Source organism: Zingiber officinale, chromosome 7A (assembly GCF_018446385.1).
Source record: "Zingiber officinale cultivar Zhangliang chromosome 7A, Zo_v1.1, whole genome shotgun sequence".
Lineage (NCBI taxonomy): Eukaryota > Viridiplantae > Streptophyta > Magnoliopsida > Zingiberales > Zingiberaceae > Zingiber > Zingiber officinale.
Genome location: NC_055998.1, coordinates 136,222,752 through 136,366,930, shown reverse-complemented (window position 1 = coordinate 136,366,930; position 144,179 = coordinate 136,222,752). Strand labels below are relative to the sequence as shown.

Here is a 144,179-nt window from a genome sequence, read left to right as displayed (position 1 = left end):
GGCTTACCCTGGTCCGATCATTGTTTTATTAGGTTGTCCCCCACAGTGTATCTAGTCAATGCAAATTAGTTGTCCCTTTGAATCTAGTTTTTGGGATCTCTAGTCAGTATAGGTTGAATGTCCTCTGTACTGATCGCTGATAATGGCATCAAACCCATTTTGCATGATGAGCTTGTAACTAACTATCGATTTAATCCTTTGGTTAGTGAAATCACTTGGTTATCCATTGACTTCATATAGTCAATAGTGATAACTCCCGTTAAAAGTAGTTGTCTAATGGTATTATGCCTATGATTTATATGTCTAGACTTACCATTATACAGATGGCTCTGTGCCTGACCAATTACTGATTGACTATCGTAATGTATATAAATTGTCGGCATAGGTTTCGGCCATCTTGGAATATCTTCTAAGAATTACCGTAGTCATTTAGCCTCTTCACCATATTTATCAAGAGCTACAAACTCATATTCCATCATGGATTTGGTTGTTACCATTTACTTAGAAGATTTCCATGAAATGGATGCACCTCCCAGAGTGCATACATATCCACTCATAGATTTAGAGTCTTTTATGTCAGATATCTAACTTGCATCGCTGTATCCTTCGATCACAACAGGATATCTCATATAGTGCACTCCATATTCACGAGTATACCTCAAGTACCTCAGTATTCTTATTATCCTTTTTCAGTGCTCAACACCGAGATTACTCGTGTATCTACTCACTTTACTTACTGCGTAGGTCAAGTCTGGTTGTGTACAACTCATCAGGTACATCAGACTTCCAATCACTCAAGAGTACTCTATCTGAGAGATACTTTTACCTTGATTTTTTGATAGATGTTGACTCGTATCTATTGGTATTCGTGTCAACGCAGTATCACCCTTGGTGAATTTCTCAAGAATTTTGTCCACATAATGAGACTGACTAAGAACAAGCCCTTCTGTCATTCTAAGAATTTTGATTCCTAGAATCATATCATCTAGGCTCATATATTTCATGTCAAATCTTGAGTTTAATATATCTTTAGTTAATTTGATTATCTTATCATTACTTCCAATGATAAATATGTCATCTACATATAGGCACAAGATGACATAGTCATTCTTTGTGGCTTTCATGTAGACACATGTATCACACTCATTGATCTTGAATCCATATTCCTTCATGCCATTATTAAATTTCTCATGTCACTGTTTTAATGCTTGTTTCAAGTCATATAATGACTTTACCAATCTACAAACCTTGTTTTCCTGTCCTGGCACAGAAAACCCTTCAGGTTGCTCCATGTAGATTTCCTTTTCTAAATCTTCATTTAGAAAAGATATTTTTACATCCATCTGATGTATTTCGTGATTCCATAGAGCGACTATAGCCAACAATACTCTAATGAAAGTTATTCTCAACACCGGAGAATACATATCAAAGTAATCAAGGTCTTCTCATTGTCGGTATTCTTTGATTAACAATCTAGCATTATACTTATCAATTATGTCATCTAACTTCATTTCTTCTTGAAGATCCACTTGCAACCTAGTAGTTTACTTCCCGGAGAAAGATCCACAAGTTCTCAAGTGTGATTTTGCAAGATAGATTCTATCTCAGATGTAATTGTCTCTCTTCAATGAGGTCCATCAAAAGAGCTTACTGCTTCAAAATAACTTCGGGGCTCACTTTCCAACATGAAAGTGATAAAATACGATCTGTAGGATTTTTCCACCCAAGCTATTTTGCTCTGTCTAAGCTCAACCTCGATTGGTTCATCATTATCTTCTTCGCCTTGTGTTTCATATGCCTGTTTTGAGGAGCTAGCATCCTCTCAGGTCTTATACAGAAACACATGCTTGAAAAATGAGGTATTTCTCGATTCTATTATCGAGTTCTTATGTATATCTAGTATTTGTGACTCATACACAAAAAATCGATATGCACTGCTCTTATATACATATCCAATAAATATGCAATCAACAGTCTTTGGTCCTATCTTAATCCTTTTCAGATTAGGCACCAACACTTTGGTAAGACACCCCCACATTCGTAAATATTTATAGGACGATTTTTTTCAATTTCATAACTCATAAGGGCTCTTATCTATTTTCTTCCGGGACACCTTATTTAAAAGATAATTAGCTATTAACACAACTTCCCCCATATGAACTCTGGCAGTCCAGAGCTCGATAGAAGAGCATTCATCATCTCCTTTAAAGTTTAATTCTTCCGCTTATTAACTCCATTTTGCTAAGGAGTATAAGGAGCTATTATTTTGTGTCTGATCCCATATTTAGCACACAACTCAATAAACGATGATACATATTCACCGTCTCGGTCACTTCGAACCACTTTAATCGTCTTATTAAGTTGGTTTTCAACCTCATTCTTATATAGAGTAAATTTCTCTATAGCTTCATCCTTACTTTTGAGAAGATACATATAATAATATTTTGTGTTATTATCTACAAAAGTGATGAAGCATTTATTCCCACCATGTGTTTGTGTACCTTTGAGGTCACACACATGCTTCTCTCAACGTATTAAAAGGATGATCTTGTCATTTATGCTTCAACAAATCTCACACTTATGTTTTGCGTCAAGGTGGAATGTAAGTATTCTTTGCATATTTATTAATCTATGCAACACATCCTAGTTAACATGTCCTAGTCTACCATGCAACAAACATGAAGACTCAAGCATATAAGTAGACGAGCTTTCATCTTTATTTATCTTAGGATTAATGGTCATTATATTGAGCTTGAACAGCTCATCAGATACATAGCCCCTTCCTACAAACATTCCATTCTTTGACAGTACAACTCTGTCTGACTCAAAAATAATACGAAAGTCATGCTTGTTTAAGAGTAATCTGAACACTAGATTCTTCCAAATCTCCGAAACATACAACACATTGTTCAAAGTAAGGTCCTTGCCCGAGATCATCTTCAGTACCACTTTTCCTTGGCCCATGATGTCCGAGGTTGTTGAGTTCCCCATGAACAGCTTGTCTCCATTGACTTCTTTAAAGTTGTGGAGCGACTCCTTATTGCAGCAGACATGTCTGGTGGCTTCAGTATCAATCCACCATTGCCGGGGTTTGAACCTGTTAGTCCCTTTCGAGGTTGGCAAGAGGGGAGGGGTGAATTACTCTAAAAAGATAAATCTAACCTTTCTCGGATTTTTAACTAAATAACAAACACTTGTAATAAGAAAAAACAGAGACTAATTAAAAGAAAGCATACATAAGGGATTTACTCGGTTTGCAATCTGAATATTGCTAATCCAAGATGAATACGGCGCACTATCTGACGATCTCCTTCGGGCGGAGTAGCCTCTTTACAGCATTGACAGCACAAACAGAAAAGTAAAGCACAGAGAAACTGATTACAAGTTATTGTTCGGAATGTGTTGAATAGCTTCTGGACCAAAGCTATATTTATAGCCTTGGTCAGGGCACCCCGAAGGGTTCTGGGCGCCCTGGGAGGGATAAATTTTATCTCCCAACGTTCAGATTGAGTCAAAATTCGATCCGGTCAAAAAGTCAGGTCCGGGCTTCTGGGCGCCCCGGGCTGTTCCGGGCGCCCGGACACCAAAAGTCAACTCCGATTGAATTTTTCCGTCCGGGACCTCCGCTCCAATTCAGCTCGCCTCGGTCTGGGTCTTCAACTCCGGATCCGTTCGTTTGGGTGATCTCGGCCATCCGAAAAAGGGCTCACCCGAACCCAAGTTCCGGCCTTCACCTCGAGCAGCTTCCTCCCCGGTTTCTCGTCCCTCGAACGTCGCATATGTTCTTCTCATCCACCAGTGTACTCTTCCGAGGCACCTCGTCCCTCGGACACACCGAGCCCGTCGGCTCTCTCCCCGTGTCGTCCTTCTCGCTAGCCGCATCTTCTGCTCGACTTCCTGTGCTCCTAAGCTCCTGCACACTTAGACACAAGGGTTAAACCAAACATGACCTAGTTTAACTTGTTTGATCACATCAAAATACCTTGGGGTGCCAACAGAACCAACTAGGTTTAGTTCAGAGACCACAGCACAAAGATCGTCCATTTCTAGTCCCTCTTTCAGGTTAGCCTCCTGCTTCTTCTTCAATTTTCTATATTCCAAAGATTTGTGACCGGCTAGACCACAGTTGAAGCATTTCCCAGAGAATTTCTTAATGCCTCCTCTGGATCCCATCTTGAAAGTTTTGGGGTTCTTTCACTTCGAGTTTTAACCATGCTCGACCATGTTGGCTTTCGCAGTAGCATGAGATAATAACTTTCTCTCTGAACTCTTGTTGTTTTCTTCGATGCGAAGTCTAACAATGAGTTCTTTCACATTCATCTCTTTTCACTTGTGCTTCGGGTAGTTATTGAAGTCCTTCCAGCCTGGAGGTAACTTCTCAATAATAGCAACCACCTGGAAGGTTTCACTCAAATCATCCCTTCTGAGTGGATCTCATGCAAGATCACCTGAAGCTCCTAGACTTGGTTGATCACCTTCTTGGAGTCAACCAACTTGTAGTCCAAGAATAAACCCATGATGAACTTCTTGGCCCCCGCACCCTCTGTCTTATACTTCTTGTTCAGGAACTCCCACAGCTCCTTAGCCATTTTCTTTATGCTATACATAGCGTATAGCGAGTCAGCAAGGCAGTTGAGGATGTAGTTTTGGTAAAGTAACTCAGAATGAGTCCATGCCTCCACTACACTGATAATCTACGCATCAGCATCCTCAACACGCTTGAAATGGTCCTCGATCAAGAATTGAGCCAGATTAAACATGGTCAAGTAAAAGAGCATCTTCTGCCACCTCTTGAAGTTCACTCTAATAAAATTCTCTGACCTTTCCCCATGGTTGATTGGCACAATTCTAATTGGGGCGAAGGGGCCTTAAGGTATTGAGTCTGTTGCACCTCGACACTTTGTCCTTTGGTCATCTCAACAGAACTGAATCTGTTTCAAGATTGTTGGACAATCTGTTGTCGGAGATATTAGGAAAATTATAAAATTAAAATTACACAAAATCAATTCTAACTTATCTGTTGTCATCTCAATAGAATTGAATCTGTTTCAAGATTGTTGGACAATCTGTTGTCGGAGATATTAGGAAAATTACAAAATTAAAATTACACAAAATCATTTCTAACTTATCTGTTGAGATGACCTGAGAGGATAATCTCAGGCTGCCAGCGGAGCTGGTTCTGCCAAGCTTCCAGTGGTCTGAGTTACAGAGTTGATACGATACATAGCAGAATCGGGAAGAAAATTTGCTGATTAAGATACTAAGGCCTGCGTTCAACGCAGTTTCCTTAAAATAGATTCATCTCACCTCCGACTGTGCTTCGAGGTTCTCTCAGGTCGTCTGTTTCCCAGGATACAATGGCAAAACCACGCACGCAACTAAGTACTGGTTGTTCGTGGTGAATTGAGAATGCACTCGAGTGCTATCACGAGTGGTTCAGCCGAATGGATGCATGGTTGAAAGAGTTTTTGTAGAAGAACACGGGTGGATAGATGTTCGCTTCCTGCTCTTCCTGTCACTTTCTCTTTCGCTTATCTTCCGCTCCTCTCTTTGCTCAAGATTTAGTCTCCTTATATAGGATCTCTCACTTTGACTGCAATGAATAACCAAATTATGGTCATTTAATATTGAGTTTAATGTCGTCATTAATGAGTTTAATGTTTTCATTAATGTTGAAGCATTACGGAATCATTGTTAATGGGTTTAATAACGCCATTAATGACGAGACATTATGAAGTCACCATTAATGAGTTTAATGTCATCATTAATGTCGAGACGTTACGGAATCACTATTAATTTCATATTAATGCTTCCGTTACACTCTTGAGCATGTAGCAAAAAAAGATTCAGATGGCAAAATGTTGATTCTTTCACTTGAGCAAATCTTGCCTCGACCAGTCCAGCATTCAATGTGCACAAGTTGTGCTCGCACACGAGTCAACCTTGGTTCAGTACAATCCGGACCCTGGATTTGCGCACACCCATGCGCACCCACGGGTGAAAGAGTCTCTCCCCATTCATATGTTTACAACATCAATACATATATTATAATTTAAACTAATAATAAAGCCAAGAGACTTCTAATATAGGACTAACAACCCATGCATAATAGAGTCTCTTCGTCTTCACCTCTTTATTCCATTCTCATTTCCAACAAGATTTAAACCATCATTACATGAAAACTCATCCTATCTTTAATTAAGGATCCTATCTCTAATTAAGGATGAAGTCAAGGGAGTGAATGAAATGTGAATGGATGGGAGGTAATGACAATCTTCCCTGGAACGTAAATACATAACTTCCTATACCTTGGCCATTATACTAATTATTAATAGTCATCCGTGATTTATCTTCTTTATATTAGCCCAAAGACGGATTAACAAAAATATTAAGGATGAGCAAATCATCTTTTATCATAGTAAATACACATCTTGCAGTGTCATGTGAAACAAAAATGATATATATATATATATATATATATATATATATATATATATATATATATATATATATATATAACACGAATGGATAAGATCATCATCCCATAGTTACATAGTATATATATATATATAATGAACGGATCAGAAGATCATCATCCCATAGTTACATATCCTATATAAAGTAAAAAAATTTATAAATATAATAAAATTAGAATTAGATATTTAACTATGAATACTTAATATTCTTCTGCTACACTATGAAAATGAAAAATTAAATGAGCAGTCTTGAATGGATAATCCATTTTGATTTTGCCGTGTTGTTGTTGTTGGCGGTGGTGACACTGGCAGACAGCTGTGCAAATGTTTGCATGTGCGGTTCAAAAAACATGTATTCAAATCTGGTTGAATTCAAGTGCATCCAACCATATTTTAATGGGGAAATATTGAAAATATATCTCCTTTTATTAAATCATTAAAAATATTTTTTTTTCTAAATTATTATTAAAATCACCTCACTTTTAGTGATAGCTCTCTTCTGGCCAATTCCAAAATAATGAGATCTGATCTGGTGGTAAGGCCGGAGGGCCCTCATAAGGGAAAGTTCAACGACATGTGGAGGTCAACAGTCAAAGGGGGATCAACCCCATGGGGTCGAAGAGCAGGCGGGGCATACCGATCACCAGGCAATGACCCTTACCCGAAGGAACAACCATCTGACCGGAAGCCCAGATTTCCAATGAAGGAAAGAAGATCATATGGCCGAGCGGATAGTCCGCTCGGTCGCGGTACAACGCAAGAATGAAGGCCGGGTTGTTTGCCTGCTCAGTCAGGGTCTCAGGCTATGAGAGCCGAGCGGACGGACGACCCTGAACCTTCCCGGACGGACGACTACCTACGCCAGACCAAAGGCGAATGTTTTGGCCGAGTTGCTTGATGGTCGATCCGGGAAGAGGAAGTCAAAGAGTATGGGACAGTGGGGACGTCATCTTGGTAACCCCTGTTGCTGACAATAGACATGTTCGAAGACCAAGCCATACTCAGTATTGTACGATAAAAGGTTCTGTTATCCCATCAAGGAGACGCTCAGACTGTAGCAGTATGGAGTCAGACATGCTCTTCTGCCAAGCCCATGCTGCGGTATGGAGTATGACACGTGTACACCTCGGTTTGTGTGCACCAAGCTCCCATAGCTCTATGTAAAGGCCATTAGACTTCATCGGAGGTATGAAATCTCTGATCCGGGAGCCACTTTCTTGTCTTTCGTCTGCCTAACTTGAGCGTCGGAGGGTCGTCGCCGGGAACCCCTTCCCGGCTCGACTTCTTTGCAAGTTCGCCGGAAGTCGGTACAAGTGGTCAGAGATCTACGTCAGTAGTCGGAGAGCGCCACGTACCCAGCGTCCGTTGATTCAGTGATTCGGACAGGATCAATTTGGCGCCGTCTGTGGGAACGCTCCTGTGTCCGAGCGGAAGCAATGGACGAAGTTGGACGACAGCACTCGGTGATGCTCTCCACAGAAGAGCTCGACGCTTTGATCGAGACAAGAGCCGCTAAGCTGGTAGAACAGAGACAAAAGTCGCATGCCGAGCGGATGGAACAGCAAGCAACATCAGCATCCGGAGGCCGAGCGGAGGCGCCTCAGGCCACGGTTCCATTCCATCGGGCCCTATTCCGCACGCCTCCAGAAGCCACAGCAGTTAATCGCGATAGAAGATCTTCATCAGACGAAGTGCCAATGCGGGACAATAGAAAAGGCAAGGCCCCCCGGACGGAAACCTCTCCCGAGCGGATCAACCGTCAGTTTTCGGAAGCCATCTTGAGGGACCCTCTGCCAAAGCACTATGTGCCCCCCGCGATCGGTGAATACAATGGAACCACCGACCTGGACGATCATTTGGGTAAGTTCGATAACACGACTACTCTTCATCAATACACAGATGGAGTGAAGTGTCGAGTTTTTCTGACCACCCTCTCGGGATCGGCTCAACGGTAGTTTCGGAGGTTGCCGGACGGATCCATCGCAAGTTTTAAAGACTTCCGCACGGCCTTCCTTCACCACTTCGCAAGTAGTTGGCGCTATCAGAAGACTAGTGTCAGTCTGTTTGCCATTAAACAAGAAGCCCGCGAATCGCTCCGAGCCTATATCCAGCGGTTCAACAGGGTGGTCATGGATATTCCTACGGCCACCTCGAAAACCATGATGAATGCCTTCACACAAGGTCTCATGGACGGGGACTTCTTCCGATCGCTCATTCGAAAGCCGCCCCGAGACTACAACCATATGCTGCACCGGGCCAACGAATACATCAACGTGGAGGAAGCCCAAGCGGCACGAAGAAAGGAAACTCCCACCGAGCGGGCTCCCCCTGCCGAGCGGAAGCCGCTCACTGCTCATCAGCCGCGCCGAGGACCGCCAGTTGAAGCAGCTCGCCCACCGCAACAGGCAAGATCTCACGCCATTCAAGAAGTATTTGCCGAGCGTCCTAGACCGAAAAAGAAGGTATGGACCCCAATGTTATGTTCATTCCACCGGACAGACACGCATAACATCAGAGATTGTCGGAGTCTTCCTCTAATCGCCCACCCCGTTCTCCGGAGTGGCGGCCGTCGATCGCCATCATCTGACAGGCGACAAGGACCTCGTGAAGCCGATCGGACGATACCCGACAGGCGGCAAAGACAGACTCCCGAGCGGCATCATACTCCGAGGCGTGAAGACAATCCCCGGATGTCTAGGGAGCGGCCTAGACCGTCCTCTCGGGAAGAAGAGAATAGAAACAACACTTCCCGAGGCGAAATCAACATTATAGCCGGTGGTCCGACCGGAGGGGATTCTAACCGAGCAAGGAAGGTTAGCGTCAGGCAGCTCCAGATCCATGCGATCGGCTGCAGCCAAGAAAGGGCGAGCGGACCCGAAATCAGTTTCGGACCCAGGGACTTGGAAGGGGTTGAAGTGCCCCACAATGACGCTCTTCTCATCAAAGCGGTAATAGCCAACTACACTATTCACCGCGTTTTCATTGACACAGGAAGCTCGGTCAATATCATATTCAAAAAGGCCTTCGACCAACTACAAATTGATCGGGCCGAGCTACTGCCCATGACGACCCCCCTCTACGGGTTTACGGGCAACGAAGTTCTGCCGGTCGGACAAATCCGACTGGCTATCTCGCTGGGAGAGGAGCCGCTCAGGAGGACGCGGACAGCAAACTTCGTGGTGGTCGACTCTTCCTCGTCATACAACGTCATTTTGGGACGACCAGCACTCAGCGAGTTCCGAGTGCCCGTCTCCACTTTCCACCAGAAAATCAAGTTCCCAGTGGAAGATAAAGTGGGAGAAGTACGAGGAGATCAACTGGCGGCCCGGCGATGCTACGTCGAGATGGTCCGTGCTGAAGCCAATGCCGCTCGGAAGACGCCACGGATCGAGGTGAACGCTATCACTGAAAAACCACCCTCTTTGATTTACGAAGAAAAAGAGGAAGTGCAGATTCACCCGACCCGATCGGATGCCACGACATTCATTGCGTCCGATCTGGAGGCAAGCCAGAAAGAGAAAGTGATCCAATGCCTCCAGCGAAACAGCGATGTCTTCGTTTGGTCGACGCACGAGCTGCCCGGAATTTTACCAAGTATAGCGCAACACGAGCTCCACGTCCGACCGGACGCTCAGCCGGTGAAGCAAAGAAAAAGGGACTTCACCGCCAAACAAAATACAATCATCAGAGCGGAGGTCGAGAAACTTCTGAAGGTCGGCCACATACGCGAAGTCCAGTTCCCGAGCTGGCTGGCGAACGTGGTACTAGTCTCCAAGCCGGGCAACAAATGGAGAGTGTGCATCGATTTCCGGGATCTTAACAAGGCGTGCCCAAAAGATTTTTATCCTCTGCCCCGGATCGATCAGCTGGTGAACTCCACAGCCGGTTGTGAGTTGATATGCATGCTCGACGCTCATCAGGGCTACCATCAAGTGCCGCTCGCGCGAGAAGATCAAGAAAAAGTCAACTTCGTTACGGCCGATGGCACCTACTGCTATAATGTGATGTCGTTCGGACTGAAGAACGCGGGAGCCACTTATCAGCGCTTGATGAACAAAGTGTTCAAGGAGCAGATCGGGCGAAATCTGGAAGTATATGTGGATGACATTCTTATCAAGTCCGTCCGAGCGGCCGATCTCTTTAAAGATATGGAGGAGACTTTCCGAACGCTGAGGAGGTATGGAGTTAAGCTAAACCCTCAGAAGTGCCTGTTCGGAGCAAAAGGCGGATTTTTCTTGGGATATATAGTAACCGATAGGGGCATCGAGGCAAATCCCAGCAAAGTGAAATCATTACAAGATATGTCGTCACCAAGAAATCTGAGGGAAGTGCAGCACTTGACCGGTCGGATAACTGCTCTGTCCAGATTCATCTCCAAAACCGCCGACCGGAGCCTACCTTTTTTCAAAATCTTGTGCAAAGCCACTAAATTTCACTGGGACGAAAAATGCGATCGAGCGTTCGAAGATTTGAAGACATACTTGAACTCTCTGCCTGTGCTAGCCAAGCCAGCTGTGGGTGAACCACTTTGTATCTATTTATCTTCAACTGAGCAAGCAGTCGGCTCGGCACTAGTGAGGGCGAGCGGAGAAGAACCTGTATATTTTCTAAGCCATATTTTAAAAAATGCTGAATCTCGCTACACCGGGCTCGAGAAGCTAGCTTTCGCCTTGGTCCTCGCCGCTCGGCGCCTCCGTCCCTATTTCTTGGCTCATACCATCATCGTCCGGATGAACAGCCCATTGGGAAAAGTGTTGTTGAACCCAGAAGCGTCTGGGCGGCTCATCAAATGGACAACGGAGTTGAGCGAATTTGACATTCAGTACCAACCCCGTTCGGCTATAAAAGCTCAATCCTTGGCAGATTTTATCACCGAAGTACAAAAGTCTGAGCCCGAAGCTATGTGGAAGATATTTGTGGACGGATCGTCCACTCGGCTCGGGAGCGGGATTGGAGTACTACTGCTCTCTCCCCAAGAAGAAAGGATGCACTTATCCGTCCGGCTGGATTATAGAGCTACAAATAATGAGGCAGAATATGAGGCCCTTATAGCCGGTTTACAGGCAGTCAGGCATGTGGGAGCCGGACGGGTGACGCTGCATTCAGATTCTCAGTTAGCCGCTCAGCAACTCTCTGGTACTTTTGAGATTAACAACGCTCGGCTCAAACTCTACGCTGAAGCCTTTGAAAAGCTCAAGGCCAATTTCAGAGAAGTCATTATTCAGAAGATACCCCGAGCGGAAAACCAAGCGGCCGACGAGTTAGCCAAACTCGCAAGTTCAATAACTTCGGTCGTCATCCAACAGCCAATTGAACAAGTATCTTTGGTGGCGCACGTCGACCGGATGGAGGGCCTCTCGTTTCCGAGCGATTGGCGAACACCCATCATGGAGTTTCTCCGCTCGGGTGCTACACCGTCTGATCAGGATGAAGCCCAATTACTGAGGAGGAGAGCCGGTCGATTCACACTCATTGGAGACCAACTATACAAGAAGGCTTTCTCCCGCCCACTGTTGAAATGCGTGAACTCAGAAGACGCGGCGTACATCCTCTAAGAAGTGCATTAAGGATCGTGCGGAGGACATCCGGGCGAACGATCACTGGCTAAAAAGATCCTGCTGGCCGGATACTTCTGGCCAACCCTACAAGCAGACGCCGCTCAGACCGTTGCGACATGCCTTTCTTGCCAAAAGTATCATAACTTCTCACACCGACCGGCGGAGGAAATGAAAGCAGCTACTGTGTCCTGTCCGTTCGACCAATGGGGAATGGATATTGTGGGTTCGTTTCCTATGGCGACCTGGCAGCGGAAATTTCTATTGGTGGCGGTCGATTATTTTTCCAAATGGGTGGAGGCGGAGCCGCTAGCCAAGATCACCGAGCAGATGGTCAAGAAGTTTATCTGGCAGCATATCATCTGCCGATTTGGCATCCCCCGTCGACTTGTTTCCGATAACGGGCGGCAGTTCGCGGGAAAGTTGCTCGAAGATTGGTGCAAAAGCTACGGCATCGAGCAACACTTCACGTCCGTGGCGTATCCCCAAAGCAATGGTCAAGCCGAAGTAGCCAACCGGGAAATTCTTCGCATTTTGCGTGCTCGGCTCGATCATTTGGGAGGAAGTTGTGTGGATGAAGTGTCGGGCGTCCTATGGGACATCCGAACAACCCCGAAGGAGGGCACGGGCGTGATGCCTTTCCATTTGGTGTATGGCGGCGAAGCGGTCATTCCTGTCGAAGTCGGCGTCGAGTCCGTCCGGATCCAGAATTATGATGATGATAACGTCGAGCGGAGGAACATGGAGCTGGATTTGGTCGACGAGGAGCGAGCCAAGGTGTCCGTCCGGCTGATGGCGTACCGGCAACGGAAGAAGCAAAACTACAACCGGCGCGTAATCCGCAGAGCATTCCAGGTTGGCGACCTTGTCTGGAAGAAAGTAAAGCCGGTCGGCGACGTCAGCAAGCTGGAAGCTCCTTGGGCGGGCCCCTTCAAAATCATCGAAAAGTTCCGCTCGGGTGCTTATTATTTGGAGGATGAAGACGGGCGGCGGCTGGACCGACCATGGAGCGCGAATCATTTCCAGCCTTATCGAGCTGGGTGAAAGGTGGACTGATGTAACTTATTTTGTATATATTTTGGTCGCCTATGTCCTTGTAATGCAGGAAGCAAAATGATAAAGATGGCAAATATCTTCGCCAAATATCTTCGCCGGACGGCGGTGTTAAAGTTAGCCATAAGATAGTCGAGCTCCGACGTTAAAAATCGAGAGACGAGCCGGCGTCTATAAACCCTCCGAGCGGAAGACCGTCGAGCTCCGACATTAAAAATCGATAGACGAGCCGGCGTCTATAAACCCTCCGAGCAGAAGACCGTCGAGCTCCGATGTTAAAAATTGAGAGACGAGCCGGCGTCTAGAAACCCTCCGAGCGGAAGACCGTCAAGCTCCGACGTTAAAAATCGAGAGACGAGCCGGCGTCTATAAACCCTACGAGCGGAAGACCGTCGAGCTCCGACGTTAAAAATCGAGAGACGAGCCGGCGTCTATAAACCCTCCGAGTGGAAGACCGCCGAGCTCCGACGTTAAAAATCGAGAGACGAGCCGGCGTCTATAAACCCTCCGAGTGGAAGACCGTCAAGCCCCGACGTTAAAATTGAGAGAAGAGCCGACGTCTATAAACCCTCAGAGCGGAAGACCGTCGAGCCCCGACGTTAAAAATCGAGAGACGAGCCGGCATCTATAAACCCTCCGAGCGGAAGAGCGTCGAGCTCCGACATTAAAAATCGAGAGACGAGCCGACGTCTATAAACCATCCGAGCCGAAGACCGTCGAGCTCCGACGTTAAAAATCGAGAGACGAGCCGGCGTCTATAAACCCTCCGAGCGGAAGACCGTCGAGCCCCGACGATAAAATTCGAGAGACGAGCCGGCTATAAACCTCCAAGCGGAAGACCGCCGAGCTCCGACGTTAAAAATCGGAGACGAGCCGGCGTTTATAAACCTCCGAGCGGAAGACCGCCGAGCTCCAACGTTAAAATCGAATGACGAGCCGTCTATAAACCCTCCGAATGGAAGACCGTCGAGCTCCAACGTTAAAATCGAGAGACGAGCGCCTATAAACACTGAAGGAAGCCGTCGAGCCACGACGTTAAAAATCGAGAGACGAGCCGGCGTCTATAAACCCTCCGAGCGGAAGATCGTCGAGCTCCGACGTTAAAAATCAAGAGACGAGCCGACGTCTATAAACCCTCCGAGCGGAAGACCGTAAAGCTCCGACGTTAAAAATCGAGAGATGAGCCGGCGTCTATAAACCCTTCGAGCAGAAGACCGTCGAGCTCTGACGTTAAAAATCGAAAGACGAGGCGGCGTCTATAAACCCTCCGAGCGGAAGAGCTCCGACGTTAAAAATCGAAGACAAGCCGGCGTCTATAAACCCTACGAGCGGAAGACCGTCGAGCTCCGACGTTAAAAATCGAGAGACGAGCCGGCGTATATGAACCCTCCGAGCGGAAGACCATCGAGCTCCGACATTAAAAATCGAGAGACGAGCCGACGTCTATAAACCCTCCGAGCGGAAGACCGTCGAGCTCCGACGTTAAAAATCGAGAGACGAGACGACATCTATAAACCCTCCGACCGGAAGACCGTCGAGCTCCGACATTAAAAATCGAGAGACGTGTCGGCGTCTATAAACCCTCCGAGCGCAAGACCGTCGAGTCCTGACGTTAAAAATCAAGAGATGAGCCGGCGTCTATAAACCCTCCGAGCGGAAGACCGTCGAGCTCCGACATTAAAAATCGAGAGACGAGCCGGCGTATATAAACCCTCCGAGTGGAAGACCGTCGAGCTCCGACGTTAAAAATCGAGACGCCGCCTATAAACCCTCCGAGCGAAAGACCGCCGAGCCCGACGTTAAAATCGAGAGACGAGCCGCGTCTTTAAACCCTCCGAAGCGGAAGACCGCCGAGCCCGACGTTAAAAATCGAGTGACGAGTCGGCATCTATAAACCCTCCGAGGAAGACCGCCGAGCTCCGACGTTAAAAATCGAGACGAGCCGGCGCCTATAAACCATCCGAGCGGAAGACCGCCGAGCTCCGACGTTAAAAATCTAGAGACGAAGGCATCTATAAACCCTACGAGCGAAGACCGCCGAGCTCCGACGTTAAAATCGAGAGACGAGTCGGCGTCTATAACCGAGCGGAAGACCGCCGAGCTCCGACGTTAAAAATCGAGACAAGCCGGCGTCTATAAACTCTCCGAGAGGAAGACCGCCGAGCCCCGACGTTAAAATCGAGACGGCGGCCATAAACCCTCCGAGCGGAAGACCATCGAGCCCCGACATTAAAAATCGAGAGCCGCCGCCTATAAACCCTCCGAGCGGAAGACCGCCGAGCTCCGACGTTAAAAATCGAGAGACGAGCTGGCGTCTATAAACACTCCGAAGAATACCACTCGAGCGACGTTAAAAATCGAGAGACGAGCCGACGCCTATAAACCCTCCGAAGCGGAAGATCGCCGAGATCCGACGTTAAAAATCGAGACGAGGCCTATAAACCCTCCGAGCGGAAGACCGCCGAGCCCGACGTTAAAAATCGAGACGAGCCGCCTATAAACCCTCCGAGTGGAAGACCGCCGAGCTCCGACGCTAAATATCGAGGATCCGACGCCTATAAACCCTCCGAGCGGAAGCTCGCCGAGCCCCGACGTTAAAAATCGAGAGACGAGCCGACGCCTATAAACCTCCGAGCGGAAGACAGTCGAGCTCCGACGTTAAAATCAAGAGACGAGCCGGCGTCTATAAACCCTCCGAGCGGAAGACCGTAGAAGCTCCGACGTTAAAAATCGAGATGAGCCGGCGTCTATAAACCCTCCGACGGAAGAACCGAGCCCGACGTTAAAAATCGAGAGACGAGCCAGCGTCTATAAACCTCCGAGCGGAAGAGCTCTAAAAATCGAGAGACGAGCTGCCTATAAACCCTCCGAGGAAGACCGCCGAGCCGGCGTTAAAATCGAGACGAGCGCCTATAAACCCTCCGAAGGAAGACCGCTCCGACGTTAAAATCGAGAGACGAGCCTCTATAAACCCTCCGAGCGAAGACCGCCGAGCTCGATATTAAAAATCAAGAGACGAGCCGGCGCTATAAACCCTCCGAGCGTAAGACCGCCGAGCCCCGACGTTAAAAATCGAGAGACGAGCCGGCGTTTATAAACCTCCTAGCGGAAGACCGCCGAGCTCGACGTTAAAATCGAGACGAGTCGTGCCTATAAATCCTCCGAAGGAAGACCGCCGAGCTCGACGTTAAAATCGAGAGACGAGCCGGCCTCTATAAACCCGAGCGGAAGACCGCCGAGCTCCGACGTTAAAATTGAGAGATAAGCCGGCGTATAAACCCTCCGAGCGGAAGACCGTGGAGCTCCGACGTTAAAAATCGAGAGACGGCGACTATAAACCCTCCGAGCGGAAGACCGCCGAGCTCGACGTTAAAAATCGAGAGACGAGGCCTATAAACCCTCCGAGCGGAAGACCGCCGAGCTCCAACGTTAAAAATCGAGAGATGGCCGGCGTCTCTCCGAGCGGAAGACCGCCGAGCTCCGACGCGTTAAAATGGAGAGACGAGCTGTCTATAAACCTCCGAAAGGTAAGACCGCCGATCCCGACGTTAAAAATCGAGACAAGTCAAGGCCTATAAACCCTCCGAGCGAAGACCGCCGAGCCCCGACATTAAAAATCGAGAGACGAGTGCGTCTATAAACCCTCCGAGGGAAGACCGCCGAGCTCCGACATTAAAAATCGAGACGAGCCGTCTATAAACCCTCCGAAGGAAGACCGCCGAGCTCGACGTTAAAATCGAGAGACGAGCCGGCGAAACCTTCGAGCGAAGACCGCCGAGCTCCGACGTTAAAAATCGAGAGACGAGCCGGCCTATAAACCCTCCGGTAAGACCGCCGTTCGACGTTAAAATCGATAGACGAGCTGCCTATAAACCCTCCGAAGGAAGTCCGCCGAGCCCCGACGTTAAAATCGAGAGACAAGCCGGCTATAACCTCCGAGCGGAAGACCGCCGAGCTCCGACGTTAAAATCGAGAGACGAGCCGCCTATAAACCCTCCGAGCGGAAGACCGCCGAGCTCCGACGTTAAAGACGAGCCGCCGCCTATAAACCCTCCGAGCGGAAGACCGCCGAGCCCGACGTTAAAAATCGAGACGAGCCAGATCTATAAACCCTCCGTGCGGAAGACCGCCGAGCTCCGACGTTAAAAATCGACGAGCCGGTGCCTATAAACCCTCCGAGCGGAAGACCGCCGAGCCCGACGTTAAAAATCGAGAGACGAAGCGGCGTCTATAAACGAGTCAAGACCGCCGAGCTCCGACGTTAAAAATAGAGAGATGAGCCGGCGTCTATAAACCCTCCGAGCGGAAGACCGTCGAGCCCCGACGTTAAAAATCGAGAGACGAGCCGGCGTCTATAAACCCTCCGAGCGGAATACCGTTGAGCTCCGACATTAATAATCGAGAGACAAGCCAGCGTCTATAAACCCTCCGAGTGGAAGGCCGTCGAGCTCCGACGTTAAAAATCGAGATACGAGCTGGCGTCTATAAACCCTCCGAGCGGAAGACCGTTGAGCTCCGACTTTAAAAATCGAGAGATGAGCCGGCGTCTATAAACCCTCCGAGCGGAGGATCGTCGAGCTCCAACGTTAAAAATCGAACTGAAGGCTATAAAGCCTCCGGACGGATAGCTTTTTGCGTGGTCCTACTCGGTTGTGAAGGCCGACCCATGATCGGGCCTGCCGTTAAGGCAAGAATAAAGACATCGTACGGCCGAGCGGCTCCTTTATAAAGTATACTTAGCGCGAGAAAATTTGGACCGAAACAAAAGTTAAGGATTGAATACTGGTCGAGCAAACAAATAACAAAAAAGAGTTCATTTACGCCGAACAGAGGACAGACAAAAGTAATAACAGTGTTCGCCCCGAACGACGGGCATATAAAAAACAGCAAAGAGATACTCCAAAGACTCCTCACTCATCAAAATTAAAAAGGGCGTCAGGGATAGAGCCCATCATGACAGCCAGATCTTCGGGGGGGACAGACAGCTCGGCTGGTAGGTGGCCCTTAGTCTTCAGAAAATCAACCGCCACCTTGATAGCCTCTTCGAAGGTAAGCGACAGCTTGTCGCTGAACTTTTCACCGAATTCGTCAGAGCGGACGAAGGCTTTTCGCACTTCAGCCGGCCGGCCAGGTTCCCCGTCTTGATATTCTTTGAGCGTGGCCTGGGAAGCGTCAAGGGCAGTTTGGAGATCTTTCAAATCCCCCTCAAATCTGGTTTGATCGGCCGAGCGGCTCTCCCATTCGGTGGTCAATAGGGCGTTCAAGTCTTTTACGCGCTGTTCCAGCCCCCGATTTTCCACCTTCATCGCGTCCATATCGTCGATAGCCTTGCGCTTCAGGGTGGTCACGAGCTTTATCTCCTTGTCACGTTGCTTGACCAAAGCCTCGAGTCGAGCCACTTCACTCGCCAAGTCAGAGGACTTATTCCGTTCGGCTTCCAAGAGCTTCTTGGCTTTCTCCAGAGCAACCGTGGATTGTCCTCTGCTTTCCCCCGAAGCTTTGAGCTTTTTCAGCTCGTCCTCCAGCTCGGCCAGGCGGTTGCTGATAACGATCTGCTCCACCCAGTTCTGCGAACGGATATGACCAAGTTAGAAGCTAAATCAAAGTAACCAACAAGGCAAAGGATATACCCCAGTCGCCTACTGCAAATTGCTGTCGCCTAGTTGACTGGGGGTCATAAGCGCAATACAGAGCCGAGCGTCCTCCCAGGCTTTGGCGAGGGGACCCGTGAGAGTGATCTGCTGTTTGGGAACCGTTGGCCGATCAGCAGCCAATAAGTATTCCTCCGAAGGAAGTCGCAGAACAGTTTTTATCAGCCGCGGGCCGCTCGGATCACCTTGGGGCGCGGCTGCTTTGCCAGACGACTCGCCGACTGGGGAGGGACGGTCGCCCAGTCGTCTTAGGCGATGCAGGCCCCGAGGGGGACAGGATGGCGGCACCTCGGAGGCGGCTAGGGGCGAGCCGATCGGCGTGGGGGTACTCTCTATGGAAACCGTCCCGGAGATCACTGGAGCATCATCACCCCTCTCGAGACGCTGCTCATCGGATGGGGTCGGCTGAGAGACTTGCTCTTGCCATCTGCGCTTCCGAGTTGCTAGAGGAGCTTCATCCGCCGAGCGACCCTCTACCCTGACTTGAGCAGAGGACGCTATGTCGCCCGCAGCCTCGTTGAGAGAGGCAGAAGCGACTAAGGCTTCAGGGACAATCTGAGTCCCCTCACCCCCTCCAGTGGCCGGGCCAGCTAAGACCAAGCCCCGTTCGGCAACCTCCTTATTCTTCGCCGCCTCAATCTCAGTAGCTCTCAACTTCAGTCGCTCGGTAGCCTTGGCGCGCCACATGACTTCGGCTGCAGAAGCAAAGAATAAATCAGTTAGAATAAAAGAAAGAGGACGATAAGAGTACTTACTCATGTTGCAAGGCAGGTCGGCTTGGATTGGGGACAAGCCGAATATATACAGTACTCCCGGAAGGAGCAACTTATTGATGTTGTAGCGTTGGCCGACCAGTCGGTCGGCTGCATGAAGATAGGCCGGATCGCTCTTAAACTTGCCAAGCTCCGGTTGTGCTGGCACCGCTGTCTGCCATTTGATACGGAAAGCCGGTGGCTCGGGAAAACGTAGGTAGAAAAAATGTTCCTTCCAGTGCTTGTTGGAGCTCGGCATATTATCGAAAAGAACAAAACCTATCCTAGATTGGAAAATAAAAGTGCCCCACTCGGATTGCTTAGGGTAGTAGAAGTAGTGGAAAACTTTGGGGTCTAATGGGATGCCATTCAGTTTAAAGAGAATTACCACTCCGCTCAGCAGCCTAATGGAGTTCGGAACTAGCTGGCCGAGCGGGATACGAAAATAGTTGCATACTTGTAGGATGAACCGGTGCGGAGGAAATCGCAGCCCGACCAAAAATTGGTCTCGGAAAAAGAGAACGGTGCCGGGCGGCGGGTCATGAGGTCGGTCAGTAGGGGTGGCTAATACTATGTGGTGGTCGACCGGAAGTTTATATGTCCGAGTGAGGCGCAGGGCGTCCTCCTCGTCAAACCGGCTCTCCATGGTCATGTACCAAAGACCAGGAGCGCCGGCGGTCGGCTGGGAAGTGCTGACCATGGTCGAAGGCAAGGAAGAAATGCGAGGCAAAAAGAAAGGGAAAGCAAGCAGGGAAGAAAGGTGGCAAAATGACAAGAACAGCTAACAGAAAACGTAAAGGAGTGAGGAAGGGAGGAAAAGAGAGGCTTACGAGCAAGAGAATGATCGAGAGGGGCTGCGAGGTCGCCGGAGAGCTGAGAAATGAAGTCGCCGGAGCAAAAAGAGCAGCAGGGCTTCGAAGCGATAGGGATCAGAAATGCGGCGGAGAGAAGGAATCGGGAGCTTTTAACGTTGGCCCCGAACAGCCTCAGCAGTCCGATTCAGGTCGCAAAGAACTAAGTTGTTGTCCAGCCGCTCATTTCAAACGGCGACGGCTGTCCCATCGGAGGTGAGGCCAGCACCGTACGCTAACGATAGCGGGAGCGCCACGTGTCAATAGGACACAGAGCGCATTTAATGAACGCCCATTATCGCGCGCAGCACGCGTGCTTGGCGTTAATAGAAAAGATCCGCCAGGAATTCCAAGGGGATATCGAAGGCGTCAGCATGACAGTGCCAAACGGGCATGAAGAAGAAGGTAAGCCGAGCGGATGAACCTTCCTGAGCCCAGCATAATGGCCGGTATTCAATCAGACCGGCAGTCCAGTCAGTCGGACTTTAACGCCTCCTTCGACTAGACTTGAGGGGGAGGCAAGTGATCCGGTGGTAAGGCTGGGGGGGCCTCATAAGGGAAAGTTCAACGACATGTGGAGGTCAACAGTCAAAGGGAGGTCAACCCCATGGGGTCGAAGAGCAGGCGGGACATGCCGATCACCAGGTAATGACTGTTACCCGAAGGAACAACCATCTGACCGGAAGCCCAGATTTCCAATGAAGGAAAGAATATCATATGGCCGAGCGGATAGTCCGCTCGGCCACGGTACAATGTAAGAATGAAGGCCAAGCCGTTTGCCTGCTCAGCCAGGGTCTCAGGCTATGAGAGCCGAGCGGACGGACGACCCTGAACCTTCCCGGACGGACGACTACCTACGCCAGACCAAAGACGAATGTTTTGGCCGAGCGGCTTGATGGTCGATCCGGGAAGAGAAAGTCAAAGAGTATGGGACAGTGGGGACGTCATCTTGGTAACCCCTGTTGCTGACAATAGGCATGTTCGAAGACCAGGTCATACTCAGTATTGTACGATAAAAGGTTCTGTTGTCCCATCAAGGAGACGCTCAGACTGTAGCAGTATGGAGTCAGACATGCTCTTTTGCCAAGTCCATGCTGCGGTATGGAGTATGACACGTGTACACCTCAGTTTGTGTGCACTAAGCTCCCATAGCTCTATATAAAGGCCATTAGACTTCATCGGAGGTATGAAATCTCTGATCCGGGAGTCACTTTCTTGTTTTTCGTCTGCCTGACTTGAGCGTCGGAGGGTCGTCGCCGGGAACCCCTTCCCGGCTCAACTTCTTTGCAGGTTCGTCGGAAGTCGGTACAAGTGGTCGGAGATCCACTACAAAAAAATGGAGGTTTCAGCATCGGTTTTTTAGAACCGGTCAAATAACCGCTCTTATGGCTTGAATCGGTTTTATAGAAACCGTTGCTATATATCTTGATTTGCAGCGGTTCACATAACCGACTCTAAATTATATAATTTGTAGCTGCCAAATGTGGTTGCTACATGATATCAACATTAGAAGAGGATTGCATAATGTCGAAAGCATGGATGGAATGCCACCGTGATAGTCTTGAGTACCGAGTGGGAGTACTACACTTTTTACGTTTCGCATTTGCTAATACAACTCTTGGAGGCACGCAACCATGTCCTTGTTACAAATGTATAAACTCATTGAATCATGATCGCGAAACAATACATGAACATCTTATTATAAATGGTATACTATGAGATTATCGTATTTGGGATTATCATGGAGAAAAACCACCTGTTACAGCATCTCACGAAAGCATGGACAGTGGGCTTCAGACTTCGTTGGAACATATTCCTATTATGACTAACCATATACCCATGGCACAAGAAACATTAGTTGAAGCATTTGGGATGCCTGAAGGTTTATTTACAAGTAATGAAAATTACTCTGGTGCATCGACAAGTCATATGCCAATGGAGTCAAATGTAGAAGATTTTTATCGATTAATAGATGAAGGGAAACAACCGCTATATGCCGGATGCTCTGAGTTTTCTAAATTGACATTTCTTGTTGAGTTATTTCAGTTAAAAGTGAGTGGGAAATGGAGTGATAAATCCTTCACAGCATTATTGGATTTTCTGCGACGAGTGCTACCACCTGAAGCACAAGTGCCTAATTCTTTTTATGAGGCAAAGAAAATGATTTCTAAATTAGGACTTCATTATGAAAAAATACATGCATGTCCAAATGATTGCATGATTTATTGGGGGAAAAATGAGAAGGAACAGACTTGCAAAGTGTGTAACATTTCAAGATGGAAAAACTTACAGAAACAACCCAAAAGGTCACGTACCGATGGAAAAAAGCATCTTTTAGTGAAAACTCCGGCCAAGGTGTTTTGGTATTTTCCATTAAAACCAAGATTGCAGCGACTATTCATGTCATCTAAGATGTCTGAAAGTATGCAATGGCATTTTAAGGGGCGAGTTGAGGATGGGAATCTAAGACATCCAGCTGATTCACCAGCATGGAAGGCATTTGATGAACGACATCATGAATTTGCATCTGATCCTAGAAATGTACGTTTGGGGCTCGCTACAGATGGGTTTAATCCATTTAGAAATCAAAGTACTTCGCATAGTACTTGGCCTATTGTTCTGATGCCGTACAATTTGTCGCCTTGGGAATCCATGAAATCTCATTCTATTATTCTATCCACCTTAATTCATGGTCCAAAAGCACCAGGAAATGACATTGATGTTTACTTGTCTCCCTTATTGACTGAATTGAAAGACTTGTGGGAAAATGGGATTGCAACTTATGATGCATGCAAGAAAGAAATGTTTCAAATGCGGGCAGCTTTACTCTGGACCATTAGTGACTTTCCTGGTTTAGGATGTTTGTCTGGATGGAACACATATGCCAAGAATGCATGCCCAACATGTGCTGATAAGACAGATGCATTATACTTAAAGCATGGCAAGAAATGGTCATATAGAGGGCATCGTCGGTTCTTACCCCCAGAAGCAGAAATTCTAACAATGGCAAGTTATGGCAAGCCAGAGCGACGTGAATTAGATTTGAAGCCATTGTCTGGAACTGAAGTTCTACAAATGACCCAAAACATAAATATGGTTTATGGTAAGAGTAATGCATCAAAACCATCTACACGAGTAAAAACAGGGTCGATCGAACAAATGTGGAGAAAAAAAAGCATATTTTTTAGTTTACAGTACTGGGAATTTAATATGATCAGACATAATCTGGATCCTATGCACATTGAGAAAAATGTTTGCGATAATATTCTTGGGACACTTTTGGATGATTCCAACAAGAGCAAAGATAATGCACGCACGTAGAGACTTGAAAATTTTAGGCATTATGAAGCAATTATGGCCACAGACTCAAGAAGATGGTATAGAATATTTGCCAGCCGCATGTTATTGTATGAACAAAGCTGAAAAAAAAGTATTTTGTTCAATCTTGAAAGATATTCGTGTCCCTGATGGTATGTCATCTGACATTTCAAAGTGTGTAGATGTTGGGCGTTGTAAGATCATGGGTCTAAAAAGTCATGATTGTCATGTCATAATGGAACAATTTCTTCCAATTGCTCTTCGTCGTGTGTTGTCTAGAAAGGTAATTGCACCACTTATTATTTTGTGTGAATATTTTAAGACAGTGTGTGCAAAGTCCTTACGAGAAGATGAATTACAAAGGGCCGAAGAAGGGGTTGTGTTGGCATTGTGTCAGCTGGAAAGAATTTTTCCACCATCTTTTTTTACAGTTATGGTGCACTTAGTGGTACATTTAGCATATGAGGCAAGAGTAGCCGGGCCTGTACACTATCGGTGGATGTATCCAATAGAAAGATATTTAGGGAAGCTTAAAAATTTTGTCAGAAATAAAGCTCGTCCAGAAGCTAACATTGCATAAGCATATTTAGCATATGAATGTGTTATATTTTGTTCTTGTTATTTGGAGGGTATGAACTCACTATGCAATCATGGAACACGACATAAAGAGGCCCCAAGTGTTGATTTTCCTTCATTGCCAATGTTTCCACATATGGGACGACCTACGAAAGGGCGCCAAGTAATTACATTGGACAATAAAGCTCTGAATCAAGCTCATAGATATATCCTTTTTAATTGTGCAGCACTACAACCATATCGTGAGTAAGTATTCTTTTTAGAATTTTAATTTTATTTTATTGTTTCTTGAACAATGAAATTTACTAATTATTAATGTTATCACTAAGCAGAGAACTAAAAACTGAATTGAAGAGAAGACTTCGGTATAGTCGTCGTCCAAATAATAATGAGTTGGATGATATGGTTAGAATGCAATTTGCAGAATGGTTTGCCAAACGGGTATGTTTCACATTGTAAATAATTATTAAATGGTATGATGATAGATGTGTAACGACCCAATTTTCCTTATTTCGAGTTCCAAATGTCCATAAAAATATTTGGAAATACTTTTAAAATATTCTAGAGATTTTTAGGAATTTTTAGAGTATTTTTATGTAATTTTTGGAGGTCGTTTAATAGGGTTACAAAAAGAAAGAAGTTTTGATAAAAAACGTTGAAGGTGAGATTCGAACCCACGACCTCGGGTCGGACTGACCCAAGCAAAACCAACCCAACCAGCTGAGCTACGCTCGTTTTGTTAATCGTATATGGAACGATATATATTTAAGTAATAGTTAGGAACAGTAAAATAATAGGAAATAAAATGGTTGTAGCTGGGATTCGATCCCTCAAGTTGGGCTTTAAGCAGAACGCAGCCCACCAACAGACCAACCGCGGGTTTGTTAATAAAACCCGAATCAAGTTGTATTTAAGCAATAGTTAGTTAACAGAATATTAAAGTTATAAGAAGAGAACTTAGGTTTTCCCTGTGACAAAATCTTCTCCTCTCCTCCTCTCGTGACGGCGTTTTTTTCCTCTCGGGCGAAAACAGAGACGAAGCTAGGGCTTCGTCTCCGGCGGCCGGCGAGCACCCTTCTCCGTGAGTTCTTCATACCTTTGTGATCCTCTCGTCGAGGAGAGCAAGAAGATACCAAGAGATCGTCGAGGAAGCATATATCCGAAGCCCTAGAAGCCTCCTTCTCCTTCGGTTGTAAGTCCAAGCAAATCCCGGTGAGTTGCTACTCACCTGCAGTAGGAGAGGTTTTCGGATTTTGATTGAGAGTTTTCTCTTGTCCGGTTTCTTTCAGATGTTTTGAGGTTTATGATCTTAATGGATTCGGTTTTAATCTCCTTGCTATACAAAGAGTGTAAACAGCCCTTGCATTTAGCACTGAAAGTTTTAGTTTCTGGCCACTTCAATGACCATGAACGGATTTCTGTTAAGTGGCAGTCTTAGTTCCTTTCTTACTGTATTGAGTATGAAAAGGGTTGTAATTTAGCAATTCAGTGTGGGATTCCCTGAGAGGTACGAGCATGGACAACTCTTTTGCATCAAGCATTAGTTAGTTTTATTGTTTACTTAATGAACAAGAATAGACAAGTAGTGGAATGGTTAGGTATTCTATTAAATCTTGTTTTAGGTTTACGAGTAGTTCAAGGATTATATTTTTCCTTCTTTGATTGTGGCAGCAGTAGAACCTTTTATTCCTGCCGTGAGCAGGATTAGTTTCTGATTCGATTTTTAGTTAGCAGTTCAGATTTGTATTCCTTTACTTTAAGTAGCATTCTGTTTTTTACAACATGTTTAGAAGCCCTAAAGTAGCATTCCTTGTCCTGTTTTTATAGCATGTTTAGAAGACCTAAAGTAGCATTCCTTGCTGTTTTTTTCAGTATGTTAGAAAGCTTAGAGTTTCATTCTTTTGCCCTGTTTTTACAGTGTGGTTAGAAGGCTTAAAGTTGCTTTCTTTTGTTTAGTTTATAGCATGATCAGTAAGCCCAAAGTTACTTGCTTTTACTCTATTTTTATAGCATGCAGATTTTTATAAGTAAAGTATGCAGATTTTTGATAGGCTTAATATGCAGAGTTTTGGTTAAGCTTTGCATGCAGATTTATGTTAAGCTTTGTATACAGATTTTCAATACGTAGGGTGTGTTCTAGTGCACACCAAGTGCTTGATAAAATGCTTAGCTCAGTATAATGCTACAGTAGGCATTTTAATAGCTCAGTAAATGCAGTAGAAGCATTTGAAGTAACTTATTTAGTCTTGCTTCAGCTTATATGGGACTACGGTCCAATGGGTGGGCTCCCACAGTCGCCTCTAGGTTCAGATAACCTAGTTCTAGATTCAGATAACCTAGTAAAAAGCAAGATAAGAAAATTAGCTATGAAATCAGTATTTTATTTTCAGCAATGGCACTGTACTGGAGTAGATATCCATTGGGTTGGGCTCCCACAGTCGTCCCTAGGTTTAGATAACCTAGTAAACCCTACTAGACTCGGAACTTGCAATCCCGAGTTTAGTTAGGGATGCGCGCACAGCAAGTACAATTGCCGGGCCCATCAGCAGCATGATTATTATTTTAATCTATTATGTAAATAGTTTTCAAAACTTCACAAATTAGTTATGTGAATACAAGTTAGACTCAGTTTAGCATTAATTAGTTTAGCTTAGGTATCAATTCAGTTTCTCGTTGATACACATGATAGTTTTATGATTAGCTTTACATGTTAGCTTTTTAGTTAGTTTCTTCGCTATTTATGAGCATGATTAGTTGTACATGTTTAGTATTTCAGTTAGTTTCTTCGCTATTTATGAGCATGATTATGATTAGTTGTACATGTTTAGTATTTCAGTTAGTTTCTTCGCTATTTATGAGCATGATTAGTTGTACATGTTTAGTATTTCAGTTAGTTCCTTTGCTATTTATGAGCATGATTAGCTATACATGTTTAGTATTTCAGTTAGCATGATATGATTTCTTTGCTATTCATGAGCATGAGTAGCTATACATGTTAGTTTTCCAGTTAGTTGATTTCTTGGCTATTTATGAGCATGAGTAGCTTTACATGTTAGCATTCAGTTTTAGCATGTTTTTATTTATATACATGCATATCGAGTTTTTGTGAGTAGGATAGCACTCACTAAGCTTTTAGCTTATAGATACTATTTTCCTCCTACTGCAGATAAAGGAAAAAGCTAAAGTATAAGGAAGAAGGCGACAAGGAGGTGCTGTGACGGTGTGTGATGTGTGGACTATGGAGAGATCCAGAATTAGCTGGTAAAATTGTCAAGAGTTTTCTTTTAGTTCTCTTTTAATGTTATATTGAAATTGAGTTTATTTCCGCATTTGTAGTTTGATACCTCCTATTGTTGGAGTGATATGGTTGTTTGCCATTGCTAGAGTAGTTTCATATTTTTATTGTGCTATTATACTGCGTGGTTGTGAAATTATATGTTCCAGCCGCCTGTGGCTGAGTATACATGTTATGTATCCCAGTTTGGGGTCACCGGTACAGGGAGACTCTGCCGAAATTTTTCGGTAGAGTTTCTATGTGATTTTTAATCATACCGGTTAAATAGAGTTAGTAGTCAAGTAGCGTCCACCTTTAGAGAATAGTAGTAGTGTAGAAAGGTGGGTCGTTACAAGATGTTAGATATGTTATCCTTTAAAATGTTTATATCTTAACCAAGTTGCAACTTTAATACATTACAGGTTGATCGAACAAATGATCGAATTGATGACCTAGATCTAAGGGTGCTTTCTTGCGGCCCAAATCCTGTAGCATTTAGTTACCATGGGTTCAATATAAATGGCTTTGCATTTCGTACAGTGGAATCTGAAAGCAATAAAAAAGTGCAAAATAGTGGTGTCATGGTGCAGTCAATACATGATAATGATGATCATGAATCAAATTATTATGGACGATTAATTGATGTTATCTCACTTGAATATGGAGGTCTTGGAAGAATTTTTCTTTTCCGCTGTGATTGGGTTAATATCACTACTGGAATGAAAGTTGATCCATTAGGGTTTACAATGGTGAACTTTTCATATTTGATACATACAGGAGAACGTGAAGAACATGAACCTTTTATTTTGGCTTCACAAGCTCAAATGGTTTATTATGTTCGTGATCCCAAAGAAGATGAGTGGTATTGTGTCATTCGTCACACACCAAGAGACACATACAACATGGGTGAAGAAGATGATATTGATACAATGCAGTTTACTCCTAACAACTTTTCTAATATGCAATCACTATTAGGTGATGTAAATGGAGTTGATGTTGATTTAATTAGAACTGATGTGAGGGGTTCGATAGTAGATGATATACCTAATGTGAACAATGAAAATGTTGATGAACATTTTGATTGACTTTTGATATTTACTCTAATTTTATTGTTGAATCTAGTTGATATTGTATTAGATATTTTTGTTTCATTAAAATATACTTGTCTAAAGTATTGCAATGTTTATTGCCGCTGCTGGTTATCAAACATGGAAAAAGTAATGTGGGCTTTGATGTTTTAGGATTTAAGATATCATTTCTGAAAATTTTTTATTCATATTATGTTGTTTCAAGTGTCTATTTGGGATGTAATCTAGTTAATATCAATCAATGCAAACTAAACACTATATTCTATTTCAATTTTTTTATTTTAAAATTGGGTGTAAGATACGTTTTTGGTACTATGTGAAGGAAGATGATAAATTTTCTTCTATTTTTTTGTGCATTATGTTATGGTGTAGGAATTTTTTTATGTTTTATTTTTTGGGCAATTTTATACACTTTGATTGTTTATGGTGTAGGAAATATGATTGTCATTTTTATTGTATGATAATGAAGTAAGAAATCACTGAAATATGTTTTTTGTTTAACTAATTTTTCTATATTTAAGACATAGCTAGAAATTTGTTGTATACATGACTTTTAATTGTTTACTGGTGAGTTACTCCTGCATTTCAAACTATACCTTATCAATCACCATTGAATGACATTGAGATATGGAATATTAATGTAAATTGATGATTTATCTATTGTTTAATGTTTGTATCTGCCAACATTGTTGTCTTAATTATACTTTTAATTGTCCTTTTACTTATTTATTGACTATTTTTATTGGCTTTTGTTCTATATCTATAACAATACCTTCATGTAATTTTTTAGCATTATTTTCAGGTTATTACTGGCAATGGTGAATAAAAGAAAGCAAAAGTTGATTCAAAATATCAGAGGACAAGAATTGAGAGACAATGATCTTCAAGATGAACATGAATCACATGATATAACATCAAATTCATAATTGGATACACAAAATGGTGCACTGGAACTAGATCAAAATGAGGAGTTTACTGAGGAGATGCTTACATCTCAAAGGCAACAAAATAGACGTGGGAGGACAGTGATGAGGGATGTGCATGCATTAGATCCTGATGATGTACTTGTAGTGCAATTTAATGAAAGAGGCCAGCCTTATGGGGATATACAACCAGTTCTTGCCAATTTTGTGGGTACGATCGCTAGAAATGGGAACTTGTTGCCCCTTAGTTTTCTTGATTGGAGAAAGATGCCCAAAAAACGCTTGAATGATGCATGGAGAAAAGTGACCGTAAGTTGTTAAGTGTTTAATTCCAAATTTGAATTTAATGCCTTCATATTATTTATTAATATTTATAGGCACGTTTTGATATTCCCGATCGCCATCGAGATGTTATTATGCAAATGATGGGGGCAGCATGGAGGCGATGGAGGACTGAAATCAAAGCTAAGTCTTATGATTCGAATATTCCATTGGATGAGCTTGTTTCCATTCGTCCAGTTCCTCAAAAGTTGACTCCTGAAGTTTGGGAAGCATTGTGCCATTATTGGAACACTAATGAGGTAGTAAATATATTGATTATTTTTTTTATATATGACTAGTGTCAAATTAAATGCAATTTTTTTTAGAAAATTTCAAAAATTAATCAAGAAAATGCGAAGAAAAAAAGAGGGAGTCATGCGCTGGGTCGTACAAATATTCCATCCTTGGAGCATAAATTTGTAAGTATCAAATTGTGTTTTGTTATTACAACTAAATTCACATAATCCATTTATTGTGTAGATCATGATAATCCTAAACTACTGAAGTTCTATGATTTTACTTAATATGTCATGATAGTGATCGATTATGATTGTTTTGCTACCTAATACTATAATTCCCTTTTTTGTGATTAGTTATTTATTTAATTGATAAAGAATATGATTTGATATATGTTTTGTGTTTTTCTGTACAATATTATTAATGTGATGTAATTAGTTAGAGTCGAAATTTATTTCAATTATAGAGATGTGAAGTGCCTTAAAGAAACATAAATAAAGTAATATTTCTTTGTGTGGTCTTTATGCATATTTAGTTAGAAGGTTTTCTCAATAAAATCCTTCCAATTCCTTTCATAATTCATCTCTTTGAATATTCATTCACTGATAAAAATCCATAATATTTGTTAATGTTACTTGACACTTGATCTAAAAATGATTTTTTCATAAGTAGTTTCAGGAAAAGGGGAGAAAATCTACTCGCATTGAGATAATAAAAATAAGTCGTTGAAGTAAAAAGAAAGGAGATGCTCCTGTTGATGATGAAGTGATCCGAGTTGAGGTAGTAATTTCTTTTAATTTTTCATGTTTATTTCTCAGTATTCTTCGCATTTCATCAAATATTTTTTTGATAGGCTTTACTAGATGAAGCTGTGCGGCGTCGACTTCAAGACAAGCCTGAGGGAACTCAACCTACAGAAGTGCATGAGGACGCATTTCGGTTATAATTTCTTAACATTTTTTTATTTATTTATGGTAGTTAAAGTTATTACAATTATACGATATTAAGTATTTTTTTTTTTGTGTAGTGATGTTTTTGGACCCGAACATTCTGGCCGAGTTCAATGTTTAGGTGCTGGTGCACTTCCTAGCCAAGTTTTCCCTGAGCTGTGTAAGCGCACAATCTATACACCAAGTTATCACTCTAATTCAAATATGACAGCTGAATTCAAGGAAATGCAAGAAAAAATAAAAGAAATGGAGGCACGGGAAGTACAGAGGCGAATAGAAACAGAGCAAATGATAAGGCAAATGCATGACCAACAACTTCAAAATTTTGCACATATTATGCAGAGTATGATATCCGGAGCTGTTGGGGGATCTTGTGGCCCAGAATTGTTACTGGCACAGGTAATAAAAATATTTAATATTTATTAGTAACAATTGAACAATTCAAAAATATATAAATACATGCATCATTTTAACTAATATCTTTTTTTTTTAATAGATGGCGGCTATAATGGCAGAGATTATGCAACGAAATATAGATGCTCCACCAAATGCAAAAGGAAATGATCCTACACCTCCACCACCAACAGATCCATCTAATAATTAGATAAATGTTTTAGAGAAAACTTTCTTTAAATTATGTTGCCACTTGTTAGTGCTATTGTGTTATGTTATTTTGGGGTTGCACATTTTTGTAAAAGAATTTTGTACTTGTTACTGATTGTAACGACCCACCTTCTGGGTACTGGCTGTAAGGCCGGTCGCTACAATTTATGCTAAACTATACTGTGCGGAAAGCTGGGCTAATTAAAATTTTACTCTACTAATGACGGATACAACTGATAAGAAAGGTCTAAAGACCTTCTTTGCTGGTATACATATACTAAGGAGGGGAAACTGAACATCCCAACTGAGCTACGGACTAGAAACTAAACTTCCCAACTACCTACAGACCTGCCGATCCACGCCGATCGGGCTGCTCGTTTCCCAAGCTCGACCCGGACTGAGTCAAGAGCTGGATCGGTCGGCGGACCGATCTACTGACCAAACACCGACCGATCAGTGCACTCTTGGATCGGTCGGTGGACCGATCCAGAGGATATAAGATCTTATCTCTGTCCGGACGGTGGCCGATCGATCTACACTACGATCGGCAGACCGATCGAGTTCGATTTCACGAACTCGATTTGACACTGGCGTACAAAATCTCACACAACAATTCTAAAATCAATGGAAATACATTCTAACAACTATTAACCAACATTCTAACATAATTACTAACAAACTAAACCTGGCATACTACATAGTGCATGGTTTACTATTTCATAACACTTAACAACCAAAACTGAATAATGAAACTAAAACGCAAAGTGCTAATACTGAAGTAAAACTGTTTAGATCCCAAAGATCTTTATTCCAACTCCTTCCCACACACATCTTGATAGCATTGCCCTCCAACCTCACCACTGATCCACTTTTCCCTTACCTTTATCTGCGATAAGAAAAGTAGTATCTATAAGCTAAAAGCTTAGTAAGAAACCATCTACCTACAAAACATGTAACGATGCAAATATGATTTTAAATCATGTTGTTTGAACATATCTGGATATATTGAATAAACTAAGCATGGCATGACATATAAACATACAATCATGGCATATCTAAAGTGAACATAAAATCATCATATTGTATCAGGGAAAAACTAAGCTGATACTAAGAACTGAACTACGCTAATATTGATCTCATGCTAGAACTGTATGAATTCACGAACTAATTTCGAAAGGTTGAAAACCATATACATATAGTAAGTGAAAATACTAAACATGTCGCTAGGGCCCGGCATCTCTAACTAGACCCGGGGTTGCAAGTCCCGAATTTAATAGAGCTACTAGGTTATCTAAACCTAGGGACCGACTATGGGAGCCCAGCCCAATGGATATCTAATCCAGTACAGTGCCAACTGAAAAGTAAAATACTGAGTATAGCTAAACTATTCTAAATTGCTGTTTCTAGGTTATCTGAACCTAGAGGCGACTGTGGGAGCCCACCCATTGGACCGTAGTCCCATATAAGCTAGAATAAACTGATTTACTAATTTAGATGCTTCTAATGCATTCAACTGTGCTAATAAAAATGCCTAAGTTGCATTCTTTTCTAATCTGGTTATTTAATCGAACACCTAGTGTGCTTTAACTCTCCTCTCTATTAGGAAGACTACCTTTAGGCACCTAACAGCATCTAAACCTCCAACTGAAAGAGAAAATATGTGTCCGGCCCATCTAAAGGTACTCACTAAATCCCTAAACCTGCGAGGAGGGTTAAATACACCCTATGTGTCGAAAACATACGCATATAACTAAACTAATGCACAGGAAATCACACGGTAGCTATTATACTGCAGGTGAGGGGTTTCTTACCTTGTGTGCTAGATTTCTTACAAATCTAATCGCTAGAAATTCCGATGGAGGTGCCCCTTTCGAGAAACTTCTCGCGTCTATACGTTCCTCTCGCGAAGGAGTGCGCCCTCGTGTCGAAATCGTCGCCGGAAAGTGCCCTTGGGGCCCTAGAGAAAGAACCCTAGGTCTTCCTTGGTGTGGCGCCGAAAGAAGGAGGAAGAAAAGGGAGAGGTGGCGTGAGAGGGTTTCGGTGGAGAAGGATGTGCCGAACCAAAATAAAATAAACCAAACCCTCTTTAAGTTTCCTATTTATATTAAGTGGGTATTTTGGCCCCACTCAAGTATAATTATATTTGGTTCTCCTTTCTCTCAGCACGGCCCTGCTGGGTTCACTGGTTACTAAGGCTAACTAAAGGTTTAGCGGACCCGAGAGGTCCCGAGTTCGATTCCCGTTGAAGCCTTTTTATTCTTCTAATTATTTTTGCTATTTCCGCTACTCGAAAAATTCCGGAAAAATATCTAAAAATTCCCGAAAAATCGTAGAATATTTATAATGCAAGTTTGAGAATTTTCGGGCGTTACAATCCCCCATACCTTATAAAAAGTTCATCCTCAAACTTAGAACAATTCTGGGTACTTCTGTCTCTTCCATCTCCCAAGTTGCCTCTTCTGGTGGTGTGACTATGCCAAATGACTTTGACTAATGGTACTTCCTTGTTCATGATTTCTTAAGCCTATTATCGAATAGTGACTATCATATTGAGGTCTTGGCGGATCTGTCTGGGGGCTCGATCACTGGTGGCATCAGGGTATGCTTCTTGACGTAGAGACATGAAATCGTTGTGGACGGTGACATTTCACGGGTAGCTCTAGCTCATATGCTACCTTGTCCACTCTTCTGGCGATAAGGTATGGTCCCATATCCGGGACTTAGCTTGCCCTTCTTCCCAAAACGATTACTCCTTCATGGGAGCTACTCGAGAACACCGAATCCCCAACTTAAAACTCTAAGGGTCTCTGGTGTATCGGTAGCTTTATGGTGGCTCAATTTCTATCCTCTGGCGGATCTGCAGTATAGGCTGTGGTATCTGCTACTAGATATGTCTCAAGCTCTAGTTCCTTCTGTTCACCACTCTCATACCAACAGATTGGAGATCTACCTCCGCCCATAGAGAACCTCGTAAGGTGCCATGCCGATAGTGACTGATAATTGTTGTTGTATGCAAATTCGCTAAGCTCAAATATTTGCACCAACTTCCTTGAAATCTAGGGCCTGCTCGGAGCATATCTTGAGCACCGTTTACTTGCTGTCGACCATCCGCTCACGGATGGAATCTTGTCTTGAACTTTAACCGTGATCTTGTTGTACACTCCCGGAAGTGTGATGTAAATCTGTCTCTCGAAATAATGGTACGTGGGACTCCATGAAGTCGGCGATCTCACGGAGATCTGGTGAGCTAGCTTCTCCATGGAGTAGGATATCTTGATAGCTAAAAAGTGGGCTGATTTAGTCAACATCGACTATTACCCGGATGGCGTCAAACCATTCGTGGTTCCGGGCGGTCCACTATGAAATCCATAGAGATATCCTCCACTTCCATTCGGAATCTGTATAGGCTGCAGAACTCCTCCTGAGGCCTTGACCCTCGGACAGGTGAGGCGGATGCTAACATATCTGGTGATGTCTCGCTTTCCCGGGCCACCAAAACGTTTCTTCAGCCTTGATACATTTTGGTGGAACTGGATGCATCGCATAGGGAGTCCTGTGAGCCTCATCTAAAATCATCTCCGTAGTTCCTCCCGATATGGAACACAGTGCATCACTAAAATACAACACCTCTATTGGACACTCAATTCTCTACTTTACGGTTACGCTAGCCCTTGCTTGATTTTCTGAATTTCAGGGTCTGCGCTGATTGAATATCACCAAGCAAGGTAGACTCTAAGGTCATAGTAGAGAGCCAACGATGAGTTCAAGACCGAAATCTACGATCTCCTTCTGTAGGGACGGTAGAGATAATAAGGTAGCACTGGACTTTCTGCTAAGTGCATCTGCTACCTTATTTGCTTTCCCTGGATGGTAGAGGATGTCTATATCGTAGTCTTTGACCAGCTCTAACCATCTGTGCTGTCGCATATCGATCCTTCGAGTGAAGAAGTACTTCAGACTCCGATGATCAGTATACACTCTGCTTGAGCTCCATATAAGTAATGTCTCCAATTTTGAGAGTGAACACTCTGCTGCGAGCTCAAGGTCATGAGTAGGGTAATTCTTCTCATAATCCTTGAGTTGTCTCGAGGCATAGGATCACCTTCTTGCATCAGAACTGCTTCTAATCCCATTTAGAGCATCACTATAGATGTCAAGGCTGGTGTTGTCTGGTAGAGCCAAAATGGGAACCTTGGTCAATCTCCTTTTCATTTCATTGGCATTCTCCTGATCCTCTGTCCTTGATACTTTTCTTTACGGTAAGAGCTCGGTGGGAGGCTATCTGGAGAAGTCCTCTACAAACTTTCTGAATATCCTGCTAATCCGAAAGCTCCCGATTTCTTTGGCGTTCTTAGGTCTCTTCCAGTTACTTCTATCTTGCTAGGATCTACCATAATACCATCCTTTGAGATGATGTGACCCGGGAAGGACACATGATCTAACCAAATTCACATTTCGTGAACTTAGCGTATAACCGGTTACTGAAGTGTCTGATACTAGTTTGGTGCTCAGATGTTCTTCTGAGTTCTCGAATAGATAAGAATGTCATCGATAAACACAATAACAAACTTATCTAAATACTCCTGAATACTCTGTTCATGTGATCCATGTATGGAGCATTGGTCACGCTGAAGGGCATGACTACGAACTCGTAGTGTCCGTATCGTTACGAATCTTGTCTTGGGTATATCCTTCTTTAACCTTCACATTGATAACTGATCGAGATCTATCTTGAGAACACTGCTTTGCTCCCTTGGTCGAACAGGTCATCGATTCTGGGAAGGGGATACCTGTTCTTGATCATGACTTGGTTCAGTGATATGTAGTCTATGCACAGTCGCATGCTTCCATCCTTCTTCTTCACGAACAATACAGGCGCTCCCCATGGTGAATGACTCGGGCGTATGAAACCCTTGTCAAGCAGCTCCTGTAGTTGCTCCTGAAGTTCCTTCAATTCCGCTGGAGCCATGCGATAAGGCGCTTTGGAGATAGGATTTGTACCGGGAATGAGCTCTATCTCAAAGTCGATCTCCCTGTCTGGTGCTAAGGCTGGTAACTCCTCAGGGAAGACTGCTGGGTAGTCACACACGACTCGAACCTCTGCTAGCTGTTGGTTCTTGTCCTGGCTGGCGTTGACTACGTGTGCTAGGAATCCTGTACATCCTGAATCCGTGCCTTCATAGCTGAGAGAAACTTCTTGGCCTTTCTCTTTGGTTCCCAGTATTCAAATTGCTTTGCCGCTTGGTTGGAAGATAACTTTACATTTACGGCACTCTATGGTAGCACCGTGTCGATCGGGAAGTCCATTCCAAAGATAACGTCATAGTCGGTCATTTCTAGCACTATCGGATCACAAAAGAGCTCTCTGCTTGCTATGATGACCATTGCTCTAAGCCGTGTGTGGATGCCATGATCTCTCGAAGGTAGTCTTGGTCAGCATCCGAGTACCTCGGGGTATTTCTAATTTTTGGTGAACATCCACGGCTATATATGAATGAGTTGCCCAGTATCAAATAGAATAGTAGCACTATATCTGTAAAATGTTAATCGACCTGTGACAACTGTCGAGGCATTAGCTACGTCCTCTCCGGTGAGTGAGTAGATCCTCGCGTTCGCCATGGCTGAGGGGGCTTCTAATTTGCCCTGGGTGATAAGTGGACCTTCTAGGCGGCTGCGTCGATATAATGGTGGGTGGCTGCATCTTGAATCTGTGTGGTAGGGAGGCCGGTCTTGTTCGGGCACTGCTTGGTCATGTGCCCTTCTTGTCCACATTCAAAGCATCCTCGTGTGCCCTTGCGACAAACCCCTGGGTGGAATTTTCCACAAGTAGCACACTTTGGATAACTGGGTCGCTTGCTAGATGGTCCTCCGTTTGGGTCACTCCCTGATTTGCGCTTGCTGTTGGAGTTCCCTTTCAAGTTAGAGTTGTGGCCTTGCTGTTTCTAAGTGTGAGAGTTTCCTTGGCCTTTGGACTCTGAGGAGACTTGCTTATGCTGCTTTATGCTGTTCTGGTAATGCTCTGTGGTCAAGGCACTGCTCACTAACTCCTCTGTGGTTTGTGGCCCACTATGCCACGTTCACTGCTATCTCTGGCCTCAGCATCTTGAGCATCAACCGGATTTGTTCCTTTTCTGTGCTGACTAGCTCTGGGCATAGACGAGCCAACCTGTTGAATTTCTTCACGGCTTCCTCAACTGATAGGTTGCCCTGACGAAACTCAGTGAACTCGTCGTAGTGGCAGTTTGTAACCCGTATGTGAAAGAACTTCTCGAAGAATTCTTTCGAAGTCGACCATGACATCCGGTTCCTTTGGGCGCTTCGTTCGATTCTTTCCCACCACATGCGTCGTCTCTGTCGAGTGAAGGAGGCACACTTCACCTTCTCGTGTTACGGCCAGTCCAGAAGCTCTCCAGTGTTTTGAACCAGCTTGTGCATCCCATGGTTCACTAGTGCATGAGAAGTTCTCTGGCTTGACTCGCTGCCACTGGATCGGATAGGCTTCCTTTCTTGACTCAGTTGCTGGGGCTGCTGGCTCTTGGTGCTGTAGGCTGAGCTGGTGGAACCTCTAAGACTACCGGAGTCGTCAAATTCGGTTCTGGGGTGACTGTGGGGGTACTCTGCTGATTAGCCTTTAAGGTGGCTATTTCCTGTTGCTATTCAGCTAGTTGCTGCTATAACTGAGCCACTAATGCTGTAAGATCTGGAGGAGGCACTGAACTACCTGCCTCATGCTAGGGCTCAGTAGCTGGTGTCCTTCTAGCTGGGCGTCCTCGTGCCATTTCTAAAGACATGGAGGACAGGACATGCATAACTAATACAATTATAATTGTATAACTATTGCTATCATGCTATATACTATCACATACTAACATGCATCAGATATCTATAAACATGAGATATAACAAGAAAGCAAGGAACATAAATAAAGTAGAGGTATTCTTACTTGGAAGCTGCAGGTTCAATGCTGATGTGTGTGTAGGCAGTATGGAACACTGCTCTGATACCACTCTGTAATGACCCACCTTCTGGGTACTGGCTGTAAGGCCGGTCCCTACAATTTATGCTAAACTATACTGTGCGGAAAGCTGGGCTAATTAAAATTTTACTCTACTAATGACGGATACAACTGATAAAAAAGGTCTAAAGACCTTCTTTGCAGGTATACATATACTAAGGAGGGGAAACTGAACATCCCAACTGAGCTAGGGACTAGAAACTAAACTTCCCAACTACCTACTGAGACTGATCGATCCACCCGATCGGATAGATTACGTTCCCCAGCGGATCGGTGGCGAGACCGATCCAGTGTGGGTGGATCGATCGGCGACCGATCAGTGTGGGCTGGATCGGTCGTCGATCGGTATGTCTGATCGGTCGGTGACCGATCCAGCACCAAACACGGAACTCGCTCTTGTATCGTCTTTGGATCGGTCGGTGACCGATCCGTGATACTGTAGCATACTATATCTGTCCGGATCGGTCGGTGGCCGATCCGGACAATCTACACTCGATCGGTCAGGCGATCGGAGTTGATTCACCACGAACTCGATTTGACACTTTGGCGTGCCAAAATCTCACACAACAATTCTAAAATCAATGGAAATACATTCTAACAACTATTAACCAACATTCTAACATAATTACTAACAAACTAAACCCGGCATACTACATAGTGCATGGTTTACTATTTCATAACACTTAACAACCAAAATTGAATAATGAAACTAAAAACGCAAAGTGCTAATACTGAAGTAAAACTGTTTAGATCCCAAAGATCTTTATTCCAACTCCTGCCCACACACATCTTGATAGCATTGCCCTCCAGCCTCCGCTACTGATCCACTTTTCCTTTACCTTTATCTGCAGTATAAGAAAAGTAGTATCTATAAGCTAAAAAGCTTAGTAAGAAACCATCTACCTCACAAAACATGCAACGATGCAAATATGATTTTAAATCATGCTGTTTAAAACATATGCTGGATATACTGAATAAACTAAGCATGGCATGGCATATAAGCATACAATCATGGCATATCTAAAGCTAAACATAAAGTCATCATGCATATTCACAAGGAAAAAGTAAGCTGATACTAAGAACTGAGCTACGCTAATACTGATCTACTGCTAGAACTGTACTGAATTCACGAACTAATTTCTGAAAGGTTGAAAACCATATACATATAGTAAGTGAAAATACTAAACATGCTGCTGAGGGGCCCGGCAACTGTACGTGCTATGCGCGCATCTCTAACTAGACCCGGGGTTGCAAGTCCCGAATTTAGTAGAGCTACTAGGTTATCTAAACCTAGGGACCGACTATGGGAGCCCAGCCCAATGGATATCTAATCCAGTACAGTGCCAACTGAAAAGTAAAATACTGAGTATAGCTAAACTGTTCTAAATTGTTGTTTCTAGGTTATCTGAACCTAGAGCTAGGTTGTCTGAACCTAGAGGCGACTGTGGGAGCCCACCCATTGGACCGTAGTCCCATATAAGCTAGAATAAATTGATTTACTAATTTAGATGCTTCTAATGCATTCAACTGTGCTAATAAAAATGCCTAAGTTGCATTCTTTTCTAATCTGGTTATTTAATTGAACACCTAGTGTGCTTTAACTCTCCTCTCTATTAGGAAGACTACCTTTAGGCACCCAACAGCATCTAAACCTCCAACTGAAAGAGAAAAGATGTGTCCAGCCCATCTAAAGGTACTCACTAAATCCCTAAACCTGCGAGGAGGGTTAAATACACCCTATGTGTCGGAAACATACGCATATAACTAAACTAATGCACAGGAAATCACACGGTAGCTATTATACTGCAGGTGAGGGGTTTCTTACCTTGTGTGCTAGATTTCTTACAAATCTAATCGCTAGAAATTCCGATGGAGGTGCCCCTTTCGAGAAACTTCTCGCGTCTATGCGTTCCTCTCGCGAAGGAGTGCGCCCTCGTGTCGAAATCGTCGCCGGAAAGTGCCCTTGGGGCCCTAGAGAAAGAACCCTAGGTCTTCCTTGGTGTGGCGCCGAAAGAAGGAGGAAGAAAAGGGAGAGGTGGCGTGAGAGGGTTTCGGTGGAGAAGGATGTGCCGAACCAAAATAAAATAAACCAAACCCTCTTTAAGTTTCCTATTTATATTAAGTGGGTATTTTGGCCCCACTCAAGTATAATTATATTTGGTTCTCCTTTCTCTCAGCACGGCCCTGCTGGGTTCACTGGTTACTAAGGCTAACTAAAGGTTTAGCGGACCCGAGAGGTCCCGGGTTCGATTCCCGTTGAAGCCTTTTTATTCTTCTAATTATTTTTGCTATTTCCGCTACTCAGAAAATTCCGAAAAAATATCTAAAAATTCCTGAAAAATCGTAGAATATTTATAATGCAAGTTTACGAATTTTCGGGCGTTACACTGATATGGTGGTGTTTTGGGGTATGCAGATTTTTGTAAAAGAAGTTCGTACTTGTTGCTGATATGGTGGTGTTTTGGGTATGCAAATTTTTATAAATGAATTTCTTATTGGTTTTGTGAATTGAAAGATTTAATATGAATGTTTTGTTGGTTAATCTATTGGTATTTTAATTTTTTTTGTTGAATGTTTTGTATTGATTATTAAAAATTAGGAATTCAAAAGATTTTGTAAATAAATATTTGAAAAATGGAATGATTATAGGAGCTTCATAGGGGTCCATCATTTGAAACAGGGCTGGTTTTAAACTGTTGCTAATACACTTATTAGAAGCGGTAAATAACCGATCCAGGTAAATAAATTTAGAAGCGGCTTAATAACCGCTCCTAACCATGGTACGCAGGAGTGGTTACAAACTGCTGCTGAATTACTTTTGGAACGGTTACCAACCACTACACTATTTAACTTCAGAATCGGTTTAATAACCGCTTCTACTACATTCCAATAGAAATGGTCATTAATCGCATTTGTAGTAGTTAACAAGTGCGGTTAGCAGCCGCATCAAACCACATTTGGATAGGTTAAGGACAGCTGGTATTATAACCTATTAAGGCTGTTAATAACCGCTTCTATAGAGACATCAGCAGCGGTTGTTCTGTTTTCACCACCGGTTGCTATAACCAATGCCATTGATTCTAGGAGCGCAAGCTGTTGGATCGGTCAAGTAACCGATTCAAAAGCTTTAGGATCGGTTGAAAACCACTTCTATAGTTTGTTAAAACCGCACCTAAAGACCTATTTTTTTTGTAGTGATCTACGTCAGCAGTCGGAGAGCGCCACGTACCCAGCGTCCGTTAATTCAGCGATTCGGATAGGATCAAGATCCAAACCCAATCGGCCTATATCCGTTAATGCGTCATAAAATTTGTTTTTTCGTTGAATACTGACATAGGTCTTAGGACCGATAGTAATGGTTGGAGGGGGATAAATAATAGTCTTTCTCATGTTTTTGATAAATTTTTTCTCGTCTACAAAGGTTAATTAGTTGAGCAATGGAAAATAGAAACACAAAATTTAAAATAAAGACAATGACAAAGAACAATTTTACATGGTTCAACAATCCCCTTAAGGATTTTTAAGGCACGACCCTGATCTATAAGTGGATCATCCCTCGAAGTATTCTTTAGATTTCCGCATTCTTATGAGCAACAAGAGGTGGAGAAATCTTTCTGCAATTCTTCTTACAATATTAAGATTGAGTACAAAGAAGAGAGAAGAAGATGACAAGATTTTCAATAAACGGAGCAAAGATAGTAAGTACATGTATCAAAGTTTCAATAGTCTTTTTGAGCCTCCAACCCTTCTTAATATAGAGCTTTTTGTTTGAGTTGTGTGTAGTTACCATTTTTTCAATTTTGGTCAGCCTCAAGAAGGCCTCAGTTGATTGTGATGGTGCAGATGTGAAGGCTTGTGTTGATGCAAAAACACAGGATCATTAGACGGGAGGGGATGAATAGGGGAGGGGTGAATAGCAAATCTATAATAAAAATAATTTTTTTTCTTTTACTAATTATTTAGCAACGTCACACATATTAAAACAAATATAAGATATTCACAAATAAAGACACAGTATTTTACTTGATTCAAAAACTCATAGGGTTTGCTACTCCAATGTGAAGGATCATTAAAAGCTATAGAGAAAGATGAATATTGCTCATAAAAATAAATTTTAAAAAACTTTTTTTTATAAACTCAGAGTACAGAGGAAATAATAATAAAGAACACAACACATATGCATGAGTTTTTACTTAGTTCATAATTCTTAGGACTGTTACTCCAAGGTATGTGATCCAATCACGAATCGCTTACAGTAAGCAAATATTATATTTTCCCTTTCTAAAACATTTTCAGAGATTGTGAAAACCTCTTACAAATGAAAAGGTACAGTAACACTCTACCGTCCTTTTAAAAATGAATGCACAAAGGAAATGAAAAGAATTACCAATAGCAAGAAAAGTTGAGTGTAGGTTATCGGAGAGCACAGCGACGCAAATGAGTTGCTTTAAGCGTGAGATAAGGGCTTGAGAGCGTGTAAGTTGATAATATGAACCCTATGTTCGAGCCTTCTTTTATAGTCTTTTATCGGTCAACTAATCCCCTGGTTCGGTCAATTGATCTCCTCGATAACCAGATCCAGATTTGGTTTATCGATCAACTGAGCACCTTTTTCGATCTACTGAACCTGCCACATCAGCTTTTCATCTTGATTCCATAGCTAACTTGGCTCTTCTAGTGGCCTAAACTTGGTTTTCCAGTTGCATGAACGTCACCAAGTCGTTGTTGAATCGCCACATCATCTTGACAAAGCCCATCCTTCCGCCACATTAGCAAGTTGAAGTTTATCTTGACCGAGCATTTTGACACGTCAGGAATCCGAAGTCTATCCTCTGCCACATCAGCAATCTAAGATTTGTCCTTGTCCACATCAATGTCATTCTAGCTCGACAGATACTTTAGCTACCATGTCATAACACTGTGCCATCTCAGCTTCTGATTGATTGAACCCTACTGTTCAGTCGTCCGGACTGTTCAGTCGACTGAATATTATATTTTAGCTGACTGAGCCCACCAAAACAACTTTAGCATAGAATCTAGTAAATATATGAATGTTATAAATGTGCCATTTAATCAACTGTTGATCTCGACTTCTAGTTATGAGTAGGATTCTTAATTGGATCAGCACCTAAATTTGTTCGCTTAATGAGGACACATTTCAAAAGGACCTCTCTTCTCCTAGATTTACCTTTACTTATCCTTCTTGCCAAACATCTAGTCCAGCTAACCTATTTGAGCTTCCTTTGCTTAGTTTATAATTCCTTGACTTACCAAGTCTTCCTTTGACTTGATGTATGATCTTCTGACCCATCAAGCTATTTCTACCAGGTGTCTGGTCCCACTTACCCTATCTAGACTTCCTATGCTTGGTATCTAATTCTCTTAAATAGCTAAGACTTTCATTACATTCCTAGTATCTGGTCCACTTGATCTACTAGGGCTTTCTGATTAGGTCCTGCCCACTTAACACAACTATCATATCACAAGGATTTAACTTAAAATCTTTGTCAACATCAAAATAATGGTTCGATTATTTAATACTCCTTGAATCAATAATCTCTACCTTTTTATGTCTAACCATCTAGTTTAAAGTTAAGAAAAATACATAATAAGTTTTTACAAATATTTTTAAAACACCCCTTGAATTTTAAAACTCCTCCTTAAGTTTTGAAGAAGAGAAAATATTAAACTTTTTCAAACTTTAAATCACATATTCTCCTCCTTTTGACACATATCAAAATGAAAAAATATGTTTTAAAAATCGTAAGTTTTGAAAAAAATATTATTAATTTTGAAAACTTTTTTCAAAACTTTCAAAGTACTTAACAAGTTTTCTTCAAAAACCCTTAACAAATTTTCAAGATTATTTTCAAAGTATAGTCAAAGCTATTTCCAAATAATTTTCAAAGTATATGTTGGGACCTTTGTATCCGAGTAGAGAGGAGTGTAAATAGCTTTTCTTCAACTTCCTACAGCTTTATTAGTGGAAACAAAAACAATGGAAGGCTAGAAGGAAATACAATGCTAACTACTAGATTTACTTGGTCTCTACCTCCTAGATATGATTAATCTAAGGATCCACACCGATGAGCACACTTCCACTATTAAATTCTCCTTCTCGAACTAAACACTAAGGCGAAGAAACTTTTACAAGATGATCTCTTCCTCTTACAAGATGAAAAATGAGTTTAGGAGAAAGAGATTGAGAGTATGGAAACTTAGAGATCACTTAGAGAGCTTAAGAATGTTTTTGCATGAATTGTTGTTGTTCTCTCCAAGCTCTCAAGCCTTTTATATTTGAGGCTGATTTCTGAAACTCCGATCACCAATCAACTGATGAGAATATCAGTCGATTGGTAACAAGTAACGACTACTATTCCTTTCAAGATCTTCCGAGATTCTATATGTCATCAGCCCAATGGTACTCTGCCAGTCGACTGTTCTCATGCATTAGTTGACTGATAGGCTGCTGCAAACTCTTTATCAGTTTTTGGATCAAGCATTAGTCAACTGATACAACCATCAGTCGACCGATACATCTCAAGCTGAGTTTTAAACAACTCAAGTATGATTCTTTCATATTTGAAGCTTACCCATAGCTTACACTTACACCTTCAAGCACCTTCCATCAGCCTCGTGCCCATAGGATGCTTCTAAGCCCACGACTCCTCATCCTTGTGCTTGCTTTCAAGTGCTTCCTTTGTCTATGTCATGCTAAGTCTTCTTTTTCCAAGAGGTCGCACCTCCGGGATTTCACCGCCAAGAACAACGCTCCGGGACTTCATTCGCTAAGACTATCTTCTTAGCCTTTCCTTACTAAGTCTTCATACTTGAAATTTCCTTTGTACCTATTACTCAACATTCATGTTAGATCACCAATATTACCTAATTTAAACTTATTTAACGAAACATTAAAAGTAAATGATACTTAAAACAAGATTGTTCCAACAGTGTAGTCTTATGAAAATACCCTTTGAAAAATAATTTTAAAAATATCTATCATTCAAAATAATTTCAAAAATATATAAATTGATTGATTTTGATTTTAAATTAGAATTAAATTAATTGGGTTGAAGTAGTTTGATTGTGTTTAGTTGACTAAGCTAATAAGTCATTAATCCATCTCATCATTTTCTAGATTTTCAACAGAAAATCTTATAGGTTTTATGAGATAGTTATTTTATATTTATTAGTTTAATTTTAATTCTAAGGATTGATTGATATTTGAGTTAGATTCAAATTTAATCTTTAGTCAGTTAAGTGCACATTTGAAAAATTGGCTTTCAAGTTGTGACGGGGCACAGGGGCCTTCTTGGGTATCAGAGCAATGACCACTTCTAGACAAAGTCTTTTTAAGAAATTATGCACTTAACTTTATTCTTGAGAAATCCTAGTCTAACTAGTCTAGGATGTGGCGAGATAGTTTCAGTTAGTTCTACTTAACTAAGTAGACCAAGCCAGATACGCCTTACCCTACTTGACTCCTTAGACAAAGCTTTCCTAATGTACTATCATCTCACCCTATCCTGATACTAGGTTGAGTAAGTGTCAAATAAGCCTAAGTCCTTATCTAACCATTCTAATTAAGCAGGAAAAATAAGTATGTAAAAAAAGTTGTGAATCAAGAAAACATGCAAATTTATTTAACAAAGAAAAATAGTTTTTCTATTAGCTCCCCTTGGATCATAACCTCAATAACGTCTATCTAGGCAATGAATTTGACACTTGGGGATCCAATACTAGTTTAGTCTAACGTAATTAATCAAATTTGATTTAAAGATTCATGTTTGGACTTGGTTTCTAGTAGTTCAATTCACAATTGATAAGTACAATTTAAGTTGAGTTTTAGCTTTGTATCCTAGTTCGGATTGACTATATATGATCCTTTGTTTTCCAAGTATCATATCTTAATTTTTGGAAGCTAAAGTGAATCATTCCAATGATCGATTCTTTAAGTTCTTTGATTTGAACTTTCAGGGTGAAAATTTTTTCTCTAGTTGTTGGATTTGAGTTGAAGTTTCACTTTAAACTTGTTTAGTCAAAGAACTTGGGTTAGTCTCCTTCTTAAGGACTTTTACCTCCTTTTAGAGTGATTTGACTCGGACATTGAATTTAACTAACTTTCACATTGAATAATGAATCATATCATACAATTTTTTTGACTAAATGAGACTGTATCTCATTGTTTGGTTCGTCTGAAACGAATATGAATCTGTGATTTTTCTCGAACTTGGCTTCGGATTTAAATCTAGATTTGAGCTTGGGCTTAGTCTTGGCTACTTGTTCTCACACATGTAGTGCTAGAAAGCTCGCTTAAGCTTGTTCTTCCTCGTCTAATTCTCCGTCCTACATTTTGATATTATATAGTTTATTTAAATATAAATCACACTTACTTACTTACCTTCGTGTTAGAGGTCTCTTCGTATAGCTCAATCAACTTCTCCAATAGATCCTTGGTGCTTTTAAAGGGTCTAACTCGATTCAGTTCTCCTTTGATCAGGTTGTATTGTAGGATTTGAGTTGCTTTAGCGTCGACCTCCTTCGATGGTAGGGAGCGTGATCTAGGTGGTACTCCATTCGGTCCTTCCAGTAGCTGAAGTCCTCTCTAGAGAAAAGAGGTAGGCAGGCGATACTATAGCATTCTTGATAGCCCATCAAATCAAATCTTGCACACACAAAAATAAATGAGAAAAAAAATGTCTCATGATTAGGTGTTGGATTAGTAGTATCTAAGAAAAGAAAAAAGGTGGAAAATAATTCAAGTGGTGTTGCATTAATTTTGAGCAATTAAAAAAAATTGAAAGTGTCAATATTATCACTTCTTCTACTAAACGCATTGATGAGTTACATACTGCACAAAGAATTGAAATCAAACATATACAGGCAATTAAAGAACATGAATATGGAAGTGGGGTCAATCATATTGGTAATTTGCAGTGACCAGGAGCTACTTGTTGGAGTTCTCACTATGACTCAGTAAAAAGCTTGATAGGTATGTGTTGGTGCAGCGGGGTCGATAAGAGGGGGGTGAATTGTCTGCCAAATAAAAATTAATCTTTCCCAATCTTCCAACTCGGATTAATAGCACAATTATAACAAAAGAAATTGAACAACTAAAAATAGAAGAGGCTAACAAATTAACTTGGTTACAACCTAAATGGTTGTTAATCCAAGGTAGTGAAGAGCACTAGTAGATCTCATTCATTGCAGGCGGAGAAGCCTCTTACAGACGTTGACAATTCAAGAAATAGACTAAGAAAGAGTATAAGATTTATAGTTACGGTTGTTATTTATTTCCTAGCTCGAGGGGCCTTTTTATAGCTTCTAGAAAATCTTATCCGAGGATGGAAGGCATCTTCAAGAGGGTTTAAGGCGCCTTTAATCGATTAAGTTTATCCGTGCGAACATAAAACTTTATGTTCACTAACGACTGTTAGAAGGCGCCTTTAAGGGATAGAAGGTGCCTTCATATTGTTCATCGAAGGCACCTTCCAACCCTTTGAAAGTGCCTTTAGCACTATTCACAGAAGGCGCCTTCAAAACCTTTTAGGGCGCTTCAGCACTGTTCATCCTGAAATGATTAACTTCCCTTGTTAACTATTTTTCACTTCGTTCACTTAGGTAATGTTCTAGCCATCCGGAATTGAGCTCACCCGAACCCCACTCCAGCCTTCTACTCGAGCAGCCTTCCTTCCCAGCTTCTTGTCCCTCAGACCGCCACGCGCGTCCTTCTTGTCGCTCGGTGTATTCTTCTGCAGTAGTTCATCCTTCAGATGCACCGAGTCTATCGACTCCCTTCCTGTGCCATCATTCTCGTTGGCTGCATCTTCCGCTCGACTTCTTATGTTCCTAAGCTCCTGCACACTTTGACACAAGGATCAAATACAACAGGACCTAACTGAACTTGATTGACCACATTAAAACTATCCCGGGGTACTTAAATCTCCCCCTTTTTGATGTGCATCAACCCAAGTTCAAGTTAGGATAAAATTTGTAATAAAATAAAAGTGATAACAAATTACTTGCAAACTAAGTAAAAAAACTGCTTACAAACAAATAAGTAAAAATTCTAAATCCTAACACCCCCTAAACTTGTACCTATTCCCCGCCTCATGATCACATCAAAAAAAAATTAGAAAAAAATAATATAAACTTTTTATAAAATTTGAAATATTTCTCTAAGGGTAGTTAACAAAAATTATCAGTAAGTTAACATGCTTTAGAAATAATCAATAAAAATATTTTCATAAAAAAAATTAGTAACGAACATAGTTGATTTATTTTAATAGAACAATCAATTTTGTAAAAAAATATTTTCCTACTCTGAAAATTCTTCTAATTTTTTTTTAAAATAACTTTTCATAAAACTTTATTCATAATAATTCTAGTAAAATTCAAAAAATGTCAAAAGAATTTTATAATGATAGTGAATCATTATAGAAAAATAAAAGTTTTCAAAAATAAGTTTGTGAAATATTTTAAATTATTTTTAAATACCGTTTAAAAATAACTCAACAAAAGACAATTTCGAGAATATTTTATTTTATATAGATAAAATTTTGAACCAAAAGTTTTACCAGAAAGTTAATAAAAATGATTGATTTTATCGACAAGAATAAATCAGGTAAATTAAATTTCTAGCATGTAAATATTTTTTTTAAAATTATCTAAACAAAATTTAGGAATCCAAAATAAATTATGTCCTACTAGGTTAACCAAATATTTGGGAGGTACATAATTTTTAGAAATTTTCCTAATTTATCCTCGTAATTTCTAATGTACCAATTGATTTTATCATAATTTCTAAATCTTGGTTTTTGATAGTAATTAGAATATGCATGGTTATCTTTCAATTTCTTTATTTTTGTTTTCAATTTTTCATTTTCTAATTTCAAATTATCAAACAATTCTAGTGGACATGTATTGGCTAATTATGTTTCCAAGTCCATATTTTCTTTTTCTAATTTGCACATGTTTTTAAAAAACATTTTGATAAATTCAAATAATTCCTCAGGAGGTCGGGAACATACCTTACTTACCATTACTATTTCGTTATCTGATACTCCCCCATCATCGCTGCTTTCTTCCGAAGACTCTCCCCCTTCATCGATTTTTATCTTGGATGAGCTTCTTTTGTCTTTAGTTAGGTATTCAGCTATAAATGTTGTTCCGGCAATTTTCTTAGTCTTAGGTTCTTCGAACGACGACTCAGTGTCCATCAAGGACTTAAACTCAGCTTCTTTTAGATCTTCATAGAGTTTTAAGAACTTTTCCCAAAGTTATTTTGCACTCTTGTAGTTGTCAATTTTGTCAAGTCCTCGACCGGTGTACGCTCATAAGGTGAAATTTAGCCTTACCGTTTTCCATAAACTCATCGTGCTGCTTTTTGGTTCAGAGGTGTTCTTCGAGTTCTTCTCCATTCTTGTTCTTTGGTGCTTCAAAATCATATTTCATTATTAATAAAATATTAAAATCTATCGTAAAGAATACCTTCATTCGTCGCTTCCAAAATGTGAACTCTCCCTCAAACACTGGTGGGTGGATGCTAGCTCTGACCATCGTCTTTGTACTTCAGTCTGCGGTTAGTCCTTCTGAAGTAGTTGGGCTCTGATACCAAGTGCAACGGAGTTGGCAAGAGGGGGTTGAATTGCTTGCCAAATAAAAATTAACCTTTCTCGATCTTCCAACTCTAATTAGTAACACAATTATAACAAAAGAAATTGAACAACTAAAAATAGAAGAGGCTAAGAAATTAACTTAGATATAACCTAGATGGTTGTTAATCTAAGGCAGTGAGGAGCACTAGTAGATCTCCTTCGTTGCAGGCGGAGAAACCTCTTATACACATTGACAACTTAAAAAATAAACTAGGAAAGAGTACAAGAGCTATAGTTATAGTTGTTCTTTATTTTCTAGCTCTAGGAGCCTTTTTATAGCTCCTGGAAAATCTTATCCGAGGGTGATAGGTGCCTTCAATCGATTAAGTTTTATTTGTGTGAAGATAAAACTTTATCTTCGCTAATGTCTGTTAAAAGGCGCCTTCAAGGGATGGAAGAAGCCTTCATACTATTCATCGAAGGCACCTTCAGTACTATTCACAGAAGGTGCCTTCAACACTGTTCATCCAGAAGTTGTTAACTTCCCTTGTTAACCATTTTTTGCTCCGTTCATTTGGGTGATGCTTCGGCCATCTGGAATTAAGCTCACCCAAACCCAACTCTGGCCTTCTCTTCGAGCAACCTTCCTCCCCGACTTCTCACCCTCAAACCATCGCGCGCGTTCTTCTTGTCCGCTAGTGTACTCTTCCGCAGCACTTCGTCCTTCGGATGCACCGAGCCCGTTGACTCCCTTCCCGTGTCATCTTTCTCACTGGTTGTGTCTTCCGCTTGATTTCTTATGTTCCTAAACTCTTGCACACTTAAACACAAGGATCAAACATAACAAGATCTAACTAAGTTTGGTTGACTACATCAAAACTATCTCGGGATACTTATAATATGTATGCTACAACTTGCAAAGTTTTTGAAGTTCTTAGTGATTATTCTCCAAATGGAAGAGTTAAGGCTGAAGTTCGAGGGATTTATAGAAATATGGCAAACTTTGAATTTGTGTTCATTTTACATTTAATGCATAAAATTATGAAAATAATAGATACTCTTTGTCAAATTCTTCATAGAAAATCTCAAGATATTTTGTCTACTATTTCATTTATTTTTACTACTAAAATTCTATCCTTCAAGAACTTAGAGGATATGGATGGGAAGAATTTCTTCATGAAGTGAAAGTTTTTTTTTACAAGAAATGAAATTAATGTGCCTAACCTTGATTGTGTATATAAGATTAGTCGTTCTCATTAGCAAACTATAGTTGAGTATCATTACCACTTTGATGTTTTTAATGTAGCAATGGATTTCATCTTGATGGAGTTAAATACTCGATTTAATGAGTCATCAGTGGAACTTCTTTTTCTTAGTACAACATTAGATCCCAAAAATTTATTGAATCAATTAATAGTGATGATGATATTTGCAAGTTTGCAATGAAGTTTTATCCTGAAGATTTCATAAATCAAGACACCATTGCTTTGAAGTATGAATTGATACATTATAAACTTAATGTGATACAAAATTTGAATGCTTCTATACTTGTTGAGTTGTGTCAGCAATTGACTAAAAGTGGACGGTAAAACTTTTATGTTATGTTGACTAGACTAATTCATCTTGTTTTTACATTACCTGTTTCTATTGCCACGACTAAGCGAGTCGATGCGGCGATATGGAGGGGCCCACCCGGTAGAGGTCGGTTGCCATGATGGAGGTCAAGGCGGTCAGCGTTCAAGTATCATATGGCCAAGTGGAGGATGATTGCACTAGCCGATCAGGCGATCTAGCCCCCGACTAGGATGAGAAGGTTCCGGTCCGACCCAACTTTTGACTCGAGGAGGTGTCAAGCGATCGATGCTCAATGGAGTGTTGGGACGCCAGGAGGAGAAGATATGCAAAATCCGGGCCGAGTGGCTATCCCGCTCAGCCAGTTACCAGGACTCGACACAGGTCAGCGGAGTTCTGGCTGAGCGGACGCGGTACAAGCGTAGCAGACCTCCGGCCAAGCGGACGCGGTACAGACACAACGAAGTCTCGACCGAGCGGACGTCGTACTAGCATAGTGGGCCTCTGGCCAAGCGGGCGCTGCACAGACGCAGCGAAGTCCCGACCGAGCGACTAACCCGCTCGGCCCAGCAGTAGACCCACTGTTAATCTCTCGAAATCCTTTTGAGATTGAGTGCCGCTGACACCAGGCATGGTTGACAGGAAGATCATACGATGGAAGCTTCCACTGTCACATCAGAGATATGCTCGGCTCATTGAAGTATTATGTTTGGGACACTTTACTGACAAGTCCTTTCAGGGGAAACTTTAAGAAGCATGCTTGCTTGGGGAAGTGTGCATGCACGCTACAGGAGCTTAATATAAAAGGGGGTCCAAGCATCGGTGGAGTTACGCGATATACACTATTTGTGCTACAATCTTCATTTTTGTTACTCTACCTTCTACATCATCACCGGTGACTGACTTGAGCGTCGGAGGGCCAACGCCAAGGACCCCTTCCCTGGCTCGGCACTGACATCATCTGTTTTGTAGGGCAGAGCAGAGTCTACGAGCGGTCAGCGGGACATCCACATCCCTAGCTTTCCATCTCATCGACTTTTGGACAAGATCACATTGGCACCGTCTGTGGGAACTTAACCTGCATCCGAATCAAAAAGAAGAAGACGCTGGATGACTCACTACGGTGACACTCACCAAGGAGGAGCTCGACATGCTTGTGCAAGCCTGAGTGGTGAAGATAGTCGAGCAGCAGCAACAGCAGGCGTTAGACGATCGACAAGTACAATAGCCGATGACGTCCGCGGTAGGAGGGTGAGCGGGATTAGAAGACCGAGCGGAATAAGTTTCCGTATGGGGGAAGAACGGGAAGCCGACCGGCACACAGGGGGAAACACCGCCCATGCATATCCCCTTCCATCGCGCCTTGTTCCAAATCCCCTCGGAGATAGCCCAAGCGAACCAAGAACGGGGATCATCTTCGGATGACACTCTCGTTCGGGACGCACGAAAAGGCAAGGCACCCAGAAGCCATGCTTCGCCCGAGTGGATCAATCAACAGTTCTCTAAGGAGATCCTACAGGACCCTCTACCAAGGTACTATACTCCGTTGGTGATTGGAGAATACAGTGGAGCGACTGACCCAAATGACCATCTGGATAAGTTCGACAACACGACCACACTCCATCAGTATACAGACGGGGTGAAATGCAAAGTCTTCCTCACCACTCTCTCCGGCTCCCCAGATCAGAGTAGTGTTGGTTCAGACGATTACCAGAAGGATCTATACGCAACTTCAAGGACTTCCGAGCTGCTTTTTTACATCATTTCACCAGCAATCGACGCTATTGGTAGTCGCCGTTTTGCATGTCACTAGGCGCTCCAAATTAATAAAGATTGGGAACTCAACTAAACTAAAGATAAGTGTTGTAGCAACGAGTCCCAAGTCGTATTTTTCCAAGGATAACTAGTGAATGTGTTGGTGCGGGAAGCATCCGACGATCGAACCTGAGTTTTGATAATGGCAAAGGATTCAAAGTTAAGGTGTGTGGTGATCTAACAATCTGAATGAGATTGCAGGAAAGTCCTAAGTGTACTTAAGCAAAAGCCCTAACTGTGGTTAGGCAAGGTGAAAATCCTAAGGGGTGGTAACCCTAGGTCATAGGGGGGGTAACCGTATGCGGAAAGTCTTGGTGGGTCAAGTGCTTCAGGCAGAAGTCCTAGGAGGGGTAACCCTAGGTGGAAAGTCCTGGTGTCGCGAACCAGGTGAAAGACTGGACCAGTCGGGAAGCGGAAGTCCAGCAGAAAGTCCAGAAGCATTGAGCACCGAGCAAAAGTCTAGTCGATCTGGAGAATCGCACTGGAAACAGGTAAATCTCATGAGTGGAGTAGGTGAGGACGCGTTCCCCGTAGAGGGAACAGTAGGCGTCGGGTCGACCTAGGGTTTCCAGTAGGGGTGAGCAGTCAATCCGCCAAGCCGACCAACCCGGCTATACCGACCCGAACCGAACCGAAAAAAAATGATCCGCCGGATATAGGGCCGGATGTAGGGTCCTAATATTGCATTATCTGATCTAGTAGGGCCGGATAGTGTTTTATCCCAATAACCGAACCAACCCGATCCGATCACCCCTACTTGTAACAACTAATGTTGATAAGCTGTTACGCGTTGTAGTAACTACTGCCGATAAGCTGCTACACGTTGTAATAGTTATTTCCGATTAGCTGTTATAACGTGTAATGAGTAATGTCTATTATCATTTTAAAAAATTTTATTTTTTTTGTTATATTTATATTTATATTTTATATTTCATTGGATATAGGGTCGGATATCCAAATAACTGATAACCCGTCGGATATCTGAAACATAAGAACCGCCGGATATAGGGCCGGATGTAGGTCCCAATTTTGCATTATCTGATCTAGTAGGGCCGGATAGTTTTTTACCCCAATAACCGAACCAACCCGATCCATAATCACCCCTAGTTTCCAGTCGGAAATCTGAAGTCAGACCCGGACAGTCCGGAGATTGTCAAACTTTCATATTCATACTATTATTGTGTACTAACTTTGTGTTGTAAGTATTTTGGGACTAACATGTTTGTAGGTACCAAAAACACAAAGTACACCTCGGATAAACAGTGTCCGAGGCGCCTCCATGGGGCTTGGATGCGCCTCGGGTGCTAGCCGAAGCCAGCTGTCCAGAGAAGTTGGAGGCGCCTCAGAGGAAGCTAGAGGCGCCTTGGACCAGGCGTTGGAGGCGCCTTGGAGCAGCTTGGAGGCGCCTTCAGAGGGATGAGGTGCAACCAGGTTTGCGCTGATCCACCCGTGCGACTCGGCAGCCTGGAGGCGCCTCGGACAGGCTTGGAGGTGCCTCAAGCACTGTTTAAAAGAGGGTTTCGAGCAGTGGCCTAAACATCAATAGAGAAAAACTTTCTTCTTCTGCGCTCTGCTCAAAAACTGTTCCTGAAGTGCTGCAGCGACCTTCCGATGACCCAGAGCTTCTGTTTACATTCTATTGCTGTCGGTATTATTGTTTCTCAATCTTGCACTTATTGTAATACTTGTAAAATCTTATCGAGCTTATAGTTGTTGCCCACGGAAAGCGATCAAGGATCGCGGGCCTTCGAGTAGGAGTCGTATAGGCTCTAAATGAAGTAAATCCCCTGTGTTTGTGTGTTTGCTCTTTATTCCGCTGTGTTTATTTACTCGTCTGTTTTACGATTCCAAAATGAATGAAATAGCCACGAGCGCTATTCACCCCCCCTCTAGCCCTTTCGATCCAACAATTGGTATCAGAGCGGGGTCGTTTTGAATCCGTGCAACCACCATTCAAAATAATTTTACGTGGTATTTTCAGATTTTTCGGAGTCAATTAGAATTTAGCTTTATAGCTATATTCTAATTATTTTCTCGATTCGATTTTTGCTCAAAGTTGGTGCAACACCACTTGAGTCCGTTTTCTTTGAAATTATTCCCGCACTACTAATCCAAGACTTAGTCTTGGAACATATTTTCGTTTTTGTCATGCAGGATTTCAAATGGCCAAACAAGAGGGTTATAGCACCGTTCATCCCCCACTCTTCACCGGAGAAGATTTCGGGTACTGGAAGGGGTAAATGGAAACATTCCTCAAAACCCAGTTCGAGACATGGATGATCGTCAAGACTGGACTACAACTCCCATCCGACGAAGATGGCAAGCCGACACCCTGCGAAAAATGGGAACCAACCATAATCAAGAAGGTAGAAGTTGATGCCAAAGCAACCTGCACCGTCCAGTGCGGACTAACCAAGGAGGAGCTCAATAGAGTTGGTCCGTTCACATCAGCAAAGGAACTCTGGGAGAAACTGATTGAACTTCACGAGGGAACCTCCGACACGAAAGTAAGTAAGCGAGATCTTTTGTTTAATAAATTGTATAACCTAAAAATGTAGGAAGATGAAATGGCCAGTCAACTTCACGCTCGCATACAAGACATCCTCAACTCCCTCCACGGAATCGGGCAGAAGGTAGAAAATAGGGATATCATAAGGTACACTCTTAACTCATTTCCAATGAGTACATTGTGGGCATCAATGGTAGATGCCTATAAAGTCTCTAAGGATCTATCTTGTATTAAATTAGATGAATTGTTTTCGGAATTCAAACTTCATGAGAAGACTAATGCACAGCCAACCGAGAAGGGGGTTGCTTTGATTGCAGGTACCAGTCGAACACGCGAATCGAGATCACGACGAAGAACTGAACCGGAGTCGGAAGAAGAACCCGACTCAGATGATGAAGACGATGAATTAACAACCGAACTCATGAACCTTGTGAAGAGACTCTACAAGAAGAAGAAAGGCTTCAACAAGAGGGACCTAAAGCAGGCAGTCCAATCCAAGGAGGCTCAGCCTTTCTAAGGTAAAATTCGAGGTTATCTGCTACGGATGCAACCAAAAGGGGCACATCAAGGCCAACTGCCCTAACCAAAAGGAAGCCAAGAAGCAGCAAAAGAAGAAGACCCTGAAGGCGACATGGGACGAATCCTCAGAAGAAGATACCGACGACGAACTCGATCAGACGAGTCTCCTCGCACTGATGGCCCGGGACCAGATCGACAAGTTCGAGAGCGAGAGAGAGTCGGAGGCCGAGTCCGAGCGAAGCCACGGATCTGTATCCGTTTTCGAAGAGCCAGACCCCATTGTGAGTATTCCTAGACTTAATAATCTAGTTAATTATTTACTACGCAAATTAGCTAAATCAAACCTTAGAGTCAAGTCACTTCTAAGGAAGTAGAAGTCCTTAAAGAAGTGACTAACTTCGAATCCTTGACTGAACCAGTTCAGACTGGAAACTCCACTCAAGTCCAAAAACTTGAGGAAGAGAATTCCAGCCTGAAAATTCAAGTCAAAGATCTTGAGAAAACTTTAGAATGGTTTTCTTTAGGTTCCAAGAATCTTGACCTAATTCTTGGGACACAAAGAGTCATTTACAATAGAACTGGTCTAGGATTTAAACCAAAGAAAAAAATATAAATCTTATTTATCTCTTGTACAAAGAGAAAATAGAAAAACAGTCCAAGCATGAGTCCCCAAGTCCAAATTGATTAATCAAGTTGGACTTGGTCAATATTGGATCCCGAAGGATCAAATACACTACCTCGATAGACCATATCGAGGCTATGATCCAGGGGGAGCAAAAAGAAAGACAATATTAATAAAATGAACATAATTAAAAAATTAAAAATTCAATTAAAAATTCAATTAAAAATTTGAAATTAAATTAAAATTCAATTAAAAAATTCGAAATTAAATTAAAATTCAATTAAAAAATTCAAAATTCAAAATTCAATTAAAAATTCGAAATTAAATTAAAATTCAAAATTCAAAATTAAATTAAAATTAAAAATTAAAAAATTCAATTAAAAATTCGAAATTCAATTCAAAATTCAATTAAAAATTCAAAACACAATTCGAAATTAATTCAAAATTAAAAGTAAAATTCAACTTAAATCAAAATAGAAGGAGGATCCAGAATAGCTGACACCCTCAACTAAACTATACCCGACAGGGTAACCGAACTTTACCTACACGGCAGGGTAAATAGGGTTAGATTTAAATGAGCTAGGTTTAACTTAACCCACGGTACTGGTGAAGTATTGGATGATAGTAAGTTGGGGAAACTTAATCATCGCATGTCTAGGAAGATATGGCTTCGACCTGGTGCATTTGGCTAAGTGGAACTGACCGAAGCTACCCTTTATAGATCCTAACCAGTTAGACCAAGGTTTTGTATTAACTTCAATGGGTATGACTATTTGAAAAACTTCGAACGCATGGTTACTTTAATGATGTCCTTGTGACTCACCATAGCCCAGAAGTTTATCCAAAGATAGCCTACTTGTTGAACCCAAAGTTAAACCTGAATCTAACACAAAGTTAAACAAAACCCTTAAATTGAAACTAATTTATCTCACAAAAATTATAAGATCCACTGATTGAAAATTTAGATCGGGTGAGATGACTAAGGGTTCGTAATCAAAATTAATTCAAATTCAAATAAATTCGTAATTAATATCAAATTCGTAATTAAAATTCAAAATTCGATGTCAACTTAAATTTTCTCTTCAAAATTAATTAAATTAAAATTATTTTCAAAATTAATTTAAAATTAGTCTTCAAAATAAATTAACTTAAAATTATTCTTCAAAATCAATTAACTTAAAATTATTTTCAAAATTAATTATTCTTCAAAACTCAAAAAATTAAATTATTCAAAAATTAATTAACTTAAAATTAATTAACCAAAAATTAATTAACTTAAAATTATTTCTCAAAACTTAATTAACTTAAAATTAATTAAACTTAAATTATCTTTCAAAATTAATTAACTTAATTTTTTTTCAAAATTAATTAACTTAATTTTTTTTCAAAATTAACTTAAAAATTATTTTTCAAAAAATTAATTAACTTAAAATTATTTTTTAAAAATTAATTAACTTAAATTTTTTAAAATTAATTTAAAAGTATTTTTTTAAATTAACTTAAAATTATTTTTTCAAAATTAACTTAAAATTATTTTTTCAAAATTAACTTAAAAATTATTTTTCAAAGTTAACTTAAATTATTTTTTTCCAAAATCAATTAACTTAAATTATCTTTCAAAATTAATTAAACTTAAATTATCTTTCAAAATTAATTTAAAATTAGTCTTCAAAATAAATTAATTTAAAATTATTCTTCAAAATTAATTAATTAAAATTATTTTCAAATTCACTTAATTAATTAAACTTAATTATTTTTGTAATAACCCAAATTTCCTCAATTCGAGTCCTAAAAGTAATTTAAAAATATTTAAAAATGCTATAGAAATATTCTAGGGATTTTTAGAGTATTTTTATGTAATTTTTGGAGGTCGTTTAGTATTTTTACTAAACGAAGGAAGTTTTGACAAAAAAAAAATATCCAAGCCGAGATTTAAACCAGCGACCCTTGTCTCGGTCAAAACCCAACTAACCAAGTGGGCAAGCAGTTATTACTTAATTAAAAGAAGAGAGAAATGTATTTATGTAGTAGAAGTTAATAAGGGGAAATAATAGGAAGGAAATGGTTGCAGCCGAGATTCGAACCCACGAGCGAAGTCCTAAGCAACGCGCGGCCGACCAAGTGTTCACACAGGCGGATCTGTTTAGAAAATCATTTGAAAAATTCTTTTAAAAATCATTTTAAAAATTATTTAAAAATTATTTAAAAATTTCTTTTAAATCATTTAAAAACTATTCAAAATCATTTTAAAAAATTCATCTGAAAATTATTTTAAAATATTTGAAAATCATTAGGAAATCATCTTAAAAATCATTTGAAAAAACATTTTAAATATTCAAAATCACTATCTACAAAATTATAGTTTTTCAAATTATAATCAAATTTCAAGTTATTAAAATTCTTTTCAAATTATAATTTCAATCTTAATTAATTGAAAATCTTCAAAACTTTAAATGTTTAGTCTTTTGAAACTCTAACTTACTTTAATTATCAACTGCAAAGACAACTCCATCTCACGTTCACTCATATGCTAAACATGCTTGTTAATCTAGAATGAGTGAGATGGAAAATTAGGAAAATAATTTTTTTTCTCATGCTTGAACTCCTGAACTCAAAAATTTATTAAGGCATTAATTAAGGGGGAGTGATTTTGAGTCGGTTTTAAAATTAGTCTTTCTTTAAAAAATCTTGACTTGACCTCATAATTAAAACTATTTTTGACATGTCTTCGCAAATTCAAGTTATTTTTAACTTAGCTTTAAAATTAAAATTATTTATGACCTGACTTTTAAATTATAACTCCTCTAAAAGCTAAATGTTTTCAAAGCTAAGTACTTAATTAATTTTTCTCTAACTAAACTTAGTTAAATTATTTTATAAACTTAGCTACTTGGCAAGATATTTTCACAACGCAATCATTTTTAAGCTGAAAACATAGCTAAGTATTTTTAAATTTAGCTAAATATTTTTTCTTCTTTTTTCAAAAACATTTAGCTAAGTACTTTTTAAAGTGTTTTAAAGAAAAAATTTTTAGCTAAGTGTCTCTCAAAGCAATTGTTTTCAAATGCTAAGTTCTGCTGAAAATGCTAAGTATTTTCCAAAGCATTCTCAAAATTTCATCAAAATAGTTTTTTTTTTTAAAAAAAACTAAGTCCTTTTAAGGTTAAATACTTAACAAAACTATTATCTTCATAAGTTTAGCTAAGTCTCTGATAAAAGTTTTTTAAAAAGTAAAAATCTTAGCTAACCTAAGTCTTGATCAATTTTTTTTTAGCTAAACTCCCTCTTTAAAAACTAAGAATTTAAAGTGTTTTGTTATCACAAAAATTTGCTAAGTTACTTTTTAAAGACAAAATAACTTTATCTCAGCTAAAAGTATCTCTCAAACTAAAGGATGAATTTTGCTTTCAAAATTATGATAACATTTTTTGATTTCACCTAGCTAAAAGTCTTACAAGAAAAACTAAGTGTTTATCAAAAGTATGCTTAACCCTCTATTTTTCTTTGAAAGATAAGATAAAAAATTATCTTTGAAAGTTAAGCTAAGGCCTAGATTTTCTTCACTCTCTTGGGTATTTTGATATATGGCAAATGGAGAGAGTAGGAAGAAATTCAAAGAAAATTAAAAAGAAATTTTTGTTGTGAATGTGCCTATGCTTTATTTATGTCTGTGCTTATTTATGAGTATCTTTATTGCATTTTTACTTAACTTTGAATTTCGGTTGCCATAATCAAAAAGGGGGAGATTGTTGGTGCAGTAAGCATCCGACGATCGAACCTCAGTTTTGATAATGGCAAAGGGATTCAAAGTTAAGATTCTTTGTTATCTAACGTGGTTAAATAAGGTTTCAGGAAAGTCCTAACTGCGGTTAGGCAGGGAAAAATTCTAAGGGGGGGTAACCTTGAGTCCTAGGGGGTGGTAACGCTAGGTGAAGGAAAATCCTAAGGGGGGTAACCTTAGGTCTTAGGGGGCGGTAACCCTAGGTGGAGGAAAACCCTAAGGGGCGGCAACCTTAGGTCCTAGGGGGCGGTAACCCTAGGTGGAGGAAAACCCTAAGGGGCGGCAACCTTAGGTCCTATGGGGTGATAACCCTAGGTGGAAAAAAATCCTAAGGGGCGGTAACCCTAGGTCCTAGGGGGTGGTAACCCTAGGCGGAAAGTCCAGTCGGTCTGGAGGACCGGACTGGCATCAGGTAAATCTCCTGAGTGGAGTAGGTGAGGACGCGTTCCCCGTAGAGGGAACAGTAGACGTCGGGTCAACCTAGGGTTTTCTAGTTGGAAATCCGAAGTCAGACCTGGACAGTCCGGAGATTGTCATTATCATATCTATTATGTTTTATGTGCTAACTTTGTGCTGCAGGGTATATTTAGGATTAATGTATCTTGCAGGGACCAAAGTGCAAAGATTAATCTCGGATGAACAGTGTCCGATGCGCCTCCATAGAGCTTGGAGGCGCCTCGGGTGCAAAGTTGGAGCTGGCTGCGAAGCACTCTGGAGGCGCCTTGAAGGAGTCATAAGGCACCTTGAATGAGGCATAAGGCGCCTTGAAGAGATAAAATTTGACCAGTTCAAGCTTGATCCACGCGGGCGACTCGGCTTGTTTAAGGCGCCTTGGATGACTTTCAAAGCCCCTTGAACACCCTTTATAAGAGGGTTTCGACCAGCAGCTCTTAACAACGAACTCCAAGCAATCCTTACACTACAAGCTGCTCAAGAAACATCCAGAAGTGCTGTTACAAGCCCCCGACAACTCGGAGCTTCAGATTCTGCTACTTTATTATTGTCGGTATAATTTGTTTTAGTGCTTTCAATTGTAATATCTTATTGTACATCTTTACGAGCTTATAGTTGTTGCCCACGGAAAACGATCAAGGATCGTGGGCCTTTGAGTAGGAGTCGATTTAGGCTCCGAACGAAGTAAATTCCCTTGTGTCTCTGTGTTTGTTTCTTTATTCCGCTGCGTGTTCTAACTCCGATAGTTTTACGAATTGAACGAAATAGCCACGAGCGCTATTCACCCCTCTTCTAGCGCTTCTCGATCCAACACCGGTCAGCCCGTTGACCTGTCTGGACTTCATGTCAGCTATCCAGTCGGCCCGTCGATCTATTTGGACTTCGTACTAGCTATCCGGTCGGCCCGTTGACCTAGATGGATTTCCTGTTAGATATCCGGTCATCCCATCGATCTATCTGGACTTCTCCTACACACTTAATCAAGTGGTTAGATCACAACAAAACCTAACTTAACTTACTTGTCATTTATCAAAATTTGAGTTAGACCATTAGTGCAAACTGCACCAATAGTATGTTAAAACTATATTTTTGGAGTACGATACCTTTAGATAATTTAAACCCGTCTAACCTTTGATAGGTCAGGCATACACAGAGAGTCATATGTTTAATCTATCCTCATCCGAACACTAGTGTATAAATAAAAAGTTTTATGAAACGAAATGTTATTAAGTCCGTCTGAGCCTTGCCTGGCTGGGTGTTCACAGAGAACCTTATATCCATTTAACCTTTACCAGCTGAGCGCATATCGAGAGCTATATATATAAGGTTAAGTACCACTGAGTTCACCTAGCCCTTGCCCGCCCGGGTGTTGATAGAGAATCTTATATCCATTCAATCTTTACCTGGCCAAATGAGTATCGTCAACTATATATAAGGTTAAGTATCTCAGGGTCCACCTTGGCCTTGCTCGGCCGGGTGTTCACAGAGAACCTTATATTAATTCATCTTTAACTGGCCAAATGTGTAAAATATCGAACCAGATAATAATTAAATAATAAGATTAATGGACGAATAATCTTATTGGAATTTTTATAAATTTTCAAAAATTTTCTGAGATTTAATCGGAGTTCGTATGACGTATTTAGAGAGCATGTACTAATGGGTCCGAGAAAAAATCTATTTAGAATACCCGAAAATAAGAATTGATTGAGAAACAGATCTAAGATTTAATTAAAATTTCTGTAAGTTATAAAAACGTCACCGTGCCCTAATCTCCTTCCCACGTCGACCTCTCCTTATTTCTTCCCCGACGCCGCCGACCCCTTCCTCGCGACGCCGCCCTTCTCTGCTCTCCCGAAGCCCTAGCTCCTCTCCTTTTCCTTTCCGAGCCACACCGCTGAGCTTTCCCTCTTCTCATTGCCGACTGTTTTCTTCCCTTCACATCCGACTCCTCTCAATCTTCCTCGCGTGTTCGTCGCCGCCACACGGAGCAGCCTGTCGTCTTCCCGGTGGTTGTCCTCCTTCCCCGATTAGCCGGCCGAGCCTCTTCTCTCCTCTCCTGGTCGCGGACACTGGAGCTCGCCGGGAATTGAGCATCCAAGTCTCCACCGCACCTGTGCCCTAGCTTGTTCGGCGCCACTGGAATCAATCCGGGGATCTGAGGTAAGCCAGCTTCAATCATCTTTCTCCTTTGATTTTCATCGTGCCCTAGCACCCGCTTCCGTTGCCTTGTTCCTGGCGCACCTGTGCTCTAGACTTGCCGGAAGCCGGAAGCTTGAGTAGGTCTTCGGTTAGGAGCAGCAACCCAAGCCTTGGTGTCCCCTTCCGTGCCCTAATTCCACTGTTGGATCTTCCTTCTGCCACCTCTTCTATCAATTTTTGCGAAGACTCTGGCAGAGGGGAAACGATTGTCACCGTTTCAGATTCTCCTAATTCTGGCCACCGTTTTCCGGCAACACGCGTCTCCGATAGAGACTCAACAGTTGGGCACTCAGATTTGGGTGAGTTTTTGGATTGAGTTTTGGATTGATTCCTTAAGGTGGATGTGTTGGTTTTTGATTCAGGGATTTGAATTGCTGTGGTGATCTTGCTTCAGCTGAGGTTTTGGAAGGAAGGTAGTTGTAAAGGTTAGTCTTCTAGTTAAGCATTGATTTCCAAACAATGAGAATTTAGGAGGTGATTTAGAATGTGTTTATCATGTAGGGAAGGTTAGTAATGAATTGTTCTTAATTTGATTTAAGGTTAGGTTTAAGTTTTAATCTAATTGATTAGTGGAACGATTAGAGTGAATATGAACATACACATAAAATAAAGAAAAAAAATGCACGAAAAATTGTAAATGGCATGTTGACATGTAATCTTTTCAAAACTTGGAATAGTCAATGGCATGCTAATCTAATACATTTTACTTCTTACTACATGCAACAAAGTGTAACATTCAGTTTGCCACAGAATGTATGTCTGTACCCTATCCACTAGAGATTCCCCTGTAATTTCAATATTGACAAGATGTCACCTTGAGTTTACCATTTTTTGTAGAAAGTCTGATAAACAATTTATGAAGATAAATTGTGAGGGTGGGGCACAAATTGACAAATGTTTGTAAAGTATGTGTAGAGTTTTGGGTTACAGTCAAATCATCTCTTATTAATAGAAATTTCATCCTTGAGTACATTAATTTTATTGATGATTTTAAATACTCTAGTTAAAAGCTAATTAGTGGAATTAGTGTCGAAGATCAGCATGTTGACGTTACAATACAAAGGAATTCTTTCATTTATTTTCTTTTTTCATTCATAGAGGAAACAATTTTCTCATTAATACCAGGCCGACAATTGAATATTTAACATCCTGAAGGTTGATATTGTTCATCAATGCAACCATGTAGACTTATGCAGTGATGCCTAGCTCATTAATATTGGTATCATGTCCAAGTTAACTCCAATTTGATTATGCCAGAATCAACCAAATAAACAAACAAGAACTATACTGCTTATGTTAAACGTGTTGGTGCAATCATACCCTTGTGATCATGATTAATCATGGCTTTGATAGTTTAGGCAAAAAGTTTAAGTTAGGATCATCTTGAATCTGATGTGTATGAAATCGTGCATGATTTAATGTTGATGCATATGGACACTTAGTGTGATCAGAGTGTGGTGACTCAACGACTCAAGGTTCATGAAGATTAGAAAAGGATGACGTGGATATCCGAGGGACCATGGACGAAGAGCATTGAAGCGATGATACACCAAGGAGAATAGAAGACTTCGTGTGAGATGAGAGTGAGAATTTATATGCATGGGCAAAGGTAGGATCATATCTATGATGGACTCTGTTCAAAGCAAAACCTAAAATCTCGTGTATTGAGAACCACGAGTTAGGCCTTTATATAGAAAAGAAGATATACACCAAAAGACAAAAATACCCCTTTACTTATTCTAACACTCCCCCTCAAGCTTGAGAATATAGATCATACACACCAAGCTTGTTACATATGTAGTCAATCCGGGGACCTCTAAGTGATTTAGTGAATATATCTGCTAGTTAATCATTTGAGTTGACAAAACTAGTAGATATTTCTCCAGATATGACTTTCTCTCTGACAAAGTGACAATCAATTTCAATATGCTTTGTTCTCTTATGGAAGATTGGATTTGAGGCAATATGCATAGCGACCTGGTTGTCACATATGAGTGACATTTGTGTAACCTCTCCATACCTTAGTTCCTGAAGCAACTGTTTTAACCATATAAGTTCTTGACTAGCAATAGCCATAACTCGATATTCTGCCTCTGCACTGGATCTTGCCACAACATTCTGTTTTTTACTTTTCCAAGAAATAAGGTTACCTCTGATAAATATACAAAATCCAGAAGTGGATCTTCTATCAGAGGGAGATCCTGCCCAATCTGCATCAGAATATCCTACGACTTGAGTATGTCCTTTGTCTTCATATAAAAGACTCTTTCCTGGTGCACCCCTGATATATCGAACAATGCGAGTCACTGCATCCCAATGTTCTTTGCATGGAGAGCTAAGAAACTGACTTACTACACTTACTGCAAATGAGATATCCGGACGAGTGACAGTAAGGTAGCTTAGTTTCCCTACCAATCGCCTGTACCGTTCAGGATCTGAAAGAGGCTCCTCCTGATTTGGTAGGAGCTTGACATTAGGATCCATGGGATTGTCGACTGTCTTCGAGTTTAACATTCCTGTTTCTTCCAGAATATCCATTGCATACTTCCTTTGGGATATAATGATTCCATCTTTAGACTGTATCACTTCTATCCCTAGAAAATATTTGAGTTTGCCGAGATCTTTTGTCTGGAAATGTTTGAAGAGATGTTGTTTTACTTGTGAAATCCCAAGATGATCATTACCTGTGATGACAATATCATCAACATAAACCACTACATAGATGCAACCAGTAGATGAGTGACGATAAAAAACAGAATGATCAGCCTCGCTTCGAGTCATGCCAAACTATTGAATTACGGTACTGAATCTACTGAACCATGCTCTGGGTGATTGCTTGAGACCATATAAAGATTTCCGCAAGCGACATACAAGACCAGAAGACTCCCCCTGAGCAACAAAACATGGAGGTTGCTCCATGTAAACTTCCTCGAGCAAAGGGGCCAATGACGAATTGCAGCAATAGACAGAAAAAGACGCACAGAAGACATCTTGGCAACAGGAGAAAATGTGTCTCCATAATCCAATCCAAATACCTGAGTATAGCCTTTAGCGACAAGACGAGCCTTAAGCCGATCAACCATGCCGTCTGCACCAACTTTCACCGTAAACACCCATCGACAACCAACCACTGACTTTCCAGGAGGTAGAGGAACGAGGTCCCAAGTCCTACTGCTCTGTAAGGCACCCATTTCATCAAGCATAGCCTGTTTCCATCCTGGATGGGCAAAGGCATCACCTGCAGTCTTTGGAAGAGAAACAGACGACAAGGAAGATAGACAATAATAATAGGATGGGGAAAGACGATGATAGCTTAAAGAAACATAGTGAGGAGAAGGATTACGAGTGGAACGCATACCCTTTCGAAGTGCAATAGGAACATCAGAGTCAGGAGATGGGACCGGAGGAAACGGGGAAGGACTCGGCTCCAAAGATGTGCCCACAACAGTGTGAGTGTTGGTCGGCGGCAAAGCAGAACGAGGACGACGCTGATAAACCTGCAAAGGAGGAGACGAGGCTGGAGATGATAGAGGCACCTCCGGAGGATAAAAGATAGTCACTGGTGCAGGTGGAAAGGGAGAAACCTTGGCCTGTGGAGCGGAAGGACCAAAAAAAGAAACCGACTCAGAATGTGACATCAGCAGAGATGAAGTACCGACGAAGAATAGGGGAATAACACTTGTACCCTTTCTGAGACTATGGGTACCCAAGGAAGACACACTTATGAGACCGGGGAGAGAGTTTATCAATACCGAGATCAACAGCATGAGCAAAACATATAGAACCAAAGACCCGAGGTGGTAGGGGATGAAGGGACTGATGTGGATAAAGTACCTGATTAGGTATTTTACCCTGGAGAGTGGAAGAAGGCATGCGATTAATGAGATAACACGCAGTAAGTATGGCATCACCCCAAAACTGATGAGGGACATGAGAATGGAGAAGAAGAGTCCGAGTGGTTTCAAGGAGATGACGATTCTTGCGTTCTGCAACCCCATTCTGTTGAGGGGTATGAGGGCAAGACGTGCGATGCAACACACCATGAGATGTTAAGAAGGTACGAAACTGAGTAGACAAATACTCGCGTGCATTATCACTTTGTAAAGTTCGAAGGGAAGTACCAAATTGAGTTTTTATTTCAAAGAAAAAGGATTCAGAAATAGAAAACAATTCTGAACGATCCTTCATCAAATATAACCATGTACAATGGGAAAAATCGTCTATAAAAGTAAAAAAATATCTTGACCTCATTGTAGAAGAAACACGACTCGGACCCCAAACATCAGAATGAACCAAAGCAAAAGGAGACATAGCTCGACTTTCAATACGAGGAGAAAAAGAACAACGAACATGCTTACCTAATTGACACGACTCACAAGATAAGGACTCTAAGTGAGAAAGACTAGGATGTAACTGTTTCAACTTATTAAGACCTGGATGTCCTAACTGAGCATGAATAAGAAGTGGAGATGCCGCCGCCGAACCAACAAAAGAGGGTTGTTGAAGCCGATATAGGCCATGAGATTCACATCCGAAGCCAATCATCCTCCCCGTACTCCAGTCCTGTAAGGAAACAGACGTGTTAGTAAAAGAAATGCCACAATCAAGAGATCGAGTAAGTTGACTTATTGACAACAAATTAAAGGGAGCTTTGGGAACATAAAGAACATTATGAATTGAAAGAGATGAAGAAGGATGAATAATACCAATACCCTGGGATTGAGTTTGGGAACCATTGGCCATGGTGACCATTGGCAAATTACCAGAAGTAGTGAGAGAGGAAAAAAGGGATTTATTACCAGTGATATGATCGGTGGCCCCAGAATCAAGAACCCAAGGACCTGAAGAACGAGATATGCCAGCAAAGGAAGTACCAGCGTCTGCAATGGTAGCAGTGGAACCCGAAGCCTGTCGATCCTCAAACCATTTCAGAAAGTCAGTATAGGAAGGTGTTGAAGTCGAATCAGGTGTTAACTGTGAAGTGGAAGCTGAAGGAGCAACAGAACTCTGAACAATCTGAGCAGCACGAGGAGGACGACCATGTAGACTCCAGCACTTGTCAATCGAGTGTTCCGGTCGGTGACAATGATCACACCAAGGACGTCCTTTGCCACCCTTGCGAGGTGGAGGTCCTTTGTGTCGAGAGACCAAAGCTGACGAGTCGATAGGAACAGAAGAAGGCATCGTCAAAACTTTGGTCGGGACACGAAAAAGAGTCGCCCAGGTATTGTCCATGGTAGCTTCTGTGGGACTGCCCAGGATCTGATCACGAACATGAGAATATTCTGTGGGCAGACCATATAAAGCCAAAGACATAAAAAATTTCTTCCGATTTTCAAGCTCTTCAACAGGATTGGCCGCAGGTGGGAGCAGTTCATTAAAGTCACAAAGAAGGCTAGAGACTGAACCCAGATAAGTTGACATTGAATCCTTAATCTGATGGGTGCTGAGGATGGTCATGAGATCTTCACAAACTTGATAGAGGCGCTGAGAGGTGTTTGTAAAGAGTTGTTGAGCCTGTGTCCAAACAACTTTGCAGGTTTTGTGAGTACGGAAGACATTTCTAAGAGATGGATGGATGGTGGCTCGGATAATACAACACAACTGAGCATCAACTTTCTTCCACAGAGGAAGATCGGCGACTTGAATATTTTCTTCAGTTAGAGTGAGATGTGTCTCATAACCCTGTCCAACAAGCTAAAGTTCAATGTGAGATGCCTAGGAAATATAGTTTTTACCGTCCAACTGCTTGGAGGAAAGAGGTGCAGTAATATGGTTGGTAAAGATTGAGGTATCTGGTTTTGGTGCGCCGGACGTAGCCATGAATAGAGAGCTTGTGGACTGCTGGTGACAGGGCAGGGAAAGGCGGCGCGAGAGGAGAAGCCTTAGCTCATTGGAGAGGTGGCAAGCTTCTGTTGTCGAAGAGGGTGGCGCGACGTGCTTCACAGGCGAGAGAGGAGAACGCGACCTCTGCTATGGCTCGGCGGCTACGAGCAGTGGGTGGTGCGCGAGAGGGAGGCGACCTCGGCTACTAAGAAAACTGCTCAGCAGCAGATGGTACTTGTGCTTCGATCTTGTAAGTGACGCCGGGCGATCTCTGCTATAGCTCGCAACGCCTTTTGCTAGGGCTCGCGGCAGGAGAGATTTCCGAACCAGTGAGAAGAAAGCAGAGCCGGCACACACCGACGCCAGGAGATTGCAGCAAGAGATCGCGATGAGAGGGATGCCGTCGCGGCGGTCCTGTGGAGACAGATGTCGCACGGGGAGAACCACGACAAAAACCTAAAATTAAAAGCTAGGGAAAGAAATTAGGGTTTTGGCTTTGATACCATGTTCAAAGCAAAACCTAAAATCTCGTGTATTGAGAACCACGAGTTAGACTTTTATATAGAAAAGAAGATATACATCCAAAGATAAAAATACCCCTTTACTTATTCTAACAGACTCGATCTTTGAAATGGTCGTAGTCAAAGTATCAGTATATCAATTGATTGGTCCATAGTAGTCAAATGCTGAGTCGACTTGGAACCAAACAAAAACATCATAAGCTTTTTGAGTTGACTGTCCTAGTCAACTATTGGGCACCAGTCCCAGCCCACTAGAGATTCCAATGATAAACTTAATTGTTACTATTAAAAGGCTAGCTTGACGTGTCAGTTGGCAAATCAAGTAAGCAATTGATTGATCAATCAAGTGATCAGATCCTAGAAATTGACTGCTTGACGAAAAAAAGCTATTTCGAAGTTGGAATCAAAGATGGAGCCGAAGGCTATAAATTTGGGCACTAAGTAGCTTAAAGTAGCTACAAAAATACCCTAAATATTTATGTACTTGTGCTTGAGTGTCTTCTTCTTGTGTTCTCATGTTATTGTCTACTTAACTTCCATGAAGTGCATTTGCATTTGTAAGAAGTTTCTCCACCTTCCTTACCAAGCACGATAAGAAGATTGTTGACTCAAGCATTCATCCACTAAAGTTTGAAGATGAAACAGTGTTGATCAAACACTATCAGAAGCCTTATTTTCCTAGTAATCTTTCTCTTTGCACTCTTTTTTAATCCTTCCATTGTAAGAGATTTCTCCATCTCTATTAGAAGATTGAGAAGGAGAAAGTATGAAGGCTTTCGAGGACTAACTTGCTTAATGAGTCATAGGTTGTGGACTAGGAACTAGCACATAAATGCCAGAGTCTTAGCAATTCTGTGAGTGTTTTTTCTTCTATGTTTTTGTTGCATTTAACTTTGCAAATTTGCTACCAAGAACAAAAGTTCATATAACCGTATCCCCAACAAAAACGTACATGTGACCAAATTTTGATGGATGAAAGGCATGAAAAGCTGTCCTTACCCAACAAATCCACCTGTAACACGAGCCAGGGATGAGGCATATTCTACTGCAGAAAGAACAAGTTAAACTGATACAAAAATGTCAAATAAAATGGTAGCAATCTATGGTACATAATCTTCTTGTAAATAGATAAAGTTATCATCTGCGACACAAGCTTATTAACTCTGATGAAATTGTACAATTAATTTCTTTCTGACTGAATGTCTCACCCTTTCTCGCAGAAACAGTGGGTAAATTAGGAACCAAACCAACAAAGCAAGAGGCGATCCTTTTTTTTGGCTTACGGTCGAAGATATATATAAATTTTCTGATTATAAATAAGAGTGAATATGAACATACACATAAAATAAAGAAAAAAAATGCACGAAAAATTGTAAATTAAGGAGCAGAAAGAGATAGAGAGAGAAAAGCCTAACCCCGCGGCGGTGGATGAAGGGGGGAAAGAGAGACTCGAGTATAGATCGAGACAGAGTGATGTCCGATGTCGATCCCGATGCCGCCTTTAAGAGAAGACGACGGCGAATCAAGATCTTGTTGCGGAGTGAGGATGGAGGACAAACGCAGAAGATCAATGGTGGGGGGCAGCGGGTTAGAATAGGTTGGCGTTATCTACTAGGAATCAGGATAATAATGTTCCGTTAGGGGAAATTTTGTTGGGCTTTATGAATACATTGTTAGTGACCCATTAATACCGTTTATATTTTCTAAAAATTAAGTTTTTTATTATAAAACAATAAGCAATAAAGAATTTAAGAAAGATGAAAAAAAATTAAAAAAATATATAAGAGATTTTTTTCACATATTTTGTAAGTATCCAAGTGATTGAGCAACAATTCTGATGTGAGTTCAACACAGATTAAGTTAGGTCTTGAAGATCTAATCTATATGTCTAAGTGTGTAAGGTTTTAGGAGAACATATTAGTACCCGAGATGATAGAAGATCAGGTAAGCAAGAAAGATTGCACGGGAAAAGAGTCGACGGACTGAGTGTATTTGAGGATGCATCGGAGAAACGAGAAGCGGGGAGGAAGACTACTCAAGAAGAACGGAATTGAGTTAGGGGTAAGCTCAATTCTGGGACGCAATCACCCAGATGCCTGGAGAAGAAAATGGTCAACTCTACAAGTTGACCATCCCAGGTGCTTTCCCAAGCGCCTGGACTCTATGCACCTGGATCCATTCCATGTGCTCAGGTTTCGTGGCCACATTAGCAAGAGCCATTGCTGAAATGGATAAGGATAGTGTCCACGTCGGCAAACTCCATGCCTCCATATCACTTCCAGGCGCCCGGTATGCCTAAGTCATCTAGAGTCATTGAACGGATTGTTGCCCAGTGGATCGAGTTCATCAAATACATGTGTCCGAATTGCTTCCAGGCGTTTGGAAGGTGCCACGTTAACAAACGGTCAAATCAAAGATGAAAGCTATAAAAGGAGGACTGATGCTCAAAGTTTAAAATAACACACTCGTATTCATTTCTGTTCAGTCATGTTTTCATTGCTTTCGTGCTTAACCGTTGTATAGAGCTTCTCTGCCTCTGACTCGTGTTCGAAATAGGAGTTCTTCGTAGTGCTCTTTATAGTCTTGGATTAGCAACATCCTAATTGCAAACCAAGTAAATTCAGCCTCTTCCTTTTATGTTTTCATTATTCTCTAATTAATGTGTGTGTCCTTGCTAGTTTGATAGCAAGAGAAATAGAATTGTTTTATTTGCACTTTTGCAGGTTCGAACCACTTCCACTGCACCAACAATTGATATCAGAGTCATGGTCTAAGCCGGATGTCATGTGGGGTGACCTTAAACAAAGTTGGGAAGGCCCAGAACCGGTCAAGAGTGACCAGATGCTTCCCAAAGCAGGTCAAAAGTGACCGGTTGGTTGTGGGGAGACCCGGAGCAGGTGAAGAATGACCAGATACTTGCGGGGAGGCCTGGAGCAGATCAAGAGTAATCAGATGTTTAAGGGGAGGCCCAGACCATGAGAGTAATGGTAGTCCCTTGTTTGAGAGGAAGATTGTTGGGAATACAATTAAAGTCCCATATTAAAAATACATGGAAAAGATCATGAGTTTAAAAGATAAAAAATATCTCGATTAGGACGAGGCATTTTGTATAAACCCAAAAATAAATCCATGAAGGCCCAATGCAGATAATATCATACCATTGTGGAAATATATAAATTATTTTGATCCTAATAATTAGTATTAGAGCTCGGACCACCCGAAAGACAAATCGTCGACTGTGCATTACCAAAAAAGGGATCAAGAAATGGCCAAATCTAACTTAATCTGTGTTGTACTAACAAATGGTATCAGAGCCATGATCAGACCGGATGTCATGTGGGGTGGCCTTGAACGAAGTTAAGGGGAGACTTGGAGTAGGTCAAGAGTGACTGAATGCTTGTAGGGAGGCACGAACCAAGTCAAGAGTGATTGAATACTTGCGAGAGGCCCGAAGTAAGTCAAGAGTGATCGAATGCTTGTTGGGAGACCGAGCTGGTCAAGAGTGACCGGATGCTTGTGGGAAGGTCCTGACCATGAGAGTAATGGTGGTCCTTCTTTTAAGAGGAGGATTGTTAGGAATAAATCAAAGTCCCACATTAATGTGAATCAACACAAACTAAGTTAGAGATAAAATAAAAAGAATTCATGAAATATTTCAAAGCAGCAAAGCAATAAATATTAAAAACTCCCTGCTTTGGTTAAGTTATCATTCATAATCTTGGTTATGTGATTATCAGATAATCACATAACAAGCTTATGGAGAATAAAATATAACTTATGTCGTTTGGTTTAATCCTAGGTAATGCAACAAAAACTTGTTTATTCGGATATTTTAGTGTATAACCTAGTTTTATATTTACCGTTTTACCCCTGGTTCAACCCTAAACATTTTTACAACTAAATCAATTTGATATTTAGTTATTTTTTTAAAATAAAATATTAATAATAATATTATTAATAGATTGATGATATATTTAATAAATAGATATAATTAATTTATAAATTTTTAAAACTACATAATAAGATGTCACATAATCAATCACCTTTCCTTCACTAGAGGCAACGACAATAATTTGTTTAAAAAAGACTTTTTCCATCAGTTGATGATTAATACCTTTTATCAAAAACAACAACAACAATAGTAATTTTTAATAGATACCATAATGATTAGAATACATGATGTAGAAGTGGGAGGCCAAGCTCACATCGACAATGTAACTCCATCTTTTTTCCATCAGTCAAAAGATGGGAACTTTTATATTTCTGAATAACAAAGGAACAAGAAAACATAGGTAAAAATATATAGGCCCCCTATCCAACTGGTAGGCAACTCTCTTGCATCACAAAACCTTCGCTTTGCACCTTTCACCAAACAAACATAAGCACATCAGTGTAAAGGACAATTGTCACCTCATATTATGAGTACAGAAATTATATCTAGAGAATGCCTAATAAGATATGATATGCTCCTCCTCAATCTAGCACTCCTCTTGATAGCTAAGACAATTGTCAACCATAAAAGCATAATTATTTGCTTTCCATCATCTTCATGCGCATAATGAGCACATAAAGCATCATCATCTCCTACCTTATTGTTAATCGAGTCATATCAGCCTATCATGTAAATAGGGCAACGATAATACTGAATAGAAACCTACAAATTCTGTTTCAAATAAGAATTCTGTTTACAAGTTGGACTTACAATTGACATTAATCATTTTTGCAAGTTGAACTAAACAGTAAGTTTGCAAGTTTTCTTAAGTGATTAGATAAGGGCATTAATCATTTTACTCTTGCCTGGTTTCTAGAAATGTGAGAAGATGAGTTAGAAAAAAAATAACATTTGCAAACAAGAGAGTTGGTTCATATATCTCTAGATTGAAAAAAAAAAATCAGAGTGAACTGACAATAAAAAACACTGAGAAACTTAAAGGAAAGATTTGCTGGGTTTCTATAGGATTCAGTTTGATTTTTTATCTATTGAATTCTTGGTGTAGATCTCTTAACATTGAAGGATCAGGAAAGGAGGATTGCAATTGAGGTATCAATTATTACATGTGTGTGCCAAGTTTCAAAGCCAAGTTTCATTGTTAAAATTAATTTCCCATGCAATTGATATATTTCCTTGTCCTCTGGAGCTTCAAAGCCAAGTTTCATTGTTAAAATTAACTCAAAATCGGTGGTAAAGAATACTTGCATATGCTTTTTCCAGGTGGCGAAATCCCCTTCGAATTTCAGCGGGTGAATGCTTGGTTTGACCATCTCGTTGCTTCGTTTGGCGGTTAGTCCTCCTGAAACGCCTTGGCTCTGATACCATTTGTAGGACCGTTGCGGCCGGCTAGAAGGGGGGGTTGAATAGCCCTGTAAAAATAAACAAAAACCCTTCTCAAACTTTAAGCTAACACTTGCAGATTAAATAGAAAAGCAATAAATTAAAAGCAGAAAAGAAAGAAGCACAATTGTTTACTTGGTTACAACCGGAGAGGTTGTTAATCCAAGGAAAGGATGAAGCGCACTATCAATCTCCTTTAGGCGGAGAAGCCTCTTATAGCGTTGAAGTACAAAAAGAAAGAAGCTGTTCTAAACAGTGGAAAGCGCACAAGCGTTGTTACAATTTCTGAACTGATGAAAAGCTTCTGGACCAAGGCTATATTTATCCCCTGGCGCCCTGAGGGGATAAAATTTTATCCCCAACGTTCAGATCGCGTTTGACGCGATTTGGTCAACAAAACAGGTCCGGGTGCTCGGAAGGGTTCCGGGCGCCCCGGAGCCCAAAGTCAATCGATGTTGACTTTTTCATCCGGGGACCACTGCTCCGGTTCAATTCGCCTCGGTCCGGGTCTTCTACTCCGGATCCGCTCGCTTGGGTGATATCTGCCATCCGGAAAAGGGCTCACCCGAACCCAAGTTCCGGTCTTCTCGAGCGGGCTTCCCTCTGGCTTCTCATCCCTCGGAATCGCCGCGTGTTTCCTTCTCGTCCGTCGGCGTACTCATCTGCAGCTTTCGTCTCTCGGATGCACCGCGTGCCGTTCTTCTTGCTAGCTACGTCTCTTGCTCCCCGAACAATCTTCCGCTCCGGTTTTCGTCCCTCGGAACCACCGCACGCTTCCTTCTTGTCTGCCGGTGTACTCTTTCGCAGCACCTCGTCCCTCGGGCTGCCGTCCTTCTCGCTAGCTGCGTCTTCCGCTCGATTACCTGTGCTCCTAAGCTCCTGGACACTTAGACACAAGGTTAGAAACACACAAGACCTAACTTAACTTGTTGATCACACCAAAACAACCTTGGGGTTCCAACACATTCATCTTGCAGTTGAGAGCATTGGCAGTGAAAATGTTGACGTCGATGACCGACTTTTAAAGAGTTCAATTGTCTTCTTAAAGCTCTCAAATTGAAGATATCAGATAACTAGACTAAATATAGCACTATGAAAAATACATTAGGGGTTCAGTATTCATTCCTAAAATATATTAAAGAGGAGAAAATGTAGAAGAGCGAATCAATAAGTTTTAGGATTGGCTCTGAAAGAATGTTAGCAAAGAGAAGAGTAAAAGTATGATATCTACTCCAAAGAAATAGAAATGAAAATATTGGAAGAGAGACAATAGGTAATCTAACATTTCTTTTGTAGTTAATGGATCATGGAGCATTGCATAATTAAAAAGAGAGATTATGATTCAAATATTTTTATCAAGAAAGTTAAAGAAATGTTAAGAGACAAGTAATAAGTAGAACTATTATCGTCACGCCCCGGAGGTAGGGGTGGGTACAGCAGGTGTAGCCGAGGTAGGTACCTCTAAAGGAGCCATCGGGGTCTGAGAGCTCGACGCACCCGTAGTATTTTGTGTCTGTCCCTGATCGACAGGCTCAAACCCAGTAGGGATCTCTGGCGAGTTCGTTGCTAGAGATTTCAAAGTCCTCTTACGTGGCCGTCCAGCACCACGTCTCGCAGCTACTCACGTAGATCTCCTCATATCTGTTAAGTTATATTACAAATATCACTACAAGTATAAGATTATAAAATTACCTTTATACCTATTTGCTGTCTGAAGATGTTCTGTCGATGTCCAGTCCCTATATGTAAATCTCGAATTTCGTACGAGAAAATCAACGGAAATTCATACAAATCCGAAAATAAGTACCCAAGTTTATTGGCAACCTTGGGCTAACCCAAAAATCCAGAACACCAAAAGCAGGTATCGTAACCCGCTCTGATACCAAATAAATCGATATCAGATTAATCTCGAAAGTCCATAACATGAAAAACAAACAAGGATCGCCAACCTAGCTCTGATACAAATAAATTGTCACGTCCCGGAGGTAGTCCCTGCCAGAAGAAATTTCGACAGCATCTCCCCTATATGGGTGACAATATGAAACTTCCTACAATACCCTCAGGGCCACATATACCTCGACCAACACGGCTGGAACAATAACAATAAAATATAAGCAAACACCTACGCAGTTTAATAGCAAAACTAAACTAATGTAACGATAAGGAAAACCAAGTCAAAAATCCTACTCAACTACACCCATAAAGCTCAAAACTTATATCCTACTCCACTACACCCATAAAACACAAATCACAACGATAAAATCAACTCGCCTCTTCTGCCGTCCAGGCAGGCATGAAGCAAAACATTTCCAATAAAACCCATCGACAATAAAACCATACAATATCCATATGCCTCAAAGCAGAACAAATCTAGATAGTAATAAGAAAACCAAAAGATAAAACACACATCCTCGCGATCTGCAGGGGACTAGCGACTAGAACTCCTCCGGACAGCCTCAATCTGAAAATAGTAATAATCACAGGGTGAGTCAACTCCTCAGCAGATAACTACTGATATGCATAATAAAGAAAATAACAAATAGCCCTAATCATGCGTACAGTCTCCTGATATAAGAAGGATAAATGCAAAGGGAAATAAATAAGAGAACAACTGTACTAACCAGGACCTGGTGTATGGATAATAAACTGAGAGGTATAGAAATCCTGTATGCATGTCAAACATATGCATCCATCCAATATGCAGCAAACACAAGCAATAAATGCATCAATGCGTATGATGCCAATGACATGTCCTGGTCACCCCTACTACAGTCAGCTATCTCACACACGATGGTGAGACCGAGTGGGTAGGGCTGTGACAACCGTGCACTCTGCCATCACTGCTCCTGATGAGTAACCGAGTGGACGGGATGCTGTCGTAGTACACCTATCCTCTTACCCCAAATCATAAGTGGGGGAGCGCAATGCTCTCATCTCCCTGAGCAAGTCCAGAGGAGGGATCCCCGCCGACTACCACGCTGCGTCACACTACCCATGAGCGGACCAACGGAGCCAAACAGAGTAAACTGTCTGCCAGCTACCACGCTGAGTCACTGGACCAGCAGAGCCTAACAGCAGAACTGCCACACACCTGCCTGACATACTAGTAAACCATAAATGGTGGTGTGTGCAGATCTATGTAACTGGCGATGTGCTCAACAATAATGGAGCCGATTATCGCACAATATGCAATCATGCGAAATGGTGTATGACACTAAGCATGGAAATATCCTGAACCTATCCATCTCTACATAATGTGTACCATAGGACAATGAATCAAATCAAAGGTCTAGGTACACAGATCAAATAAGGTATAAAAACCTAGGTCCTGAACATAATAAAGCATGGTTATGTCACTACCCCTATAAACATGTATAATCAGGTAGGTACTAACATGAAGTGCATAACAAGTAAACAAAACAAGCATGTAACAGGTAACGGGTAGTGTCCAACCGATGCAGATAAGAAATATAATCATTACTATTTGTTAAAAACACTACTATGCATATCAAATAATATATCTAAAAAAGATAAGTCAAAGTACCCACCTCCAATAAGAGGATTGTATCCGAAATAGATCCCTCGTCGAGACACCGTCTCGAATCAAAGTCCTATGATATCAAACAAAATGTCTAGTTTAGCTAATTCTATCATACAACAATTAGCCAAACTAAATTCTAATCCAATTAAGAAGTTCTAAATTGGATCCAACTAATCAATCCAACACAATTAACGAACCCTAATTAGATAAAATCAATTGGTCAACTAGGGTTAGTTTCCTTAACCCTAGTCAACCCACTATTCGATTATATTAAAAATCTACACATGAACCTAAGTTAACAATTATTGCTAACTCGATTAGAAATCAAATTACCAAAATATATCTAACTACTACACTTCACCTCAATTCACAGCCAGATGGTTGCTACCGGAGAAGGGTTGTCCGCTACTGGAATTCAAGGTAAGCAGTTGCCGGAACCGTGTGGCTTCTGTGGCAGCAATCACAAACAAATGTTGAAGAATGTGGCAGCAATCACAAACAAATGTTCAAATCTTCAGAACAGCAAGAGTCAAAAGAGAAAGGTGATTGAGGTTAGCTTACCCTCGAATCAGTAGTTCCCTCTTCGACGACTGTTTCCAGCGACGATTGGTACCAGCTAGGGCTACACTGGCGATGACGGCAAGAAGAATTGAGGAAGAAGGCTTGGTTGCCGACGCTAGGGCAGAGAAGTTGTCGGCTTGATCGGCGCTGCTCGGGTCGAGAGACGGCGGCGGCGGCATCGGCAGGCACAGTGACGACAGCCGATCAAATCTAGGGCAGAGGACCGCGGGTGCTAGTGTGAGGCGTCGACGCTAGAGCACGGACCGGCAGTGGCTTGCGCGTTGTCGGCGCTTGGGCAAACGGGCGGAAGAGGACCAGCTCGGGGAGGAAGAAGGAGAAGGGGGAAAAGGAAGAAGATGGCTTTAATCGTGGGCGTGCGGCGGTTTTTGCGGCGCCGTTTGGGAAGGAGGAGACGGCGTCGAGGAGGTTAGGGCATGCGGGTGGTTCGGTGGGAGAGAAAGAAAAAAAATGAATAAAGGAAAAAGAAAATAAAAAGGAAAAGAAACACAACTTTTCCTCGTTTAAATGGGGTACCATAAACAGGCTTTCTCGGGGCCCAATTTTTATTCCCGTAATCGAAGCCATACTGTCTTCTAAAAATTTCTAAAAATTCCCTTATGATTATTCGCCCTTTTCGGTATTTTGCAATTATATCTGCTCCGAAAAAGTATAAAGCGGAAATATTGAAAGAGAGAATAACTAATCCACCTTTTTGAAATCAATGGATGATGGAGCAGAATTAATAAGAGAGATTACGATTCAAGTTTTTTGAGAGAGTTAAAAGGAGAAATTCTGAGAGATGAGCATAAAATTTTGGTTTTTCATTCTATTAAGAAAGAGAAGGCAGAAGGAAAGCTAAAGTGAATTTCTTACATTGGTGCTAGAGAAAATAGAGATGATAGTAGAATGAAGAGACTAATCCCAAAAATTTGAAGTGGATAAAGAATATATATATATATATATATATATTAATTTTAGGAAAGAGGATAAAAGGATTAAGATTTTAGCTTGGATGTCCTGCATATATGTTTCTATGAAAAAAGAGAAAAAAAAAACTAATGCTACCTTCTTTCATCTACTATTACTTTCACTCTTTTTTGTTTTAGTTGATGTTTTTTTTTTTTCAAAAAAACTTATCAATCTCACTTCTCTTTCTTTTATCCATATACTAGGTCTCATTCTACACAATTCACAAGCATTACATTAGCCATTGGGCTCATTTTGCACCATTAGGTGAGACATTTACCCTTTGTGCCATTGGTGGGAGCTTCATACATCGGGCTGCCTTTTATTGAACTTCCATCTTAAATTCTTGATTGTTATTGAGTAGGGTGGATAACTTGTGGGTGACTTACCTCTGAAGCCTTAATGTTTATATGGAGCCGAGTTAGGTGAAGATGTTGGCACTATGGTGGAATGGAAGACAACTGTTACTAAGGTTGTCAAGCGTATTTGTATATTCAACCTCTACTTTCTATTATCTTGATGGTTTAGAAATGCACGGTGAAGACCTGAGAAGTTCAAGGTCAATGTTCAGAAGTGATGCGGAAGAATGGAAGGGCCAGAAAGGAAGGCCTGTAGGATGCACCAATGACATCAAATTCCTGAATCCCTTTTCGAGGGATTTACAAATGAAAAAATTATAGAGATAAAGTTTGTCATATCATTACCAACTCTAATACCATGTTAAGAATGATAAACCAATGATTTTTAATAGAAAAACAAGAACCCTGTACCAGTCAAAGTATTATACCCCAGTACTATACCTAATGGCAAACTTGGCATGTGGAACTAAGAAACATCTATGATCTTGAATTTTGTGCCCATGTGACATAAAAGTTGTGATATCCCCTTGATTGGGAAATTGAAAAACAAATATTTGAGAGAAAGGGATGCTAGAATCTCTTACTGTATCACGTCGACAATTAAAAAACAAGATATTATATTCTTGATTTATTATATTCACCATATTGAAACTTTTTGCTAGGAGAACACAAGCAAATATTTGTGGCATTATCAACCATCTTCGTTGATTGCAATATATTTTCATCGGGTATATAACTTTGTTAAATAATGGCTTCAGTACTTTAAGCGCATCATTATTTCTTTCTTAGTGATCCGGTGATGAAAAGGGGACCCTACCAAGGATGGATCAAAGCAGGGAAGATCGGATACCGTGGAGGTTAAAGTTAAGGAAGATCAAGAGACGTTCACAAAGCAGGTGAAGTCGATCGAACGGCTGAGTTATGACCGAACGGACTGCATTCCCGGATGGACGAGCAATTAAGCGGACAACATAAGATTACGAGATAAACAAATAGTACATCCCCAGCCACCGTTCCTGTCGGACGGGCTGCATGTTCGGTCGAGGGAGGAGCCCTCCGGTTATGGGAAAGCTAAGTCAGCACAACAGAGTGGGGTGCGTCCTGGTCGAGCGGCTATCGATCGGCTTGCAATGGGACCCACTTACGTATCTCCTCGTACCCTTTTGGAGGTTTGTGCCACTGACAATAGAGCATGCTCTGTAGGCAAATCGTATGATGGAAGCTTCTAGCTTGTCACATCAGGGATTCGCATGCTTGCTTAAGGAAAGATGTCAAAGACACTTTTGGACTTGTCTTTTCCTAGAATGTTTGGGAAAACGTGTGCTCGCTTTGAGATGCGGCAGTGACACTATAAAAGGGGGTTCCCATATACAGGTGGAGATAGGCGCAACTTCATTATTTCACACGCTTTTTGCTACATCATTCTTATCATTCTCCACTTCGTCAAAAACTGACTTGAGCGTCGGAGGGCCAACGCCGAGAACCCCTTTCTGGCCCGACACTAATGCCTCTTGTGTTGCAAGATCGCGTGGAGTGTTCACTTCATCCGCCTTCAAGCCATATCTCCAGCTTGCCATTTTCTTCGCTTTCAGACAGGAACACTTAGTATAGTCTGTTCCTAATGATATATTTTCATTAGTATCTAGTTGTGTAAGGTGATATTTAGAATTTGAATTGCATCAGTATTCTTTAAGGTCACATCTCTTTTAGTAAAATATGCTATGTCCATTTGTATGTTTATAAGCTGCAACCTAGTTTTTCTCTTCGGCAGGAACATGTCTGGATACGAGAACGTTGTTGGTGGGAAGCTTAAATTGAAAGGAAAAGCATTGGATGTGAAGGGAGGCGGCGTGAAAAAGAAGAAGAAGAAGCATAACTATGAAATAGATTCCAAGACTGAAAACCAAGAACTTACAGAAGGTTGATTCTTACTATTTTTTTTTCTCTAGAAAAATATTCTATAATCATACCAAGCAATTTCAAGATTATCCTGTCCTACCTTGGCCTTTCATGAGATGTTCTTGTTTTCTGATGCTTATTAAAATCCACTTTATTTGAGAAGGGATGTAACAATTTTTTAAGATTGCTTATGCTATCATACAGGTGGGAGTTCTGGACTATCAACTGATCCAACTGAAGTCCTCACTGAAGCCGAGAAGGTTGGGTCTGAAGGACAAGCCCCATCAGTCGATGATCACTTGACTCCAGCAGAAAGGCGATATATTGAACAGAGGGAGAGGATTAATGCGAAAAAGCTGGCGAAGACATCAAACAAGTCTCACCGTGATCGCATCCAGGATTTCAATCAGTATCTGGCAAATCTCAGTGAGCATTATGACATTCCAAAGGTGGGTCCGGGTTAACTATATGATACTATCTTGAACGAACCACTGGTTGCGCATGGTTATTGGGAACATAAGTACCGTAATATAATATCACAATCTGCATGCAGATCATGTTACAATTGTTTCAGTATGCTCTGTAATACATAACTTCTGATTTGCACCTCCAGTTTCAATCATCTAATGCTGCTGTTCTGAAACATAATGTACTGTGTTTACCGGAATAGTGGTAGTGATCATCTGAACGGAGCATTAGTTAGATATCTTTATTGCAAGGTTAAACATTTCTAGTTTTATCGTATGAGAACAGAAACATTCGTCTACTCGATCATGACCAAGGAGCAGGCCATCGGATTCAGTGTGATGCTGCATGTTTTGGAAATACTGGAGTTAGTAAGTTGTGATGATATTTGCTGCTGTGAGATACCCTTTTTATGGATCATCTTTCTTGGTGGATGGACCCATTCTTAATTTGTACAGTTTGTTGATTAGAAATTCTGAGTATTGTTATAACAATGCCTCATTTTTTTATAAATTAAATCAAATCAAATTAGCACATGGTGAAATTTTTTGATTTGGTTCAATTTGAATAAAATTATGGGTAATCTTGATCCAATGCAAGTACTTAGTCAATCAGGACCTATTTGATAAGATATTTTTAGCATATTTAATTTACACATTGAGGCACAAATTTGCAATCATAGGGTTAATAGTTTTATATTCTATCATTTGAGCTGGATAACATATTGCTAAAATATAGTTATGTTGGAGATCCAACAGTCGAGCTAAAGAGGATGAATAACAATTTAAATTTATTTATTGTTAGTAGGGTTGTAAATGAATTCAATATTCATGAACAAACTCTATTTGATAAAGATTATTTATATTTTTTTCAATAGTAAAAGAATATATAAAATAAATAGGATTGAACATTAATATTTGATTTAGGATTTAAGGTTTGTTAATGTTTATAAATAAAATTTATAATCAATTTATAGATAAATTTATTTATTAAATTATATAAAATTTAATTATATATATAAATAAAATATTGTAGTTTATAATTTTTAAATTATAAATTATTTATAATATGTTAAGGTTTATGTATTAAATAAATATTTAGCTTAATTTATAAGGACAATAATACTTTTAAATAAGTTCCATAAAAAATTTGAGTTCAGCTCAAACTTAAACAAACTTGAATAAGTTCCATAAGTAAATAAATAAGTTTGAACATAGCTAAGTTCTACTCATTAACACCCTTACCTACAAATATGATTTTAATACTCTTGCTGTTGATAGCAAAGTTACACACATAATTTAGTACAATGGAAATGAAATAAACATACAAGTTTTTTTCAATTGTCATTATGTTTGTTTAACGTGGTAAACATAAGCAATTTAGTACAATGGATCACTCTCAAAGCACCACTAACTTAAGTTCAATATTAATCAAGAAACAACTTGTTACCCAATGCTTCGGCAATGACTCGTAACTCCCTCTCTGGTGGCAGTAGAGGTGATTTGTGGGGGGCAAACAGACAACATTATCTGTTGCCTCGCAGAGATTAACTTCAATTTCCGACGACCCTCACTGGAGGAGAGGATTGGTGTTGATCGAAAAATAAGTGCTCGTGGTGGTGGAGACGACTGTGTTTCTCTGAGAGATGGGGACGGAGGTGATTGAGGCCTAAGTTTTTTATCAGCTAATATTTTATATATTTATTTATCTATTTTTATTATATAATAATTAGTGTTGTCTTAGAATGATCAAAGGTGTTTATCTCTAGATATGATACTATGCTAAAAGAAGCAAAACTGAATTTTTTGAATAAAATTTTCAGATTGATAGTGTCGTAAGTGAAGAGTTTGTGTGCATAATAAGATACAAGAGAGTGAAAAAAATTATTGGATTAAATCTATTGATATGGCATCTTCATAGCACCAAGGTGGTAGTGGTTTGACTAAAGCAGCACCAAGATGGTGTGTGGTTAACCAAGTCGAACTCAGGTGGTTTGCTTTAACCAAACCAATAGCAAGGTAATTTTAAATTTTTATTTTCTCTTGTAATTAGTTATATAGATACACACACTTTTATTAACATTCTTTTATAATTTTATTTATTTTTATTTTTTATTAAAATTTCAAAATTAGAATTCAAAATATAGATAAATTTAAATAAGATTGAGGTCTTTAGAGTCGCTTTTGATCAAAACTATGAATTTAAAAAACTCAATATTTTTTAAAAAATATGTAAATAAATTAAGAAAAATATTTAGAGTAAACAATATTAATTTAACATAAATTTTAATGAAAGTTATGCTGAAATAACTAATTTTTTATTTTGTATTTTCTTTTATTTTGTTTCTTATAATTAGATATTAAAAATAGAAAAATAAATATTTTATTTTTTATTAATTTTTTTTATATTTTTAAAATTTATTTTATTAAAGTTTAAAAAAAATATAGATAAATTTAGGGACCATGAATAATTTTTAAAAAAATTGGGCTCTTTAAATCATCAATGCCTTTTATATGAAAGTTTTTAATTAAATAATTAAGTTTTAAATTTAATTTTATTTAATTTGTGTTGCGTAAAGAGGGGGCAACACCTCTCAACCATTAATGCGGAAGAACAGGAAGAAAGAAAGAGATCGTGCGGAGCAACAAGACAAAGACGCACAAAAAGGAGCAAATATGAGGAAGGAGAAGAAGAAGAAGAAGAAGAAGAAGAGTTATCGTGGTTCGATGACGTGCCTACTTCACAAAAAATGGTTGAACCTTTATTAGAATTCTCTCTACACAAGAAAATCATATTCCATGATTCTTGTGATTGTACAATAGGTTTATAATGATCCTTATAAATAGTGCATAAACCCAGACCCGGTAAAATCATAATAGAATTTTGTTATGAAAAATCGTAACAGAATTCTATTATAAAAAATTGTAATAGAATTCTGTTATATAAAATTATAACAGAATTTTATTATGAAAAATCTTAACAGATTTTTCATCTATGACATCCATCACATTGACCTTCATCCAAATATGAGCCACCCATCAACAATTTCCACCTTGGTGAATATTCACCCCTTCGAAGAACACGAGTATTTGAACAAAACTCGACCTGGATCTCTGGGTCAGGATTTCCTTCCCCTAACATCTAGAGATATGGATCAAGTTCAAACAATGCTTAAACTTCTCTATAGTCACTGGCTTTGTTAGTATGTCTGCAGTATTGTTTGCAGTGTGAATGTTCTCAAGTTAAATTTCCCCGGAAACAATTAGCTCTCTGATCTTGTGAAATCTCACATCAATGTGCTTGGTTCTCACATGATACACCTGTTTCTTCACCAAATAAATAGCATTCATACTATCGCATAATAACTTAACTCCACCTTACTGAATGTCCAGTTCTCTGACCAACCTTGTAAGCTATAAAGTTTCCTTCGCTGCTTCAGCTGCTGCCATGTACTCTAACTCTGTAGTAGACAATATAACAATAGATTGTACTATAGATTTCCAATAGATAGGTTCTTCTGCCACAGTTAACACGTATCCTGTAATAAACCTCCTGTCATATAAATCTCATGCATAGTCTGCATCTATATACCCAGCAACTGAAGGATCTTTCGATTATCTACTGAATATGATGTCATAATCAGTTGTACTTCTCAAGTATCTGAAAATTTACTTCACTGCATCTCAATGTGGTCGACCAGAATTTGAGATAAACTTACTCGCTATACTATCTCCTTGCGCCAAATATGGTCTCGTGTAAACTATGATATACATCAGACAACCAATTGCACTGGCATAAGAAACCTTTGACATCTCTTGGATCTCGTCTTCAGTTTTTGGACACTGTGTACTGGATAACTTAAAGTGATGTGCCGGGGTGTGCTCATCAACTTTGCATTCTTTATGTTGAACCTATCTAAGACCTTCTCCCCATAGCTATGTTGAGACAACCATAATCTCCCAATAACTCTATCCCTGTGAATCTCCATCCTAAGAATCTTCTTGACTTCTCCCAAATCTTTCATGTCAAATTCCTTGCTCAGTAGCCTCTTCAATTTATCGACCTCTTTCATCTTCTTTGCAACAATGAGCATATCATCTATGTATAGTAGTAAGAAAACCAGTGATTTATCTTCAAGACTCTTCACATATATGCAGCAATTATATTCACATCTCCTATATCCGTTTTAAATCATGTATAAATCAAAACATTTGTACTATTGCCTAGGAGATTGTTTCAATCAATAGAGTGATTTCTTCAACTTACAAACCAACCACTCTTATCCCAGTTGACTAAATCCCTCAGGTTGTGACATAAAAATCTGTTCCTCTAAATTTTCATAAAGAAATGTCATTTTCACATCCATTTGCTCCAACTATAAATCGTGATCTGCCACCAAAGCTAGCAGCACTCTAATTGACGTATGTTTTACAACTGAAGAGAAAATTTTTTCATAGTTAATCTTCTTTCTCTATGAATACCCTTTTGCTACCAACCGAGCCTTATACTTTACTTCTTCTCCCTCTGCCATTACTTCTTTCTTTTTGAATATCCACTTGCACCCTATAGCTTTCTTTACTTCAAGAAGCTCCACTAGATCCCACATTGGGTTCTTATGCAACGACTCTATCTCCTCTGCCATAATACCCGCCCACTTGTTCTTTTTAGAGCTGTGTATCGCCTCTTGAAAAGATGTAAGTGTTGGAGGATCAGTGGCCGGCTAGAAGGGGGGTTGAATGGACGGCGCCCCCAATAACTCGCTTCCTACGTATTCGTTAGTGCGTAAGCGGAAATACAAATACTAATTACGAATACGAAAGCTAAAGACAAAGAAAAGAACAAGCAAACCAATACACGTCGATGTAACGTGGTTCGGAGATGATGCTCCTACTCCACGGCTATCCGTAAGGTGGACGATCCCTATCCGTCGGTGGATTAGCCCCCGGCAACCTCCGGCTATCTCAAGTCGCTCCTTGTGGGTGGAGAAACCTCACCACAAACACACCAAGACCTCTTGGATTACACAAGCACTTGAGAACTCTTGTGACTACTAATTAGGCTTTAACCAAGTCTAATTTCGTCAGGTTGACCGGCTATCCCAAGCTCCCTCTTATAGAGCTTGGGGAAATCAGCCTTGCTGATTTGCCCGTTACCAGTCGACTGTTGCCAACCCAACGTCTCTCTCAACGGCTATCTATCAGTCGACTGGTCCCTGGACCAGTCGACTGGTCCCAGCCGTTTTGGGCACAGAGAGCTTCTGTGCTCACCACCAGTCGACTGGTCCTAGTACCAGTCGACTGATACAACCCTAAACTTAGGGTTTCCCATCCCGAGTACATTTCTCTCGCACTCGGACCTTCACGACTCACTTGACTCTTCTTTGCAGCCTTGACCTCTTGCCTTCAAGCCTACTTCCTTTGGCTCTCGTCCCTCGGATGCATCCAAGCCCGCGGCTCATCCCCAATGTCATCCTTCGCGTATACCTCGAAGTCGCTTCCCTCGGCCCTTGTCCTTGCTGCCTTGTCCACGGTCCCTCGGATGCTCCATCCTTCACCGGACCCGAAACCGTCAACCTGAGTCACATGTGTCACCTGCAGTCCTGCACAACTCAAGTACACATATCAAATAACGAGGGTAAACCTAACTTAAACCCTTTGCCCAAACACCAAAACACATGGTCCCGCGGACCATTGGGATTGCTCCAACAATCTCCCCCTTTTTGGTGTTTGGCAATACGTTTAAGTTAGGGAAAACAAATAGCAAATAAACATGCTAATACAATGGACTTACGATGCCAAGGCTACACACTTGGACTTACTCCGCCGAATGGACTTACGTTGCCAAGGCTACACACTTGGCAACCGCCGAATGGACTTACATTGCCAAGGCTACACACTTGGCAACCGCCGAATGGATGCATCATGAATTGGAACATATCACAAGGCTCCCCCTACACCTACGCTCCCCATTAAGCTAGGATTTTATCACAGGGCTTTTTAAGAACCTATCCCAAGGCTCCCCCTACACCTATGCTCCCCAATGAGCTAGGATTTTTACAACGGGCTTTTTAAGAACCTATCCCAAGGCTCCCCCTACGCAAAAGCACTAAAGGTTTTCCCAACTAAACCTTAATTCTCCCCCTTTGCCTAACATCCAAAAAGTTATCCAACAATATCCCAATTGTTGAAAACTTATCATCCAAACTGACCCTAAACTCATGTATTAATCCCCCTTGGATCCCATACATCTAGGCGAGTTGACATGGTCACAAACCAATGCTGAAAACAATTTCAGACTGGTATCAGTCGACTGCCCTAAGTGCCAGTCAACTGCCCCCTTCGACAGAATCTTACAGAAACATTCTGTAGTCGAAATCTACTGTTACCAGTCGACTGGTATCGGCACCAGTCGACTGGTATCGACAAAATGAGCTTACAGAGACATTCTGTGCTCAAAAACATTGTTACCAGTCGACTGGTACCCTATTTCTGAAAAAATCAGCCTTTTCAGGCCAACTTCAGAAATGCACCAGTAATTCCCTAGACCTCCAAAAATCTCCAAATTTTGTGGAGAGGTCTATTGTACCCTTGTCTACCTGGGAAAAATATATTAAAAAATATATCTATCACCAATCCCAAGATTGACACAAAATCCAAAACTAGTTAAATGGTTCAATTGAACCTTGACCTAAAGTCCTAGTTTTGGCTTCCTTTTGATGTATTTGCCCATACCAACCCACAATGCATCCCTAGCATTGGTTTATATGGCATCTATACATCCAAAACCAATTATCATGCAATATGACCCCAAATGTCATATTTCTTGCATGAAACACAAACCATGTGTGCCAAATCCCTAGGTTTGAGACTCAAATCCATCTCCAAACCTTTTGGCACACTCCATGGCTCCTCTAGACTCCCAAGTAGTACCCACCTGAGATCCATTGGTAATGGGTCCCAAATTGACTCTTAGAGCTCCCCCTAGAGCTCTTTGCCTTAGCCACCTCCCTAGGTGACTCATCCACAATGGCTAGGCCACATCGGTCCACCCCCGGTGACACTTGGCCTACAAACGTAACTTTCTTAACCTTGGACACCTTGTCCTTGGTTAATTTCTTCTTACCATTAAATGACTTTTCCTTGCCATTTATTGGCTTCTCCTTGCTATAGTCATATGCAACCCTAGCATAAGACTTTCCCTTAGCTTTGGAGGACTCTCCCTTGCCATGATCATTTCCCACCCTGGCACATGGTCTCCTTTTGACCTTGGAGGGACTAGATCGGTATCCCAAGCCCGATCTATCATTGTTGGGTCTTTGGCTACCCAACACCATATTTAATCCCTTAGATCCAATAGTGAATCTCTTAAGGAATTTCTCCAAATGATCAAGCTTTGCCTTCAAAGCTTGATTTTCCCTTTCTAGGTTCCTAAACCTAGAATCAACATGTCCACCTTGGACATTCCTAGACCTACCCTTTCTAGGCATATGTCTCCCCTTCTTGGGATTAATGCCTTGGTTCTCTATTACCTTCTTCTCCTTAGGTAATGAGAATTTAACTTGCCTAGGTCTATCATGCATAGGTCTCCTAGGGTTATGATCAACATTTACCCTACTCCTATCATGATATTTGAAACCAAAATTTTGCATGGGCATATAATGATTAACATTATTTTTCCTAGCATGCATGAAAGAGTTTAAATTTGAATTAACCTTCAAGTTAGGGTATACCTCCCTTACCCTTGAAGCTTCCCCTTGACTTAAGCTCCTCTTCTTCTTCTCCCACTTCTTTAAATGCGCTAGCTTCTTGATCTCTCCCTTCTTGGGGCATTTTGTATGGTAGTGGCCCTTCTCTCCACACGTGAAGCATATAATGCGCATTTTCCTTCTTTGGGCTTCTTCATTCCTACAACCCTTGTTAGTGTCTAAAATAACTTGATTGGGTTTAGGAGTTACCTTCTTACCCATTGGACACCTACTCTTGTAGTGTCCCTTCTCATTGCATCCGAAGCACACAATGTGGTCCTTTGACTTTGCTTCGGTGGAGGTGCTTGCTAGATTGACCACTTCCAAGACCTCTTCTTCTTCTTCACTTGCCTTGGAATTTTCTTCAATTCTTGAGGATGTAGATGATGCCTCATCTTCCTTCTCCTCCTCGGATGTTGAGCATGGCTCAACTTTCGTTTGCTCCTCTTCAACTTGAGCAATTAAACCCATCTCCTTGGGTTCTTCTTCTTCTTGTGTAGGTTTAGGTTCTTCCCGTAGAACCATCTTCACCTTGCTCCACAAATCGTGGGCGTTCTCATATTTTCCTACACGACTCATCATGTCATTAGGCAAAATATTAATCAAAATAGATATTACCTTATCATTTGCCTTTAATCGTGAGATTTGCTCCTCCGTCCAATGACGCGGTCGGAGTTTCTTCCCTTTCTTGTATTTTGGGACTTCAAACGGCTCTTCGACCACCATCATGGTGTCCCAATCCGTGTTGAAGAAGACCTCCATCTTCATCATCCAATATGTGATGTCCCCAAGGCTTCCTCCTTCAAACTTTGGAGGTTCAATCAAGCTGGTCATCTTCTTATATGCGTTGCTTTTCTCGGCGGTTAGTCCGGTGAAGTGCGTCCTCGCTCTGATACCACTTGTTGGAGGATCGGTGGCCGGCTAGAAGGGGGGTTGAATGGACGGCGCCCCCAATAACTCGCTTCTTACGTATTCGTTAGTGCGTAAGCGGAAATACAAATACTAATTACGAATACGAAAGCTAAAGACAAAGAAAAGAACAAGCAAACCAATACACGTCGATGTAACGTGGTTCGGAGATGATGCTCCTACTCCACGGCTGTCCGTAAGGTGGACGATCCCTATCCGTCGGTGGATTAGCCCCCGGCAACCTCCGGCTATCTCAAGTCGCTCCTTGTGGGTGGAGAAACCTCACCACAAACACACCAAGACCTCTTGGATTACACAAGCACTTGAGAACTCTTGTGACTACTAATTAGGCTTTAACCAAGTCTAATTTCGTCAGGTTGACCGGCTATCCCAAGCTCCCTCTTATAGAGCTTGGGGAAATCAGCCTTGCTGATTTGCCCGTTACCAGTCGACTGGTCCTTGCACCAGTCGACTGGTGCCAACCCAACGTCTCTCTCAACGGCTATCTATCAGTCGACTGGTCCCTGGACCAGTCGACTGGTCCCAGCCGTTTTGGGCACAGAAAGCTTCTGTGCTCACCACCAGTCGACTGGTACAACCCTAAACTTAGGGTTTCCCATCCCGAGTACATTTCTCTCGCACTCGGACCCTCACGACTCACTTGACTCTTCTTTGCAGCCTTGACCTCTTACCTTCAAGCCTACTTCCTTTGGCTCTCGTCCCTCGGATGCATCCAAGCCCGCGGCTCGTCCCCAATGCCATCCTTCGCGTATGCCTCGAAGTCGCTTCCCTCGGCCTTTGTCCTTGCTGCCTTGTCCACGGTCCCTCGGATGCTCCATCCTTCACCGGACCCGAAGCCGTCAACCTGAGTCACATGTGTCACCTGCAGTCCTGCACAACTCAAGTACACATATCAAATAACGAGGGTAAACCTAACTTAAACCCTTTGCCCAAACACCAAAACACATGGTCCCGCGGACCATTGGGATTGCTCCAACAGTAAGGTCTTCGCTACTAATAATGAGTGCATAAGATACCAAGTCTTAAAATTCGTATCTGGTGGGTGGTTTTATAACTCGTCTCGTTCTACCACCAGCTATAGTGCGATGCTCCGTGTGCTTTGAGTTAGAATCATGGGAGCCATTAGTCTCATAACATCTTTCTCCATGTTATTCTATGACATTTTTTCCCTTCTTCTTGAGTATATTGTAGCATGACCTTCTCATCAAACACCATATCTCTACTGATCACCACCTTACTTATCTTAGGATCCTAAAGCTTGAAGCCTTTTACTCCTTTCTGATACCTCAGAAAAATGCACTGCTTTGACTTCGCATCCAACTTTGATCTCTCCTCACTAGATAGGTGCATATATGCTAGTCATCCAAAAACTCGAAGATGAGAATAATCGACTTTATTCCCTGACCATACTTCCTCTGATACTTTGCCTTCTAGCGCTGTCTTAGGTGATCTATTAATGAGATAACATACCATGTTAATTGCTTCTATCCAAAAATTCTTTATTAGCATTGCATTCAGCCTGAGACATCTTGCATTCTCAATTATTGTCTTGTTCAACCTTTTCGCTACCCCGTTCTGTTGAGGTATTCTACAAATCGAGAAATACCTCATTATCCCATGCTGCTCACAAAATTCCTGAAATTTTAAATCTGTGTACTCAGTCCCATTGTCTAACATAAGACATTTGATCTTCCTTCCGGTCTGGTTCTCTAATTCAGTTTTCCATAGTTTAAACTTTGCAAAAGTTTTTGACTTGTGACACATAAAGTATACCCAGACATTTAGTGAGTAATCATCAGTAAAACTTACAAAATACAAGTGCCCTCCACATTATGCTACACTGGCTGGTCCCATGTATGTAGTCCAGAATCTCTTCCGTTTTGTTTGTTGTCGTTTTTGAATTGTACTTTGCTCTATTTCTCAAGAACACAGAATTTGAAAAATTCAAGCTTTCACATCTTGACACCCTTCAACAAATCTCTCTTGTGCAGTTCTAGCATCCCACGTTCACCCATATGCCCTAGCCGCATATACCATAAGACAGTACTGTCTGATTCAGACTCCACTGAGACAACTACACCTATAACTGTAGTCTCTATCGACTTATAGATGTTTTCTGCTAACTTTTGTCTTTTCATTATCATTAGAGCTCTCTTGCAGACTTTTATCATCCCGCTCACTGATTTTTAAATACAACTAATATCATCTAGTGTGCCTAGTGAGATCAAGTTCTTCCTTAGCTCTGATATATATTTGACATCACATAGAGTTCTGATCACACCATCAAACATCTTGATTCTGATATTCCCTATGATGATAACTTTGCATGACACATCATTTCCCATAAACACTGAACTAGAATTCACTACCCTATAAGTGTCAAACTAATTCTTATTTAGAGTCATGTGATATGAATATACAGAGTCTAAAATCCATGCATCTGTCAACTGCTTTAAACTCGACATAATTGATAGCATATCTCCATCACCACTCTCTGAATTTTCCTCTTCAACTATGTTTGCAGACTTTGCTGAACTACCTTGGTTCTCTGCAACATGTTTCTTTATCTCTAGACAATTTCTCTTGATAAGATCTTTGCCTCCACATTTATAGCACGTGATCACCTTTTTCCTTCTCGACTTAGAATGAGTCTTGTTGTTGTTACCTGATCCATGTAGAGATTTGCTCCTATCACACTATTTGTTGCTATTTAGCACAAGCCCTTCTCCCTGAGAAACTTCATCGTTTGTTTTCTTCCTTTGGTAATAATGTAGCAATGCATCTATGATGTCCTCCAATTTGAGAGTTTCCCTGCCCCACATCAAAGTAGTAAGTAAATTTTCATACGTAGGAGATGAAGGTAGAGAATTTAACAACATCAACACCTTGTCTTCATCTTCGATCTTCACATCAACCGACTTCAGATTACTTATAATCTGGTTGAATATGTTGATGTGCTAGCTTAGATCGGTTTCTTCTGTCATTTTTAGCCTGAATAATTTTTACTTAAGATACAGTTTGTTTGTCAATGACTTTGACATATACCAATTTTCTAGCTTTTACCAAACTACCTCTGGTGATTCCTCGTCCATGATATGGTACATCACATCATCTGTCAGACAAAGCCTGATTATTGTCATTACCTTTGCTTGAAGTTTTTTCCAATATGATTTTTCCATGCTTTCCTATTTTCTTTCTCCTAGTGCCTTCACCATGCCTTGTTGCACCAACAAGTCCTTGACTCTTCTCTGTCATAATCCAAAGTTTCCGGTTCCATCAAACTTCACCATATCAAACTTCATAGAAGTCATCCCTGACATGTTAAAGAAATATGCCGCCAAAACCTGTAGCTCTGATACCAATTGTTAGGCAAAGAGAGGGCAACACCTCTTAACCTTTAATGCGGAAGAAGAGGAATAAAAACAGAGATCGCGCGGAACAACAAAACAAAGATGCACAAAAAAGGAACAAACACGAGGAAGGAGAAGATGAAGAAGAGGAAAAAGAAGAGTTGTGGTGATTTGGTGACTTGCCTACTCACAAAAATGACCAAAACTTTATTAAAATTTTCTCTACATAAGAGAATCATATTCCATGTTTCTTGTGATTGTACAATAGATTTATAATGATCCATATAAATAGTACATAAACCCTAGACCTAGTAAAATCATAATAGAATTTTGTTATAAAAAATGGTAATAGAATTATGTTATAAAAAAAATCGTAATATAATTTTATTACGAAAAATCTTAATAAATTTATCTTCCATGACATTCATTACATTGACCTTCATCTAAATATGAGTTATCCGTCAATAGTTTGGTTCGGTTTAAATAAAAAAAATTAGTTTTTATTTTAATTTAAAATTGAAATAGATAGGAAAAATATTTATTGATAGAAAAGATTAAACCGTCATCTAGAAGGCCCTTCTAGGATGACTCTCTACCGTCTTGAAGGGAAATATCATGAAAATTTTATCCAACAATAGAAACACATGCAATGAGGGGTTGAGACGACTAATAGATATTTAACATCCATTGAGAATTGATCTCATACCTATTGATTATAACACTCTTATATGAATCAACAGTGTTGGACATAGAAAAATATTTAGACATCGTTTGGTCTGTAAATTTTGTATTTTTATTTTTTTGAAAAAATAAAAAATATTATTTACTTGACAATTTTTATATTTATTTTCTAGAAAAAAAAGATACCATTTTATAAAAAAAATAAAGAACATCTAAAATCATTTTATAAGAAAAAAAAACACACGTTTTTCCGGAAAATAGAAATAAAAACCAAACGTTCTTTTGATAAAAATCAAAATAGGGTAGACTTTTTCGTAAATTGCCGATAATTTTTGTTTATAAAATAACGTAAAGTGTGGATTTGAATTTGAAAACTCCTCCCATTCAAATACGAGGTGGCCCAGGCAAATGGACAGTAGTGGCTAACCTTGATCAGCATGTAGCTGTAACAAGTGTTGTTGGTGTTCTCAAATCGCTCACCGCCAGTTACGCCTTACCTCTCTGCGGCTCTCTGCTCCCAGCCGAGCCTATGGAAGCCATCGCCTGGCGGCTCTCCACCCACCCCTTCGCACTCCCCGTCTTCCCTTATCGTTGCCTCCTCTCGGTCGCCCTCAGTCGCCCTCCTCCACAGTCTCCGATCGCATCCGCCCTCTTCCTCCGGCGACGCCGTCGCCGTAGAAAACCACCCGCTCTTTCCCCCGCTTGCTCCTCCTCCCCCCAATCTGATTCTCTAGATCCTCCCTCCGCTCCTCCTCCTCCTCCCCCTTCCCTGACGCCTCATATTGGCGCAAGGCCCGTTCCCCTTGCAATTTCTATTGTCGTCGGCCTCGCCGTCTGCTTCATCATTCCGAGGCCAGCCGAGATAACCCCCCAGGCGTGGCAGCTCCTCTCCATCTTCATCTCCACCATTACCGGTCTCATGCTCAGTCCGCTTCCCATCGGCGCATGGGCTTTCCTCTGCCTCACCACCTCCGTCGTCACAAAGACGCTCACCTTCACAGAGGCGTTCGATGCGTTCGAGAACGAGGTAATCTGGTTGATTGTGATATCTTTCTTCTTCGCGAGGGGCTTCGTCAAGACTGGGCTCGGGGATAGGATCGCCGCCTATTTCGTCAAGTGGCTTGGCAAGAGTACTCTAGGGCTTTCTTACGGGCTAACCGTAAGTGAGGCTTTCATCGCCCCCGCTATGCCCAGCACCACCGCGAGGGCAGGTGGGGTCTTCCTGCCCATCATACAATCGCTGTCGCTATCTGCCGGAAGTAAGCCCAGGGATAGTTCGGCCAGCAGGCTCGGATCCTATCTGGTTATGTCCCAATTCCAGGTTAAACCTTCCTCTTCTTTGTCGCCTGCTTTAATTCTCTAAAATTAATATCATTGTTCTTATTTCGGTAGCAAAAGACAATAATCTTTTCATTACCTTTGTTGCGACCATTTTAATTCTTCAGAGTTCAGAACATGGTTTAAATTCTCAAACAGTACGTGAGTCTAATGCTCGGAAGTATGCAGTTTTGATACCATGTCATGCCAATATAGTTTTAATATTTTTTAAATATAAAATATATTAATTAAAAATAAAATATTTAACATAAACATTTAAAAAATTTTAAAAATAAATTTTAAAAAAGAAAAAAATGGAATGCAATACTCTCATATGATAGATAAATAAATAAATAAATAAACAAATAAATAAAAAATTTATTATAGATTTTTTAAAATAAATTAAATAAAATATATAGTTAATAAGATAAGTTTATTAGAGTTTAAATAATTCTATTTAAAATATCCCTATCATAGTTAAGAGTTGATTAAGTTTATTAACATAAGTTTTAATTAAAAAAATCGAGCCATCGTGTCTTGCGACGCCTTACATCGTATGGTCGCTCTGTTGGTGCAATTTTCCTAGGTCAAAGTTGACCAGTTTGACTAAACTTGAGTTAAGCTTGAGTCTTGATGTTTTTAGTTTTGATGTTTGACAATATATGGAGATTGCAGTTGCAATTGTCTGTGTGGGGAGATTGTTGGTGTAATTCTCCTCTGGTCAAAGTTTAACCAGTTTGATGAGAAGAAGAGTCAAGTAGGCCAAGATTGACCGGATACTTGATTGGGAAAGTCCTAACTGGAAGTTAAGCAAGGGCGAGTCCAACTGGAAGGTTGACAGAAGAAGAAAATCCAAGTGGGTCAGTGTTAATCGAACATTTGGTATGGAAAGCCCTGGTGAGTGAAGCCAGGTGAAAACCCTAGTGAGTGAAGCTAGGCAAAAGAAAAATCATGATGAGTGAAGCTAGGTGAAAGTCCTAGTGAGTGAAGTTAGGCAGTGAGAAAGTCTTGATGAGTGAAGTCAGGCATGCATGTGGAAATCCAAGTAGATCAAGGTTGACCGGACACTTGGTGATTGGAAGTCCAAGTAGGTCAAAGGATTGACTGGATACTTGGCACAAGGAGAAAAATCCAAGTGGATCAAAGGATTGACCGGACACTTAGTGAAGAAGTCCTAGCAAGTCAAGGTTGACCAGATGTTAGGCATTCTGAAGTCCCAACAGGTCACGGTTGACCAGATGGTGGACGAGGAACCCGAGACTTAGTTTTGGAAGTTAGGGTTCAGTAATCGATTACACTGTGTATTAAGCGATTAAGCATTTTGCTTAATTACTTAAGGAACTTTCTGTTTGAAATAGAAAAGGTTGTAATTGATTATGACATTCTTAATCGATTATGGCAATCGATTAAGGTGCTTGTCGTGGGAAACAGAAAGGACCGTAATCGATTAAGGTAATCGATTATGGCTTTCTTAAGCGATTAGAGTGATCGCTTAAGCTGGTTTTCACGAAGACATAGAATGGTTGGTAAGCGATTAAGGAAGGAGGCTTAATCGCTTACAGGCCCTTCTTGTGCAAACAGAAGCATGGTTAATCGATTAGGCTAGTCGATTAGGCATGAGTAATTGATTAGGGTAATCGATTACGCTTGAAAAACTAGTCGTTGTGCAGGTAGAAATGGCGTTCGCGTGCACTGTTCTCAGTAATGGCTCTTCGATCTTCTTCACCGAGCTCACGCAAACATCACCGCCGGTTCTTGAGGCTCTTTGGAGACAAGTGCTGCTGCACTTCCAAGGTCAAGAGGCGTTGCCAAACAAGAAGAAGAAGCAAGCTAGGGTTTTATGTTTGTAAATCTTGTAAGATTTATTATTGTATTAGCCTCTTTTGTTCTTCTTCTTGTATTTTTGTATTGAGAGCTTGTACGAGACTTCTCCGCTTTCGGATTGTTTCCGAGAAGGAGTGTTTCATAGTGGAGAGTGTGCATGAGGGTCGGATCCTTGGATTAGTCACCTCTTCTTGAGGTGGATACCAAGTCAATCCATCTTGTTAGCATTGGGGAGCCTTGCGTCGAGTTTATCAGCTGCACATCATCTTTGACAAAGCGCGAGAAGCTATTCACCCCCCCCTCTAGTTCCGAAGTGTCCCAACACGCTCGACCCCCTCCATAGCTGCCAATGAGGTTGCGCGACCCCTCTGTCCCTGCTGAAGGTTTGCACGACCTCTTCGTCACCACCAACGAAGCGTGCGATCCCTCCGTCGTGGCTGACAGGGTCACATAACCCCTCCGTCGCGATCACGAACCTCGTGCCGAGTGTGCCAGTGTCGGTCAACGGGCATGAAATGTTTAGTTCATTTCATTTGGTACCCAAGTTTCAAAACACAACAATAGGTAAATTTATTATTTTTATATTTACATTTTTAAACAACAGGTTAAAATCACCAATGTCGATCCAAGATCCAGATGAAAAAAGCTTAAGATTATCGGTCAGCATCAAACACATTCTATGATTGAATCCATTAAACTATTGTGTTAATGCTAGATTGATCCTCGGAAGGAACGTGTTATAGGGTATGAGTCCTATATCTTCATGAAAATTTAGGTGTAATGTTAACTATACAAGAGTTCTCATACTATGTGTTGGATAGAATAGTATTATAGGAATACTGATTGTCTTAGATTTGGAACATAGAATATAAGAATACTTACTGGTAAAGCAACGCAGGTAATATATATAATGATTAGAAAAAATAATATTTTATATTTACAAGAGACAAAATGGGTAGGAGAGAAAGACAGATGATAGAGAATTTATGTTTTCAAGTTATGATATACAAGACAAAGTAAAACAAGAAATGGAATAGGGATTGTCGTAGATAGTTCATTAAAGGATGAAATAGTAGAAATAGTTAGGAAGAGGGATATGATTATAACTCTTAAGATAGTGGTGACAAAAAAAAACTATAATGCAATTATATATATGCACCTCAAGTAGGATTAGATGAAGATATCAAATATAAGTTTTGAGAAGACCTAGATGGGGTAGTACAAAAAATTCAACTAAACGAGATGATTTTAATAGGAGATCTAAATGAGCATGTAAGAGTAAGAAATGTGAAATATGATAGGGTACATGGGGTTATAGTTTTGGAACAAGAAATGAAGAAAGAAAAGCTATATTGGATTTTGCGATAGCATATGAATTTATAATAGCTAATATATTTTTCAAGAAAATAGAATAACACTTGGTTACATTCAAAAGTGGGAATAATAAGTTGTAAATTGATTTTCTTATGATTAGAAATAATGATAGATTTGTAAATATTACAAGGTCATGTCTAGAGAAAACTTAACTACCCAACATGGGTTATTAGTGTTAGATATGCGCCTCAAGTATAATATCAATAAAAGAAACATGTGCACGACGCCTAGAATCAAGTGATGGAAGTTAAAGGATGAGAAACAAAGTATATTTAAGGAGAGCGTATAAGCACAAGTATTAAGAGGAATACACGACGACTCAAATATGGCATGAGATAAGATGACATTAAATTTAAAAATGGTGGCCAAGAGTGTACTTAGTGAGTTAAAAGGGCGTGTATTATTAAGTAAAGAATCTTGGTGGTGGAACGAGAAAATATAAGAGAAAGTGACGAAAAATGAACAACCTATAAATTATTGTACACTTGTAAAAAAAGAAGAAAACTTAAAAAAAAAGATGCAGTAGCTAAGAAATAGACTAAGAAAGTGTTCAGTGAAGTAAAAAATGAAACTTTCAAACGCTTATATCGACAATTGGATATAAAAAAATGGAAAAGGACATTTGTAGAATAGCTAAAGCGATAGAGAGAAGGACAATATTTTACCTAAATAAGATGCATTAAAGATGAATCCAATAAGATACTAGTGAACGAGGAAAAAATAAAAGAGCAATAAAAGATGTGTTTTCATCGACTTTTAAATAAAGATTTAAATTACCAACTTAACTTAGATAATTTAAATAGATCATAGGAGTATAAAAAGTTAATTTTTTATTGGAGACTTCACACTTTAGAAGTAGAATAGGTTAGAAAAGTGGTTGAATCATATAATATTTTAATAAAGGTATTGAAGTGCTTAAGGAAGAGGGTGTTGAATGACTTTTAAAGTTATTCAACTAGTTATTGAAAATGAAAAAAAATATCTGATCAATAGAGGGTAACTACTCTGGTCTCCTATATAAAAATAAAGGAGACATACAAAATTGTGCGAATTATAGGGACATTAAGCTAATGAGTCATATGATGAAACTTGAGAAAAAAGTGATAAAAAATATACATTTTGATTATAAAAATGTACATTTTCTTAAACAACTAATTAAAAAGTATCAAGAACAGAAACAAGGCTTACATATGATATTTTTATCGACCTAGAAAAAGCTTATGACAGTTTTGAGGGAATTATGTGGAGAATTATAGAAAAGAAAGTCATTAGCGTAATGTATATTGAAACAATTAATGATATGTATGATGATGCAAGGACAAGAGTAAAGACTCCAAATGGATTATTTGAAACTCTTCCTATAAAGATAGGGTTATATCAAGAATTAACTCTAAGTCCCTATCTTTTTATACTGATCATGGATGAATTTTATTATGGTGTATACGTTGTTTGTAGATGATATTATTTTGGTTGATAAAACACGTGGACTAATTGCTAATCTTGAATCTTAGTGGGAAACTGTAAGTGAAAGTTTTAGGTTTAGTAGAGTGAAGACACAATATATAAATTATAAGTTTAGTAATATTAAATATAGTAAGACAATTATTAAGATAGGAGCTGACGTGTTACCTGTAACGGAGAACTTTAAGTATTTAGAATTATTTTTATAAAAGGATAGAGGGTTGAGAAATGTCTTACATAGAATATAAGTAGAATCGTTGAAATGAAGGAGATTGTTAGGTGTTCTTTGTGATCATAAGGTGCCTTTAAAATTTAAAGAAAAATTCTATAAAATGATGGTTAGACATATTATATTATATGAAACTGAATGTTCAGACATAACTCGAGCACACGAGTAGAAGATAAGAGTCACAAAGATAAGGATGTTAAGGTGGATGTGCGGACATACAATGATGAATAAGATAAAAAATGAGAAAATTAGAAAGAAACTTAGCGTTGTGCCTATTGAGAGAAAACTTTGAGTGTACAGACATGTATTATTACAATGAATATGTTAGTTAGGTGATGTAAAATGATGACAAATATATACATTAAATAAGGAAGAGGAATACCAAAGATCACTTAGTTAGCAATGATAAAATAAAATAAAATTTATTTAAATATATGATGATATTGTAGAAGATAAAGCCCAATGACGTAAGAGAATCTATATAGCCAACCCCACTTAATAGAATAATGCTTGGTTGTTGTTGTTGTTGTAGTATTTTTAACTAACAGGTCCTTGGTTTTCATTCTTTGTTGAACCAGGAGATTCAGTCCAAAATTAAAATTTCTACGTTGGATTGCAACAAGTTGTTCCAAGTTCTACATTGTTTTTGAAAGGAAGATATATTAGGTATGGAAATCAGTTTGGTGATATTAGTATTACTACCCATTTCTACAACCTATAGACTCCAAAATGCATTGCCTACGTTTTCCATAAAAAAAAATTCACTAATGGCGAGCACTATTTTTATGAGTCTTTGGAATTTAAATGCAATTAAAAACATTTTGCAATGAAGCAATCTTTATTCAATATTAAGGCATCATTAAGGTTGAAGTTGCCTTTTAAACGTCTTGATTAGTTGTAACATTACTCCAATTGTTCCATTTGACCTTCTCTATATTTTTTCAATATTGCTCGTCTACTTTGGAGAAGGTGTTCACCTTGCCCACATACTGGTTAACCTAATTATACTCACAATTTGTAATGACAAGTCATATCAGTCGGTGGGGGTGAAATTTATCGCTCCACTTATCGACCGACGTGTGAAATGCTTTGCATCTATAGGATGAGAGCAAGAAGTTATCGAAGATGGCACAGTCATGGCTACGAGTGTGGTGGCGCAACAAGTGCTCTGAGTGACAGCTATTGCAGATAGCCACGTAACAAATACATTGGGTGGTGGTTGAGGGGACAACATGAACAATGAGTGACCGCTCGCGGTGGGTAATTATGGGATGACCATTGCGAGTTGGGAAGGGAAGATGAGGGATAAGGAAGGAAGAAGTGTGTAAAAGGGAAACTTTAAATAGGAAATCTTAATTAAATCCTAATTAAATAGCCTAATCCATTTCTAATCATATAAAAATACAACAATTCTAATTAAATATGATTAAACTATACTTATCCTATATATAAACTTGATTTAGTTTTAAATAGAACAAAGTAAATTCGAATCTAACTCAGGTTTGGCCCCATTTAATCTTAATCACGATATCTACTTGATGAACTTTATTTAACTCTAAGACAACTTCACCTCAAATACCAAAACATTAATTTTATTTATAGTTTTTTACTGAACCACGTAGGTAAGTTTCTAAAATTACCAAATCGCGTAGGTTAGTTTCAAAATTACCAAATCACATATCCACTTCCCGTTTTACTCTTAATTAGACGGCTGATAAAAAAAAAAGTCGATTTGATTTCTGTTTGAAAATCAGTCGGTTGGTTTTTAACACCAATCAAATTGATTTCTCTATGTGCCGAAGTTTCGAGCAAATTAGTCAACTGATAATGAAAATCAGCCGCATTGATTTGCTTTTATATCAAAGTCGATTTTGGGCAAACTGGTTGATGGACCAAACGACCTCATATTGACATGAAACTAATTTCTATATGTTTGGCTAGTTCTCTTGATTATATTCATATCCTCAAACATCAATTTGACCTAATATATTGAGAGTAATGATTTTTTGAACATGAATGTATTCGAAAAATTTAGTTTATGTTCAAAAAATTACTGCTCTCAATATATTGAATCAAATTAATGTTTGAGGGCATGAATATAATCAGGAGAAAGTAGATAAACACATAGGAGCTAGTTTCATGTCAATTCGAGATCGTTTGATTCATCAACCGATTTTGCTCTCTTTTGTGTTCATCTAGTTCTTCTGATTATATTCATGCTCTCAAACATCAATTTGACTCAATATATTGATGTTTGAGGGCATGAATATAATCAAGAGAACTAGCCAAACACATAAGAACTAGTTTCATATCAATCTGAGATCGTTTAGTCCATCAGCCGGTTTTGTTCAAAATCGGCTAATAAACCAAACGACCTCAGATCGATATGAAAGTAGGTCCTATGTGTTCATCTACTTCTCCTAATTATATTAATGCCCTCAAATATCAATTTGATCCAATATATTGAGAGCAGTGATTTTTTGAACATGAATTGAATTTTTTGAACACATTCGTGTTCAAAAAATCACTGCACTCAATATATTGGGTCAAATTGACATTTGAGGGTATGGATATAATCAGGAGAAGTAGACGAACACATAGGAGCTAGTTTCATGTCAATCCGAGGTCATTTGGTCCAAAACCGACAGATAAACCAAATGTCCTCAGATTGATATGAAACTATTTTCTCTGTGTTCGTGTAGTTTTCCTGATTATATATATACCCTCAAACATCAATTTGACTCAATATATTGAGAACAGTGATTTTTTAACACGAATGTGCTCTAAAAATTCAATTTGTGTTAAAAAAATCACTATTCTCAATATATTGGGTCAAATTGATGTTTAATGGACCTAGACAACTCAAAATGACATGAAACTAGTTCCTAGTGTTCGTTTAGTTCTCTTGATTATATCCATGCCCTCAAATGTCAATTTGACCCAATATATTGAGAGTAGTGATTTTTTTAACACAAATGTGTTCGAAAAATTCAATTTATGTTTAAAAAATACTGCTTTCAATATATTGAATCAAATTGATGTTTGAGAGCATGAATATAATAAGGAGAACTAAACGAATATATAGGAACTAGTTTCATGTCAATCCGATGTTGTTGGTCCATCAGCCGATTTTGGGTATGGATATAATCAGGAGCACTAGTCGAACACATAGTTGCTAATTTCATGTCAATCTGAGGTTGTTTGGTTATCAACTGGACTTTAATACATAAGCAAATCGATTTGACTGGTTTTCATTATCAGTCGACTGATTTGCTCAAAATTTTGATACAGAGAGAAATCGATTCGACTAGTGTTAAAAATCAGTCGACTGATTTTCAAATTGAAATTGATTCGACTAATTTTTTTTATCAGTCGACTGATTAGGGGTAAAAAGGAAAGTGGGTACGTGATTTGGTAATTTTGGAACTAACTTATGTGATTTGATAATTTCCAAAACTTACCGACATGGTTCGGTAAAAAACTATTTTATTTATCTTAATTAATTTTTTAAAAAGTAATTTTAAAAATAAAAACTTAAATAGGATAAACTTTGATATTTAGCTTCTTGTCCTTAATATCTTTTCTCAATTTTTTTCAAGCATTAACAATTGGCTATAGTTTACCGTCATTTGATTAAAAAATATTTTAATAGTTTATTTATATTATTTTTAATTAATTTTATTGGAATATTTAATGATTGAAATAAAAGAGAACTAATTAGACAAAATTATTTTTTAAAATATAGTTTTTTCAAATTTAAATATGATTTTATTAAAAAATATTAAATCTAAAAATTTCATATTTAATTGAGTCGAGTCCAAATTGAATTCCATATTTTTTTTTGAATTTCATAATTATAAAATTAAGTAAATTTAATTATAAAACTTAAATTATATTTTAACTTAAAATATAATATCTTAGGTCTTAAAATTAAAAAAATTTAAATCTCTTTATTTTTTGTTCACTCTAATAATTATAATTATACATAGAACAAATAAAACCAAATTACAATTAAAGGTAAAATTTTAAATTATTTGACAACATTCGATATTTTTTTATTTAAGGTTTTATCATACCAAATATTAAAAAAAATTACATTTAATACTCAAAGTTCTTATAAATGTTGCATTGCCCTATGTTGCATTGCCATACAAAGATATCTATCTTATAATGTTTCAAATATGTACTTATTAATTTGTCAATAATTTTGATTTTTTTATTATACCTTAAGCATAGGACAGATGCCTATCCCACAATTAGCAACACCAAAATTTGAATCTTGAATCACATAGAAACTTTGACAAAATTGATGAAGCAAAGGACTAATTATCTCATGAAAAGTAACCTCACATATAAATTGAAATGGTGAAATATACCATTAATCAAGTTGAATATTACATAGACAAGACATAACTTTTATAGACTCAATCTTAAATGATGTAGGAAATAAATAGTAAATAGGAAATTACATGGTACCAGAGTTGGGAATACAATTTCTCTAATTATTTATCAAAAGAGAAAAATATGACAACCCTAAATTACCATTCAATTTGACAATTTACCAAACAATAAAATTTATTTAAAATTAAATTAAAGTTACACCAATCTCATAATATTTATAAATACAAGTAGTCAGTATGGCAACATGTAAATTTGTTAGGTCAACATATCAATTTTGTTTGGATTGTGCTATCTAGAAGGGTAACTAGTCTAGTCTAGAAGGGGAGCTTGGTGCAACTATAAAGTTGCTACCGTGTGACCTCTTGGTCATGGATTTGTGTCATGGAAACAACCCCTTGCAACGTAAGGTATGGTGTAGAATAGACCCAATGTGGTCCAACTCTTTCTCGGAATCCCACATCTGCCCTTTATTATGCTATTTGGTTAATATGGATGTTTGTATTTTGGATGCCAAATACTTAGGTTCACATGAAAATATTTTACATGAAATTGTCGATTGCTTGGGTGACTATTACTTGATAGATGTAAACTTATGTATTCACATGATATTATCAATTACATCACTGTGAATAAAACTGATTTTTTATTTTTTACATATCTGCCACATTATTACATATCATCTGCATATACAATTGTGAAACTTTACTTTTTACCATATAACTTTTTTTTGGTTCATTTCCTCATCCATTTTTTATAGATACATGAAAACTCTTCCTATCTTGGGTTTAGACTTAGAGGACTATTCAGGATTTGTAGAAACACATTCTTTAATGAAATACTTCTGTCCTAATTAATTTAATACCAAATATACTTTTAGATCCTCATACTAAGATGGAAATGAAGAATTTTTTCTTTATTGATTACAGTGTTCCAGTAATTCAAGTGCACTTTTCCTAACTGCTGCAGCTCAAAATCTGTTATGCCTTAAATTAGCTGAAGAACTTGGAGTCGATATTGCAAGTCCATGGGTGTTATGGTTCAAAGCTGCAAGTTTGCCTGCCTTAGTTTCTCTTCTAGTTGGCCCATATATCTTATACAAGATCTTCCCTCCAGAAATTAAGGATACACCAGAAGCACCTGCTCTGGCAACAGTGAAACTGGAGCAAATGGGACCCTTAACAAAGAATGAGCAAGTGATGATCTGTGCAATGATTCTTGCAATTTCCTTGTGGATCTTTGGGTAAGAATCAGATTTTTTTTATTAATTATGTCCATTGAAAATGTGCAGTCTAGCACATTATAACTACTTTTCAAGAGAAGTGAGTAATTATTGGTTTCTCCAAGAAAGTTTTTGATAGAGTAACCATATGGGTGCATCTTTTTGTTATGTTTCCACACATTTTACTGAAGGTTTTCTGTACCAGAATGATTCACTTGTTGCTGAACTGTGTTATTAATCTGTCATAGGGAGAACTATTGGCAAGAGAAGAAGTTTCTTATTACATTAGGTAGAGTTTTCTAGGTTTTATAGTTTAATTATTATAATTAAGATAGATTGAATTGCTACATTATAATTTATCATTATCCCTTTTACCTTAGGTAGAAAAGCTTAGATTTATATTTCCTTGATTTTAGATTTTGTATACTGTAATAAAGAAGATTGACTCCATTAGGTCAGCTGACAAGTTAATATTTTATTATTTTCATTAGTATTTATTATTATTATTATTTTTGCATAAAGAGAAGTCAATACAGGGACATAATCATAATGTATTCAATATGTTATGAAATATGCTTTTGTTTTACTTTTAGTTATCCCCTTGAGGTACTCCACTTCCCCTCTTTGGTTGTAAGATTGCTGATTAAGGCATACGAGGTTATGCTGCATCAAAGGATATCCAACCCATACTCATGTTCTTGCTTGATGCTGCAGGAGGAAGCATAGTTTAAAATTTTGACTAGTGCCAAAGTTTTGATCCTGGATCGGAATTATACGGTTTCAGTACCGTATAGTGCCATACCGATACAATTTTGGTACTTTTTTAATTTTTAAATATAAGTGTATATTAATTTTATTAATATTTGATTATTAAATATGTTCATTGATGTTATATTTTGAAGTGTTGTTCATATTTTAATATTTTCTTATAAGATAATTCCTATTATTTTTTATAAAAATAGTTTTAAAAAATAAATAATTCTCAAAATTCAAAACTAAATCTAAAATTATAAAAGTTTTTGAAAGGCTTAAAGATAGTTATCAAATTATTTGAAGGTCTTAAATTATTTTATAAATGTATTTGTAAATTTTAAATTTTTAAAAATTTATTTGAAATGTTTAGGGATTATATTTTAATTTTTTATAGATTATTTTAAATTGACATATAATTTTCAAAATATATTAAAATTTTTAATTTTTTTATAAAATATTTTATTAATTTTTTAAATTATTTAAAATAATTCTTAATATTTTAGAACTATTATTAATAATATATTATATTTATAATTAGTATATATAATTAACAATTATATGATAATTAATATCTATTAAAAAACTTTAAAAAATAAATCGTGATAGTAGCCTCGATCCCGCAAAGACGGTTGCGGGATCGCGGCACCCTCCATAACCTCATAGTGACTAGCAATTCTGGTAGGGACTAGGAACCAGTGCTCGTCCTATGTTAGAAGAGTAAATACCGCCCGTTTTGAGTGGCATGGCTCAACATTTCAAACCATGGGAAGAAGGCCCAAGTTTATTAGAAGAGGCACATGCTCGAACAAGACAACTAAATTCCTTAGGAATAACTTTTAAAATTTTCAAGAATGTTATGTGATTGAATAAAAATGAATGCAACTTTTTATTACATTTGCACATTCTTTTTACTGGGGGTTTGTCTTCTAGAATGATTTACCTATTGTTGAACTGAGCTATTAATTTGTCTTAAGGAGAACATGATGTAGAGTTTTCTAGGTTTTATATTTTGGTTATTCTAATTAAGATAGAATGAATTGATTAAAGTCTATATTTTAATAATATTCCTTTAACCTTAAATGGTGATCCTGTCTGAACCAGAAGTCAACAGACGCTGGGCACGTGGCGCTCTACGCCTCGCTGATGTAGATCTCTGCTAATGTAAATCTCCAACTGGTGGCGCGATGCTCCGGGTAACCTGCACAGAAGTCGGGCCGGGAAGGGGGTTCCCGGCGGCGACCCTCCGACGCTCAAGTCAGGTAAATTACGATGAACAAGGTGGCTCCCAAAGTCTTAGAATACCTGGAAAAAATCCCTCCCCCTTCGGCGAACTCTGAGGCTCTATATATAGAACTGTGAAGGGTTTGGGCACATATACCGAGGTGCATACGTGTCCTTTGTCCTTTCCTAGGTATGCGGCTGTCAGAAAGCTTACCTGACCCATATCGCTACAGTCAAAGCATGCCCTTGATGGGACAGCAGAATCCCCTGTCACAAGATTTGGAGCATGGCACACACGTGAAACCTACCGGTTGTCAGAGAAAGAAGTCCCCTGTCCTTTTCCCTTGCTCCAAACTTGTCGTCCGGGCGGACAGCTCCCTCAACATCCGGCCGGACATCTGAAGTGGTTTACTTGTGCTTTGTGGAGACTAATAAGCAGGGGTGCTTTATGACTTTGGTCGGTCAAAAGGTCAGCTCGGTCCATGACCTTTTCAACTGAGCGTCGGAACCCCGATTTGGCAGGGTGCCTTCCATCCATAAGTGCGAGCCGGCCGGCAGTCCGGTCGGACCGGCCGTCTACGGCCGTCCGTCCGTCCGGACCACTCTCCCCGGATGGGCGGCTGCTCCGGAGACTTCCACTGGGCATTGACTTTGTAGGGGGGGGCCCGCTCTCACTACCGGATCACTTGCCTCCCCTTCAAGTCTAGTCGAAGGAGGCGAATAGTCCGACTGACTGGACTGTGAGTCTAGCCGAACGGCTCCTCCCTGCTAATACTCTCCGCCCGGTCAGCCGTAGAGATACCCTTGAATGAATCAATGATGGCCTTCACCGGATCTCCTCGCATTCTGCGCCAATCTTCGACATCAAGGTTGATCATACCTTCATTAAATGCTCCGAATGATTGACTGCCACGTGGAGCAATGCCATCAGAGTACGGAGGCGGTTGCATGATATTTTGATGTGATCGAAGCAATTCGAAATAAACGGCTAGATGCATGCTTTGATTCCCGTGACCTGGATCCGACGGTGGAGGCCGCCCGGCCCTCACCCTATAAATTCTTCGTTTCCTTCTCACCTTCACTCGCCTCCGTTACCTCTACTGTTGTCCTCTGCGCTTCGGAGCTCCGGCGATCTTGTTTCTGCCCTCTACGCTCTTCGGCGCCTTTCCTCGATCCCTCTCCCCTCAGTAAGGTTTTAGATTTTTCCTTCTTCCTTTCCAGTATCTAATTCGCATTTCTTCCTCTAGCTCCAGTCTTTGAAACTCCTTTTCTTAGTCTTTGAAACTTCTTTTTTGATTTCTTTTGTCCGGATCATGGCCAGTTCTTCTCATCCCGAAGAACAATCCCTAGGCCCATGGTATACTACCATGCGATCCCGTTTCGAACAACGGGATTTTGATATTTTGGCTGACAATTTGAAATTATCCATCTGGTTGATCAACATGCTTTTCTGCAGACACTGCAACTCAATTGTGACTACGATCAGTTCTGACAATTATTGCTGCATCCTTTTATAGTAGACGTCTGTAATTATTTTGGCGTGCCGCTCGGAAGTTTAGTACCAAATACCTTCCGTCTCCTATGCGGTGTTGTCGTTTTGTTTAAGATTCACAACATTCCCCTCCGACCGGAGGTCTTCTTTTATTTCTACTACCCTAAGCAAGCCGAGCCGGGCACCTTTATGTTCCAAGCTCGACCCGGCTTGGTCTTCTTCAACATACTACCCACCTCCAATAAACATTGGAAGGACTATTATTTCTACATCCGCATGCCCAATCAGCCGAACTTCCCGACCCAGTGGCAGGTCAGTCTGCCTCCTCCTCCCGAGTTGAAGAAATTCAAGACCCGGCCGGATTATCTTCACGTCGCAAATGTACTAGCCGGTCTGCGGCTTGATATCAACAAACTTCTTCACGAGGGAGTAATGTACATTTTTGGGCTGAGTCCCATACGGACCCCACTTCCGACCGGCTTCGGTAAGAATTTCGCTTGGGCATTTGCTTTAATTGCTAATTGATTTCTCCTTCTTTTCATGCAGCTGACATCGTCATGGACTCGGTAATGGCCGGCGTTCTGAAGAGAAAGGAAGCGGCGCTGGAGGCCGCTGCGGCTAAGGAAATGGAAGCGTTGGGTATTCAGCCGGTCGGTTCTCACGAAGGAGAGAGCGGCACCCAGGCTGAATTGGCCGCTCAGGCCTCTCAACAGCAGGTGGCCAGCGGAACTATCCCCTCCGGGGAACCAACGGCCCCCGAGGAAGGGTCCGCTCTGGAGGAGGAACAGCCACTGCAAAAGAGGCGCCGGGTGGAGACTCCGCTGCGCTCGGCTACCTCCGCGGTCCAACCCTCCGACCGGGCTGCCGCGACGGCTAGAGGCAAGGCGCCTGTGCCCGAGACCATTTCGTCCGAGTGACTACTCGGTTGAGGCCACTCGGTCGACACTCTCCCCCCTGCTCGTTCGGTCCAACGCTCGACCATCCATTCGCGGTTTCTGCGCGACCGATCTCGATCTGGCGATCCACAGTCGCGGCCCTGTCTGGGTTACTCTTCGTCTTTGAAGAGTTACTACGAGCCCGGCCGTGCACACCATTACTTTGAAAGGGCCCTCGCGAGATGTGGGCGGCCTTTCGGCGTGTGATGATCCCCTCGGAACTTAGCCACGCATCTGGCTACGGGGTAAGTTTGTTATTTTATTTATTTATTTATTTTTCTTTGTAATTTTTCTTTGGCTTTTCAACTATCGCCTTCTTGCTTAGAGATGGGTGGAAGAGATAGCGGTTTCCCCTAGCTATGGCGGACGAGGAGATAAAGCAGCTGCAGGCGGAGGTCGGCGGCTCCCAGGCCCTTCTACTCCTGCAAAAGTGAAGCTCGAGCTCTGTGCTGGCGGAAGAAAGCAGTGACGGGCCCGCCTAGCCGAGTCGGCGACAAGTCAGTCGCTTGACACAAAGATAACTCACCACTCGGAAGAACACGGCCATCTCCGATGGAAAAGCGTGGAGGCCGGGGCACAGGTTGAAGATAAAGGAGGCGGCTCGGCCGGAGAAAGCGGGCCGCTCGGCCGATGCGGAGAAGATTGAACATCTGAATGAGGCCCTCACAAGCTCGGTGCCTTGAAGAATACCGGGATCTGCGTAGGCGAGTTGCGCTCTCCGAAAGCCATATCCGATCGCGAGTTCTCGGAGAAAATTTGCGGCGGATGTACTCGACTTTCGACTTGGCCATTACGACCACTATGACCTATCTGAAGTCGAAGGGCCTTCTTCCGGAGTCCACCAATATTCCAGCCGGCGATCGGTGGAGCTCTTGACTACATTGAGTAATTCTTGTAATTTCGCCGCTCGGCTGAACATGAATCTTTTTGTACTTAGGCCACTCGGCCTAAGGTTTTAATTTCAATGAAATGCTTTCCTTTCGTGTACTCTATCTTTTTGCACTGTCCCCTTACTAATACTTGTGCTGCCCGCTCGTCTACTATTACACCTTTGGCATTCGGGGTACATTCTTGCAAGTGTTTTCCCCAGCACTTCCGTTCGGCCTAATATCAATCTGTGATGCTAGCAAGAACCGCTCGTTATAAGCCGATCAGAACCTTTATACCTCGAGTCTGAGCAGAACTTAGCGTTGGTCTAACTATCGGCGGAGAATACGGATAATTGCAGTGTCGACGATATTCCGCTCGGATTATTTATAGACGCCGGCTCGTCTCTCGATATTTAACGTCGGAGCTCGACGGCGCGGGTATTTATAGCCGGTCGGCGCGGCTCTCGATTTTTAACGACGGGGCTCGTCGGTTATTCCGCTCGGATCATTTATAGACGCCGGCTCGTCTCTCGATATTTAACGTCGGAGCTCGACGGCGCGGATATTTATAGCCGGTCGGCGCGGCTCTCGATTTTTAACGACGGGGCTCGTCGGTTCTTCCGCTCGGATCATTTATAGACGCCGGCTCGTCTCTCGATATTTAACGTCGGAGCTCGGCGGTTTTTATAGGCGGACGGCGCGGCTCTCGATCTTTAGCGACGGAGCTCGTCGGTCTCTCGGATCATTTAGACGCCGGCTCGTCTCGATATTTAACGTCGGAGCTCGTGGGCGCGGTTATTCGAGCGGCGCGGCTCTCGATCTTTAGCGGCGGAGCTCGTCGGTTCTTCCGCTCGGATCATTTATAGACGGCGGCTCGTCCCTCGATATTTAACGTCGGAGCTCGGCGCGGTTATTTATAGCCGGACGCGCGGCTCTCGATCTTTAGCGACGGAGCTCGTCGGTTCTTCCGCTCGGATTTATCTGACGCCGGCTCGTCTCTCGATATTTAACGTCGGAGCTCGGCGGTCGTTATTTATAGCCGGACGGGCGGCTCTCGATCTTTAGCGGCGGAGCTCGTCGGTCTTCCGCTCGATTTATACGCCGGCTCGTCTCGATATTTAACGTCGGGCTCGACGGTCTTTTTTATAGCCGGACGGCGCGGCTCTCGATCTTTAGTGACGGAGCTTGTCGGTTCTTCCGCTCGGATCATTTATAGACGCCGGCTCGTCTCTCGATATTTAACGTCGGAGCTCGACGGCGCGGTTATTTATAGCCGGACGGCGCGGCTCTCGATTTTTAGCGACGGAGCTCGTCGGTTCTTCCGCTCGGATCATTTATAGACGTCGGCTCGTCCCTCGATATTTAACGTCGGAGCTCGACGGCGCGGTTATTTATAGCCGGACGGCGCGGCTCTCGATCTTTAGCGACGGAGCTCGTCGGTTCTTCCGCTCGGATCATTTACAGACGCCGGCTCGTCTCTCGATATTTAACGTCGGAGCTCGACGGCGCGGTTATTTATAGCCGGACGGCGCGGCTCTCGATCTTTAGCGACGGAGCTCGTCGGTTCTTCCGCTCGGATCATTTATAGACGCCGGCTCGTCTCTCGATATTTAACGTCGGAGCTCGACGGCGCGGTTATTTATAGCCGGACGGCGCGGCTCTCGATTTTTAACGACGGGGCTCGTCGGTTCTTCCGCTCGGATCATTTATAGACGCCGGCTCGTCTCTCGATATTTAACGTCGGAGCTCGACGGCGCGGTTATTTATAGCCGGACGGCGCGGCTCTCGATCTTTAGCGACGGAGCTCGTCGGTTCTTCCGCTCGGATCATTTATAGACGCCGGCTCGTCTCTCGATATTTAACGTCGGAGCTCGACGGCGCGGTTATTTATAGCCGGACGGCGCGGCTCTCGATTTTTAACGACGGGGCTCGTCGGTTCTTCCGCTCGGATCATTTATAGACGCCGGCTCGTCTCTCACTACCGGATCAAATGGAAAAGCTTATATTTAGATTCCTTTGATTTGGCATTTCGTTTGCTGTAATAAAGGAGGAGAGTCCAGTTGCCAATCGGCCAAGTTATTATTTTATTATTGTTAATGTTATTATTTATTGTTTCAAGTAAGAAAAAAGGTCTATATAAAAGCATAATTATAACGTATTCAACATGTCAACATGTCATGAATAAATTTAAATATATTTTTATCTTCTTAAGGTACTCCCCTTCCCCTGTTGTTTTGTATGAGATTGATGATTAAGGCACACAATATTGTGTTGTATTAAATGGTATCAGGTGCATACTCTATTTTTTTTAGTTGACACCAGATATCTAAGCCTTTGCCTCGACTAATCCTGGGGTGATCGGTCCGGTCCCACGAAAGTTTCCCATATTTCACCTGGGTAAATCGGGAAAATGCACATGGAGCCCATCCTAACAGCTAGCGTTCTCGAGTCTGCTATCCATTAGGAAGAAAATCTTCCATAATACGTCGTTTTTCAAACTCCAGATGCTTTCTATCACAGGGTCTAACCAAAACACCTTACCCTTGGGTTATCAGTTGCGTACTCATGTTTATTTAGGAGGTGGAAGGCACAAGATTTATTAGGAGAGGCATGAGCCCATTGTGTGATTAGTTGGCTAAGACAACTCACAACTATACACATTTCAACATGAGATTACAAGAGTTTTTCTTGTCCTACCATCATCCACACCTTATCGATTATATTTATCTCACCTCATCTCCACTTCTATTGTCGTTGCTCCAACCTTGTCACAACAAGACACTTTATCCATTCTAACACCTTCATTGATTACCTAATTCATTTTGTTGACAATACTTAGTAACAAAACAAAGACATCGGAACAATTCAATTCCCCAAAGTCATGTTTTCATCATAGAATTAGAATTTTCTAAATTTAGTATTTTATTATGGTAATAAAGATAACTAACTCAATACTTATTATATTTCCTTTGTCTTTTAATGAAAAACTTAAATTAGTTTTTTACTTGATTTAATATTTTAGTTAATAATAAACATAAAATGAGCCTATTAGCTAACTCAGTATGTTTATCATTCCTTTTATCTTTGTAACAAAAACTTAGATTATTTTTTTCTTAATCTAATGTTTTATTTATTGGAATAAAGATATAATGAGTGAAGAGCACAACTGTGTATATAACATACTTCTAAGATATTCAACACATCATGAATTATGAATTTAAATATTATTTGGCTTGACATCTCCCTTACTTATTCCCTTCCACTCCTCTCTCTCTCTCTCTTGTTGTGAGATCAATGATCCAAGCATGCCACCTTGCATTGCTAACGTATGACCTGTGAAAACATAAATACTATCTGAAGATTTTAGTTTACATACCATTTTTAAATTTTTGCATTTTTGAAGATGCATGGCTTGAATGCACCTACTAGATGATACTTTGCATGTTAGAACATCCCCTTCAAACAATTAAACAGTAATTGGTGGGTAAGATAGGACAATGACCGAGGAATCTTTTCAGATACAGTTCTTGACTTTGCATCAGTACTCTCCTTATTAAACATGACTGCTGCCTAGCATGTTCTTCATTGTTTTTACCCATCAACTAAAAGTTCCTCCGAAAACAATTTGCCTGAATATGTTAGACTTTCTCTTGTACTTGTATGCTTCTCTCTTTATTTTGTCCAAGGGCATGCTTGAGTCATAGGTGCATCAGTTAGCCAGTAAACCTCAATTCCATGTGATTTGTTGCCTAAGCAAGAAATCCAACACTTACAAGTAATTGTTTGTTTGATCCTGATATCCTTTTTAACCAACTCTCCTTGAGGCTTGTATTCAGGTCATGAAGTAGACCTCAATTATATATAATTTGTTCTACTAATAACTCACTGTTTATAAATCCCTTGATTGTACAGAGATGTTTTCGGTATACCAAGTGTGGTTTCTGCAATGCTTGGCCTATCCATCCTCCTACTGTTTGGTGTTCTGGAATGGGATGATTGCCTAGGTGAGAAATCTGCATGGGATACCTTGTCTTGGTTTGCGATTGTTGTCGGAATGGCTGAACAACTCTCAAAATTTGGAATTGTGACATGGATGGCAGAACATGTCGCCGAATCTCTCCAGCATTTCTCACTGAGCTGGCCTGCAGCATTCTGCCTTCTTCAAGCATCCTACTTCTTTGTTCACTACCTTTTTGCAAGTCAGACTGGACATGTTGGAGCTTTGTATTCAGCATTTCTTGCTATGCACTTGGCAGCTGGTGTTCCTCATGTCTTAGCAACATTTGCTCTGGCATATAATACAAGTCTATTTGGTTCCTTGACACATTATAGCAGTGGTCAAGCTGCCGTGTACTTTGGAGGTATTTTCACATTCTTATATAGCTTTCACAATGGATTTAGTAAACAATCTCATCAACATTATTAAACTGTGGTTGTTCAACTAATTAGGGTCGGCTATCCTTCCATTGAACATTATATAAAGTTATATCTAATAATCAAAATAATTTAATTATATTTATTTCATTTCACAATATATGATCTTCCTCTATACCTTCCACTCTAATAAATTTCTTGCAACCTTGACCCTTTAATATGATTAAAATTGTAAATTTTTTTGGGAAAATGGAAATATTATATTTATCTTATTACGACTGTTACATATATATAGAATCATGGTAAAACCTTAAACATAGAACTACTATGTCAAACTAAGTCCACTACATAACCCAACTAACCTAATCCCTCTGACACTTCTCAAGCTAAAGTGTGGAACTAGAGAAACTGTTGTAGATAAAACATATACTAGACATGAAAATATTGAAATAAACATAATTCTTGTGAGCAAGCAAAATAAAACATGAAGAGTTAACAAAGTAGACAACCTAGGATCCCTTTAATGTAAAGCTTTGTAAATAATTAATGGAGCACACAAGTTGGATTGCGAGCAAATGCTAGTAATGGCGATGCTTGCATCTGCATAAGGTGTGATGTGGATATGTTGTTAAATCGAGTCATAGGAAGAGGCTGATAGTGGTAGTATTCATGCCTGTGCGCGGTTTGATTATGATAAACAGTTGGTTAGCGAGCACAAGATGGTAGTGGTGGTGCTCGTGCTTTTGTGAAGTCCCAGTCCCTACAACCTCCAGAGCAAGTGGGCACATTGAAAGAAAAGTCTGGTAGTTATATTCCTCTTGTTCATCAATTTTTGGTGTTTCTATTGTTTGATGGTAGGCATGGGCTAGCGATGATGTTTATTTCAATCAGAAGTTCTTACAACAAGCGGAGGTAGGTGGTTTGAATTGAGAACAAATGTCGGTAGTGTCGTTGCTCCCCTCTACTTAGATTGTATATATATATATATATATATATTTTGTAAGATCTAGTTTCTTCCCACCCTCAGTTACGAGCCTAGAATAATGGCATGGAGATGCTAAAGATTAAGTTGCTAGTGAGTGTAGGAAGAATAAAACAATGGTATATAGCTTTTTTTATTGTTCCTAATGATATGATGCATTTATGAAATGAGTAATATGACTGTCACCCCTAATCCAATAGCAAAAATACATCGTGCTATGGTTTTGACATAAAATCGATGGTCACTCTTGGCATTAATACAACTAGCGACTTTAATAATGATATGTGAATGTCTTTGTATCATTTCACATTCTTATGGATTTATACATCAATACAATAAAACCATTTAAACTTTATTACAATAATTAGTTTGAACAAAAAAGATTATTTAAATAAATGTGTAATCATAAAATACCTATACGATTACTTTTAAGACACCCTCATTAACAGAACGACCTTGGCATTGAACAAAAAAAATACTCACCTTTCCCTCAAGGGAATGCCACTTTTGAAAAATCTTACCTTATGAAATGGGCTTTGATATCACATACCATGAAAATGTTTTAGGAAAAAAATATATTATATTACATCTTACTATGTGAAATTTGTTTTGTTTTTCTCCCATTTAAGGATTACGAGCCATTGGTGGTAGTGCAAGCATCTTGAGCATAGTAAAACTCTCCGTCTATGTACCTTTCGTTCTCATATACTCTGTTCCATGATTTTGAGATATTCTCCTATATTTCATAGAAAAGATTGATGATTTTCTAGTCCTCAAACTGTGACATAAAAGAACATTAGAAATTGATACAATGTACATCGATCTATGAAACATGCTGAATTTCAGCAAGCCTATCAATCGTTGGCTTAATGGTGGGTGAGAATGGAAGCATGTTCACCCTAGTTGCGTTATTTCAAATGCCCACCTGCATTTTACATGACTTACTATTAAGTAATATATACTTGCATAAAATATCATAGAAATATAAATGTCTGATGCTTCTCACCTTTTGCGGCAGCGGGTTACTTGGATCTTCCTGATGTATTTAAAATGGGCTTTATAACAGCTTTAGTGAATGGTTTAATATGGTCAGCTGTTGGTTTTTTCTGGTGGAAATTTTTAGGGCTATACTGAGGATTGATGGTAAGTTGAAACAAAATACTCCTTTTTAGTGCAAAAGCTGTATAGTTGAAGCATTCTATTATTTCAAGTATTTAATAATGGTGGAACACCTAAAAGTAGTTGATGTATATGGAACACTCGCTTTCAATTTGTATATGGTCCAAACAATTTGGCGATGTATAAATCAATCAACTGTCTCCAGTTGATACACATTCTTACAATATACACCAAATGGTACCAGATGGACGAACTATCTGATAGCTGTTTTGTCTTGTCTTTATAAGCCATTGTATGTGGATGCAAACCTGTTTTCTTTAGGTTGAAGGATCTAGGTTCTCTTAGATGCCGGACACTAATAACATAGGTTGTATTGTCCAATTTTTTCTGCAGTTGAAACTAAGCCAGGCCTTTACGTGTTACACTAACGCTTGGCTTACAATATTGAGAATGTAAAGATTGATAAGATATGCCATCACATTGAATTGGACGAAGTGAAAGTTCATCAGATATATATAAAAGCAGACACTGCGGCAACTTATAAATCTAGTGATAGTCTTATCGTTAGATTGTTGATGTTTTGATGCGTAAGCTATCATTGTTATTGACATTTTCAAGAGCATCACATAATTGCTAGATTGCATTGGTAATCCATGTGGCTCTTTAAGATGCAGATTCAAGTGTTAGAAATTTATCTATTAGCACTTCTTAGACATAAGCAAGCGTCGGCGACTGGCCGCCACTTATCAAAATGGTAATGATACTTGATTAGTGACCAATATTACATTGGGAAAAAATGGTAGCCAAAAGTTGTTGATTAATTTGATTGTGTTTATAATTTTGATTCTCGACGCTTTAGCAATAGGGAAGACACCTCAATGTTTGATTGTGGGTGCATTTCAAACCCTTCTATTCATCATTTATAATAATGAGAAAAATATTCAATTTATTTAAGAAAATAACATCACACCATTTAGTGCTTGGCAAATTATGGAGAGTAAGGTACATATGGTGCAAAGATTATGAATAAAAATTAGTTTTGAAATATTTTTTGGAAATGTTAGTGCTATCTATCTGTTGATAGAAGTAACTACTAATAATTTTGATGCAAAATTTGAGTGTAATATTGAAGGTTTTAATAGTTTTTAATTTTATGCAATTCTTTGAAAATAAAGTATGTTTTTAATGTAATTTATTTTTGTGATAATTATGTGAATAAAGGGGGCGAATAGACATGTTAAATAGTTAGGTATTAGGATGCATTAACACCATTTAAAAAAATTTCTTCTCTTGATTTTCCTTTTATTGTGTAAAATATTAAAATTAATTTATATCATATTTACAAATACTAGTTTAAAATATGGATAAGAGTCCATCGGGCTAGGTGCATCGACAACGACGCTCTAACCGTTCCTAAACATCCATAGTTCGAGTGTTAGCTATAGTGCATTGCAAGGGTAATTTCCTCTAGCCCACACCATATAAGACAAATCTCCAAAATAGATAGAAATGGTTTATTTAAAAACTTACCTAAATTGTCATACACTAAGGTGAAGATCTACAATGCATGCCAACATGGCAAGTAGATCAGCATATAAAACAACTAACCAAATCAATTTATTTAACAGTCAATGAATCAAGCCTGACTGATAGTTGATACGGGTTATGGTGAGTGAAGTAAGCCCTTAAGTAATAATTGATGACGAGTAAATTTAGGAAATAATGTGGAGGTCAAATGAAGATGATGGACGGTCAAAGTGGAGATGGAGGGGTATTCAATATTTAGCTTTGACCTCAGAATCCTTAAATCTCATCCGAGTGGTTCTGAAGTAGAACATTCGTATAGGGTCGATCGGTTATGAGCTTGGTAGAATGTAAGAGTTCTAAGATTTTATGATGAAAAAAAGAAATAGGGTGTTTGATAAGTTAATGATCGATCAAACTTACAAGAATTCAGTCGAGCGAATCTCAATTGAATGTAAGGCTTTCTATGAGCGTTCAATCGGGCAAAGCCCGGGTGAGCGTAAAGGCAATTAGCCCTATAAAATTTTTAACATGCATTCAGTCGGATAAAAGATGAACGGATATAAGGTTCTCTGTGAATACCTGATTGGATAAAGCCCGGATGAACCCATAGATACTTGATCTTATATAGTTCTCAATACGTGTTCGATCAGATAAAAGCTGAATGGATATAAGGTTCTCTGTAAACATCCGGCTGAGCAAAGCCCAAATGGACCCAGAGATACTTGACCTTATATAGTTCTCAATACGCGTTCGGTCAGATAAAGGCTGAACAGATATAAGATTCTCTATGAACACCCGGTCAGGCAAAGCCCAGACGGACCTAAAGATATTTAACCTTATGTAGTTCTCAATACGCATTCGGCAGGATAAAGGCTAAACGGATATAAGGTTCTCTGTGAACACCCGACCGATTATGAGCTTGGTAGAATGTAAGAGTTCTAAGATTTTATGATAAAAAGAGAAATAGGGTGTTTGGTCAGTTAATGATCGATCAGACTTAGAAGAATTTGGTCGGGCGAAGCTCGGCTGAACGTAAGGCTTTCTATAAACGTTTGACTGGGCAAAGCTCGAGTGGGCCTAAAGGAGCCCTATAAAATTCTTAACATGCATTCGATCGGATAAAAGCTGAACGGATATAAGGTTTTCTGTGAACACCCGACTGGGTAAAGCCCGGGCAAACCCATAGATACTTGATCTTATATAGTTCTCAATATGTGTTCGACTGGATAAAGGTTGAATGGATATAAGGTTCTCTGTGAACATCGTGCTAGGCAAAGCCTAAATGGACCCAGAGATACTTGACCTTATATAGTTCTCAATACGTGTTCGGTCGGATAAAGGCTGAACAGATATAAGGTTCTCTGTAAATACCCGGTCGGGCAAAGCCTAGACGAACCCAGAGATATTTGACCTTATATAGTTCTCAATATGCATTCGGCAGGATAAAGATTGAACGAATATAAGGTTCTCTGTGAACACCCGGGCAGGCAAAGCCCGGACGGACCCAGAGATACTTGACCTTATATAATTCTCAATATGCGTTTGGCCGGATAAAGGCTGAACGGATATAAGGTTCTCTGTGAACACCCGGTCGGACAAAATCCGAACAGACCCAAAGATCCTTGACCTTATATAGTTCTCAATATGTGTTTGGCTAGGTAAAGGATTAACGGATATAAGGTTCTCTGTGAACACCCGGCTGGGCAAATTTTGAACGGACCCAGAGATACTTGACCTTATATAGTTCTCAATACACGTTCGACCGGATAAACGTTGAACGAATATAAAGTTCTCTGTGAATACCCGGTCGGGTAAAGCCCGGACGGACCCAGAGATACTTGACCTTATATAGTTCTTAATACGCGTTCGATCGGATAAAAGCTGAACCGATATAAGGTTCTCTATGAACACCCAGCCGGGCAAAGCCCGAACGAACCTAGAAATACTTGACCTTATATAGTTCTTAATAGCGTTTGGTCGGATAAAGGTTGAACGGATATAAGGTTCTCTGTGAACACCCGGCCGGGTAAAATTCGGACGAACCCAGAGATTCTTGATCTTATATAGTTCTCGATATGTGTTCGGTCAGGTAAAGGTTGAACGAATATAAGATTCTCTGTGAACACCCGGTCGGACAAAGCCAGACGGACCTGAGATACTTGACCTTATATAGTTCTAGATATGTGTTCGGCCATGTAAAGGTTGAACGAATAAAAGGTTCTCTGTAAACACCTGGTTGGGCAAAGTCCGGGCGGACTCAGAGATACTTGACCTTATATAGTTCTCGATGCACGTTCGGTCGGGTAAAGACTGAACGAACATAAGGTTCTCTATGAATACCTGGTTGGGCAAAGCCCGAGCGGACTTAATGATATTTTGTCCCATAAAACTCTTCATACATACTTTATCGTTCGGATAAGGATAGATTGAACATATGTCTCTATATATGCCCGACTTGTTAAAGGTTGGACGGGTTTGAATTATCTGAAGGTATAGTACCCATAAAATATAGTTTTAATATACATGCTTATGACAAAATAAGAGTGTCATATTAATTTTTAAACAAGATCTTACAATATTTAATGTATGGTTGAGCAGATTAATACAATAATAAGTAAAGCGGTCAGCTTAGTGGAGCGGCTAAGATGTATTTAGCAGACAAACAGCAGACAACATTTTGGCAGTCTATTGTAACTTTCAAAGAATATTCCCTTGAAAGCTCCTGTGATAATTAATTGGTTTCCCATTATAAGTCAGTTATAACAATATTTTCCTTTAACAATTTTAGTAATGGTGCGAAGTATAAACGACAAAAGAGATACATCTGTGGGTAGAAAAAAGATTTCTCAAAATTATTATGAAACACCCAGATTGTACTTTCTTCCATCACCCAACAAACTCTAACAAACCGGGGACCACCTCATGATCGCGAAGTTTATGTGAGGCAGTATAAAAAGGAGAATCCTCTCCGTTGGCAAGGTACACAAATATTTGTATCTGAAGCCCTACTTTCTTGTATTCCCTTTAATGTTCTTCTTCCACTTTTGAGAAAGGAAATTGACTTGAGCGTCAGAGAGCCCAACCAGGGATTTCCATCTTGATTTTAGGTCACTAACATTTTGTTGGCTCATCTGACTGTACATAGGATCGTTGAGGAGTTTCCTTCATATCTCAAGAAGTTTATTGTTTGTCGATCAACCATCCATCAGAGCCAGCACACCATCTCGTGTCGGCTTAGCTAAAGGAAGGAGGCCAATTGAGGAAGAAGTTTGATTAAGTTGACGTTTCTTCAATAAATCTTCTCCTAACTTAGTCAGAACCGCTCTCATTAATTAAGTATTTCTATACAAAAAAAAGCTGGGAGAATAGCCTCAGCTATGAAAACATGTAAGGGTTAAAAACTTATATAATAAACGATCAGGAAATGATAAACAATTATTCATATGGAGAACAAACTCAATAAAGGAAGCACTTAGTTCTATGTCGATCGGAATAAGGCCAAAAGCAAATAATAAGTCTTTTATGGTTAATGCGGGCAAGTTAAACTTAGCACCTTTTAGTTTCTTCATATAGGCACGGAAGGCGGGATCTACAAGGATATTGCCCAAGTTCTGGATAGGAGGGAGACTCTGTTGCTAAGTTACAGGATATGGTGAAGGAAAGGGAAGGCATATGAAAAAATATTTATCTCTCCATTCTCCATGTGGTGGAACTCTATTGAATAAAATTACCTTATGACGCGCCTGGAACTTGAACAGACCATTTTCTAATTAACGGGGACAGAAAAAATGGTGGAACAGACGAGGGGATAAGGGGACATTGAGCAAGAGAAAAATAATAATAACACCACTTAGGATGTTGAGGGATTAGGAATAAGTTGGTATAGGAGAAGTTTGAAATATCGACTAACATCAACAAAGAAATGATGTAGAGGAAACCAAAGACCCGATAGGACTTGTTCCCTGAAGACCGCAATGCTTTTTGGTGGAAGATGGTGAGGGCGGTCTTCTAGAGTATGAATGACTATATAGGAAGGAAAACCGTAGTTTAGTTGGGTAAGCCTCATGGAGGGTGAAACTGGAAGAATACTGAAATACCACTCGTTATGCTTCGACATCTTTGAGAGAAAGGATCACTAAGGTCAAAGAGGAGAAGAACAGAGAGTCAGAGAAGAAATGATGAAGTCTTAAGGTTTTGGCCAAATGTTTTTAAGGATTCTTTAAAAAGGTTAATTGAGAGGGACCGTCGGATCCTAGCAGTACAAAAGGCAGGATTAACTGAGAATCATTTGATGATTGGATGAGGCGGTGGGCATAGAAAAGCGGGTGCACTTATGACATCAGGCTCGCATGTGTCATTAATGGGAGGCCTACATCAGTAATCGAGGTAATGGGGCATCATCTCGAAGCATCAGGGTGAGTACTAAGAATGGGCGTAAAATTCGAAGTCAAGTTAGAATTAGAAGAAAGGGAACTATGAAGTTTCTATTTAGGTCGACGATATAAGTTGCAATCCAGCTGGTTATGAGAATTGAATAAGTTTAAGCTCGAGCAAGAACAAGCTCGAATGAAAGCAAACTCAGCTGGCTGATTAGAGACCGGACGGATGGCGAATGTATCTAGTCCCGAACGGAGGAAAACTTGGGCATAGGTTAACCCAGCTAGTTGTTGAGGATTGAATGAGTGTTAGGATAAACAAAATCTAAGTAAAAATTGATTGTCTTATTCTCTTGCTTATATGCTAGCTCGTCCATAAAAACATAAATTATCAGCAGATATAGAAATACTAACACTTAGATTGTTAAAATACTCTTCAAAATGCATAGTCAGAATATAAAAATATAGCAAATTACACCAATTTAGGAAAAAGATCGGAGAGGTGATTTTTCAGTAATCTCCTGCAATCAAGAAAATTAGCAGGGGGTTGGGATGTTAAGTAACCTCTTTCTTTTAACTATTCTATGGCCCCTTCAGCTCCATGCTTGAAGCCTTTGGTGATGGATATGGCAATAGGATTATTAAACTCAGGAGATTTAAGGAGCGACTCATTCTTTTTTTCAAATCGTTCATCTTCTCTCGCCTTGTAGGTTTCCAATTTCGCCTTAGTGTTGACACTCAGTCTCTTTAGCAGATAGAATAGTCTGGGTCTTTGCCAAGCTAGAACGTAAGGAATCTTGCTCAGTGTCTTTAGCTGCTAGCTCAAAAATTTTGGTGGATAACTCAAAAGCATGCGTAGCTTTTAGTGTATACAACTGAGTAGATAATTGTTGACTTTCTGCAATCTGTTTGTCTAACTTGGTTTCCAAATCTAATTGAAGATGAGCCTCTGATTGAAGTTGAGATTCCAGACTCTCTATGCTTGTTTGTTGCTGAGTTGCTTTATCAAGTTCAATTTGTGCTAATTTCTGAGCCTCTTGGAGTTGAGCAGATAATTCTTGTATTCGCTCAGAAGTATGGGTAGAAGATGCTTCCGGAATTTATTGCCTTAATGACTCGTTTGCTTGAGCCAAATCATGCAATTGTTGAGCTACGCTCATACTCATCACCCTGTGCTAAAAATTAGATGTTGTTAGTAGTAATCAAAATGGAAGAGAAATGGTTACTTAAAAGTTACGTTACCTTAGTTTGTTCATATGAAAATTTGTCCGTGGGAGTAAGCTCACCAAGTTGTTTCCTTGCCTCTTTCCAAACATTCATTAACTGGCCTCCTAATAATATAGGAAGAGTACGAGAAGGAGTGGAGGTTGAGGATAATGAAGCTTGAACAGAGGGTAAGGAAAAAATATAGAAGGGTGAGTCATGTGTAGGCAATGAACATTTTCCCTAGAAAGACATAAGGAAGCTGGGGTCAGAGATATCGCTCGTGTAGGGGATCGGTGGTCGGTTTGAAGGGGAGTTGGATAGATGGCGCCCCAAATTGATCGCTTCGCCTATGATGTTAGCTTGCGCAGGGAATACAAACAAAACAAACAAGCTAAAGGCGAAAACTAAGAAAGGAAATGCAAACCGCTAACACATTTGTTTAACGTGGTTCGGAGATTAGGGCTCCTACTCCACGGCGTGTCCTTGAGGTGGACGATCCCGATCCGTTGGTGGATTAGCCCCCAGCAAACTCCGGCTATCTCAAGTAGCTCCTTGTGGGTGGAGAAACATTACCACAACACTCACAAACACTTGAGAACAAGTAGACTACTAATTAGGGTTTACCGCCACTAATTTCGTCAACTATAACCAAGCTCCCAAGTTTTGGTTATATAGGTCGCGGGTTGAAAACTCCGCCTACCAGTCAAATGCCAAAACATGCAGTCGACTGCCCTCTGTGGAAATTCGACCGTTACATCCCAACGGCTCAATACCAGTCGACTGCTAAAACTTGCAGTCGACTAGTACAGTCGACTGATCCACACTGACCAAACGAACAAAACCATTCTGTTCGCACCCAGTCGACTGCACCAGTCGACTGCTAAAACATGCAGTTTACTGCTACAGTAGCGCTACAGTACTGCTACAGTAACGCTACAGTAAAATTCTAAAATTAGGATTTTACTCCGAGTACAATCTCTCGTGCACTCGTACCCTCACCCTTATGACTCACTTGATGCTTCTTTGCAGCCTTGACCTCTTGCCTTCAAGCCTACTTCCTTTGGCTCTCGTCCCTCGGATGCATTCAAGCCTGCGACTCGTCCCAATTCCATCCTTCGCGTATGCCTCGAAGTCGCTTCCCTCGGCCCTTGTCCATGGTCCCTCAGATGCTCCATCCTTCACCGGACCCAAAGCCATCAACCTGAGTCACATATGTATCCTGTAAACCTGCACAACTCAAATACACATATCAAATACAAGGGTGAACCTAACTTAAACTCTTTGCCCAAACACCAAAACACATGGTCGCACGAACCATTGGGATTGCTCCAACAGCTCGGTACAAGAATAGTCTCTTGAATTTGAGCAGGTTGTGGAGCAGAAAGGACCAGATAAAGGGCAGACAAAGTTGGTTTAGGAGATTGCCCTTCCATGCCCCCCGGGCAGGATCTTCTTGTGCGGAAGGTGTTTTCCCCTAGGGAGATGGGGTCAAAGTAAGTTTTCATCTTTTTCATTTCTTCTTAGTAGTTACCTCCTCTTCCAAGGGAATAGTCTCAGGTAAAAGAGGTAAATCATATGGTGGTTCCCCAGAAGTAGCTGTTGCACTAAAAGGGGTTGCCTAACTACCGGAAGCTTCACTAGATGGAACACTTTGTGTCAAGCCCTGTTCGGCAAAAAGTTCTTGCTCTTTAGCAAGAAATTCTTCGTCCTCCAGAATAATCACCTTGTCAACTAAGGCCTAAAAAACAACATCCACTGTACAAAATAAAAAATTACTTTAATTAGTAATAAGATAATGGCTAAGGGGTTATAATTTACTTAAGGAACTAGGTAGCCTCTTTTAAATAAGACTTAAGCCAAATAAGTGTAGGAGATCTTCACACAATCATTTGTGAATGAAAAAGCGATGATCGACCAAATTATTGGAATAAGTAAGAGAAGTAGGATCCTGTTTGAGCTTGTTTAGATTACGAAGAGGGGGAAAAAGAAGATTGTCATTTGGTAGACCAAGTGGCAGGCTCGAGTAGTGTCATGAAGAAGAAGTGAGACTTCCAACCTTTATTGGAAGAAGATATTTCTTCAAAGAAGATCATCTTTGGACGGGATTGAAAAATAAACACCCCAAATTCTAATTTCTTAGGGTAAGCAAATAGGAAAAGATTGCTGGTGGTAAAGGGAATGTCAAAAAGACGAAACAGCATGTATAACCCACACATGTAACGAAAAGCATTAGGGGCAAACTGTTGTAGAGGGATGCCAAAGTTTTGGCTATCCTCCGACATGAAGGAGGAATAGGAAAGCGGAGACAACCATTAGTTGGTCCTTAAAGAAGGTAACGTGATTAGGAGAAGGGCAATGAGGATAAGCTTTGAGCTCAGGAATGACGATACGATAATCTTTAAGGATTTTGTACTGAAGACAGAGGGCGACTCTATCAGAGTTATCAAAATTTAAGCGAGTATGAGTGTACCAGGGGGGAAAATGATTCTTATACCATGAGAAAACGTAAGAATAAGGACAGGATGAGTTACTTACTAGAATCTTGAAAAGAAGAAACAGTAAAGAGAAGTGTGAAGAAGTAAGGAAATGCAGAGGGTTACAAAGAAAAGAAATCACCGGAGAGGGAGATTGAGGAAGATGAAGGACAAAGTGTTAAAAATGATAGTTGTTTAGGATTTTTTTATCTAGTACAATTCAAGGGTGGTCGTTCGATTATATTAAAACAGCAAAAAGGAGGAGGAACGCTGATTTATATGGGAGAAGGTGTTGTTGATTCGCGAGGCAGAGCATGCTATCGTGGTTCACGAAGTGAAGAATGTCAGGAAAGATTGCAAAAAATGAGTGGTGATGCCACGTGGCGTTTACCCATAAATGGACATTTATGAGAGACGTGACGAGTGATGCCTTTTCGCGTCCCAAATATTTTTTCTACCCGCCCATAATATTTATTCCTTATAAAATAATTAGTTATCAATAAATGTCTTTTGAAAATGAAAAAGTTACTAAATGTAAGAAACATGAATCTTAGCACAAATGGTGGAATAACCTTAGTAAGAAGGAGAGCGAAAGAAAATAAGACTTAAGTTTAGTCAGTCGCATGCATCTCCTTCGACTAAACTTGAAGGGGAGGCTAGTGATATGGGTTATGACGAGTAAGTTTAGGAGATGACATGGAGGTCAAATAAAGATAAGAGAGCAATTCAAGTGGAGATGGAGGGGTATTCAGTATTTGGCTCTATTGATTGCTTGACCTCAGAATCCTTAAATCTCGTCCGAGTGGTTTCGAAGCAAAACGCTCGTGTAGGGTTGACCGATTGTGAGCTTGGTAGAATGTAAGAGTGTAAAATACCAGAAAAATGACGGATAATAATAAGGGAATTTCTCGAAATTTTTCGGAGCTCGTATGGACGAGTTAACGGGGATAAAAATAGGGCTCCGGGAAAACCTGTTTAGGCTACCCATTTAATTGAGGAAATGTTTTATTTTCCTTTTTAATTTCTTTTCTTTTTCTTTTATTTCTTTTTCCCGTTTCTTTTCCCGATCCTCGCCGAACATGCGCCGCACCCTTGCGGTTATCTTCTCCCAAGCCAACCCGATCGCCCCTTCTCCTTCTACTTCTTCCCTTCTCCTCCGTCCCTGCCCAAGCACCGGCGAGCACAAGCCACTGCCGGCCGAGCCCGATCAGCTTTCCCTCTGCCATTGCCTCGTTGTCGCAGAGATCTCAGTCTACCGCCGGCCTCTCCTTCTCTTCCTCTCCCGAGCGTCGGCCGCCGGTAAGTATCCCGTACCCTAGCGACACCTCTTCCCACCGGAGAGCAGTGCCTTCTTCCTCTGCTCTGTCGCGAGATGCTAGGACACTATTAATTGTTGGCACCAGCCAAGGTGTAGCCGACGGTCGCCACTTTTCCGGCCACAAGAAGGTGCGGTGTGTTGTTTGTTCCTGTTACCTTTTCGTTGACACCTTTGATTTAAGGGCAGATCGTGAAGTCACAGATTGTATGGAAGCTTCCGGCTGTGTAGAAGCTTACTGCCATCGCCAATCTAGGGTTTCCGACGGTAAGTTTTAGGTGGATTTTCTGTGAGTTCCAACTAGAGCTTCAAAGGGTATGAGTAGCGGAGTATCCTGCTACCGACTATCATTGGAGGTAACCACTCATTGCTAATAAATGCTTTTGGTGTAAAGCTATGGTTGATGATGATTTTAGGGCATTAGGTTGGTTGGCCAGAATTTCTCTTGGTGTTGACCACTGTTATCGACAGGAGGATGTTTCGGTCGCGAGGCAACAGTAGAGTCCTCAGATTTGGGAGGGACAATGATTTCATCTTCGCTGGCAGAGAGTTATACCAGCTATACGTCATTGGCGGAGCCATCAATTCTGGTGAGTGGTTAGCATTGATAAATGTGTAGTTTAATCTATTGGATTATGGACTTAGTTTATGTGAGTATTTAAGCTTGGAATTAATTAGTCTAGAGGATGAATGATTTAGTCATGGATTAGTTTATTTGAATTGAGCTACAGATTGAGTTATGGAATGATAAGAGTTTATGGATTCTTGATCAGTTTGATGCTAAGGTGTCTATTTGGTTCATGATGGATTTAGCTAACTAGTTCCTACTTGATTAGTTACGTTATGTGTATTGTGATCACAGGGCTTGGATTTCGGGATAAGCATCTCGACATGGGAATACAGGATTTTGATGCGAGACGAGTATCTCGACGTCGAATTTGGATCGGATTGGACCCTTCTAATGGAGACGGGTACCTCTTGACTTATCTTTTATGATATTTTCAATTGGATATGCATAGTATTTTATAGCTACAAGCAATGATCATGTTTGCCTTTGGTATGTCACTGTTTGTTACCCGTAGCATGTTCTGTTGGACGTTTGTTATGTATCCATGTTTACGTTTTGTGATTATTGCCATGAGTACCTTAGTTCCTAGAGTAAGTGACATACCATGTTTTACTGAGTTTATGACTAGATTCTGGATTTTTATTATCTGACATGTGTATCTATATTTTTATATCATACCTGATCTATGTACCTAGACCTTTTGCTTTGATCCATGTACATTGTTGGTACATATTTTATGGAGGTGGATATGTTCTGTTGGACGTTTGTTATGCATCCATGTTTACATTTTGTGATTATTGCCATGAGTACCTTAGTTCCTAGAGTAAGTGACATACCATGTTTTACTGAGTTTATGACTAGATTCTGGATTTTTATTATCTGACATGTGTATCTATATTTTTATATCATACCTGATCTATGTACCTAGACCTTTTGCTTTGATCCATGTACATTGTTGGTACATATTTTATGGAGGTGGATATGTTCAGGACCTAGGTTGTTATACCATAGAGGACCTGTATACCCTAGATCTGTGGATTTGACTTACTTGTACTATGGTACACATTTATATATATATATATATATGTGGATTTGGTTCAGGATATTGTCATGCTTAGTTTCATGCACCATTCGCATGATTGCATGCTGCGTGATAGGCTGTTCCATTATTGTAGAGCATATCGCCAGTTTCATCACTGTTCGGTGCTTCGTTGGTCCGCTCATGGGTAGCGTAACGCAGCGTGATAGTACGTCAGTTTTGCTCTGTTCGGTGCTCCGTTGGTCCGCTCATGGGTAGTGTGATGCAGCATGGTAGCACGTCAGGGATCCCTACCCGTCATGGTGTACCGGGAGATGAGAGCATTACGCTCCCCCATTTATGATTTGGGGTAGGAGTATGTGTGTAATCCGACAGCATCCCGTCCATTCGATCACTCATCAGGAGCAGTGACGTCAAAGTGCATGGTTGTCACAGCCCTACCCACTCAGTCTCACCATTGTGTGTGAGATGACTGACTGGCGTCAGGGGTGACCATGTCATTGGCATCATATGTATTTATTGCATTTATTTGCTTGTGTTTGCTGCACTTATATGCTGCATTTTGGTAGATGCATTTGTTTGACATGCATACAGGAGGCATATTGTGTATCTGGTTTGACGACCCTTTTGTTCTGGATAGGAGTTCCTGGTGAGTACAGCTTCCTCAGTTACCTTTCAGTTTTGCATATTTCCTATATATGATTAGGAAACTGTATTCCATGTTTATTGCTGTTAGATATATCTTACTAGGCATGTCTATTGGTATTCGCTGAGTTGTTGAACTCACCCCCGTGGACACTATCTTTTTCAGGTACCAGGTTGGTTATGATGTCGCTTGGAGTATCCTTTCTGCTGGTCCCCACGTCACCTCAGAAGATCTATCGGTTTCATTTATGTTTTGTTTGTTTTATGTGTCAGTGTGTTTAGTTTGTACTCCGGTTTTGTTTCTAGAGTTTTGAAGTTGTTATGTGGTATTTTGTATTATTGTTGGTTGTGTAAGCCTAGCCAGCTAGCAGTTTTGTGTTTGGTTTGTATTTGGTTTCTGTCATTTTCCGTTGTGTTTTGGTTTTGGTACAGCCAAGTGGGCCGCTTTACATATAACTGCGTGGTTGTGTTTTTAATGTATCATCCGAATATGTTATATCATATAACTGTGTGGTTGTGTGTATATTCCAGCCGCCTGTGGCTGATGTATATTGTATATGTAGAAATGATTCAGATTGTCAGCCGTACAGAGGAGGTGCTGCCGAAATTTCTTCGGACAGGGACTCCCCCGGGGCGTGACAATTTAGTGGTATCAGAGTAGGTATACGATACTTGCTATATGTTCTGAATTTTCGAGATTTATTTGATACCAATTTATTTAGTATCAGAGCTCGGTTTACGAGTCTTATTTCTCGTGTTTTGGATTTCGTGTTTTAGTCTTCTCGATGTGACTTTTCGGATTTTGGGACCTGGCAGCGACAAGACATCTCCAAGCTATAGGAGGTATGTGGTATATTGTTATCCTACCTTTTGTTAGTATATGCACAGTTGACTATTACAGTTTATGACATGTATTAGCATTCTTTATTAGTACCTGTCTAGTTGATATAGCATATATTCCATGTATTAGGTAAACCACTGATCATGGTCGACTCAGATAGAGATCAAGGATTACGGTCTCAGGAGACTTTTCATATCATATACTAGTAGTTTTAGTTTCTGTTACTACTAGTTGGTTAGGAGATGGAGGCACATACCAGCCTCTGTTATCATTAGCTGGGTAGTGGATAATATCTATATCATCATGTTGACCTAGCCAGTAATATACCATTTTATCTTAGTTAGTTTCGTCAGTAAATGATTGATTTACTCTGGTTAGATTGGTCAATAGAAGACTAATTTACACTTGTTGATTTGGGTAGTCATGGATTGATTTACCATAGTTGCTTGAAGAGGATTAATGTAATCTTGATCAGTTGGTAGATGACCGATTTAGTTTTGTTGGTCCGATCAGTAGAGGACCATCATACTCTATTTTATAGAGATGATGATCTTTGGGTTATTCGTGCTTAGTTGGATATCTTGAGCACATAGAGTACATGTTTTGTACTGACGTGGAAAAGACTGAATTGACCGTATACCATTGTCGATTTCGGTCAGTTTATAGAGGATCGATGTATCCTATTCCATGTGGACTTTAATTTTTGACTGTATGTACCTAGTTGGATAACTTAGAAGGTGACCCTACTGTTTCAAAATGCAAGGTTGATTGAATTAAAATGCTGATTTTGCATATCTATGTGGTGGGTACATATGATTGTTATGTGTTGTAGGAGTGTTATGATGAACGGTCAAATTGCATGTAGTGAGTGTATATTTTTCCAGTTATGATTGTTGTGAGTTTCTAGTAGATTATACCCGAGTGGTCTGATTAGTTTATTGGAGGTATTTGTCGATTAAATCCATGTTGTGAAATGTGCACATGTGTTTGAGTGTTTTATTGGAGGTATCTTATCGATTTAATCTGAGTTGTGATATGTGCAGATGTGTTCAATGTAATATTCGAGGTATCTTATTCATTATATGATTGTTCTGTGTGTACACTCGTGTCGATTATGATTTGTTAGAAGTATTACGTTGATTATACTCTTGACATAGGTGTATATATGTCATGTGAGTGTTGTTTGAGGTGTGTTGTTGATTATACCTGTTGGTTGCTACTCGGAAAACCTAGAGATTCCACTGTACAAAAATTTTGTACAAAGGTATGAACCTTTTCCTAGCTACCATGTGTTCTTTTAAATTAAATTTTGGATCGCCTGCGGAACTTAACACTTTTGATCCAAAACTTAATCTATATGTTCTTTTAGGTTTAGACTTGGATCTCCTGCGGAACTTAACACGTTCGACCCAAATCACCTTAAGTTATTAATTCCATTAAACATTAATTTCCATAATTGGTTCCCAGTACTGACGTGGCGAGGCACATGGCCTTCTTGGATATGGGAGCAACCACCACCGACTAGACAAAACCTTTTATGGAAAGCTAATATTTAATTTCCTAAAATAACTTTAGGTTAACCGAAAAGAACAATCAAATCACAAGGAAAAGAAAAATAAAAGAACACTATATCGAAAACAAATTCGAAACACTAGAATCGTAAGCCTCTTGTATTTGGTATTATTTCCATAAATAACTAGTATGATGCGGAAAGAAAAATACTAGTTATACCTTCTAGAAAGACCTCTTGATCTTCTACCGTATTCCTCTTCTAACCTCGGACGTTGTGTGGGCAACGATCTTCCGAGATGAGAACCACCAAGCACCTTCTTCTTCCTTCTAGGTTTCGGCCACCAAAATTCTCCGAAGAAGAAGAGGTCCGACCACCACCAAGCTCCAAGGGATGCAAGAAACAAAACCTCCTTTCTCTCTTTCTTCTCCTAGCTAGAACCGCCACCATCAAGAGCTCCAAGAGGATTGGTTCGGCCACAAGAAGAAGAGAAAAGAGAAAGAAGGCCGGCCACCCAAGGAAGAGAGGGAGAGAAAAAGAATAGAGTTATTCACCATGAAGCATTCTCTACCCCTCTTTTATAATCCTTGGTCTTGGCAAATAAGGAAATTTAATTAAAACTTCCTTAATTATTTTGCCATGAAAAGGAAAATTTTATTTAATTAAAAATAATTTCCTTTTAACAAATACAATGGCCGGCCACCATTAAATCAAGGAAATTTTAATTCATACAAGAATTAAAACTTCCTAATTTGCTTCGGAAATTTATAAAAATTTCTCAAATAATTTTTCCCTTCATGGTGGTTAATAAAAGGAAATTTTATAAATTAAAATATTTCTTTTAAACATGTGGATAAAAAGAAAGTTATCTCTAAAAATTAAAATCTCTTTTAATCTACAAATAAGGAAAGATATCAAATCTTTTCTTAATCTTTTGTAGAAACTTATAAAAGAGAATATTTAATTTTAAACTCTCTTTCAAAACATGAACATGATTAAAATTGAAAGTTTTCTTAAAATTTAAAATCCTCCTTTAATCAACAAATAAGGAAAGATTTCAAATTTTAAACTCTCTTTTAAACATGTAGATGATTTACAAATAAGGAAAGTTTTTACCAAAAATTAAAACCATCCTTTTAATCTACAAATAAGGAAAGAGATTAATCTCTTCTCTTAATCTTTTGTAGAAAGTTATAAAAGGAAATTTTTTATTTTTTAAACTCTCTTTTAAAATCATGATATCCACATAAGAAATAATTTTAATAAAAATCCTTTTTAATATTCTAGTGGCCGGCCACCTAAGCTTGGGACCCAAGCTTTGGCCTATACAGCTCATCCACTTGGACTTGGCCGGCCCTAGCTTGGGTTCCAAGCTAGCTTGGCCGGCCCCATTGGATGGGTAAGAAGGTGAGTATGCGGTGGGTATAAATCTCTATATACTAGAGGCTACGATAGGGACCGAGAGGAGGAATTGATTTTAGTCTCTCGATGAAATTAAACATCCCGTGTTCGCCCTGAACACACAACTTAATTTCATCAATAATAATTCATTCCACTAAAGAACTACTATTGAACTACCGCACCAATCCCAAATTACATTTTTGGGCTCCTTCTTATTATGAGTGTGTTAGTCTCCCTGTGTTTAAGATAACAAATGTCCACTAGTTAAGTAAGTTACTGACAACTCACTTAATTAATATCTAGCTCCAAGAGTAGTACCACTCAACTTCATCGTCATGTCGGACTAAGTCCACCTACAGGGTTTAACATGACAATCCTTATGAGCTCCTCTTGGGGACATTCTCAACCTAGATCATTAGGATACAGTTTCCTTCTATAATCAACAACACACACTATAAGTGATATCATTTCCCAACTTATCGGGCTTATTGATTCATCGAACTAAATCTCACCCATTGATAAATTAAAGAAATAAATATCAAATATATGTGCTTATTATTATATTAGGATTAAGAGCACACACTTCCATAATAACTGAGGTCTTTGTTTCTTTATAAAGTCAGTATAAAAGAAACGACCTCTAATGGTCCTACTCAATACACTCTAAGTGTACTAGTGTAATTATATAGTTAAGATAAACTAATACCTAATTACACTACGACCTTCCAATGGTTTGTTCCTTTCCATTATGGTCGTGAGCTACTGTTTATAATTTATAAGGTACTGATAACATGATCTTCTGTGTGTGACACCACACACCATGTTATCTACAATATAAATTAATTGAACAACTACATTTATCATAAATGTAGACATTTGACCAATGTGATTCTTATTTCTAGATAAATGTTTATACCAAAAGCTAGACTTTTAGTATACATCCTAACATTCATACCAAAAAGACTAAGCTGCCATATCTGCTGCCATACATCTGATTCCCAACCCTTCAACATGCCCATCAAAAACTCTTGCCTTAAGGACCTTAGTGAAAGGATCTATAGGTCATCACCTGATGCAATCTGGGCGACAACAACTTCTCCTCATTTATACTATTTTTCGTATTGGGTGGTACTTGCGCTCTATTGTGTTTACTTGCCTTATAGACTTATGGTTTCTTTGAGTTTGCTACTGCACCAACATTATTACAATAAATTGTAATAATCTTTGGACAAACCAGAAATCATATCTAAGTCTATCTTGAGGCTATTGAGTCATTCAGCTTTTATGGCTGCCTCAGAGGCTTACCATATACTAAACTTCTATAGTGGAGTCCAGAAAAACACCTATGCTTATCACTCTTCCATAATTATGACTTTACCTCCTAAAGTAAACACAAAACCCCGAGGTTGACTTATTATTGTCCCTATCCGATTGGAAATCAAAATCCATGTAACCCACAAGGACCAAATTAACTGCCTTGTAAGCTAGCATATAATCTCTAGTACCTCTAAGGTACTTCAATATATGCTTTACTGCAGTCCACTGTCCTTGTCTAGAGTTACTTTGATATCTGCTAACTATGCCCTTGGCAAAACAGATTTCTGATCTCGTGCATAGCATACATTAGGCTTCTGTTAGCCGAAGCATAAAGAACTGCCTTTATTTCCTTTATCTCCTGAGACATCTTTAGATAAAGTTACTCTATCCTGAAAAGGTAAGAAACCTTTCTTGGAGTTTTGTATGCTTAAAACGAGCAAGGATTTTTTCGATATATGAAGCTTGGGATAAGTAAAATATTTTTTTCTTGCGATCCCTTATTACTTTGATCTCAAGAATATTTACATTCCTTCATATCGAATTGTTTGGACGACCATACCCTTACTTCTGACAACACTTTGATATTGTTTCCAACTACCAAAAATGTTATCTACGTATAGTACAAGAAATACCACCACGTTTCTATCACGCCTTTTGTATACACAAGACTTATCCGGTTACTAAATAAATCCATAGACTTTAATAAACCGGATGTTCTAAGACCTTGAAGCTTTGCCTCAGTCCATAGACTGATTGAGCTTGCACACAAGATGCTCTTAGCCCTTTGCAATGAACCCTTCTGGTTGCTTTATATGGATGCTTTCTTCAAGACTTCCATTAAGGAATGTTGTCTTGACATCCACTTGCCAAATAGATAAAAGAATCCGGATAGACTTAAGCATGGCTACCAGTGAAAAAGTTTCTTTTTTCATCAAGCCTTGCCTGGAAAGTTTCTACCTTCCTGTCTATCCTTCTTTTCCTATTATAGACCTTTTACACCCAAAGGCTTTTACACCACTTGGTGGTTTTACAAGCTTCCAGATTTTATTAGAATACATATATTCTAATTCTATTATTCATTACTCTTTGCCAAGATGCTGCATATTTATATTGGAGTGCTTCGTCACATGTCCGGAGATCAGGTTTATGTCCTTCAGGGATCGAGTCCAAAAACTCTCCCAAAACATGAATCTTTTAAGGTTGCTTAACAACCCTCCTACTACGACAAGGCATTTTTTTTTTTTAATTGTGTATCATTTGTGATACGTGTTGCAGTTTTCCTTGTGGTATCTCATCTTGTACAGTTGGTACTAGATTAGACATGTCTTTTATTATTTCCTTAAGAACAAATTTACTTATGAGCACGTGGTTCATTATATAGTCCTTTTCTAAAAAACAGTCATTGATGCTAACAATGACCTTCTGATTTTTAAGACTATAAACCTACTTTTGTTTATCTAGGATAACTTACAAACAAGTGAACTCCTATCCAACTTATCATTATCTCTCATATGTGCTGGATTACCCGAATCCGAATATGCTTCAAAATAGGCTTACGCCTATTCAGCAACTCTATATGAGTAGAGAGTTATGACTTTGGAAGGTACTACGTTCACTTCCGTTTCCAGAGCATATCCTTAAAACAAATTTGGTAATTTTCTGAATAACTCATCACCTATCTAATTATTCCATAAGAGTCCTATACCTTCTTTCTACTACATCATTCTGTTGGGGTGTACCAGATGCAGTTAGTTGGGATTGAAATCCAACTTCTGATAAGTGACTCCTAAATTCTCCCAAGAGGTACTTTCCACTACGATCTTACCATAGTGACTTTTACTTTAACATTTCTCCGCATCAGCCTTGTACTCTTTGAACTAATCAAAGTACTTAGTCTTGCGGCACATTAAGTAAATTTATTTGTATCTTGAATAGTTGTCTATAAAATAGACAAAATATTCAATACTACCTCTTGTCTGGATAGTCATAGGATCACACAAATCAGAATGAACCAATTTCAACATATATTTGACTCCATACCCCTTAAAAGCTTCTTGGTTATTTTCTTTCTAAGTAAGACTCGTAGGTTGGAAAGATTTCCACTACCAATGAACCCAAAAGTTCATCAGCTACCAATGAATCCTACTCAAGTATAACCTAGCTTTTAGATGCCAAAGATATAATTGGTTCTTTTCTGAAGGTTGCTTTCTCTTAAAATTAGAAGATGTGTTACTAATTTCCATTTGTTGCATCGTGGGAGTTATTGGATTATAAATTGTCAACCATCATACCAGAATAGATAATTTCCTTATTTTTCTTGATAACATCTTTGTTATCAAAATAGACACAATATCTATAATAGTTTAGAAACTGAAATCGGTTCTTTCTAAACTTGATGCGTAAAGACAATTACTTAAAATCCATATTTTATTCTTATCAAAGGATAAACATCTCCCACTGCAACAACTACCACTTTTACAGTAGTGCTTATGTGGACGGTGATTTACCTTTCATTTAGTTGTCGGGTTTCCTGGAACCCTGAATTGCAGACATGATTAATGGCATCTTGTATCTACACTCCAGGTTCTGGTAGATAACACCACTAGACATGTTTCAACTAATGAATTAAATACACCTAAATTGTTCTTAGTTCTAAGAAGACAGTCTACCTTAATGTCCAAGTCCTATTTCCAATCATTACAATTGGGACTACTAAGTCTTTTTCTATAGTATGACTACTAGGGATTGACAAACATCCTAAGAATCACAAAAATATTTGGTCAAGATCAACTCCTTAAAATCTCCATGAATTTTGTATATACAAAATCGAAGAGTAGATTTTATTCATTAATTTTATTATCTCGTCAACTTTACTTTATGACGAATAAAATTAATAGTTGATCTGTCTTTGATCAAATATTTGGTCAACACTCTTTGAATTTAAAATAACATTGATTCCTCAAACAATATTATTTAAATTCACCAACACCTCAAACACCGTGAATTTTGCATGCCACGTTAGTGTGGACGTATACAAAATTTAAACATTTGTAAGAGGAGGGTTTTACCCATTAATTATCTTGTCAATAAATCTTTATGACAAATAAAATTACCTCAAACACCGTGAATTTTGTATGCCACGTTAGTGTGGACGTATACAAAATCAAACATTTGTAAGAGGGGTTTTTAATTTTATTATCTTGTCAACCTTTTTATTTGACAAATTAATAGTTGGTTTTCTTCGGTCACACAAATAATAGCAGTGACTCCGATGGGGAGGATACTATTAGACATGCCTAAGTGTATACCATTACTTGACACTAAGTCCATTAATAAGATTATGCCCCTTCCGTTGGGGAAGATCACACGCTCTTAATTAACTTCCTATAGTCATCCAAAATTGGAAGTATGTTCTAGTGATCCACAAACAAGCTCATCCGTTATGGAGGAAGGCACTCAGAGCCAACGCGCAAGCTTATTTGCATCACTTACAAACCAGTAATGGAGACCATGGGATTTATTTAAAAATCCCTCTTCCACTTAGTTATTTATAAACGAGGAATTTTTAACTATACTAGTCTATGTATACTAACATGCACACACAGTACAATATAAAAGCAATAAATAGAAAATCTAATTTTCAACTATTATGACTTTTATCTATTGTTGTCTTCCGTGTGTCACCAACCCTAGCAGATGCCATCTTTGGCCACTGCCACCGGGTCTAGTTGTCGCATCCATCTTGCTCCTTGTTCCGCTGCGCCTCTGGTCCTCAAAAAGTTCCACGCCTTGCAAGATTCGATTCGCGACATATATAGAATTTTTACATTTTTCGATCCTATATTCCTCGAAGGAATGTACATGTATCTAGATCAAAAAATAAAATCCTAATAAAACTAAATACAGCTCCTACTGTATTTTATAATACAATCATGCACACACAGTAAAATGCCCTTGACATGTCCAAGGGTCCAATCACACACATAATAACTATAAGCCATAATAGTTGGATCCTGCATCCACAAAGTTAGCACATCCTACTATTATCCTGCCTAAATTATGTATGACATGTGCATAATTAAACTAATACCAAATACACAGAGGCAAAACCCTAGCTCTGATACCAATTGTTGGTTGCTACTCGGAAAACCTAGAGATTCCACTGTACAAAAATTTTGTACAAAGGTCTGAACCTTTTCCTAGCTACCATGTGTTCTTTTAAATTAAATTTTGGATCGCCTGCGGAACTTAACACTTTTGATCCAAAACTTAATCTATATGTTCTTTTAGGTTTAGACTTGGATCTCCTGCGGAACTTAACACGTTCGACCCAAATCACCTTAAGTTATTAATTCCATTAAACATTAATTTCCATAATTGGTTCCCAGTACTGACGTGGCGAGGCACATGGCCTTCTTGGATATGGGAGCAACCACCACCGACTAGACAAAACCTTTTATGGAAAGCTAATATTTAATTTCCTAAAATAACTTTAGGTTAACCGAAAAGAACAATCAAATCACAAGGAAAAGAAAAATAAAAGAACACTATATCGAAAACAAATTCGAAACACTAGAATCGTAAGCCTCTTGTATTTGGTATTATTTCCAAAAATAACTAGTATGATGCGGAAAGAAAAAATACTAGTTATACCTTCTAGAAAGACCTCTTGATCTTCTACCGTATTCCTCTTCTAACCTCGGACGTTGTGTGGGCAACGATCTTCCGAGATGAGAACCACCAAGCACCTTCTTCTTCCTTCTAGGTTTCGGCCACCAAAATTCTCCGAGAGAAGTAGAGGTCCGACCACCACCACCAAGCTCCAAGGGATGCAAGAAACAAAACCTCCTTTCTCTCTTTCTTCTCCTAGCTAGAACCGGCCACCATCAAGAGCTCCAAGAGGGATTGCCGCCGGCCACAAGAAGAAGAGAAGAGAAAGAAGCTAGGGCCGGCCACCAAGGAGGAAAAGAGAGGAAGAATAGAATAGAGTTATTCACCATGAAGCATTCTCTACCCCCTCTTTTATAATCCTTGGTCTTGGCAAATAAGGAAATTTAATTAAAAACTTCCTTAATTATTTTGCCATGAAAAAGAAAATTTTATTTAATTAAAAATAATTTCCTTTTTACAAATACAATGGCCGGCCACACCATTCCACAAATCAAGGAAATTTTAATTCATACAAGAATTAAAACTTCCTAATTTGCTTTCGGAAATTTATAAAAATTTCTCAAATAATTTTTCCCTTCATGGTGGTTAATAAAAAGGAAATTTTATAAATTAAAATATTTCTTTTAAACATGTGGATAAAAAGAAAGTTATCTCTAAAAATTAAAATCTCTTTTAATCTACAAATAAGGAAAGATATCAAATCTTTTCTTAATCTTTTGTAGAAACTTATAAAAGAGAATATTTAATTTTAAACTCTCTTTTAAAACATGAACATGATTAAAATTGAAAGTTTTCTTAAAATTTAAAATCCTCCTTTAATCAACAAATAAGGAAAGATTTCAAATTTTAAACTCTCTTTTAAACATGTAGATGATTTACAAATAAGGAAAGTTTTTACCAAAAATTAAAACCATCCTTTTAATCTACAAATAAGGAAAGAGATTAATCTCTTCTCTTAATCTTTTGTAGAAAGTTATAAAAGAAAATTTTTAATTTTTAAACTCTCTTTTAAAATCATGATATCCACATAAGAAATAATTTTAATAAAAATCCTTTTAATATTCTAGTGGCCGGCCACCTAAGCTTGGGACCCAAGCTTTGGCCGGCCACCTACTTGACTCATCCACTTGGTCTTGGCCGGCCCTAGCTTGGGTTCCAAGCTAGCTTGGCCGGCCCCATTGGATGGGTAAGAAGGTGGGTATGCGGTGGGTATAAATCTCTATATACTAGAGGCTACGATAGGGACCGAGAGGAGGAATTGGTTTTGGTCTCCCGATGAAATTAAGCATCCCGTGTTCGCCCCGAACACACAACTTAATTTCATCAATAATAATTCATTCCACTAAAGAACTATTATTGAACTACCGCACCAATCCCAAATTACATTTTGGGCTCCTTCTTATTATGAGTGTGTTAGTCTCCATGTGTTTAAGATAACAAATGTCCACTAATTAAGTAAGTTACTGACAACTCACTTAATTAATATCTAGTTCCAAGAGTAGTACCACTCAACTTCATCGTCATGTCGGACTAAGTCCACCTGCAGGGTTTAACATGACAATCCTTATGAGCTCCTCTTAGGGACATTCTCAACCTAGATCACTAGGACACAGTTTCCTTCTATAATCAATAACACACACTATAAGTGATATCATTTCCCAACTTATCGGGCTTATTGATTCATCGAACTAAATCTCACCCATTGATAAATTAAAGAAATAAATATCAAATATATGTGCTTGTTATTATATTAGGATTAAGAGCACACACTTCCATAATAACTGAGGTCTTTGTTTCTTTATAAAGTCAGTATAAAAGAAACGACCTCTAA

General features: G+C 40.0%; 3 protein-coding genes across 14 annotated transcripts; all 3 read left to right on the top strand.

Annotated features, from left to right (window-relative positions):
* Positions 1 to 27,432: 27,432 nt before the first annotated feature.
* On the top strand, positions 27,433 to 31,849 carry LOC122002740. Of its 3 annotated transcripts, XR_006117714.1 has the most exons (8): positions 27,433 to 27,493; positions 29,397 to 29,826; positions 29,895 to 30,098; positions 30,165 to 30,257; positions 30,748 to 30,855; positions 30,929 to 31,014; positions 31,103 to 31,424; positions 31,522 to 31,849. XR_006117714.1 is itself a non-coding variant. In XM_042558038.1 (5 exons), the coding sequence occupies exons 2-5, from the start codon at positions 29,578 to 29,580 to the stop codon at positions 30,802 to 30,804; spliced, it is 603 nt and encodes a 200-aa protein (XP_042413972.1). In that variant the 5' UTR covers positions 27,433 to 27,493; positions 29,397 to 29,577; the 3' UTR covers positions 30,805 to 30,806. The 3 variants fall into 3 exon arrangements, 2 of the variants coding, with proteins under 2 accessions (XP_042413972.1, XP_042413973.1); XM_042558038.1 differs by lacking the exons at positions 30,929 to 31,014; positions 31,103 to 31,424; positions 31,522 to 31,849 and having other exon boundaries at positions 30,748 to 30,806; XM_042558039.1 differs by lacking the exons at positions 30,929 to 31,014; positions 31,103 to 31,424; positions 31,522 to 31,849 and having other exon boundaries at positions 30,745 to 30,806.
* A 31,430-nt stretch (positions 31,850 to 63,279) lies between these two features.
* On the top strand, positions 63,280 to 83,366 carry LOC122002739 (protein FAM32A-like). Of its 9 annotated transcripts, XM_042558035.1 has the most exons (6): positions 63,280 to 63,674; positions 64,076 to 64,138; positions 75,058 to 75,101; positions 75,273 to 75,341; positions 82,591 to 82,739; positions 82,923 to 83,366. In XM_042558035.1, the coding sequence occupies exons 5-6, from the start codon at positions 82,595 to 82,597 to the stop codon at positions 83,180 to 83,182; spliced, it is 405 nt and encodes a 134-aa protein (XP_042413969.1). In that variant the 5' UTR covers positions 63,280 to 63,674; positions 64,076 to 64,138; positions 75,058 to 75,101; positions 75,273 to 75,341; positions 82,591 to 82,594; the 3' UTR covers positions 83,183 to 83,366. The 9 variants fall into 9 exon arrangements, with proteins under 9 accessions (XP_042413969.1, XP_042413967.1, XP_042413963.1 ...); XM_042558033.1 differs by lacking the exon at positions 75,273 to 75,341; XM_042558029.1 differs by lacking the exon at positions 75,273 to 75,341 and having other exon boundaries at positions 75,058 to 75,117.
* Positions 83,367 to 96,277: 12,911 nt separating this feature from the next.
* LOC122002738 (dicarboxylate transporter 2.1, chloroplastic-like) lies at positions 96,278 to 131,237 on the top strand. 2 transcript variants are annotated; one of them, XM_042558027.1, is made up of 5 exons: positions 96,278 to 97,209; positions 107,421 to 107,734; positions 116,896 to 117,344; positions 119,358 to 119,482; positions 131,219 to 131,237. In XM_042558027.1, the coding sequence occupies exons 1-4, from the start codon at positions 96,418 to 96,420 to the stop codon at positions 119,471 to 119,473; spliced, it is 1,671 nt and encodes a 556-aa protein (XP_042413961.1). In that variant the 5' UTR covers positions 96,278 to 96,417; the 3' UTR covers positions 119,474 to 119,482; positions 131,219 to 131,237. The 2 variants fall into 2 exon arrangements, with proteins under 2 accessions (XP_042413961.1, XP_042413960.1); XM_042558026.1 differs by lacking the exon at positions 131,219 to 131,237 and having other exon boundaries at positions 119,358 to 119,682.
* The last annotated feature ends 12,942 nt before the right edge of the window (positions 131,238 to 144,179 follow it).

Bases quoted from the DNA above. Each gene is read 5' to 3' on its own strand.
- LOC122002740 (XM_042558038.1), top strand. From the start codon at position 29,578: ATGCTTACATCTCAAAGGCAACAAAATAGACGTGGGAGGACAGTGATG. The intron at 30,099-30,164 runs GTAGTAAATATA...AATTTTTTTTAG, and splicing joins ATTATTGGAACACTAATGAG to AAAATTTCAAAAATTAATCA. The intron at 30,258-30,747 runs GTAAGTATCAAA...TTTCATAAGTAG, and splicing joins CATCCTTGGAGCATAAATTT to TTTCAGGAAAAGGGGAGAAA.
- LOC122002739 (XM_042558029.1), top strand. The intron at 82,740-82,922 runs GTTGATTCTTAC...GCTATCATACAG, and splicing joins AAACCAAGAACTTACAGAAG to GTGGGAGTTCTGGACTATCA.
- LOC122002738 (XM_042558027.1), top strand. From the start codon at position 96,418: ATGGAAGCCATCGCCTGGCGGCTCTCCACCCACCCCTTCGCACTCCCC. The intron at 97,210-107,420 runs GTTAAACCTTCC...TATTGATTACAG, and splicing joins TGGTTATGTCCCAATTCCAG to TGTTCCAGTAATTCAAGTGC. The intron at 107,735-116,895 runs GTAAGAATCAGA...TTGATTGTACAG, and splicing joins ATTTCCTTGTGGATCTTTGG to AGATGTTTTCGGTATACCAA.